This window comes from Oncorhynchus masou, chromosome 18 (assembly GCF_036934945.1).
Source record: "Oncorhynchus masou masou isolate Uvic2021 chromosome 18, UVic_Omas_1.1, whole genome shotgun sequence".
Lineage (NCBI taxonomy): Eukaryota > Metazoa > Chordata > Actinopteri > Salmoniformes > Salmonidae > Oncorhynchus > Oncorhynchus masou.
Genome location: NC_088229.1, coordinates 77,073,237 through 77,217,415, shown reverse-complemented (window position 1 = coordinate 77,217,415; position 144,179 = coordinate 77,073,237). Strand labels below are relative to the sequence as shown.

General features: G+C 47.4%; 1 protein-coding gene across 1 annotated transcript; it reads left to right on the top strand.

The window, feature by feature from the left end:
- The first annotated feature begins 57,902 nt into the window (after nucleotides 1–57,902).
- On the top strand, nucleotides 57,903–138,872 carry srd5a2b (steroid-5-alpha-reductase, alpha polypeptide 2b). Its single transcript, XM_064993581.1, has 6 exons — nucleotides 57,903–57,998; nucleotides 58,760–58,866; nucleotides 63,228–63,391; nucleotides 64,062–64,163; nucleotides 94,559–94,709; nucleotides 138,514–138,872. Exons 1-6 carry the CDS (start codon nucleotides 57,903–57,905, stop codon nucleotides 138,578–138,580), a joined length of 687 nt encoding a protein of 228 aa, XP_064849653.1. The 3' UTR covers nucleotides 138,581–138,872.
- Nucleotides 138,873–144,179: the final 5,307 nt, after the last annotated feature.

Below are 144,179 nucleotides of genomic sequence, written 5' to 3'. Positions count from 1 at the left end.
GGTATATTTACAAAGAGACTGACCCCATTTAGAGAAGCTGGTAGAGGTAGAAAGAGACTGACCACTGTTAGAGAAGCTGGTAGAGGTAGAGAGAGACTGACCCCATTTAGAGATGCTGGGAGAGTTAGAGAGAGTCTGACCCCATTGAGAGAAGCTGGGAGAGTTAGAGACTGACCACTGTTAGAGAATCTGGTAGAGGTAGAGAGACTGACCCCGTTTAGAGAAGCTGGTAGATGTAGAGAGAGACTGACCCCATTTAGTGAAGCTGGTAGAGGTAGAGAGAGACTGACTACTGTTAGAGAAGCTGGTAGAGAGACTGGCCCCGTTTAGAGAAGCTGGTAGATGTAGAGAGAGAATGACCACTGTTAGAGAAGCTGGTAGAGGTAGAGAGAGACTGACAACATTTAGAGATGCTGGTAGAGTTAGAGAGACTGACCCCAGTTAGAGAATTTTATGGAGAGTTAGAGAGAGTCTGACCCCATTGAGAGAAGCTGGGAGAGTTAGAGAGAGACTAACCCCATTTAGACAAGCTGGGAGAGTTAGAGAGAGACTGACCCCATTTAGAAAAGATGGGAGAGTTAGAGAGAGTCTGACCCCATTGAGAGAAGATGGGAGAGTTAGAGAGAGTCTGACCCCATTGAGAGAAGATGGTATGGTTAGACAGAGAAAAGACCCCATTTAGAGAAGATGGTATGGTTAGAGAGAGGCTTACCCCATTTAGAGAAACTGGTAGAGGTAGAGAGAGACTGACCCCATTTAGAGAATATGGTATATTTACAAAGAGTCTGACCCCATTTAGAGAAGCTGGTAGAGGTAGAAAGAGACTGACCACTGTTAGAGAAGCTGGTAGAGGTAGAGAGAGACTGACCCCATTTAGAGATGCTGGGAGAGTTAGAGAGAGACTGACCACTGTTAGAGAATCTGGTAGAGGTAGAGAGACTGACCCCGTTTAGAGAAGCTGGTAGATGTAGAGAGAGACTGACCCCATTTAGTGAAGCTGGTAGAGGTAGAGAGAGACTGACCACTGTTAGAGAAGCTGGTAGAGAGACTGGCCCCGTTTAGAGAAGCTGGTAGATGTAGAGAGAGACTGACCACTGTTAGAGAAGCTGGTAGAGGTAGAGAGAGACTGACAACATTTAGAGAAGCTGGTAGAGTTAGAGAGACTGACCCCAGTTAGAGAATTTTATGGAGAGTTAGAGAGAGTCTGACCCCATTGAGAGAAGCTGGGAGAGTTAGAGAGAGACTAACCCCATTTAGACAAGCTGGGAGAGTTAGAGAGAGACTGACCCCATTTAGAAAAGATGGGAGAGTTAGAGAGAGTCTGACCCCATTGAGAGAAGATGGTATGGTTAGACAGAGAAAAGACCCCATTTAGAGAAGATGGTATGGTTCGAGAGAGACTGACCCCATTTAGAGAAAATGGTATTGATAGAGAGATACTGACCCCATTTAGAGAAGCTGGTATGGTTAGAGAGCGACTGACCCCATTTAGAGAAACTGGTATTTTTAGAGAGAGTCTGACCCCATTTAGAGAAACTGGTATGGTTAGAGAGTGTTTGACCCCATTTAGAGAAACTGGTATGGTTAGAGAGTGTCTGACCCCATTTAGAGAAACTGGTATGGTTCGATAGAGTCTGACCCTATTTAGAGAAACTGGTATGGTTAGAGAGAGTCTGACACCATTTAGAGACGCTGGTATGGTTAGAGAGAGGCTGACCCCATTTAGAGAAACTTTTAGAGGTAGAGAGAGACTGACCCCATTTAGAGAATATGGTATATTTTCAGAGAGACTGGCCCCATTTAGAGAAGCTGGTAGAGGTAGAGAGAGACTGACCACTGTTAGAGAAGCTGGTAGAGGTAGAGAGACTGACCCCGTTTAGAGAAGCTGGTAGAGGTAGAGAGAGACTGACCCCATTTAGAGAAGCTGGGAGAGTTAGAGAGACTGACCCCATTTAGAGAAGCTGGGAGAGTTAGAGAGAGACTAACCCCATTTAGAGAAGCTGGGAGAGTTAGAAAGACTGACCCCATTTAGAGAAGCTGGGAGAGTTAGAGAGAGACTAACCCCATTTAGAGAAGCTGGGAGAGTTAGAGAGAGACTGACCCCATTTAGAGAAGATGGTATGGTTTGTGAGAGACTGACCGCATTTAGAGAAGCTGGTATGATTAGAGAGAGACTGACCCCCTTTATAGAAGCTGGTATGGTTAGACAGTGACTGACCCTATTTTGAGAAGATGTTATGGTTAGAGAGAGTGTGACCCCATTTAGAGAAACTGGTATGGTTAGAGAGAGTGTGACCCCATTTAGAGAAGCTGGTATGGTTAGAGAGAGTCTGACCCCATTTAGAGAAACTGGTATGGTTAGAGAGAGTCTGACCCCATTTAGAGACGCTGGTATGGTTAGAGAGAGGCTTACCCCATTTAGAGAAACTGGTAGAGGTAGAGAGAGACTGACCCCATTTAGAGAGTATGGTATATATACAAAGAGATTGACCCCATTTAGAGAAGCTGGTAGAGGTAGAAAGAGACTGACCACTGTTAGAGAAGCTGGGAGAGTTAGAGAGAGTCTGACCCCATTGAGAGAAGCTGGGAGAGTTAGAGAGAGACTGACCACTGTTAGAGAAGCTGGTAGAGGTAGAGAGACTGACCCCATTTAGAGAAGGTGGGAGAGTTAGAGACAGACTGACCACTGTTAGAGAAGCTGGTAGAGGTAGAGAGACTGACCCCGTTTTGAGAAGCTGGTAGAGGTAGAGAGAGACTGACCCCATTTAGAGAAGCTGGGAGAGTTAGAGAGACTGACCCCAGTTAGAGAATTTTATGTAGAGTTAGATAGAGTCTGACCCCATTGAGAGAAGCTGGGAGAGTTAGAGAGAGTCTGACCCCATTTAGAGAAGATGGTATGGTTAGAAAGAGACTGACCCCATTTAGAGAAGATGGTATGGTTAGAGAGAGATTGACCCCATTTAGAAAATATGGTAGAGTTAGAGAGAGTCTGACCCCATTGAGAGAAGCTGGTAGAGTTAGAGAGAGACTGACCCCATTTAGAGAAGATGGTATGGTTAGAGAGAGACTGACCCCATTTGGAGAAGATGGTATGGTTAGAAAGAGACTGACCCCATTTAGAGAAGCTGATATGGTTAGAGAGCGACTAACCCCATTTAGAGAAACTGGTATGGTTAGAGCGAGTCTGACCCCATTTCGAGAAACTGGTATGGTTAGAGATAGTCTGACCCCATTTAGAGAAGCTGGTATGGTTAGAGCGAGTCTGACCCCATTTAGAGAAACCGGTATGGTTAGAGAGAGTCTGACCCCATTTAGAGAAGATGGTATGGTTAGAGAGAGACTGACCCCATTTAGAGAAGATGGTATGGTTAGTTAGAGTCTGACCCCGTTTTATGAAGCTGGTAGAGTTAGAGAGAGACTGACCACTGTTAGAGAAGCTGGTAGAGGTAGAGAGAGACTGACCACTGTTAGAGAAGCTGGTAGAGGTAGAGAGACTGACCCCATTTAGAGAAGCTGGTAGAGATAGAGAGAGACTGACCCCATTTAGAGAACCTGGTAGAGGTAGAGAGAGACGGACCCCATTTAGAGAAGCTGGTAGAGGTAGAGAGAGACGGACCCCATTTAGAGAAGCTGGTAGAGGTAGAGAGACTGACCCCTGTTAGAGAAGCTGGTAGAGGTAGAGAGAGACGGACCCCATTTAGAGAAGCTGTTAGAGGTAGAGAGAGACTGACCCCTGTTAGAGAAGCTGGTAGAGGTAGAGAGAGACGGACCCCATTTAGAGAAGCTGTTAGAGGTAGAGAGAGACTGACCCCTGTTAGAGAAGCTGGTAGAGGTAGAGAGACTGACCCCTGTTAGAGAAGCTGGTAGAGGTAGAGAGAGACTGACCCCATTTAGAGAAGCTGATAGAGGTAGAGAGAGACTGACCACTGTTATAGAAGCTGGTAGAGGTAGAGAGAGACTGACCACTGTTAGAGAAGCTGGTAGAGATAGAGAGAGACTGACCACTGTTAGAAGAAGGTGGAGACGGACCCCATTTAGAGAAGCTGGTAGAGAGAGACTGACCCCATTTAGAGAAGCTGGTAGAGGTAGAGAGAGACTGACCACTGTTAGAGAAGCTGGTAGAGGTAGAGAGACTGACCCCATTTAGAGAAGCTGATAGAGGTAGAGAGAGACTGACCCCATTTAGAGAAGCTGGTAGAGGTAGAGAGACTGACCCCATTTAGAGAAGCTGGTAGAGGTAGAGAGAGACTGACCACTGTTAGAGAAGCTGGTAGAGAGAGACTGACCTCATTTAGAGAAGCTGGTAGAGGTAGAGAGAGACGGACCCCATTTAGAGAAGCTGGTAGAGGTAGAGAGACTGACCCCTGTTAGAGAAGCTGGTAGAGGTAGAGAGAGACGGACCCCATTTAGAGAAGCTGTTAGAGGTAGAGAGAGACTGACCCCTGTTAGAGAAGCCCCTGTTAGAGAAGCTAGAGAGAGACTGACCCCATTTAGAGAAGCTGATAGAGGTAGAGAGAGACTGACCACTGTTATAGAAGCTGGTAGAGGTAGAGAGAGACTGACCACTGTTAGAGAAGCTGGTAGAGATAGAGAGAGACTGACCACTGTTAGAGAAGCTGGTAGAGGTAGAGAGAGACGGACCCCATTTAGAGAAGCTGGTAGAGGTAGAGAGACTGACCCCATTTAGAGAAGCTGGTAGAGGTAGAGAGAGACTGACCACTGTTAGAGAAGCTGGTAGAGGTAGAGAGACTGACCCCATTTAGAGAAGCTGATAGAGGTAGAGAGAGACTGACCCCATTTAGAGAAGCTGGTAGAGGTAGAGAGACTGACCCCATTTAGAGAAGCTGGTAGAGGTAGAGAGAGACTGACCACTGTTAGAGAAGCTGGTAGAGAGACTGACCACATTTAGAGAAGCTGGTAGAGGTAGAGAGAGACTGACCCCATTTAGAGAAGCTGGTAGAGGTAGAGAGAGACTGACCCCACTGTTAGAGAAGCTGGTAGAGGTAGAGACCCATTTAGAGAGACTGACCCTGTTAGAGAGCTGGTAGAGGTAGAGAGAGACTGACCCCATTTAGAGAAGCTGTTAGAGAGACTGGTTAGAGAAGCTGGTAGAGGTAGAGAGAGACTGACCCCATTTAGAGAAGCTGGTAGAGGTAGAGAGAGACTGACCCCTGTTAGAGAAGCTGGTAGAGGTAGAGAGACTGACCCCTGTTTTAGAGAAGCTGACCCCATGTTAGAGGTAGAGAGAGACTGACCACTGTTAGAGAAGCTGGTAGAGGTAGAGAGAGACTGACCACTGTTAGAGAAGCTGGTAGAGGTAGAGAGAGACTGACCCCATTTAGAGAAGCTGGTAGAGGTAGAGAGAGACTGACCCCACTTTAGAGAAGCTTAGAGAAGCTGGTAGAGGTAGAGAGAGACTGACCACATTTAGAGAAGCTGGTAGAGGTAGAGAGACCCCATTTAGAGAAGCTAGAGAGAGACCCCATTTAGAGAAGCTGGTAGAGGTAGAGAGACTGACCCCATTTAGAGAAGCTGGTAGAGGTAGAGAGAGACTGACCTGTTAGAGAAGCTGGTAGAGGTAGAGAGACTGACCCCATTTAGAGAAGCTGGTAGAGGTAGAGAGAGACTGACCCCATTTAGAGAAGCATGTTAGAGAAGCTGGTAGAGGTAGAGAGAGACTGACCCCATTTAGAGAAGCTGGACCACTGTTAGAGAGCTGGTAGAGAGAGACTGACCACTGTTAGAGAAGCTGGTAGAGGTAGAGAGACTGTTAGAGAAGCTGGTAGAGGTAGAGAGACTGACCCCATTTAGAGAAGCTGGTAGAGGTAGAGAGAGACTGACCCCTGTTAGAGAAGCTGGTTAGAGAGAGACTGACCCCATTTAGAGAAGCTGGTAGAGGTAGAGAGAGACTGACCACTGTTAGAGAAGCTGGTAGAGGTAGAGAGACTGACCCCATTTAGAGAAGCTGGTAGAGGTAGAGAGAGACTGACCCCATTTTTAGAGAACTGACCCCATTTAGAGAAGCTGGTAGAGGTAGAGAGAGACTGACCACATTTAGAGAAGCTAGAGAGGACCCCATTTAGAGAAGCTGGTAGAGGTAGAGAGAGACTGACCCCTGTTAGAGAAGCTGGTAGAGGTAGAGAGAGACTGACCCCATGTTAGAGAAGCTGGTAGAGGTAGAGAGAGACTGACCCTGTTAGAGAAGCTGTTAGAGAAGCTGTTAGAGAAGCTGGTAGAGGTAGAGAGAGACTGACCCCATTTAGAGAAGCTGGTAGAGGTAGAGAGAGACTGACCACTGTTAGAGAAGCTGGTTAGAGAGACTGACCCCATTTAGAGAAGCTGGTAGAGGTAGAGAGACTGACCACATTTAGAGAAGCTGGTAGAGGTAGAGAGAGACTGACCACTGTTAGAGAAGCTGGTAGAGAGAGACTGACCCCTGTTAGAGAAGCTGGGTAGAGAGAGACTGACCCCATTTAGAGAAGCTGGTAGAGGTAGAGAGAGACTGACCACTGTTAGAGAAGCTGGTAGAAGCTGGTAGAGGTAGAGAGAGACTGACCCCACTGTTAGACCCCTGTTAGAGAAGCTGGTAGAGGTAGAGAGAGACTGACCCCATTTAGAGAAGCTGGTAGAGGTAGAGAGAGACTGACCCCTGTTAGAGAAGCTGGTGGTAGAGAGACTGACCCCTGTTAGAGAAGCTGGTAGAGGTAGAGAGACTGACCCCATGTTAGAGAAGCTAGAGAGAGACTGACCACTGTTAGAGAAGCTGGTAGAGAGAGACCACTGTTAGAGTAGAGAGACCCCATTTAGAGAAGCTGGTAGAGGTAGAGAGAGACTGACCCCATTTAGAGAAGCTGGTAGAGGTAGAGAGAGACTGACCCCATTTAGAGAAGCTGGTAGAGGTAGAGAGAGACTGACCCCATTTAGAGAAGCTAGAGGTAGAGACTGACCCCATTTAGAGAAGCTAGAGAGAGACTGACCCCATTTAGAGAAGCTGGTAGAGGTAGAGAGACTGACCCCTGTTAGAGAAGCTTTAGAGGTAGAGAGAGCATTTAGGTAGAGGTAGAGAGACTGACCACTGTTAGAGAAGCTGGGAGAGAGCTGGAGAGAACTGACCACTGTTAGAGAAGCTGGTAGAGTAGAGAGACTGACCCCATTTAGAGAAGCTGGTACTGACCCCATTTAGAGAAGCTGGTAGAGTAGAGAGAGACTGACCCCTGTTAGAGAAGCTGGTAGAGGTAGAGAGACTGACCCATTTAGAGAAGCTGGTAGAGGTAGAGAGGACCCCATTTAGAGAAGCTGGAGAGGTAGAGAGAGACATTTAGAGAAGCTGTTAGAGGTAGAGAGAGACTGACCCCATTTAGAGAAGCTGGTAGAGGTAGAGAGAGACTGACCACTGTTAGAGAAGCTGGTAGAGGTAGAGAGACGGACCCCATTTAGAGAAGCTGGTAGAGGTAGAGAGAGACTGACCACTGTTAGAGAAGCTGGTAGAGGTAGAGAGAGACTGACCACTGTTAGAGAAGCTGGTAGAGGTAGAGAGACTGACCATTTAGAGAACTGTTAGAGAAGCTGGTAGAGGTAGAGAGAGACTGACCCCTGTTAGAGAAGCTTAGAGAAGACTGACCCCATTTAGAGAAGCTGGTAGAGGTAGAGAGAGACTGACCCCATTTAGAGAAGCTGGTAGAGGTAGAGAGAGACTGACCACTGTTAGAGAAGCTGGTAGAGGTAGAGAGACTGACCCCATTTAGAGAAGCTGATAGAGGTAGAGAGAGACTGACCCCATTTAGAGAAGCTGGTAGAGGTAGAGAGACTGACCCCATTTAGAGAAGCTGGTAGAGGTAGAGAGAGACTGACCACTGTTAGAGAAGCTGGTAGAGGTACTGACCCCATTTAGAGAAGCTGTAGAGGTAGAGAGACTGACCCCATTTAGAGAAGCTGGTAGAGGTAGAGAGAGACTGACCACTGTTAGAGAAGCTGGTAGAGGTAGAGAGACGGACCCCATTTAGAGAAGCTGGTAGAGGTAGAGAGAGACTGACCACTGTTAGAGAAGCTGGTAGAGGTAGAGAGAGACTGACCACTGTTAGAGAAGCTGGTAGAGATAGAGAGAGACTGACCACTGTTAGAGAAGCTGGTAGAGGTAGAGAAAGACTGACCACTGTTAGAGAAGCTGGTAGAGATAGAGAGACTGACCCCTGTTAGAGAAGCTGGTAGAGATAGAGAGAGACTGACCACTGTTAGAGAAGCTGGTAGAGATAGAGAGAGACTGACCCCATTTAGAGAAGCTGGTAGGGATAGAGAGAGACTGACCACTGTTAGAGAAGCTGGTAGAGATAGAGAGAGACTGACCCCATTTAAAGAAGCTGGTAGAGGTAGAGAGAGACTGACCCCATTTAAAGAAGCTGGTAGAGGTAGAGAGACTGACCACTGTTAGAGAAGCTGGTAGAGATAGAGAGAGACTGACCCCATTTAAAGAAGCTGATAGAGGTAGAGAGAGACTGACCCCATTTAAAGAAGCTGGTAGAGGTAGAGAGACTGACCCCATTTAGAGAAGCTGGTAGGGATAGACAACGGTTCCTGTCATTTTGTCCTGTGAAATGCATCCCAAATGGCACCCTATATAGTGCACTACACTATGCCTATATTTTACCCCTATGGGGAATAGCATGACATTTGCGATGCGAATTCTGTTTGGCAGACTGTTGAAACTCTTACAAATTCCATCCATTCTACTTATCCAGACAGAGAATGATGTTAATATAGCAGAAGGGACTTTGTGAAACTCACTCCTCAGCCTGAAATGTCTCCACTTAGGCTGTCGAGTCCAATCCTTTTCAGTACCGCAACTGGTTAGAATATTTTAGGAGGGCGGTCTCCTGTGTTTGTGAGGCAGAGGTCCCGGGATCTAGTCTTACTGTGAGCTGGAGAGGGAGGAAGTGGAATGACTAAGCAAGCACTGTGTTGTCAGCTACATTAGCACTGTGTTGTCAACTACATTAGCACTGTGTTGTCAGCTACATCAGCACTGTGTTGTCAGCTACATTAGCACTGTGTTGTCAGCTACATTAGCACTGTGTTGTCAGCTACATTAGCACTGTGTTGTCAGCTACATCAGCACTGTGTTGTCAGCTACATTCGCACTGTGTTGTCAGCTACATTAGCACTGTGTTATCAGCTACATTAGCACTGTGTTGTCAGCTACATTAGCACTGTGTTGTCAGCTACATTAGCACTGTTTTCACAACACACATAAAGCTTTCTGGATAGGAAGTGACACCCGCCATTAACAAGTCCCAGTCAATATGGAACTCTATTGGGGAAGGATAATTTCGTTTTATTAAGGGCTCTTGTACTACAATCACTCTGTGTGAGTCCCCAAATGGCACCGTATTCCCAAAAATGAATGTAGAAAGTGCAGACTGCCCCTTTAATAAAGCTACACTTCCACAGTGATTTATAACACTCCAAACTGATCTATACACTACCAATAGTTTGGACACACCTACTCATTCATGGGTTTTTCTTTATTTTGTTACTATGTTTTACATTGTAGAATAATAGTGAAGACATCAAAACTTTGAAACAGCACATATGGAATCATGTAGTAACCAAAACAGTGTTAAACAAATCAAAATGTATTTTATATTTGAGGTTCTTCAAATAGCCACCTTTTGCCTTGTTGACAGCTTTGCACACTCTTGGCATTCTCTCAACCAGCTTCACCTGGAATGCTTTTCCAACTGTCTTGAAGGAGTTCCCACATATGCTGAGCACTTGTTGGCTGCTGTTCTTTCACTCTGCTATCCTACTCATCCCAAACCATCTCAATTTGTTTGAGGTCGGGGGATTGTGGAGGCCAGGTCATCTGATGCAGCACTCCATCACTCCCCTTCTTGGTCATATAGCCCTTACAGAGTCTGGAGGTGTTTTGAGTTATTGTCCTGTTGATAAACAAATGATAGTCCCACTAAGCCAAAACCAGATGGGGATGGCGTATCGCTGCAGAATACTGTGGTAGCCATGCTGGTTAAGTGTGCCTTGCATTCTAAATAAATCACAGACAGTGTCACCAGTAAAGTTCCCCCACACCAGAACACCTCCTCCTCCATGCTTCACGGTGGGAAATACACATGCGGAGATCATCCATTCACCCACTCCGTATCTCACAAAGACACCAAAAATCTCAAATTTGGACTCCAGATCAAAGGACAAATTTCACCTAATGTCCATTGCTCATGTTTCTTGGCCCAAGCAACTCTCTTGTTATTGGTATCCTTTAGTAGTGGTTTCTTTGCAGCAATACGACCATGCGTCTGTTACTTGACCTCTGTGAAGCATTTATTTGGGCTGCAATCTGAGGTGCAGTTAACTCTAAAGAACTCGTCCTCTGCAGCAGAGGTAACTCTGGGTCTTCCTTTCCTGTGACGGTCCTCATGAGAGTCAGTTTCATCATATCGCTTGATGGTTTTTGCGACTGCACTTGAAGAAACTTTCAAAGTTCTTAAAATTTTACGGATTGTCTGACCTTCATGTCTTTAAGTAATGATGGACTGTCATTTCTCTTTGCTTATTTGAGCTGTTCTTGCATTATATGGACTTGGTCTTTTACCAAATAGGGTTATCTTCTGTATACCCCCTTACCGTCACAACACAACTGATTGACTCAAAAGCATTAAGAAGGAAAGAAATTCCACAAAATAACTTTTAAGTTTGCACACCTGTTAATTGAAATGCATTCCACGTGACTACCTCGTGAAACTGGTTGAGAGAATGCCAAGAGTGTGCAAAGCTGTCATCAAGGCAAAGGGTGGCTATTTGATGAATCTTAAGTAAAAAAATATGTTTTATTTGTTTAACACTTTTTTGGTTACTATGTGATTCCACATGTGTTATTTCATAGTTTTGATGTCGTCACTATTATTCTACAATGTAGAAAATAGTAAAAAAATAAAGAAAAACCCTTGAATGAGTAGGTGTGTCCAATATTTTGACTGATACTGTATGACATCACTCCCCCCCCCAATGAACACATTCACATCGTCTTCATTCTGATTCGTCCCAGTTACAGACAAGAACTCACAGACAAGAACTCACAGACAAGAACTCACAGACAAGAACTCACAGACAAGAACTCACAGACAAGAACTCACAGACAAGAACTCACAGACAAGAACTCAACATGTCATGAGTCAACAGACACACACAGAGGAAGGATCTGGAGATATTGTGGTGTTTCAGTTCAGCAGAAAGAGGACTGGGGTGGTGCTGCTCCTCTGGGAAGGAGTTGGGCAGGCTGGTTAACCCTGAGAGAGGGAGATAGTTCTGCCTCACTGCCTGTGACCCTCGTTAACCCTGACACACTGAAGGAGGTGACAAACACACCAACACATCTGTGTTATTTTCCTGCTGTAAAAAGCAAGAAAAAAATAAGATTTTTTTTTTTTAACTTTAGCAAACCTTTCGTCATTTTTAGGACCTTGTCGGCACTGAGACGAAGGCAGAGCTCTGACCCAGAATGCAGTGTTGGGACAACCTGATCAACACCCTGAGCTGTGTGCTATTCCTGATGGGAGTGAGCCACTTGGTGCGTCTGCCCCAGGCCCCCTACGGACGCTACCTGGACTTGGGGCTGTCCTCATCCTCCATGCCCAGGATGATGCCTGCTAGGCTGGCCTGGTTCCTCCAGGAGCTCCCCTCTCTCCTGGTACCCCTGATGATGATGGCTACCACACCCAACCACACAGGGTCCAGCCTGGGGACCAGCCTGCTACTGGGGACCTTTTGTCTGCACTACTTCCAGAGGTACCATACTGCCAGCCCTGTACTGTACTAACCCTGTACTGTACTAACCCTGTACTGTACTAACCCTAACCCTAACCCTGTACTGTACTAACCCTAACCCTGTACTGTACTAACCCTGTACTGTACTGTACTAACCCTGTACTGTACTAACCCTAACCCTGTACTGTACTAACCCTAACCCTGTACTGTACTAACCCTAACCCTGTACTGTACTAACCCTGTACTGTACTAACCCTAACCCTGTACTGTACTAACCCTGTACTGTACTGTACTAACCCTGTACTGTACTAACCCTAAACCTGTACTGTACTAACCCTAACCCTGTACTGTACTAACCCTGTACTGTACTGTACTAACCCTGTACTGTACTAACCCTGTACTGTACTAACCCTGTACTGTACTGTACTAACCCTGTACTGTACTAACCCTGTACTGTACTAACCCTAACCCTGTACTGTACTAACCCTGTACTGTACTAACCCTGTACTGTACTAACCCTAACCCTGTACTGTACTAACCCTGTACTGTACTAACCCTAACCCTAACCCTGTACTGTACTAACCCTAACCCTGTACTGTACTAACCCTGTACTGTACTAACCCTGTACTGTACTAACCCTAACCCTGTACTGTACTAACCCTAACCCTGTACTGTACTAACCCTAACCCTGTACTGTACTGTAAAAACCCTGTACTGTACTAACCCTAACCCTGTACTGTATAGTACTAACCCTGTACTGTACTAACCCTAACCCTGTACTGTACTAACCCTAACCCTGTACTGTACTAACCCTAACCCTGTACTGTACTAACCCTAACCCTGTACTGTACTGTAAAAACCCTGTACTGTACTAACCCTAACCCTGTACTGTACTGTACTAACCCTGTACTGTACTAACCCTAACCCTGTACTGTACTAACCCTAACCCTGTACTGTACTGTACTAACCCTGTACTGTACTAACCCTGTACTGTAATAACCCTAACCCTGTACTGTACTAACCCTAACCCTGTACTGTATTAACCCTAACCCTGTACTGTACTGTAAAAACCCTGCACTGTACTAACCCTAACCCTTTACTGTACTGTACTAACCCTGTACTGTACTAACCCTGTACTGTACTAACCCTAACCCTGTACTGTACTAACCCTGTACTGTACTAACCCTGTACTGTACTGTACTAACCCTAACCCTGTACTGTACTAACCCTGTAATGTACTAACCCTGTACTGTACTAACCCTGTACTGTACTAACCCTAACCCTGTACTGTACTAACCCTAACCCAGTACTGTACTAACCCTAACCCTGTACTGTACTGTACTAACCCTGTACTGTACTAACCCTAACCCTGTACTGTACTATACTATCCCTGTACTGTACTAACCCTGAACTGTACTAACCCTAACCGTGTACTGTACTAACCCTGTACTGTACTAACCCTAACCCTGTACTAACCCTAACCCTGTACTGTACTAACCCTAACCCTGTACTGTACTAACCCTGTACTGTACTAACCCTAACCCTGTACTGTACAAACCCTGTACTGTACTAACTCTTTACTGTACTAACACTAACCCTGTACTGTACTGTACTAACCCTATACTGTACTAACCCTGTACTGTACTAACCCTGTACTGTACTAACCCTGTACTGTACTAACCCTAACCCTGTACTGTACTAACCCTGTACTGTACTAACCCTGTACTGTACTGTACTAACCCTGTACTGTACTGTACTAACCCTGTACTGTACTGTACTGTACTGTACTAAACCTGTACTGTACTAACCCTAACCCTGTACTGTACTAACCCTGTACTGTACTAACCCTAACCCTGTACTGTACTAACCCTAACCCTAACCCTGTACTGTACTAACCCTAACCCTGTACTGTACTGTACTAACCCTGTACTGTACTAACACCGTACTGTACTAACCCTGTACTGTACTAACCCTGTACTGTACTGTACTAACCCTGTACTGTACTAACCCTGTACTGTACTGTACTAACACCGTACTGTACTAACCCTGTACTGTACTAACCCTGTACTGTACTGTACTAACCCTGTACTGTACTAACCCTGTACTGTACTGTACTAACCCTGTACTGTACTAACCCTGTACTGTACTGTACTAACCCTGTACTGTACTAACTCTAACCCTGTACTGTACTAACCCTGTACTGTAGCGTACTAACCCTAACCCTGTACTGTACTAACCCTGTACTCTACTGTACTAACCCTGTACTGTACTAACCCTAACCCTGTACTGTACTGTACTAACCCTAACCCTGTACTGTACTGTCCTAACCCTATACTGTACTAACCCTGTACTGTACTAACCCTAACCCTGTACTGTACTCTACTAACCATGTACTGTACTAACTCTAACCCTGTACTGTTCTAACCCTGTACTGTAGCGTACTAACACTAACCCTGTACTGTACTAACCCTGTACTGTACTAACACTGTACTGTACTAACCCTGTACTGTACTAACCCTAACCCTGTACTGTACTGTACTAACCCTGTACTGTACTAACCCTAACCCTGTACTGTACTAATCCTGTACTGTACTAACCCTAACCCTAACCCTACTATACTTACCCTAATGCCTAACCCTAACCCTGTACTGTACTAACCCTGTACTGTACTAACCCTAACCCTGTACTGTACTAACCCTGTACTGTACTAACCCTAACCCTGTACTGTACTAACCCTGTACTGTACTAACCCTGTACTGTACTGTACTAACCCTAATGCCTAACCCTAACCCTGTACTATACTGTACTAACCCTAAACCTAACCCCTAACCCTAACCCTAAAACTTAACCCTAATGCCTAACCCTAATCCTAACCCTAATGCCTAACCTCTAACCCCTACCCCCAAACCCCAATGCCTAACCCCTACCCCCTAACCCTAACCCCTAACCCTAACCCCTACCCCCTAACCCCTAACCCTAACCCCTAACTTTAAATTAAGACATCTGCTGACCCAGATATCTTAGTACTCTCCGAGACCTGGCTTAATAAATCTGTTCTAAATCAGTCTATAGACTTGGATGGTTATAATGTTTATCGATGTGACCGACAAAGTAATGGGGGGAAGTATAACCATCTGTATTAAAGACAGATATGTGGTTACTGAGGTCTTTATCTAAACCAAAACAGTTTGATTTTTTTAGCATTGAAGCTGCAATTATCGAAAGCTGTGAACTCAGATTTCCATCTGCAAAAGTAGAATCCCTGGATTCTCTGGCTGAACTGATGCGTTGTTGGGGGGAATATGAAATGGTCCTTATGGGCGATTTAAACTGGGATTGGTTATCTCCAAACTCCGAGGCCACAAGGGGACTGTGCAATATACTACATTTTACTCAAATTATAAATGCAAGTCACAAGACTCAATCCAAAAGACATCTCTAAGTCAACACTTAGAGATGTGTACTTAGGTAAGTAAAGAAATAAAACAGTAGAAAGACATTTGAAAAAAGAGTAGGCAAGGCTACCTGTTATAGCAAGGCTCTATACAGAAAGTAGCAAGGCTCTATACAGAACCTGTTAGTAGCAAGGCTCTATACAGACACCTGTTTAGCAAGGCTCTAACAGACACCTGTTAGTAGCAAGGCTCTATACAGACACCTGTTAGTAGCAAGGCTCTATACAGACACCTGTTAGTAGCAAGGCTCTATACAGACACCTGTTAGTAGCAAGGCTCTATACAGACACCTGTTAGTAGCAAGGCTCTATACAGACACCTGTTAGTAGCAAGGCTCTATACAGACACCTGTTAGTAGCAAGGCTCTATACAGACACCTGTTAGTAGCAAGGCTCTATACAGACACCTGTTAGTAGCAAGGCTCTATACAGACACCTGTTAGTAGCAAGGCTCTATACAGACACCTGTTAGTAGCAAGGCTCTATACAGACACCTGTTAGTAGCAAGGCTCTATACAGACACCTGTTAGTAGCAAGGCTCTATACAGACACCTGTTATACAGTAGCAAGCAAGGCTCTATACAGACACCTGTTAGTAGCAAGGCTCTATACAGACACCTGTTAGTAGCAAGGCTCTAGACACCTGTTAGTAGCAAGGCTCTATACAGACACCTGTTAGTAGCAAGGCTCTATACAGACACCTGTTAGTAGCAAGGCTCTATACAGACACCTGTTAGTAGCAAGGCTCTATACAGACACCTGTTAGTAGCAAGGCTCTATACAGACACCTGTTAGTAGCAAGGCTCTATACAGACACCTGTTAGTAGCAAGGCTCTATACAGACACCTGTTAGTAGCAAGGCTCTATACAGACACCTGTTAGTAGCAAGGCTCTATACAGACACCTGTTAGTAGCAAGGCTCTATACAGACACCTGTTAGTAGCAAGGCTCTATACAGACACCTGTTAGTAGCAAGGCTCTATACAGACACCTGTTAGTAGCAAGGCTCTATACAGACACCTGTTAGTAGCAAGGCTCTATACAGACACCTGTTAGTAGCAAGGCTCTATACAGACACCTGTTAGTAGCAAGGCTCTATACAGACACCTGTTAGTAGCAAGGCTCTATACAGACACCTGTTAGTAGCAAGGCTCTATACAGACACCTGTTAGTAGCAAGGCTCTATACAGACACCTGTTTAGGCTCTATACAGACACCTGTTAGTAGCAAGGCTCTATACAGACACCTGTTAGTAGCAAGGCTCTATACAGACACCTGTTAGTAGCAAGGCTCTATACAGACACCTGTTAGTAGCAAGGCTCTATACAGACACCTGTTAGTAGCAAGGCTCTATACAGACACCTGTTAGTAGCAAGGCTCTATACAGACACCTGTTAGTAGCAAGGCTCTATACAGACACCTGTTAGCAGCAAGGCTCTATACAGACACCTGTTAGCAGCAAGGCTCTATACAGACACCTGTTAGCAAGGCTCTACAGACACCTATACAGACACCTGTTAGTAGCAAGGCTCTATACAGACACCTAGCAAGGCTCTATACAGACACCTGTTAGCAAGGCTCTATACAGACACCTGTTAGTAGCAAGGCTCTATACAGACACCTGTTAGTAGCAAGGCTCTATACAGACACCTGTTAGTAGCAAGGCTCTATACAGACACCTGTTAGTAGCAAGGCTCTATACAGAGAGCAAGGCTCTATACAGACACCTGTTAGTAGCAAGGCTCTATACAGACACCTGTTAGTAGCAAGGCTCTATACAGACACCTGTTAGTAGCAAGGCTCTATACAGACACCTGTTAGTAGCAAGGCTCTATACAGACACCTGTTAGTAGCAAGGCTCTATACAGACACCTGTTAGTAGCAAGGCTCTATACAGACACCTGTTAGTAGCAAGGCTCTATACAGACACCTGTTAGTAGCAAGGCTCTATACAGACACCTGTTAGTAGCAAGGCTCTATACAGACACCTGTTAGTAGCAAGGCTCTATACAGACACCTGTTAGTAGCAAGGCTCTATACAGACACCTGTTAGTAGCAAGGCTCTATACAGACACCTGTTAGTAGCAAGGCTCTATACAGACACCTGTTAGTAGCAAGGCTCTATACAGACACCTGTTAGTAGCAAGGCTCTATACAGCAAGGCTCTATACAGACACCTGTTAGTAGCAAGGCTCTATACAGACACCTGTTAGTAGCAAGGCTCTATACAGACACCTATACAGACACCTGTTAGTAGCAAGGCTCTATACAGACACCTGTTAGTAGCAAGGCTCTATACAGACACCTGTTAGTAGCAAGGCTATACAGACACCTGTTAGTCAGGCTGATTGAGGTGGTATGTACATGTAGGTATGGTTAAAGTGACTGTGCATATATGATGAGCAGAGGGTAGCAGAAGCGTAAAAGAGGGGCTGGCGGGTGGTGGGACACAATGCAGATAGCCAGGTTAGTCAATGTGCGGGAGCACTGGTTGGTCAGGCCAATTTGAGTAGTATGTACATGAATGTATAGTTAGTGACTATGCATATATGATAAACAGAGAGTAGCAGCAGCGTAAAAGAGGGGTTGGGGGGGGGCACAATGCAAATAGTCTGTGTAGCCATTTGATTACCTGTTCAGGAGTCTCATGGCTTGGGGGTAAAAACTGTTGAGAAGCCTTTTTGTCCTAGACTTGGCACTCCGGTACCGCTTGCCATGTGGTAGAAGAGAGAACAGTCTATGACTGGGGTGGCTGGGGTCTTTGACAATTTTTAGGGCCTTCCTCTAACACCGCCTGGTGTAGAGGTCCTGTATGGCAGGCCGAGCAATTGTCGTACCAGGCAGTGATGCAACCGGTCAGGATGCTCTCGATGTTGCAGCTGTAGAACCTTTTGAGGATCTCAGGGCCCATGGCAAATCTTTTAGTTTCCTGAGGGGGAATAGGCTTTGTCGTGCCCTCTTCACGACTGTATTGTTTGGACCAATATAGTTGGTTGCTGATGTGGACACTAAGGAATTTGAAGCTCTCAACCTGCTCCACTACAGCCCCGTCGATGAGAATGGGGGTGTGCTCGGTCCTCCTTTTCCTGTAGTCCACAGTCATCTCCTTAGTCTTGGTTACATTGAGGGAGAGGTTGTTATTCTGGCACCACTCGGCCAGGTCTCTGACCTCCTCCCTATAGGCTGTCTCGTCATTGTCGGTGATCAGGCCTACCACTGTTGTGTCGTCAGCAAACTTAATAATGGTGTTGGAGTCGTGCCTGGCCATGCAGTCGTGGGTGAACAGGGAGTACAGGAGGGGACTGAGCACGCACCCCTGGGGAGCTCTAGTGTTGAGGATCAGTGTGGCAGATTTGTTGCTACCTACCTCACCACCTACCCTCATCACTACAATGCTTGGCCACACACTTGGTTTCTAACTCTACTAGACCTGTAGGCTACATGGGCACTCTACAACACTCAGACAAAAGTTGACATTGTGTTTAGTGAGTCCGCCAGATCAGAGGCGCAAGGGATGGCCATGTGTTGTCTTGATAAGTGTGTGACTTCAACATTTTTATGGAGTTTAACGTTTCAAAAGACTGACTTAGTACATTTTAATTTTGTTTTATTTTTATTTTAGTGAATTGTTGAATTCAGTGGTTAAAATTGGTATTTTTGTACAAATGGTTTTAATTGCTGTCTACATGGGTTATGGCTCATTGCGTAGTCTAAACAAAAAAAAACAATCTCATCTCCTAACTCAGAGACACCGCTAAACCCTACTTGGACTGACCGTAAGCAATTATCATCTTTCAGAGGGATCTGATTGTGTAACCATTTGACTCCTACTGTGGAAGGCTCATAAAACCTTCTCATATTCAGGGTCCGGCTAAAAACTGTGTTTGTTGTATCAGATGACTGGAGTTTTGGATTATTTTAAATCATCTAAGTGCAGAAAGATTTTTCAGGAAGAAACAAATCGAGGTCTTTTATTATTCTGCTGCTTTTGGTGTCAGGAAGCATTCACCCAAACCCAGGCCCATTGGCTATGGAACAGGAAGCATTCACCCAAACCCAGGCCCATTGGCTATGGAACAGGAAGCATTCACCCAAACCCAGGCCCATTGGCTATGGAACAGGAAGCATTCACCCAAACCCAGGCCCATTGGCTATGGAACAGGAAGCATTCACCCAAACCCAGGCCCATTGGCTATGGAACAGGAAGCATTCACCCAAACCCAGGCCCATTGGCTATGGAACAGGAAGCATTCACCCAAACCCAGGCCCATTGGCTATGGAACAGGAAGCATTCACCCAAACCCAGGCCCATTGGCTATGGAACAGGAAACATTCACCCAAACCCAGGCCCATTGGCTATGGAACAGGAAGCATTCACCCAAACCCAGGCCCATTGGCTATGGAACAGGAAACATTCACCCAAACCCAGGCCCATTGGCTCTGGAACAGGAAGCATTCACCCAAACCCAGGCCCATTGGCTATGGAACAGGAAGCATTCACCCAAACCCAGGCGCATTGGCTCTGGAACAGGAAGCATTCACCCAAACCCAGGCCCATTGGCTCTGGAACAGGAAGCATTCACCCAAACCCAGGCCCATTGGCTATGGAACAGGAAACATTCACCCAAACCCAGGCCCATTGGCTCTGGAACAGGAAACATTCACCCAAACCCAGGCCCATTGGCTCTGGAACAGGAAGCATTCACCCAAACCCAGGCCCATTGGCTCTGGAACAGGAAACATTCACCCAAACCCAGGCCCATTGGCTATGGAACAGGAAGCATTCAGCCAAACCCAGGCCCATTGGCTATGGAACAGGAAACATTCAGCCAAACCCAGGCCCATTGGCTCTGGAACAGGAAGCATTCAGCCAAACCCAGGCCCATTGGCTATGGAACAGGAAACATTCACCCAAACCCAGGTCCATTGGCTATGGAACAGGAAGCATTCAGCCAAACCCAGGCCCATTGGCTCTGGAACAGGAAGCATTCAGCCAAACCCAGGCCCATTGGCTATGGAACAGGAAACATTCAGCCAAACCCAGGCCCATTGGCTCTGGAACAGGAAGCATTCACCCAAACCCAGGCCCATTGGCTCTGGAACAGGAAGCATTCACCCAAACCCAGGCCCATTGGCTCTGGAACAGGAAGCATTCACCCAAACCCAGGCCCATTGGCTCTGGAACAGGAAACATTCACCCAAACCCAGGCCCATTGGCTATGGAACAGGAAGCATTCACCCAAACCCAGGCCCATTGGCTATGGAACAGGAAACATTCACCCAAACCCAGGCCCATTGGCTATGGAACAGGAAGCATTCACCCAAACCCAGGCCCATTGGCTCTGGAACAGGAAGCATTCAACCAAACCCAGGCCCATTGGCTCTGGAACAGGAAGCATTCACCCAAACCCAGGCCCATTGGCTCTGGAACAGGAAACATACACCCAAACCCAGGCCCATTGGCTCTGGAACAGGAAACATACACCCAAACCCAGGCCCATTGGCTCTGGAACAGGAAGCATTCACCCAAACCCAGGCCCATTGGCTCTGGAACAGGAAACATTCACCCAAACCCAGGCCCATTGGCTATGGAACAGGAAGCATTCACCCAAACCCAGGCCCATTGGCTATGGAACAGGAAACATTCACCCAAACCCAGGCCCATTGGCTATGGAACAGGAAGCATTCACCCAAACCCAGGCCCATTGGCTCTGGAACAGGAAGCATTCAACCAAACCCAGGCCCATTGGCTCTGGAACAGGAAGCATTCACCCAAACCCAGGCCCATTGGCTCTGGAACAGGAAGCATTCACCCAAACCCAGGCCCATTGGCTCTGGAACAGGAAGCATTCACCCAAACCCAGGCCCATTGGCTCTGGAACAGGAAGCATTCACCCAAACCCAGGCCCATTGGCTCTGGAACAGGAAGCATTCACCCAAACCCAGGCCCATTGGCTCTGGAACAGGAAGCATTCACCCAAACCCAGGCCCATTGGCTCTGGAACAGGAAGCATTCACCCAAACCCAGGCCCATTGGCTATGGAACAGGGCATTCACCCAAACCCAGGCCCATTGGCTCTGGAACAGGAAGCATTCACCCAAACCCAGGCCCATTGGCTCTGGAACAGGAAGCATTCACCCAAACCCAGGCCCATTGGCTCTGGAACAGGAAGCATTCACCCAAACCCAGGCCCATTGGCTCTGGAACAGGAAGCATTCACCCAAACCCAGGCCCATTGGCTATGGAACAGGAAACATTCACCCAAACCCAGGCCCATTGGCTATGGAACAGGAAGCATTCACCCAAACCCAGGCCCATTGGCTCTGGAACAGGAAGCATTCAACCAAACCCAGGCCCATTGGCTCTGGAACAGGAAGCATTCACCCAAACCCAGGCCCATTGGCTCTGGAACAGGAAGCATTCACCCAAACCCAGGCCCATTGGCTCTGGAACAGGAAGCATTCACCCAAACCCAGGCCCATTGGCTCTGTAACAGGAAGCATTCACCCAAACCCAGGCCCATTGGCTCTGGAACAGGAAGCATTCACCCAAACCCAGGCCCATTGGCTCTGGAACAGGAAGCATTCACCCAAACCCAGGCCCATTGGCTCTGGAACAGGAAGCATTCACCCAAACCCAGGCCCATTGGCTATGGAACAGGAAGCATTCACCCAAACCCAGGCCCATTGGCTCTGGAACAGGAAGCATTCACCCAAACCCAGGCCCATTGGCTCTGGAACAGGAAGCATTCACCCAAACCCAGGCCCATTGGCTCTGGAACAGGAAGCATTCACCCAAACCCAGGCCCATTGGCTCTGGAACAGGAAGCATTCACCCAAACCCAGGCCCATTGGCTATGGAACAGGAAGCATTCACCCAAACCCAGGCCCATTGGCTCTGGAACAGGAAGCATTCACCCAAACCCAGGCCCATTGGCTCTGGAACAGGAAGCATTCACCCAAACCCAGGCCCATTGGCTCTGGAACAGGAAGCATTCACCCAAACCCAGGCCCATTGGCTCTGGAACAGGAAGCATTCACCCAAACCCAGGCCCATTGGCTCTGGAACAGGAAGCATTCACCCAAACCCAGGCCCATTGGCTATGGAACAGGAAACATTCACCCAAACCCAGGCCCATTGGCTCTGGAACAGGAAGCATTCACCCAAACCCAGGCCCATTGGCTCTGGAACAGGAAGCATTCACCCAAACCCAGGCCCATTGGCTCTGGAACAGGAAGCATTCACCCAAACCCAGGCCCATTGGCTCTGGAACAGGAAGCATTCACCCAAACCCAGGCCCATTGGCTATGGAACAGGAAGCATTCACCCAAACCCAGGCCCATTGGCTCTGGAACAGGAAGCATTCACCCAAACCCAGGCCCATTGGCTCTGGAACAGGAAGCATTCACCCAAACCCAGGCCCATTGGCTCTGGAACAGGAAGCATTCACCCAAACCCAGGCCCATTGGCTATGGAACAGGAAGCATTCACCCAAACCCAGGCCCATTGGCTATGGAACAGGAAGCATTCACCCAAACCCAGGCCCATTGGCTATGGAACAGGAAGCATTCACCCAAACCCAGGCCCATTGGCTATGGAACAGGAAGCATTCACCCAAACCCAGGCCCATTGGCTATGGAACAGGAAGCATTCACCCAAACCCAGGCCCATTGGCTCTGGAACAGGAAACATTCACCCAAACCCAGGCCCATTGGCTCTGGAACAGGAAGCATTCACCCAAACACAGGCCCATTGGCTCTGGAACAGGAAGCATTCACCCAAACCCAGGCCCATTGGCTCTGGAACAGGAAGCATTCACCCAAACCCAGGCCCATTGGCTCTGGAACAGGAAACATTCACCCAAACCCAGGCCCATTGGCTCTGGAACAGGAAGCATTCACCCAAACCCAGGCCCATTGGCTCTGGAACAGGAAGCATTCACCCAAACCCAAACCCAGGCCCATTGGCTCTGGAACAGGAAGCATTCACCCAAACCCAGGCCCATTGGCTATGGAACAGGAAGCATTCACCCAAACCCAGGCCCATTGGCTATGGAACAGGAAGCATTCACCCAAACCCAGGCCCATTGGCTCTGGAACAGGAAGCATTCACCCAAACCCAGGCCCATTGGCTATGGAACAGGAAACATTCACCCAAACCCAGGCCCATTGGCTCTGGAACAGGAAGCATTCACCCAAACCCAGGCCCATTGGCTATGGAACAGGAAGCATTCACCCAAACCCAGGCCCATTGGCTCTGGAACAGGAAGCATTCACCCAAACCCAGGCCCATTGGCTCTGGAACAGGAAGCATTCACCCAAACCCAGGCCCATTGGTTATGGAACAGGAAGCATTCACCCAAACCCAGGCCCATTGGCTATGGAACAGGAAGCATTCACCCAAACCCAGGCCCATTGGCTATGGAACAGGAAGCATTCACCCAAACCCAGGCCCATTGGCTATGGAACAGGAAGCATTCACCCAAACCCAGGCCCATTGGCTCTGGAACAGGAAGCATTCACCCAAACCCAGGCCCATTGGTTATGGAACAGGAAGCATTCACCCAAACCCAGGCCCATTGGCTCTGGAACAGGAAACATTCAACCAAACCCAAGCCCATTGGCTCTGGAACAGGAAGCATTCACCCAAACCCAGGCCCATTGGCTCTGGAACAGGAAGCATTCACCCAAACCCAGGCCCATTGGCTCTGGAACAGGAAGCATTCACCCAAACCCAGGCCCATTGGTTATGGAACAGGAAGCATTCACCCAAACCCAGGCCCATTGGCTCTGGAACAGGAAACATTCAACCAAACCCAGGCCCATTGGCTCTGGAACAGGAAGCATTCACCCAAACCCAGGCCCATTGGCTCTGGAACAGGAAGCATTCACCCAAACCCAGGCCCATTGGCTCTGGAACAGGAAGCATTCACCCAAACCCAGGCCCATTGGCTCTGGAACAGGAAGCATTCACCCAAACCCAGGCCCATTGGTTATGGAACAGGAAGCATTCACCCAAACCCAGGCCCATTGGCTCTGGAACAGGAAACATTCAACCAAACCCAGGCCCATTGGCTCTGGAACAGGAAGCATTCACCCAAACCCAGGCCCATTGGCTCTGGAACAGGAAGCATTCACCCAAACCCAGGCCCATTGGTTATGGAACAGGAAGCATTCACCCAAACCCAGGCCCATTGGCTATGGAACAGGAAACATTCACCCAAACCCAGGCCCATTGGCTCTGGAACAGGAAGCATTCACCCAAACCCAGGCCCATTGGCTCTGGAACAGGAAGCATTCACCCAAACCCAAACCCAGGCCCATTGGCTCTGGAACAGGAAGCATTCACCCAAACCCAGGCCCATTGGCTATGGAACAGGAAGCATTCACCCAAACCCAGGCCCATTGGCTATGGAACAGGAAGCATTCACCCAAACCCAGGCCCATTGGCTCTGGAACAGGAAACATTCACCCAAACCCAGGCCCATTGGCTCTGGAACAGGAAGCATTCACCCAAACCCAGGCCCATTGGCTCTGGAACAGGAAGCATTCACCCAAACCCAAACCCAGGCCCATTGGCTCTGGAACAGGAAGCATTCACCCAAACCCAGGCCCATTGGCTATGGAACAGGAAGCATTCACCCAAACCCAGGCCCATTGGCTATGGAACAGGAAGCATTCACCCAAACCCAGGCCCATTGGCTCTGGAACAGGAAGCATTCACCCAAACCCAGGCCCATTGGCTCTGGAACAGGAAGCATTCACCCAAACCCAGGCCCATTGGCTCTGGAACAGGAAGCATTCACCCAAACCCAGGCCCATTGGCTCTGGAACAGGAAGCATTCAACCAAACCCAGGCCCATTGGCTCTGGAACAGGAAACATTCACCCAAACCCAGGCCCATTGGCAATGGAACAGGAAGCATTCACCCAAACCCAGGCCCATTGGCTATGGAACAGGAAGCATTCACCCAAACCCAGGCCCATTGGCTATGGAACAGGAAGCATTCACCCAAACCCAGGCCCATTGGCTATGGAACAGGAAGCATTCACCCAAACCCAGGCCCATTGGCTATGGAACAGGAAGCATTCACCCAAACCCAGGCCCATTGGCTATGGAACAGGAAGCATTCACCCAAACCCAGGCCCATTGGCTATGGAACAGGAAGCATTCACCCAAACCCAGGCCCATTGGCTATGGAACAGGAAGCATTCACCCAAACCCAGGCCCATTGGCTCTGGAACAGGAAACATTCACCCAAACCCAGGCCCATTGGCTCTGGAACAGGAAGCATTCACCCAAACCCAGGCCCATTGGCTCTGGAACAGGAAACATTCACCCAAACCCAGGCCCATTGGCTCTGGAACAGGAAGCATTCACCCAAACCCAGGCCCATTGGCTCTGGAACAGGAAGCATTCACCCAAACCCAAACCCAGGCCCATTGGCTCTGGAACAGGAAGCATTCACCCAAACCCAGGCCCATTGGCTATGGAACAGGAAGCATTCACCCAAACCCAGGCCCATTGGCTATGGAACAGGAAGCATTCACCCAAACCCAGGCCCATTGGCTCTGGAACAGGAAGCATTCACCCAAACCCAGGCCCATTGGCTCTGGAACAGGAAGCATTCACCCAAACCCAGGCCCATTGGCTCTGGAACAGGAAGCATTCACCCAAACCCAGGCCCATTGGCTCTGGAACAGGAAGCATTCAACCAAACCCAGGCCCATTGGCTATGGAACAGGAAACATTCACCCAAACCCAGGCCCATTGGCTATGGAACAGGAAACATTCACCCAAACCCAGGCCCATTGGCTATGGAACAGGAAACATTCACCCAAACCCAGGCCCATTGGCTCTGGAACAGGAAACATACACCCAAACCCAGGCCCATTGGCTCTGTAACAGGAAACATTCACCCAAACCCAGGCCCATTGGCTATGGAACAGGAAACATTCACCCAAACCCAGGCCCATTGGCTATGGAACAGGAAACATTCACCCAAACCCAGGCCCATTGGCTCTGGAACAGGAAACATACACCCAAACCCAGGCCCATTGGCTCTGGAACAGGAAACATTCACCCAAACCCAGGCCCATTGGCTCTGGAACAGGAAGCATTCACCCAAACCCAGGCCCATTGGCTATGGAACAGGAAGCATTCACCCAAACCCAGGCCCATTGGCTATGGAACAGGAAGCATTCACCCAAACCCAGGCCCATTGGCTCAGGAAAAGGAAGCATTCACCCAAACCCAGGCCCATTGGCTCTGGAACAGGAAGCATTCACCCAAACCCAGGCCCATTGGCTCTGGAACAGGAAACATTCACCCAAACCCAGGCCCATTGGCTATAGAACAGGAAACATTCACCCAAACCCAGGCCCATTGGCTCTGGAACAGGAAACATACACCCAAACCCAGGCCCATTGGCTCTGGAACAGGAAACATTCACCCAAACCCAGGCCCATTGGCTCTGGAACAGGAAGCATTCACCCAAACCCAGGCCCATTGGCTCTGGAACAGGAAACATACACCCAAACCCAGGCCCATTGGCTATGGAACAGGAAACATTCACCCAAACCCAGGCCCATTGGCTCTGGATCAGGAAACATTCACCCAAACCCAGGCCCATTGGCTATGGAACAGGAAACATTCACCCAAAACAGGGCCATTGGCTCTGGAACAGGAAACATACACCCAAACCCAGGCCCATTGGCTCTGGAACAGGAAACATACACCCAAACCCAGGCCCATTGGCTCTGGAACAGGAAACATTCACCCAAACCCAGGCCCATTGGCTCTGGAACAGGAAGCATTCACCCAAACCCAGGCCCATTGGCTCTGGAACAGGAAACATACACCCAAACCCAGGCCCATTGGCTATGGAACAGGAAACATACACCCAAACCCAGGCCCATTGGCTATGGAACAGGAAACATTCACCCAAACCCAGGCCCATTGGCTCTGGATCAGGAAACATTCACCCAAACCCAGGCCCATTGGCTATGGAACAGGAAACATTCACCCAAACCCAGGCCCATTGGCTCTGGAACAGGAAACATTCACCCAAACCCAGGCCCATTGGCTCTGGAACAGGAAGCATTCACCCAAACCCAGGCCCATTGGCTCTGGAACAGGAAGCATTCACCCAAACCCAAACCCAGGCCCATTGGCTCTGGAACAGGAAGCATTCACCCAAACCCAGGCCCATTGGCTATGGAACAGGAAGCATTCACCCAAACCCAGGCCCATTGGCTATGGAACAGGAAGCATTCACCCAAACCCAGGCCCATTGGCTCTGGAACAGGAAGCATTCACCCAAACCCAGGCCCATTGGCTCTGGAACAGGAAGCATTCACCCAAACCCAGGCCCATTGGCTCTGGAACAGGAAGCATTCACCCAAACCCAGGCCCATTGGCTCTGGAACAGGAAGCATTCAACCAAACCCAGGCCCATTGGCTCTGGAACAGGAAACATTCACCCAAACCCAGGCCCATTGGCAATGGAACAGGAAGCATTCACCCAAACCCAGGCCCATTGGCTATGGAACAGGAAGCATTCACCCAAACCCAGGCCCATTGGCTATGGAACAGGAAACATTCACCCAAACCCAGGCCCATTGGCTCTGGAACAGGAAGCATTCACCCAAACCCAGGCCCATTGGCTATGGAACAGGAAGCATTCACCCAAACCCAGGCCCATTGGCTATGGAACAGGAAGCATTCACCCAAACCCAGGCCCATTGGCTCTGGAACAGGAAGCATTCACCCAAACCCAGGCCCATTGGCTATGGAACAGGAAACATTCACCCAAACCCAGGCCCATTGGCTATGGAACAGGAAACATTCACCCAAACCCAGGCCCATTGGCTATGGAACAGGAAACATTCACCCAAACCCAGGCCCATTGGCTATGGAACAGGAAACATTCACCCAAACCCAGGCCCATTGGCTCTGGAACAGGAAACATACACCCAAACCCAGGCCCATTGGCTCTGGAACAGGAAACATTCACCCAAACCCAGGCCCATTGGCTATGGAACAGGAAACATTCACCCAAACCCAGGCCCATTGGCTATGGAACAGGAAACATTCACCCAAACCCAGGCCCATTGGCTCTGGAACAGGAAACATCACCCAAACCCAGGCCCATTGGCTCTGGAACAGGAAACATTCACCCAAACCCAGGCCCATTGGCTCTGGAACAGGAAGCATTCACCCAAACCCAGGCCCATTGGCTATGGAACAGGAAGCATTCACCCAAACCCAGGCCCATTGGCTATGGAACAGGAAGCATTCACCCAAACCCAGGCCCATTGGCTCTGGAACAGGAAGCATTCACCCAAACCCAGGCCCATTGGCTCTGGAACAGGAAGCATTCACCCAAACCCAGGCCCATTGGCTCTGGAACACGAAACATTCACCCAAACCCAGGCCCATTGGCTATAGAACAGGAAACATTCACCCAAACCCAGGCCCATTGGCTCTGGAACAGGAAACATACACCCAAACCCAGGCCCATTGGCTCTGGAACAGGAAACATTCACCCAAACCCAGGCCCATTGGCTCTGGAACAGGAAGCATTCACCCAAACCCAGGCCCATTGGCTCTGGAACAGGAAACATACACCCAAACCCAGGCCCATTGGCTATGGAACAGGAAACATTCACCCAAACCCAGGCCCATTGGCTATGGAACAGGAAACATTCACCCAAAACAGGGCCATTGGCTCTGGAACAGGAAACATACACCCAAACCCAGGCCCATTGGCTCTGGAACAGGAAACATACACCCAAACCCAGGCCCATTGGCTCTGGAACAGGAAACATTCACCCAAACCCAGGCCCATTGGCTCTGGAACAGGAAGCATTCACCCAAACCCAGGCCCATTGGCTCTGGAACAGGAAACATACACCCAAACCCAGGCCCATTGGCTATGGAACAGGAAACATACACCCAAACCCAGGCCCATTGGCTATGGAACAGGAAACATTCACCCAAACCCAGGCCCATTGGCTCTGGATCAGGAAACATTCACCCAAACCCAGGCCCATTGGCTATGGAACAGGAAACATTCACCCAAAACAGGGCCATTGGCTCTGGAACAGGAAACATACACCCAAACCCAGGCCCATTGGCTCTGGAACAGGAAACATTCACCCAAACCCAGGCCCATTGGCTCTGGAACAGGAAGCATTCACCCAAACCCAGGCCCATTGGCTCTGGAACAGGAAACATTCACCCAAACCCAGGCCCATTGGCTATGGAACAGGAAGCATTCACCCAAACCCAGGCCCATTGGCTATGGAACAGGAAACATCCACCCAAACCCAGGCCCATTGGCTCTGGAACAGGAAGCATTCACCCAAACCCAGGCCCATTGGCTCTGGAACAGGAAGCATTCACCCAAACCCAGGCCCATTGGCTATGGAACAGGAAACATACACCCAAACCCAGGCCCATTGGCTATGGAACAGGAAACATTCACCCAAACCCAGGCCCATTGGCTCTGGAACAGGAAGCATTCACCCAAACCCAGGCCCATTGGCTCTGGAACAGGAAGCATTCACCCAAACCCAGGCCCATTGGCTCTGGAACAGGAAACATTCACCCAAACCCAGGCCCATTGGCTCTGGAACAGGAAACATTCACCCAAACCCAGGCCCATTGGCTATGGAACAGGAAGCATTCACCCAAACCCAGGCCCATTGGCTCTGGAACAGGAAGCATTCACCCAAACCCAGGCCCATTGGCTCTGGAACAGGAAGCATTCACCCAAACCCAGGCCCATTGGCTCTGGAACAGGAAGCATTCACCCAAACCCAGGCCCATTGGCTCTGGAACAGGAAACATTCACCCAAACCCAGGCCCATTGGCTCTGGAACAGGAAACATTCACCCAAACCCAGGCCCATTGGCTCTGGAACAGGAAGCATTCACCCAAACCCAGGCCCATTGGCTCTGGAATAGGAAGCATTCACCCAAACCCAGGCCCATTGGCTCTGGAACAGGAAGCATTCACCCAAACCCAGGCCCATTGGCTATGGAACAGGAAACATTCACCCAAACCCAGGCCCATTGGCTATGGAACAGGAAACATTCACCCAAACCCAGGCCCATTGGCTATGGAACAGGAAGCATTCACCCAAACCCAGGCCCATTGGCTCTGGAACAGGAAGCATTCACCCAAACCCAGGCCCATTGGCTCTGGAACAGGAAACATTCACCCAAACCCAGGCCCATTGGCTCTGGAACAGGAAGCATTCACCCAAACCCAGGCCCATTGGCTCTGGAACAGGAAACATACACCCAAACCCAGGCCCATTGGCTATGGAACAGGAAACATTCACCCAAACCCAGGCCCATTGGCTCTGGATCAGGAAACATTCACCCAAACCCAGGCCCATTGGCTATGGAACAGGAAACATTCACCCAAAACAGGGCCATTGGCTCTGGAACAGGAAACATACACCCAAACCCAGGCCCATTGGCTCTGGAACAGGAAACATACACCCAAACCCAGGCCCATTGGCTCTGGAACAGGAAACATTCACCCAAACCCAGGCCCATTGGCTCTGGAACAGGAAGCATTCACCCAAACCCAGGCCCATTGGCTCTGGAACAGGAAACATACACCCAAACCCAGGCCCATTGGCTATGGAACAGGAAACATACACCCAAACCCAGGCCCATTGGCTATGGAACAGGAAACATTCACCCAAACCCAGGCCCATTGGCTCTGGATCAGGAAACATTCACCCAAACCCAGGCCCATTGGCTATGGAACAGGAAACATTCACCCAAACCCAGGCCCATTGGCTCTGGAACAGGAAACATTCACCCAAACCCAGGCCCATTGGCTCTGGAACAGGAAGCATTCACCCAAACCCAGGCCCATTGGCTCTGGAACAGGAAGCATTCACCCAAACCCAAACCCAGGCCCATTGGCTCTGGAACAGGAAGCATTCACCCAAACCCAGGCCCATTGGCTATGGAACAGGAAGCATTCACCCAAACCCAGGCCCATTGGCTCTGGAACAGGAAGCATTCACCCAAACCCAGGCCCATTGGCTCTGGAACAGGAAGCATTCACCCAAACCCAGGCCCATTGGCTCTGGAACAGGAAGCATTCAACCAAACCCAGGCCCATTGGCTCTGGAACAGGAAACATTCACCCAAACCCAGGCCCATTGGCAATGGAACAGGAAGCATTCACCCAAACCCAGGCCCATTGGCTATGGAACAGGAAGCATTCACCCAAACCCAGGCCCATTGGCTATGGAACAGGAAACATTCACCCAAACCCAGGCCCATTGGCTCTGGAACAGGAAGCATTCACCCAAACCCAGGCCCATTGGCTATGGAACAGGAAGCATTCACCCAAACCCAGGCCCATTGGCTATGGAACAGGAAGCATTCACCCAAACCCAGGCCCATTGGCTCTGGAACAGGAAGCATTCACCCAAACCCAGGCCCATTGGCTATGGAACAGGAAACATTCACCCAAACCCAGGCCCATTGGCTATGGAACAGGAAACATTCACCCAAACCCAGGCCCATTGGCTATGGAACAGGAAACATTCACCCAAACCCAGGCCCATTGGCTCTGGAACAGGAAACATACACCCAAACCCAGGCCCATTGGCTCTGGAACAGGAAACATTCACCCAAACCCAGGCCCATTGGCTATGGAACAGGAAACATTCACCCAAACCCAGGCCCATTGGCTATGGAACAGGAAACATTCACCCAAACCCAGGCCCATTGGCTCTGGAACAGGAAACATACACCCAAACCCAGGCCCATTGGCTCTGGAACAGGAAACATTCACCCAAACCCAGGCCCATTGGCTCTGGAACAGGAAGCATTCACCCAAACCCAGGCCCATTGGCTATGGAACAGGAAGCATTCACCCAAACCCAGGCCCATTGGCTATGGAACAGGAAGCATTCACCCAAACCCAGGCCCATTGGCTCTGGAACAGGAAGCATTCACCCAAACCCAGGCCCATTGGCTCTGGAACAGGAAGCATTCACCCAAACCCAGGCCCATTGGCTCTGGAACAGGAAACATTCACCCAAACCCAGGCCCATTGGCTATAGAACAGGAAACATTCACCCAAACCCAGGCCCATTGGCTCTGGAACAGGAAACATACACCCAAACCCAGGCCCATTGGCTCTGGAACAGGAAACATTCACCCAAACCCAGGCCCATTGGCTCTGGAACAGGAAGCATTCACCCAAACCCAGGCCCATTGGCTCTGGAACAGGAAACATACACCCAAACCCAGGCCCATTGGCTATGGAACAGGAAACATTCACCCAAACCCAGGCCCATTGGCTATGGAACAGGAAACATTCACCCAAAACAGGGCCATTGGCTCTGGAACAGGAAACATACACCCAAACCCAGGCCCATTGGCTCTGGAACAGGAAACATACACCCAAACCCAGGCCCATTGGCTCTGGAACAGGAAACATTCACCCAAACCCAGGCCCATTGGCTCTGGAACAGGAAGCATTCACCCAAACCCAGGCCCATTGGCTCTGGAACAGGAAACATACACCCAAACCCAGGCCCATTGGCTATGGAACAGGAAACATACACCCAAACCCAGGCCCATTGGCTATGGAACAGGAAACATTCACCCAAACCCAGGCCCATTGGCTCTGGATCAGGAAACATTCACCCAAACCCAGGCCCATTGGCTATGGAACAGGAAACATTCACCCAAAACAGGGCCATTGGCTCTGGAACAGGAAACATACACCCAAACCCAGGCCCATTGGCTCTGGAACAGGAAACATTCACCCAAACCCAGGCCCATTGGCTCTGGAACAGGAAGCATTCACCCAAACCCAGGCCCATTGGCTCTGGAACAGGAAACATACACCCAAACCCAGGCCCATTGGCTCTGGAACAGGAAACATTCACCCAAACCCAGGCCCATTGGCTCTGGAACAGGAAGCATTCACCCAAACCCAGGCCCATTGGCTCTGGAACAGGAAGCATTCACCCAAACCCAGGCCCATTGGCTCTGGAACAGGAAACATTCACCCAAACCCAGGCCCATTGGCTCTGGAACAGGAAACATTCACCCAAACCCAGGCCCATTGGCTATGGAACAGGAAGCATTCACCCAAACCCAGGCCCATTGGCTCTGGAACAGGAAGCATTCACCCAAACCCAGGCCCATTGGCTCTGGAACAGGAAGCATTCACCCAAACCCAGGCCCATTGGCTCTGGAACAGGAAGCATTCACCCAAACCCAGGCCCATTGGCTCTGGAACAGGAAACATTCACCCAAACCCAGGCCCATTGGCTCTGGAACAGGAAACATTCACCCAAACCCAGGCCCATTGGCTATGGAACAGGAAACATTCACCCAAACCCAGGCCCATTGGCTCTGGAACAGGAAACATACACCCAAACCCAGGCCCATTGGCACTGGAACAGGAAACATTCACCCAAACCCAGGCCCATTGGCTATGGAACAGGAAACATTCACCCAAACCCAGGCCCATTGGCTATGGAACAGGAAACATTCACCCAAACCCAGGCCCATTGGCTCTGGAACAGGAAACATACACCCAAACCCAGGCCCATTGGCTCTGGAACAGGAAACATTCACCCAAACCCAGGCCCATTGGCTCTGGAACAGGAAGCATTCACCCAAACCCAGGCCCATTGGCTATGGAACAGGAAGCATTCACCCAAACCCAGGCCCATTGGCTATGGAACAGGAAGCATTCACCCAAACCCAGGCCCATTGGCTCTGGAACAGGAAGCATTCACCCAAACCCAGGCCCATTGGCTCTGGAACAGGAAGCATTCACCCAAACCCAGGCCCATTGGCTCTGGAACAGGAAACATTCACCCAAACCCAGGCCCATTGGCTATAGAACAGGAAACATTCACCCAAACCCAGGCCCATTGGCTCTGGAACAGGAAACATACACCCAAACCCAGGCCCATTGGCTCTGGAACAGGAAACATTCACCCAAACCCAGGCCCATTGGCTCTGGAACAGGAAGCATTCACCCAAACCCAGGCCCATTGGCTCTGGAACAGGAAACATACACCCAAACCCAGGCCCATTGGCTATGGAACAGGAAACATTCACCCAAACCCAGGCCCATTGGCTATGGAACAGGAAACATTCACCCAAAACAGGGCCATTGGCTCTGGAACAGGAAACATACACCCAAACCCAGGCCCATTGGCTCTGGAACAGGAAACATACACCCAAACCCAGGCCCATTGGCTCTGGAACAGGAAACATTCACCCAAACCCAGGCCCATTGGCTCTGGAACAGGAAGCATTCACCCAAACCCAGGCCCATTGGCTCTGGAACAGGAAACATACACCCAAACCCAGGCCCATTGGCTATGGAACAGGAAACATACACCCAAACCCAGGCCCATTGGCTATGGAACAGGAAACATTCACCCAAACCCAGGCCCATTGGCTCTGGATCAGGAAACATTCACCCAAACCCAGGCCCATTGGCTATGGAACAGGAAACATTCACCCAAAACAGGGCCATTGGCTCTGGAACAGGAAACATACACCCAAACCCAGGCCCATTGGCTCTGGAACAGGAAACATTCACCCAAACCCAGGCCCATTGGCTCTGGAACAGGAAGCATTCACCCAAACCCAGGCCCATTGGCTCTGGAACAGGAAACATACACCCAAACCCAGGCCCATTGGCTCTGGAACAGGAAACATTCACCCAAACCCAGGCCCATTGGCTCTGGAACAGGAAGCATTCACCCAAACCCAGGCCCATTGGCTCTGGAACAGGAAGCATTCACCCAAACCCAGGCCCATTGGCTCTGGAACAGGAAACATTCACCCAAACCCAGGCCCATTGGCTCTGGAACAGGAAACATTCACCCAAACCCAGGCCCATTGGCTATGGAACAGGAAGCATTCACCCAAACCCAGGCCCATTGGCTCTGGAACAGGAAGCATTCACCCAAACCCAGGCCCATTGGCTCTGGAACAGGAAGCATTCACCCAAACCCAGGCCCATTGGCTCTGGAACAGGAAGCATTCACCCAAACCCAGGCCCATTGGCTCTGGAACAGGAAACATTCACCCAAACCCAGGCCCATTGGCTCTGGAACAGGAAACATTCACCCAAACCCAGGCCCATTGGCTCTGGAACAGGAAGCATTCACCCAAACCCAGGCCCATTGGCTCTGGAATAGGAAGCATTCACCCAAACCCAGGCCCATTGGCTCTGGAACAGGAAGCATTCACCCAAACCCAGGCCCATTGGCTATGGAACAGGAAACATTCACCCAAACCCAGGCCCATTGGCTATGGAACAGGAAACATTCACCCAAACCCAGGCCCATTGGCTATGGAACAGGAAGCATTCACCCAAACCCAGGCCCATTGGCTCTGGAACAGGAAGCATTCACCCAAACCCAGGCCCATTGGCTCTGGAACAGGAAGCATTCACCCAAACCCAGGCCCATTGGCTCTGGAACAGGAAACATTCACCCAAACCCAGGCCCATTGGCTATGGAACAGGAAGCATTCACCCAAACCCAGGCCCATTGGCTCTGGAACAGGAAGCATTCACCCAAACCCAGGCCCATTGGCTCTGGAACAGGAAGCATTCACCCAAACCCAGGCCCATTGGCTCTGGAACAGGAAACATTCACCCAAACCCAGGCCCATTGGCTCTGGAACAGGAAGCATTCACCCAAACCCAGGCCCATTGGCTCTGGAACAGGAAACATTCACCCAAACCCAGGCCCATTGGCTCTGGAACAGGAAGCATTCACCCAAACCCAGGCCCATTGGCTATGGAACAGGAAACATTCACCCAAACCCAGGCCCATTGGCTATGGAACAGGAAACATTCACCCAAACCCAGGCCCATTGGCTCTGGAACAGGAAACATTCACCCAAACCCAGGCCCATTGGCTCTGGAACAGGAAACATTCACCCAAACCCAGGCCCATTGGCTCTGGAACAGGAAGCATTCACCCAAACCCAGGCCCATTGGCTATGGAACAGGAAACATTCACCCAAACCCAGGCCCATTGGCTATGGAACAGGAAGCATTCACCCAAACCCAGGCCCATTGGCTCTGGATCAGGAAACATTCACCCAAACCCAGGCCCATTGGCTCTGGAACAGGAAGCATTCACCCAAACCCAGGCCCATTGGCTCTGGAACAGGAAGCATTCACCCAAACCCAGGCCCATTGGCTCTGGAACAGGAAGCATTCACCCAAACCCAGGCCCATTGGCTCTGGAACAGGAAACATTCACCCAAACCCAGGCCCATTGGCTCTGGAACAGGAAGCATTCACCCAAACCCAGGCCCATTGGCTATGGAACAGGAAACATACACCCAAACCCAGGCCCATTGGCTATGGAACAGGAAGCATTCACCCAAACCCAGGCCCATTGGCTCTGGTTGAACTTCCCACTCCAAATAATTTCAAAACTAAATCAGGGTTTGGACTGATATTAATATGCGGAGTCTGATGCCAAAATTGTACATGATTATAGTCTGGGTTCACACTGCTGACCCAGATGTCTTATTACTCTCCGAGACCTGGCTTAATAAATCTGTTCTAAATCAGTCTATAGACTTGGATGGTTATATTGTTTATCAATGTGACCGACAAAGTAATGGGGGGAAGTATAACCATCTGTATTAAAGACAGATGTGGTTACTGAGGTCTTTATCTAAACCAAAACAGTTTGATTTTTTAGCATTGAAGCTGCAATTATCGAAAGCTGTGAACTCAGATTTCCATCTGCAAAAGTAGAATCCCTGGATTCTCTGGCTGAACTGATGCGTTGTTGGGGGGAATATGAAATGGTCCTTATGGGCGATTTAAACTGGGATTGGTTATCTCCAAACTCCGAGGCCACAAGGGGACTGTGCAATATACTACATTTTACTCAAATTATAAATGCAAGTCACAAGACTCAATCCAAAAGACATCTCTAAGTCAACACTTAGAGATGTGTACTTAGGTAAGTAAAGAAATAAAACAGTAGAAAGACATTTGAAAAAAGAGTAGCAAGGCTCTATACAGATACCTGTTAGTAGCAAGGCTCTATACAGACACCTGTTAGTAGCAAGGCTCTATACAGACACCTGTTAGTAGCAAGGCTCTATACAGACACCTGTTAGTAGCAAGGCTCTATACAGACACCTGTTAGTAGCAAGGCTCTATACAGACACCTGTTAGTAGCAAGGCTCTATACAGACACCTGTTAGTAGCAAGGCTCTATACAGACACCTGTTAGTAGCAAGGCTCTATACAGACACCTGTTAGTAGCAAGGCTCTATACAGACACCTGTTAGTAGCAAGGCTCTATACAGACACCTGTTAGTAGCAAGGCTCTATACAGACACCTGTTAGTAGCAAGGCTCTATACAGACACCTGTTAGTAGCAAGGCTCTATACAGACACCTGTTAGTAGCAAGGCTCTATACAGACACCTGTTAGTAGCAAGGCTCTATACAGACACCTGTTAGTAGCAAGGCTCTATACAGACACCTGTTAGTAGCAAGGCTCTATACAGACACCTGTTAGTAGCAAGGCTCTATACAGACACCTGTTAGTAGCAAGGCTCTATACAGACATCTGTTAGTAGCAAGGCTGTATACAGACACATGTTAGTAGCAAGGCTCTATACAGACACCTGTTAGTAGCAAGGCTCTATACAGACACCTGTTAGTAGCAAGGCTCTATACAGACACCTGTTAGTAGCAAGGCTCTATACAGACACCTGTTAGTAGCAAGGCTCTATACAGACACCTGTTAGTAGCAAGGCTCTATACAGACATACAGACACCTGTTAGTAGCAAGGCTCTATACAGACACCTGTTAGTAGCAAGGCTCTATACAGACACCTGTTAGTAGCAAGGCTCTATACAGACACCTGTTAGTAGCAAGGCTCTATACAGACACCTGTTAGTAGCAAGGCTCTATACAGACACCTGTTAGTAGCAAGGCTCTATACAGACACCTGTTAGTAGCAAGGCTCTATACAGACACCTGTTAGTAGCAAGGCTCTATACAGACACCTGTTAGTAGCAAGGCTCTATACAGATACCTGTTAGTAGCAAGGCTCTATACAGACACCTGTTAGTAGCAAGGCTCTATACAGACACCTGTTAGTAGCAAGGCTCTATACAGACACCTGTTAGTAGCAAGGCTCTATACAGACACCTGTTAGTAGCAAGGCTCTATACAGACACCTGTTAGTAGCAAGGCTCTATACAGACACCTGTTAGTAGCAAGGCTCTATACAGACACCTGTTAGTAGCAAGGCTCTATACAGACACCTGTTAGTAGCAAGGCTCTATACAGACACATGTTAGCAGCAAGGCTCTATACAGACACCTGTTAGCAGCAAGGCTCTATACAGACACCTGTTAGCAGCAAGGCTCTATACAGACACCTGTTAGTAGCAAGGCTCTATACAGACACCTGTTAGTAGCAAGGCTCTATACAGACACCTGTTAGTAGCAAGGCTCTATACAGACACCTGTTAGTAGCAAGGCTCTATACAGACACCTGTTAGTAGCAAGGCTCTATACAGACACCTGTTAGTAGCAAGGCTCTATACAGACACCTGTTAGTAGCAAGGCTCTATACAGACACCTGTTAGTAGCAAGGCTCTATACAGACACCTGTTAGTAGCAAGGCTCTATACAGACACCTGTTAGTAGCAAGGCTCTATACAGACACCTGTTAGTAGCAAGGCTCTATACAGACACCTGTTAGTAGCAAGGCTCTATACAGACACCTGTTAGTAGCAAGGCTCTATACAGACACCTGTTAGTAGCAAGGCTCTATACAGACACCTGTTAGCAGCAAGGCTCTATACAGACACCTGTTAGCAGCAAGGCTCTATACAGACACCTGTTAGCAGCAAGGCTCTATACAGACACCTGTTAGCAGCAAGGCTCTATACAGACACCTGTTAGTAGCAAGGCTCTATACAGACACCTGTTAGTAGCAAGGCTCTATACAGACACCTGTTAGTAGCAAGGCTCTATACAGACACCTGTTAGTAGCAAGGCTCTATACAGACACCTGTTAGTAGCAAGGCTCTATACAGACACCTGTTAGTAGCAAGGCTCTATACAGACACCTGTTAAGGCTCTATACAGACACCTGTTAGTAGCAAGGCTCTATACAGACACCTGTTAGTAGCAAGGCTCTATACAGACACCTGTTAGTAGCAAGGCTCTATACAGACACCTGTTAGTAGCAAGGCTCTATACAGACACCTGTTAGTAGCAAGGCTCTATACAGACACCTGTTAGTAGCAAGGCTCTATACAGACACCTGTTAGTAGCAAGGCTCTATACAGACACCTGTTAGTAGCAAGGCTCTATACAGACACCTGTTAGTAGCAAGGCTCTATACAGACACCTGTTAGTAGCAAGGCTATACAGACACCTGTTAGTCAGGCTGATTGAGGTGGTATGTACATGTAGGTATGGTTAAAGTGACTGTGCATATATGATGAGCAGAGGGTAGCAGAAGCGTAAAAGAGGGGCTGGCGGGTGGTGGGACACAATGCAGATAGCCAGGTTAGTCAATGTGCGGGAGCACTGGTTGGTCAGGCCAATTTGAGTAGTATGTACATGAATGTATAGTTAGTGACTATGCATATATGATAAACAGAGAGTAGCAGCAGCGTAAAAGAGGGGTTGGGGGGGGGCACAATGCAAATAGTCTGTGTAGCCATTTGATTACCTGTTCAGGAGTCTCATGGCTTGGGGGTAAAAACTGTTGAGAAGCCTTTTTGTCCTAGACTTGGCACTCCGGTACCGCTTGCCATGTGGTAGAAGAGAGAACAGTCTATGACTGGGGTGGCTGGGGTCTTTGACAATTTTTAGGGCCTTCCTCTAACACCGCCTGGTGTAGAGGTCCTGTATGGCAGGCCGAGCAATTGTCGTACCAGGCAGTGATGCAACCGGTCAGGATGCTCTCGATGTTGCAGCTGTAGAACCTTTTGAGGATCTCAGGGCCCATGGCAAATCTTTTTAGTTTCCTGAGGGGGAATAGGCTTTGTCGTGCCCTCTTCACGACTGTATTGTTTGGACCAATATAGTTGGTTGCTGATGTGGACACTAAGGAATTTGAAGCTCTCAACCTGCTCCACTACAGCCCCGTCGATGAGAATGGGGGTGTGCTCGGTCCTCCTTTTCCTGTAGTCCACAGTCATCTCCTTAGTCTTGGTTACATTGAGGGAGAGGTTGTTATTCTGGCACCACTCGGCCAGGTCTCTGACCTCCTCCCTATAGGCTGTCTCGTCATTGTCGGTGATCAGGCCTACCACTGTTGTGTCGTCAGCAAACTTAATAATGGTGTTGGAGTCGTGCCTGGCCATGCAGTCGTGGGTGAACAGGGAGTACAGGAGGGGACTGAGCACGCACCCCTGGGGAGCTCTAGTGTTGAGGATCAGTGTGGCAGATTTGTTGCTACCTACCTCACCACCTACCCTCATCACTACAATGCTTGGCCACACACTTGGTTTCTAACTCTACTAGACCTGTAGGCTACATGGGCACTCTACAACACTCAGACAAAAGTTGACATTGTGTTTAGTGAGTCCGCCAGATCAGAGGCGCAAGGGATGGCCATGTGTTGTCTTGATAAGTGTGTGACTTCAACATTTTTATGGAGTTTAACGTTTCAAAAGACTGACTTAGTACATTTTAATTTTGTTTTATTTTTATTTTAGTGAATTGTTGAATTCAGTGGTTAAAATTGGTATTTTTGTACAAATGGTTTTAATTGCTGTCTACATGGGTTATGGCTCATTGCGTAGTCTAAACAAAAAAAAACAATCTCATCTCCTAACTCAGAGACACCGCTAAACCCTACTTGGACTGACCGTAAGCAATTATCATCTTTCAGAGGGATCTGATTGTGTAACCATTTGACTCCTACTGTGGAAGGCTCATAAAACCTTCTCATATTCAGGGTCCGGCTAAAAACTGTGTTTGTTGTATCAGATGACTGGAGTTTTGGATTATTTTAAATCATCTAAGTGCAGAAAGATTTTTCAGGAAGAAACAAATCGAGGTCTTTTATTATTCTGCTGCTTTTGGTGTCAGGAAGCATTCACCCAAACCCAGGCCCATTGGCTATGGAACAGGAAGCATTCACCCAAACCCAGGCCCATTGGCTATGGAACAGGAAGCATTCACCCAAACCCAGGCCCATTGGCTATGGAACAGGAAGCATTCACCCAAACCCAGGCCCATTGGCTATGGAACAGGAAGCATTCACCCAAACCCAGGCCCATTGGCTATGGAACAGGAAGCATTCACCCAAACCCAGGCCCATTGGCTATGGAACAGGAAGCATTCACCCAAACCCAGGCCCATTGGCTATGGAACAGGAAGCATTCACCCAAACCCAGGCCCATTGGCTATGGAACAGGAAACATTCACCCAAACCCAGGCCCATTGGCTATGGAACAGGAAGCATTCACCCAAACCCAGGCCCATTGGCTATGGAACAGGAAACATTCACCCAAACCCAGGCCCATTGGCTCTGGAACAGGAAGCATTCACCCAAACCCAGGCCCATTGGCTATGGAACAGGAAGCATTCACCCAAACCCAGGCGCATTGGCTCTGGAACAGGAAGCATTCACCCAAACCCAGGCCCATTGGCTCTGGAACAGGAAGCATTCACCCAAACCCAGGCCCATTGGCTATGGAACAGGAAACATTCACCCAAACCCAGGCCCATTGGCTCTGGAACAGGAAACATTCACCCAAACCCAGGCCCATTGGCTCTGGAACAGGAAGCATTCACCCAAACCCAGGCCCATTGGCTCTGGAACAGGAAACATTCACCCAAACCCAGGCCCATTGGCTATGGAACAGGAAGCATTCAGCCAAACCCAGGCCCATTGGCTATGGAACAGGAAACATTCAGCCAAACCCAGGCCCATTGGCTCTGGAACAGGAAGCATTCAGCCAAACCCAGGCCCATTGGCTATGGAACAGGAAACATTCACCCAAACCCAGGTCCATTGGCTATGGAACAGGAAGCATTCAGCCAAACCCAGGCCCATTGGCTCTGGAACAGGAAGCATTCAGCCAAACCCAGGCCCATTGGCTATGGAACAGGAAACATTCAGCCAAACCCAGGCCCATTGGCTCTGGAACAGGAAGCATTCACCCAAACCCAGGCCCATTGGCTCTGGAACAGGAAGCATTCACCCAAACCCAGGCCCATTGGCTCTGGAACAGGAAGCATTCACCCAAACCCAGGCCCATTGGCTCTGGAACAGGAAACATTCACCCAAACCCAGGCCCATTGGCTATGGAACAGGAAGCATTCACCCAAACCCAGGCCCATTGGCTATGGAACAGGAAACATTCACCCAAACCCAGGCCCATTGGCTATGGAACAGGAAGCATTCACCCAAACCCAGGCCCATTGGCTCTGGAACAGGAAGCATTCAACCAAACCCAGGCCCATTGGCTCTGGAACAGGAAGCATTCACCCAAACCCAGGCCCATTGGCTCTGGAACAGGAAACATACACCCAAACCCAGGCCCATTGGCTCTGGAACAGGAAACATACACCCAAACCCAGGCCCATTGGCTCTGGAACAGGAAGCATTCACCCAAACCCAGGCCCATTGGCTCTGGAACAGGAAACATTCACCCAAACCCAGGCCCATTGGCTATGGAACAGGAAGCATTCACCCAAACCCAGGCCCATTGGCTATGGAACAGGAAACATTCACCCAAACCCAGGCCCATTGGCTATGGAACAGGAAGCATTCACCCAAACCCAGGCCCATTGGCTCTGGAACAGGAAACATTCACCCAAACCCAGGCCCATTGGCTCTGGAACAGGAAACATTCACCCAAACCCAGGCCCATTGGCTATGGAACAGGAAGCATTCACCCAAACCCAGGCCCATTGGCTCTGGAACAGGAAGCATTCACCCAAACCCAGGCCCATTGGCTCTGGAACAGGAAGCATTCACCCAAACCCAGGCCCATTGGCTCTGGAACAGGAAGCATTCACCCAAACCCAGGCCCATTGGCTCTGGAACAGGAAACATTCACCCAAACCCAGGCCCATTGGCTCTGGAACAGGAAACATTCACCCAAACCCAGGCCCATTGGCTCTGGAACAGGAAGCATTCACCCAAACCCAGGCCCATTGGCTCTGGAATAGGAAGCATTCACCCAAACCCAGGCCCATTGGCTCTGGAACAGGAAGCATTCACCCAAACCCAGGCCCATTGGCTATGGAACAGGAAACATTCACCCAAACCCAGGCCCATTGGCTATGGAACAGGAAACATTCACCCAAACCCAGGCCCATTGGCTATGGAACAGGAAGCATTCACCCAAACCCAGGCCCATTGGCTCTGGAACAGGAAGCATTCACCCAAACCCAGGCCCATTGGCTCTGGAACAGGAAGCATTCACCCAAACCCAGGCCCATTGGCTCTGGAACAGGAAACATTCACCCAAACCCAGGCCCATTGGCTATGGAACAGGAAGCATTCACCCAAACCCAGGCCCATTGGCTCTGGAACAGGAAGCATTCACCCAAACCCAGGCCCATTGGCTCTGGAACAGGAAGCATTCACCCAAACCCAGGCCCATTGGCTCTGGAACAGGAAACATTCACCCAAACCCAGGCCCATTGGCTCTGGAACAGGAAGCATTCACCCAAACCCAGGCCCATTGGCTCTGGAACAGGAAACATTCACCCAAACCCAGGCCCATTGGCTCTGGAACAGGAAGCATTCACCCAAACCCAGGCCCATTGGCTATGGAACAGGAAACATTCACCCAAACCCAGGCCCATTGGCTATGGAACAGGAAACATTCACCCAAACCCAGGCCCATTGGCTCTGGAACAGGAAACATTCACCCAAACCCAGGCCCATTGGCTCTGGAACAGGAAACATTCACCCAAACCCAGGCCCATTGGCTCTGGAACAGGAAGCATTCACCCAAACCCAGGCCCATTGGCTATGGAACAGGAAACATTCACCCAAACCCAGGCCCATTGGCTATGGAACAGGAAGCATTCACCCAAACCCAGGCCCATTGGCTCTGGATCAGGAAACATTCACCCAAACCCAGGCCCATTGGCTCTGGAACAGGAAGCATTCACCCAAACCCAGGCCCATTGGCTCTGGAACAGGAAGCATTCACCCAAACCCAGGCCCATTGGCTCTGGAACAGGAAGCATTCACCCAAACCCAGGCCCATTGGCTCTGGAACAGGAAACATTCACCCAAACCCAGGCCCATTGGCTCTGGAACAGGAAGCATTCACCCAAACCCAGGCCCATTGGCTATGGAACAGGAAACATACACCCAAACCCAGGCCCATTGGCTATGGAACAGGAAGCATTCACCCAAACCCAGGCCCATTGGCTCTGGTTGAACTTCCCACTCCAAATAATTTCAAAACTAAATCAGGGTTTGGACTGATATTAATATGCGGAGTCTGATGCCAAAATTGTACATGATTATAGTCTGGGTTCACACTGCTGACCCAGATGTCTTATTACTCTCCGAGACCTGGCTTAATAAATCTGTTCTAAATCAGTCTATAGACTTGGATGGTTATATTGTTTATCAATGTGACCGACAAAGTAATGGGGGGAAGTATAACCATCTGTATTAAAGACAGATGTGGTTACTGAGGTCTTTATCTAAACCAAAACAGTTTGATTTTTTAGCATTGAAGCTGCAATTATCGAAAGCTGTGAACTCAGATTTCCATCTGCAAAAGTAGAATCCCTGGATTCTCTGGCTGAACTGATGCGTTGTTGGGGGGAATATGAAATGGTCCTTATGGGCGATTTAAACTGGGATTGGTTATCTCCAAACTCCGAGGCCACAAGGGGACTGTGCAATATACTACATTTTACTCAAATTATAAATGCAAGTCACAAGACTCAATCCAAAAGACATCTCTAAGTCAACACTTATTGGTGTTATTCTAACAAACAATCAAATCAATCCGCATACAAATCGGCCGTTGGTATTTTCTCAAATGAGCATTGTGCAGTTGCTTGTATTAGAGACATCAACATTCATTAAGTGCCGACTTGGTTCATAGACAAATGACATTTTTAGGCAGTTCTGTGAGCAGGCATTCCTGCATGAACTTTATGCATCTAACTGGGATAGGATTGCACTTATTCTATATATCGAAGACACTCCCATTTTCATTCTATGTTTTCTACTATCTGTGATAAACACGCCACTCTCAAAAAAGTACCGGGAGGTAGAGACACTTTCTGGTTTACAGAGAAAATTATCTGATTGGCTCCAGAAATACACAATGGGCCAAAGTCAGAAAGGGTAACTCCCAGACTGAACGGGAGTTATTCAGGCCATTGAGAAATAAGTGCACTTTGTTAATACAGAAATGTAAATCTAGCTTCTATTACGAATCTGCCAAGGCAAACCTCAATAACTCCACGAAATTATTACCATTTAAATCCAAGAATGTCAATAACACAAAGTCTTCTGGACTTCCGCTGAAATTGCCCTCAAATTCAATGGATGTGACTGACAAGAATAAACTGCTTGACATTGTTAATGAGGATTTTGCTAAAGCTGGGCATTTGTTTGACAATCATGTTGATCCAGTTGAAACAACGGAATCACTACTAAAGAGACTGTAGTGGAGCAGGTTGAGAGCTTTAAGTTCCTTGGTGCCCAAATCACCAACAAACTAGAATGGTCCAAGCACATCAAGACAGTCGTGAAGAGGGCACGACAAAACCTATTCCCCCTCAGGAGACTGAAAAGATTTGGCATGGGTCCTCAGATCCTCAAAAAGTTCTACAGCTGCACCATCGAGAGCATCCTGACTGGTTGCATCACCGCCTGGTATGGCAACTGCTCCTCCTCAGACCGCAAGGCACGACACAGGGTAGTGTGAACGGCCCAGTACATCACCAGGGCCAAGCTTCCTGACATCCAGGACCTCTATACCAGGCGGTGTCAGAGGAAGGCCCAGTACATCACTGGGGCCAAGCTTCCTGCCATCCAGGACCTCTATACCAGGCGGTGTCAGAGGAAGGCCCAGTACATCACCGGGGCCAAGCTTCCTGACATCCAGGACCTCTATACCAGGCGGTGTCAGAGGAAGGCCCAGTACATCACTGGGGCCAAGCTTCCTGCCATCCAGGACCTCTATACCAGGCGGTGTCAGAGGAAGGCCCTAAAAGCTGTCAAGGACTCCAGCCACCCTAGGCATAGACTGTTCCCTCTGCTACCGCACGGCAAGCGGTACCTGAGCACCAAGCCCAGGTCCAAGAGGCTTCTAAACAGCTTCTACCCCCGAGCCATAAGACTCCTGAACAGGTAACCAAATGTCTAACCAGACTATTGCCCCCCCCCCCCCCCCCCAGAACGCTGCTGCTACTCTCTGTTATTATCTGTGCATTGACTCTGTACCGGTAACCCCTGTATATAGCCTCCACATTGACTCTGTACCGGTAACCCCTGTATATAGCCTCCACATTGACTCTGTACCGGTACCCCCTGTATATAGCCTCCACATTGACTCTGTACTGTAACACCCTGTATATAGCCTCCACATTGACTCTGTACCCTATATATAGCCCCTGTCTTTCACTGTAAGGTCTACTACACCTGTTGTATTCAGCATTTCACTGTGAGGTCTACTACACCTGTTGTATTCAGCATTTCACTGTAAGGTCTACTACACCTGTTGTATTCAGCATTTCACTGTAAGGTCTACTACACCTGTTGTATTCAGCATTTCACTGTGAGGTCTACTACACCTGTTGTATTCAGCATTTCACTGTGAGGTCTACTACACCTGTTGTATTCAGCATTTCACTGTGAGGTCTACTACACCTGTTGTATTCAGCATTTCACTGTGAGGTCTACTACACCTGTTGTATTCAGCATTTCACTGTGAGGTCTACTACACCTGTTGTATTCAGCATTTCACTGTGAGGTCTACTACACCTGTTGTATTCAGCATTTCACTGTGAGGTCTACTACACCTGTTGTATTCAGCCTTTCACTGTAAGGTCTACTACACCTGTTGTGTTCAGCATTTCACTGTAAGGTCTACTACATCTGTTGTATTCAGCATTTCACTGTGAGGTCTACTACACCTGTTGTATTCAGCATTTCACTGTGAGGTCTACACCTGTTGTATTCAGCATTTCACTGTGAGGTCTACACCTGTTGTATTCAGCATTTCACTGTAAGGTCTACTACACCTGTTGTATTCAGCATTTCACTGTAAGGTCTACCTACACCTGTTGTATACAGCATTTCCCCGTATGGTCTACTACACCTGTTGTATTCAGCATTTCACTGTAAGGTCTACTACACCTGTTGTATTCAGCATTTCACTGTAAGGTCTACTACACCTGTTGTATTCAGCATTTCACTGTGAGGTCTACTACACCTGTTGTATTCAGCATTTCACTGTGAGGTCTACTACACCTGTTGTATTCAGCATTTCACTGTGAGGTCTACTACACCTGTTGTATTCAGCATTTCACTGTGAGGTCTACCTACACCTGTTGTATACAGCATTTCACTGTAAGGTCTACCTACACCTGTTGTATACAGCATTTCCCTGTATGGTCTCCTACACCTGTTGTATTCAGCATTAAGTTATCTCTACTCCCTCTGTACTGTGTCCTCTACTACTCCCTCTGTACTGGGTTCACTACTACTCTCACCACTCCTCCCTCTGTACTGGGTTCTCTACAACTCTCACCACTCCTTCCCCCTTAATTTAACCAACAATGCAGATAAAAAAATAGAGTTATTGAAATATTTACTAAATAAACTATAGTAAAAAAATAAATAAAAAAGTGACAAGAAATGTGCAAAACAATAACGAGGATATATACAGGGGGTATAGGGGGCAGTCAGTGTGGGGTTAGAGGTTAGTCATGGTCATTTGTAAAGTGACATTGCATAGATAGTAAACAGCGAGTAGCAGAGGGGGGGCTAATGTAAATAGTCCGGGTGGTCATTTGATGAACTGTTCAGCAGGCTTATGGCTTGGGGGTAGAAGGTTGTTAAGGAGCCTCGAGCATAGCAACCAGAACAAGCTTGATCTTGCTGCTGGTTCAAATATTTGGTGGGATGTAATTTGAAGCTTGAATGTTGTTGTGTATGACTGGATAAATTCCTGCAAGTAATGGATTAGAAAGAAAGCGTTAGTGTTGCTAAATCAATAGCATGTGAATTACGGCACCACTGAGTAGCCTGTTTCCAGATCGGTAAGACAGCACAAATAGACCTGGTACCAGGCTAAGTTTCATTCATGGTCAACACAACCTGAATGTTTGTTCTGTTGTTGCATCTGATTGGATGAAACACACATAGTCATTTTAGGATTAAAAGGACAGCTGGTCCCGTTAAAGCAACAACATGTACCACTACAGACTGGTCGTCGTCTTGCCAACTACTATGGTCGTCGTCCTGCCAACTACTATGGTCGTCGTCTTGCCAACTACTATGGTCGTCGCCTTGCCAACTACTATGGCGTCTTGCCAACTATGATGGTCGTCGCCTTGCCAAATACTATGTCCGTAGCCTTGCCAACTATTATGGTCATTGTGCTGTTTATAGAAAGGTTTGTTCATCCTTAAAAACATAGGTGCTGGGCTAATACAGAATACATGGTATAGAACCAGAAGGCTGTTTATGCTCCCAATTCACCACTAACAGGAAGGCCTGTTTATGCTCCTAATTCACCACTAACAGGAAGGCCTGTTTATGCTCCTAATTCACCACAAACAGTAAGGCCTGTTTATGCTCCCAATTCACCACTAACAGTAAGGCCTGTTTATTCTCCCAATTCACCACTAACAGTGAGGACTGTTTATGCTCCCAATTCACCACTAACAGGAAGGCCTGTTTATGCTCCTAATTCACCACTAACAGGAAGGCCTGTTTATGCTCCTAATTCACCACTAACAGTAAGGCCTGTTTATGCTCCCAATTCACCACAAACAGGAAGGCCTGTTTATGCTCCCAATTCACCACTAACAGTAAGGCCTGTTTATGCTCCCAATTCACCACAAACAGTGAGGACTGTTTATGCTCGCAATTCACCACTAACAGTAAGGCCTGTTTATGCTCCCAATTCACCACTAATATTAAGGACTGTTAAAGCTCCCAATTCACCACTAACAGGAAGGCCTGTTTATGCTCCCAATTCACCACTAACAGTAAGGCCTGTTTATGCTCCCAGTTCACCACTAACAGTAAAGCCTGTTTATGCTCCCAATTCACCACTAACAGTAAGACCTGTTTATGCTCCCAATTCGAAACTAACAGTAAGGCCTGTTTATGCTCCCTGTTCACCACTACCAGGAAAGCCTGTTTATGCTCCCAATTCACCACGAACAGGAAAGCCTGTTTATGCTCCCAATTCACCACGAACAGTAAGGCCTGTTTATGCTCCCTGTTCACCACTACCAGGAAAGCCTGTTTATGCTCCCAATTCACCACTACCAGGAAAGCCTGTTTATGCTCCCAATTCACCACGAACAGGAAAGCCTGTTTATGCTCCCAATTCACCACGAACAGGAAGGACTGTTTATGCTCCCAATTCCCAATTAACAGTAAGACCTGTTTTTGCTCCCAATTCACCACTAACAGGAAGGCCTGTTTATGCTCCCAGTTCACCACTAACAGTAAGGCCTGTTTATGCTCCCAATTCACCACTAACAGTAAAACCTGTTTATGCTCCCAATTCACCACTACCAGGAAGGCCTGTTTATGCTCACAGTTCACCACTAATAGTAAGACCTGTTTATGCTCCCAATTCACCACTAACAGTAAGGCCTGTTTATGCTCCCAATTCACCACTAACAGTAAGACCTGTTTATGCTCCCAATTCACCACTAACAGTAAGACTTGTTTATGGTCCCAGTTCACCACTAACAGTAAGGCCTGTTTATGCTCCCAATTCACCACTAACATGAAGGCCTGTTTATGCTCCCAATTCTCCACTAACAGGAACACCTGTTCATGCTCCCAATTCACCACTAACAGTAAGGCCTGTGTCATGCTCTAAATTTCACCACTCCCAGTTCATCACTAACAGTAAGGTCTGTTTATATTCCCAATTCACCACTAACAGGAAGGCCTGTTTATGCTCCCAATTCACCACTAACAGTAAAGCCTGTTTATGCTCCCAGTTCACCACTCCCAGGAAGGCCTGTTTATTCTCAAAATTCACCACTAACAGTAAGGCCTGTTTATGCTCCCAATTCACCACTAACATGAAGGCCTGTTTATGCTCCCAATTCTCCACTAACAGGAACACTTGTTCATGCTCCCAATTCACCACTAACAGTAAGGCCTGTTTATGCTCCCATTTCACCACTAACAGGAAGGCCTGTTTATGCTCCCAATTCACCACTAACAGTAAGGTCTGTTTATATTCCCAATTCACCACTAACAGTAAGGCCTGTTATGCTCCCAATTCACCACTAACAGTAAGGTCTGTTTATATTCCCAATTCACCACTAACAGTAAGGCCTGTTTATATTCCCAATTCACCACTAACAGTAAGGCCTGTTTATGCTCCCAATTCACCACTAACAGAAGGCCTGTTTATGCTCCCAATTCACCACTAACAGTAAGGTCTGTTTATATTCCCAATTCACCACTAACAGTAAGGCCTGTTATGCTCCCAATTCACCACTAACAGTAAGGTCTGTTTATATTCCCAATTCACCACTAACAGTAAGGCCTGTTTATGCTCCCAATTCACCACCAACAGTAAAGCCTGTTTATGCTCCCAATTCACCACCAACAGTAAGGCCTGTTTATGCTCCCAGTTCACCACTAACAGTAAATCCTGTTTATTCTCCCAATTCTCCACTACCAGGAAGGCCTGTTCATGCTCCCAATTCACCACGAACAGTAAGTCCTGTTTATGCTCCAAATTTACCACGAACAGTAAGGCCTGTTTATGCTCCCAGTTCACCACTACCAGGAAGGCCTGTTCATGCTCCCAATTCACCACGAACAGTAAGTCCTGTTTATGCTCCCAATTCACCACTAACAGTAAGGCCTGTTTATGCTCCCAATTCACCACTAACAGTAAGGCCTGTTTATGCTCCCAGGTCACCACTAGCAGTAAGGCCTGTTCATGCTCCCAGTTTACCACGAACAGTAAGGCCTGTTTATTCTCCCAATTCACCACTAACAGTAAAACCTGTTTATGCTCCCAATTCACCACTACCAGGAAGGCCTGTTTATGATCACAGTTCACCACTAATAGTAAGACCTGTTTATGCTCCCAATTCACCACTAACAGTAAGGCCTGTTTATACTCCCAGTTCAACACTACCAGGAACACCTGTTCATGCTCCCAATTCACCACTAACAGTAAGGCCTGTTCATGCTCTAAATTTCACCACTCCCAGTTCATTACTAACAGTAAGGCCTGTTTATGCTCCCAGTTCACCACTAACAGAAGGCCTGTTTATGCTCCCAATTCACCACTAACAGTAAGGTCTGTTTATATTCCCAATTCACCACTAACAGTAAGGCCTGTTTATGCTCCCAATTCACCACTAACGGTAAGGTCTGTTTATATTCCCAATTCACCACTAACAGTAAGGCCTGTTTATGCTCCCAATTCACCACCAACAGTAAAGCCTGTTTATGCTCCCAGTTCACCACCAACAGTAAGGCCTGTTTATGCTCCCAATTCACCACCAACAGTAAGGCCTGTTTATGCTCCCAATTCACCACTAACAGTAAGGACTGTTTATGCTCCCAATTCACCACTAACAGTAAGACCTGTTTATGCTACCAATTCACCACTAACAGTAAGACTTTTTTATGGTCCCAGTTCACCACTAACAGTAAGGCCTGTTTATGCTCCCAATTCACCACTTACAGTAAGGCCTGTTTATGCTCCCAATTCACCACTAACAGTAAGACTTTTTTATGGTCCCAGTTCACCACGAACAGTAAGGCCTGTTTATGCTCCCAATTCACCACTAACAGTAAAACCTGTTTATGCTCACAGTTCACCACTAATAGTAAGACCTGTTTATGCTCCCAATTCACCACTAACAGTAAGGCCTGTTTATGCTCCCAATTCACCACTAACAGTAAGACCTGTTTATGCTCCCAATTCACCACTAACAGAAAGACCTGCTTATGTTCCCAGTTCACCACTAACAGAAAGGCCTGTTTATGCTCCCAATTCACCACAAAGAGTAAGGCCTGTTTATACTCCCAGTTCACCACTAACAGTAAAGCCTGTTTATGCTCCCAATTCACCACTAATATAAGACCTGTTTATGCTCCCAATTCACCACTAACAGTAAGGCTTGTTTATGCTCCCAATTCACCACTTACAGTAAGGCCTGTTTATGCTCCCAATTCACCACGAAGAGTAAGGCCTGTTTATACTCCCAGTTCACCACTAACAGTAAAGCCTGTTTATGCTCCCAATTCACCACTAACAGTAAGGCCTGTTTATGCTCCCAATTCACCACTAACAGTAAGGCCTGTTTATGCTCCCAATTCACCACTAACAGTAAGGCCTGTTTATGCTCCCAGTTCACCACTACCAGGAATGCCTGTTTATGCTCCCAATTCACCACTAACAGTAAGGCCTGTTTATGCTCCCAATTCACCACTTACAGTAAGTCCTGTTTATGCTCCCAATTCACCACTAACAGGAAGGCCTGTTTATGCTCCCAATTCACCACTAACAGGAAGGTCTGTTTATGCTCCCAATTCACCACCACCAGGAAGGCCTGTTAAAGCTCCCAAATCACCACTACCAGTAAGGCCTGTTCATGCTCCCAGTTCACCACTAACATTAAGGCCTGTTTATGCTCCCGGTTCACCACTAACAGTAAGGCCTGTTTATGCTCCCAATTCACCACTTACAGTAAGTCCTGTTTATGCTCCCAATTCACCACTAACAGGAAGGCCTGTTTATGCTCCCAATTCACCACTAACAGGAAGGTCTGTTTATGCTCCCAATTCACCACCACCAGGAAGGCCTGTTAAAGCTCCCAAATCACCACTACCAGTAAGGCCTGTTCATGCTCCCAGTTCACCACTAACATTAAGGCCTGTTTATGCTCCCGGTTCACCACTAACAGTAAGACCTGTTCAAGCTCCCAGGTCACCACAAACAGTAAGGCCTGTTTATGCTCCCAGTTCACCACTAACAGTAAGACCTGTTTATGCTCCCAGTTCACCACTAACAGTAAGGCCTGTTTATGCTCCCAATTCACCACTAATTGTAAGTCCTGTTTATGCTCCCAGTTCACCACTAACAGTAAGGCCTGTTTATGCTCCCAGTTCACCACTAATAGTAAGGCCTGTTTATGCTCCCAGTTCACCACTAACAGTAAGGCCTGTTTATGCTCCCAATTCACCATTAACAGTAAGACCTGTTTATGCTCCCAATTCACCATTAACAGTAAGACCTGTTTATGCTCCCAATTCACCACTAACAGTAAGGCCTGTTTATGCTCCCAATTCACCATTAACAGTAAGACCTGTTTATGCTCCCAATTCACCACTAACAGTAAGGCCTGTTTATGCTCCCAATTCACCATTAACAGTAAGACCTGTTTATGCTCCCAATTCACCATTAACAGTAAGACCTGTTTATGCTCCCAATTCACCACTAACAGTAAGGCCTGTTTATGCTCCCAATTCACCACTAGCAGTAAGGCCTGTTTATGCTCCCAATTCACCACTATCAGTAAGACCTGTTTATGCTCCCAGTTCACCACTAACAGTAAGACCTGTTTATGCTCCCAATTCACCGCTAACAGTAAGACCTGTTTATGCTCCCAATTCACCACTAACAGTAAGGCCTGTTTATGCTCCCAATTCACCACTAAGAGGAAGGCCTGTTTATGCTCCCAATTCACCACTACCAGGAAGGTCTGTTTATGCTCCCAATTCACCACCACCAGGAAGGCCTGTTAAAGCTCCCAAATCACCACTACCAGTAAGGCATGTTTATGCTTCCAATTCACCACTAACAGGAAGGCGTTTTTATGCTCCCAATTCACCACTAACAGTAAGACTTGTTTATGCTCTCAGTTCACCATTAACAGTAAGACCTGTTTATGCTCCCAATTCACCACTAACAGTAAGGCCTGTTTATGCTCCCAATTCACCATTAACAGTAAGACCTGTTTATGCTCCCAATTCACCATTAACAGTAAGACCTGTTTATGCTCCCAATTCACCACTAACAGTAAGGCCTGTTTATGCTCCCAATTCAACATTAACAGTAAGGCCTGTTTATGCCCCCAGTTCACCACAAATAGTAAAGCCTGTTTATGCTCCCAATTCACCACTAACAGTAAGGCCTGTTTATGCTCCCAATTCACCACTTACAGTAAGGCCTGTTTATGTTCCCAGTTCACCACTAACAGAAAGGCCTGTTTATGCTCCCAATTCACCACTAACAGTAAGGCCTGTTTATGTTCCCAGTTCACCACTAACAGTAAGACTTGTTTATGCTCCCAATTCACCATTAACAGTAAGGCCTGTTTATGCTCCCAATTCACCACAAAGAGTAAGGCCTGTTTATACTCCCAGTTCACCACTAACAGAAAGGCCTGTTTATGCTCCCAATTCACCACAAAGAGTAAGGCCTGTTTATACTCCCAGTTCACCACTAACAGTAAAGCCTGTTTATGCTCCCAATTCACCACTAATATAAGACCTGTTTATGCTCCCAATTCACCACTAACAGTAAGGCTTGTTTATGTTCCCAATTCACCACTTACAGTAAGGCCTGTTTATGCTCCCAATTCACCACGAAGAGTAAGGCCTGTTTATACTCCCAGTTCACCACTAACAGTAAAGCCTGTTTATGCTCCCAATTCACCACTAATATAAGACCTGTTTATGCTCCCAATTCACCACTAACAGTAAGGCATGTTTATGCTCCCAGTTCACCACTACCAGGAATGCCTGTTTATGCTCCCAGTTCACCACTAACAGTAAGGCCTGGTTATGCTCCCAATTCACCACGAATAGTAAGGCCTGTTTATGCTCCCAGTTCACCACTAACAGTAAGGCCTGTTTATGCTCCCAGTTCACCACGAACAGTAAGGCCTGTTTATGCTCCCAATTCACCACTAGCAGTAAGGCCTGTTTATGCTCCCAATTCACCACTATCAGTAAGACCTGTTTATGCTCCCAGTTCACCACTAACAGTAAGACCTGTTTATGCTCCCAATTCACAGCTAACAGTAAGACCTGTTTATGCTCCCAATTCACCACTAACAGTAAGGCCTGTTTATGCTCCCAATTCACCACTAAGAGGAAGGCCTGTTTATGCTCCCAATTCACCACTACCAGGAAGGTCTGTTTATGCTCCCAATTCACCACCACCAGGAAGGCCTGTTAAAGCTCCCAAATCACCACTACCAGTAAGGCATGTTTATGCTTCCAATTCACCACTAACAGGAAGGCGTTTTTATGCTCCCAATTCACCACTAACAGTAAGACTTGTTTATGCTCTCAGTTCACCACTAACAGTAAGGCCTGTTTATGCTCCCAATTCACCACTTACAGTAAGTCCTGTTTATGCTCCCAATTCACCACTAACAGGAAGGCCTGTTTATGCTCCCAATTCACCACTACCAGGAAGGTCTGTTTATGCTCCCAATTCACCACTAATATTAAGGCCTGTTTATGCTCCCAATTCACCACTAACAGGAAGGCCTGTTTATGCTCCCAATTCACCACTAACAGGAAGGCCTGTTTATGCTCCCAATTCACCGCTAACAGTAAGGCATGTTTATGCTCCCAATTCACCATTAACGGTAAGGCCTGTTTATGCTCCCAATTCACCACTAACAGGAAGGCCTGTTTATTCTCCCAATTCACCACTAACAGTAAGGCCTGTTTATGCTCCCAATTCACCGCTAACAGTAAGGCATGTTTATGCTCCCAATTCACCATTAACGGTAAGGCCTGTTTATGCTCCCAATTCACCACTAACAGGAAGGCCTGTTTATTCTCCCAATTCACCACTAACAGTAAGGCCTGTTTATGCTCCCAGTTCACCACTAACAGGAAGGCCTGTTTATTCTCCCAATTCACCACTAACAGGAAGGCCTGTTTATGCTCCCAATTCACCACTAACAGTAAGTCCTGTTTATGCTCCCAGTTCACCACTAACAGGAAGGCCTGTTTATGCTCCCAATTCACCACTAACAGGAAGGCCTGTTTTTGCTCCCAATTCACCACTAACAGGAAGGCCTGTTTATGCTCCCGGTTCACCACTAACAGGAAGGCCTGTTTATGCTCCCGGTTCACCACTTTATTGACAACCGCTTCCATTTGAAACTGATCTTTGCTTCGTCAGGTCAATCACACTGTGTGTTCACATCCCCAAATATACTCATTTCACCTCACATGACCATTACGGACATGACTCTTGTGGGTGCAGAAAACATATGTACATCTCTAAAAATTAAATAAACAATGAGATGGGGTTATGTATTGGTTCCAGAACATAATGTATATCTACAAAATGACCAAGTGGGTAACCTGGAAGGCAACGCAAATCAAAGTAAATTAACATATTCAGGAAGGAAATGGTCTGATATCAAACTCTTGGTTCAGACCTAGGAGACGTGGTTCACAATTGGAGACGTGGTTCACCACTAACAGTAAAGCCTGTTTATGCTCCCAATTCACCACTAATATAAGACCTGTTTATGCTCCCAATTCACCACTAACAGTAAGGCCTGTTTATGCTCCCAGTTCACCACTAACAGTAAGGCCTGTTTATGCTCCCAATTCACCACTAATTGTAAGTCCTGTTTATGCTCCCAGTTCACCACTAACAGGAAGGCCTGTTTATGCTCCCAATTCACCACTAACAGTAAGGCCTGTTTATGCTCCCAATTCACCACGAACAGTAAGACCTGTTTATGCTCCCAATTGCTCCCAACTATGCTCCCAACTAGGAGACATGGTTCACAAACGGGGAATCCAATACAATTCTCTTCTCAATAATAGATTAGCAGTAGATTCTCCCCTCTCCGAGGAGTCTTAACATGTTCGATACCAATGTGTCTCAGAGAGCTGATGCTGTGATGAGCATGAAATACCACAGGGTCCTGAACCTGGATTCGATCTTATGTAGCAAAATGTGAATATCTGTTATTTACATCGGATAAAAGTAGAGACTTAATATTGTTACTCCAGTGTTCTGCGCTATCCTTGTTTTCAGAGGGCGTTTTGTTTTTCCTACACAGCATAGACCACAAATACATTTGATCAGGTAAACTCAGCAACAACAAAAAGGAACGTCCTCTCACTGTCAACTGCGTTTATTTTCAGCAAACTTAAGATGTGTAAATATTTGTATGAACACAACAAGATTCAACAACTGAGACATAAACTGAACTGAACTGAACTGAACAAGTTCCACAGACATGTGACTAACAGAAATTGAGTAATGTGTCCCTGAACAAAGGGGTTGGTCAAAATCAAAAAGTAACAGTCAGTATCTGGTGTGGCCACCAGCTGCATTAAGTACTGCAGTGCATCTCCTCCTCATGGACTGCACAAGATTTGCCAGTGCTTGCTGTAAGATGTTACCCCACTCTTCCACCAAGGCACCTGCATGTTCCCTGACATTTCTGGGGGGAATGGCCCTAGCCCTCACCCGCCGATCCAACAGGTCCCAGACGTGCTCAACGGGATTGAGATCCGGGCTCTTGTGTGATGTTCCGATGTACCGATCCTGTGCAGGTGCTGTTACACGTGGTCTGCCATTGCGAGGACGATCTGCTGCATGTCCTGGCTCCCTGTAGCACTGTCTTAGATACCTCACAGTATGGAACATTGCAATTTATTGCCCCAGCCAACATCTGCAGTCCTCATGCCTCCTTGCAGATTGCCTAAGGCACATTCATGCAGATGAGCAGGGACCCTGGGCATCTTTCTTTGGGTGATTTTCAGAGTCAGTAGGAGGTCCTCTTTAGTGTCCTATGTTTTTATAACTGTGACCTTAATTGCATCCTGTCTGAAAGCTGTTAGTGTCTTAACGACCGTTCCACAGGTGCATGTTCATTAATTGTTTATGGTTCATTGAACAAGCATGGGAAACAGTGTTTAAACCCTTTACAATGAAGATCTGTGGTTATTTGGATTTTTACTAATTATCTTTGAAAGACAGGGTCCTGAAAAAGGTTTCTTTTTTCGCTGAGTTTAAATCATTTTTTTTTGTGGAACATGTAATGATGCCCTTGATCTTCATGGCCTTGCCCGTAATCGGGTGATTGAACATTGTGCATTTGTTGGTGAAGTTACACTTGGTACATTGGCCACATTTATAGTTACCGTCCGGCACATTGTCTAGGAAGGTGCTACGTGGCACTGTTGGAAGATCAGACCTCCCCACCATGTGACTGATGTTGGGGGCGTGTCTGAGGACTACCCTCTGGGGTTCTTTAAACGTCTTCTCCAATTGTGAATCAGTTATCAAGATGTACCAGTGTTTTTAATGATGTGGTCAAACTGTTTACCAAGTGGGGAGTACTGAAGGAAGCGTTGAACGTGTCGGTCAGGAGGGCGGAGAGGTTTGGGTGAGGCTGTCATCCTGGGTCATATTTTTATAACATGCTGACCAAACCGGACACGCCATCGAGCACACGCCATCGAGCACACGCCATCGAGCACACGCCATCGAGCACACGTTGACCGATCAGGACACGCAGAGCGACAAGGAGAGGGAGGAGGGCAGAGCGACAAGGAGAGGGAGGAGGGCATACGCCTTGTCTTAAAATGGAGTCCTGAGAGAAAGCAAGAACAAGATGGTTGACAGTATTATCATAAGGAGACGCATACTTGGAAAATGGGGGAGTGGAGGGAAAAAGAGAGGGAGGAGGTCTAAGAGAGAGAGAGAGAAGAAGAAGAAGAGGATGAGCTTGGGTCGGATAAAAATTGACAAAAGGGAGATGGTTTGTTAAAGGAGAACGGTAGAAAGTGTAAGCAGAGGAAGCTGAAGACAGGAGGAGAAATGGAAGTACATGAGGGTGAAGTCTCGGAGGTGGTAGGTGCAGTGAAGTTATCGGAGACCGAGGTATGAACAGAGGATCAGGAAAAAGATGAGTCTGTGACAGTAGGAGTGAAGTTTATGGAAAAAGTGGAGTCTTGCCTTTTGGCTGATCTATTTGTGGTTTCAGGGTGGGTGAATAAAATAGTTGAGTCATGTGGAATCGGTAAGGGTAACAAGAAGTGGTCTAGTGATAATTGTTTGTTTTTCTGTTGGTCAGGGGGAGAATGCGCTCAGAGTAAAACGAATGGGGGCAAGAAAAGTGAATTGTTACCCTCTCTAGAAAAGGACAGTAAATTTAAAAGTTGACCATCTGAGGGAAACGATTCCCGATGTGTGTGATGCTCGTCGTTTGATGCGACGAGGGTGGGGGGAAACGGAAGAGTCATTGTCTGTTCTTTTGAGTTTTGAAGTTGAGTCTTTACCTGACTAAGTTTGTGTAAGGCTATATAAGTTATCCTGTACGAGTTTATGTTCCCGAATAAAGTTAACATGTTACAGGTGCCAAGCTTATGGACATGTGGCCACAGTGTGTAGGAGGGAGGGTCCGAGGTGTGAGAAATGTACACAAGGGCATTTAGACAAAGGAATGTGTAGTATTGGGGAACGTACTGGTATGTATTAATTGTAGGGGTGCCCATGGAGCTGGGGATCAGAAATGTCCCGTGCGAGAGAGATCCAGGGTTACAGTAGAGTAGGAGTTGTCACCTGCCGAGGCAGTGAAGAAAGTAGAGGGAGATGGGTTAAGGGTTAAGGGCTCGTAAGTAAGCATTTCACGGTAAAGTCAACACCTGTTGTATTCGGCGCATGAGATAAATACAATTTGATTTGGTATACATGGAATAAACTCAGGTCTAGCACTGCCCCCCAACACATACAAGAAACAGATGAAATGTTTCCATTCTATCCATGTGGTGACACAACGGTATCAACAGCTGCACATTGATCATTAAAGTACAAGTGCCTTTAACTATATTACATGCCATTTTAGTATATACGATTTTATCCAAAGCAACACGGTCACTCGTGCATTCATTTCCCATATGACGGGTCCCAGGAATCAAACACACTATCCTGCCGTTTCAAGCGTCATGCTCTACCAACTGAGCTTAGGACCTTAACACATGACGTCGCCGTGACAACAAACAAATGTAAACTTGTGGAATGCATTATGTACTGCTTATGAATGCATTATGTATGGGTTATGAATGCATTATGTACTGCTTATGAATACATTATGTATGGGTTATGAATGCATTATGTACTGCTTATGAATGCATTATGTATGGGTTATGAATGCATTATATATGGGTTATGAATGCATTATATATGGGTTATGAATGCATTATGTATGGGTTATGAATCCATTATATATGGGTTATGAATGCATTATGTACTGCTTATGAATGCATTATGTATGGGTTATGAATGCATTATGTATGGGTTATGAATGCATTATATATGGGTTATGAATGCATTATGTATGTGTTATGAATGCATTATATATGGGTTATGAATGCATTATGTACTGCTTATGAATGCATTATGTATGGGTTATGAATGCATTATGTACTGCTTATGAATGCATTATGTATGGGTTATGAATGCATTATGTATGGGTTATGAATGAATTATATATGGGTTATAAATGCATTATGTATGGGTTATGAATGCATTATATATGGGTTATGAATGCATTATGTACTGCTTATGAATGCATTATGTATGGGTTATGAATGCATTATGTACTGCTTATGAATGCATTATGTATGGGTTATGAATGCATTATGTATGGGCTATGAATGCATTATATATGGGTTATGAATGCATTATGTATGGGTTATGAATGCATTATATATGGGTTATGAATGCATTATGTACTGCTTATGAATGCATTATGTATGGGTTATGAATGCATTATGTACTACTTATGAATGCATTATGTACTGCTTATGAATGCATTATATATGGGTTATGAATGCATTATGTATGGGCTATGAATGCATTATATATGGGTTATGAATGTTTCACGTATAGCCCTTACGTAGGTATTCTCTTCTGTTCCTCTATCATGGACAGGACATTTGTGTACTCCGAACCATGCACTGTACACTGAGTGTCCAAAACATTAGGAACACCTTCCTGATATTGAGTTACACCCCCGTTTGCTCTCAAAAACAGACTCAATTTGTCAGGGTATGGACACCACAGAGATGCGGGCCCATGTTGAGTCCAATGCTTCGCACAGATTGTGTCAAGTTGGCTGAATGGCCTTTGGGTGGTGTTCCATTTCTTGATACACACAAGTTAAACTGTTCAGCGTAAAAAAACAAACATCAGAGTTGCAGTTCTTGACACACTCTAACCGTTACGCCTGGCACCTACCTACGTTCACAGGCACCATTGTCTTTGCCCATTTACCCACGGAATGACACAAATACACAATCCATGTCTCAGTCGTCTCAAGGCCTAAGAATCCTTCTTTAACACATCTCCTCCCCTTCATCTACATCTGATTGAAGTGGATTTAACAGGTGACATCAATAAGGGATCATAGCATTCACCAAGATTCACGTGGTCAGTCTATGATATGGAAAGAGCATGTGTTCCTCATGGCTTGTACACTCAGTGTACTTTCTACCCTGTCATTCAGTGTACTTTCTACCCTGTCATTCAGTGTAGAGTCTACCCTGTCATTCAGTGTACTTTCTACCCTGTCATTCAGTGTACTTTCTACCCTGTCATTCAGTGTACTTTCTACCCTGTCATTCAGTGTACTTTCTACCCTGTCATTCAGTGTACTTTCTACCCTGTCATTCAGTGTACTTTCTACCCTGTCATTCAGTGTACTTTCTACCCTGTCATTCAGTATACTTTATACCCTGTCATTCAGTGTACTTTCTACCCTGTCATTCAGTGTAGAGTCTACCCTGTCATTCAGTGTACTTTCTACCCTGTCATTCAGTGTAGAGTCTACCCTGTCATTCAGTGTAGTTTCTACCCTGTCATTCAGTGTACTTACTACCCTGTCATTCAGTGTAGAGTCTACCCTGTCATTCAGTGTACTTTCTACCCTGTCATTCAGTGTACTTTCTACCCTGTCATTCAGTGTAGAGTCTACCCTGTCATTCAGTGTACTTTCTACCCTGTCATTCAGTGTAGAGTCTACCCTGTCATTCAGTGTACCTCCTACCCTGTCATTCAGTGTACTTTCTACCCTGTCATTCAGTATACTTTATACCCTGTCATTCAGTGTACTTTCTACCCTGTCATTCAGTGTAGAGTCTACCCTGTCATTCAGTGTAGTTTCTACCCTGTCATTCAGTGTAGAGTCTGCCCTGTCATTCAGTGTACTTTCTACCCTGTCATTCAGTGTACTTTCTACCCTGTCATTCAGTGTACTTTCTACCCTGTCATTCAGTGTACTTTCTACCCTGTCATTCAGTGTACTTTCTACCCTGTCATTCAGTGTAGAGTCTACCCTGTCATTCGGTGTACTTTCTACCCTGTCATTCAGTGTACTTTCTACCCTGTCATTCAGTGTAGAGTCTACCCTGTCATTCAGTGTACTTTCTACCCTGTCATTCAGTGTAGAGTCTACCCTGTCATTCAGTGTACTTTCTACCCTGTCATTCAGTGTACTTTCTACCCTGTCATTCAGTGTACGTTCTACCCTGTCATTTAGTGTACGTTCTACCCTGTCATTCAGTGTACTTTCGACCCTGTCATTCAGTGTAGTTTCTACCCTGTCATTCAGTGTAGAGTCTAACTTGTCATCCAGTGTAGTTTCTACTCTGTCATTCAGGGTAGAGTCTAACTTGTCATTCAGTGTACTTTCTACCCTGTCATGTAACTATTTTCACTCCTTCTTCTTCCCTCCCATGCTGCCAGGATATTTGTGTACTCGGTGCTGATGCGAGGACGACCGTTCCCCCTCCGTGTGATGATAGAGGCGGGGGTGTTCTGCAGTCTGAACGGGTTCACACAGAGTCACTACCTGGTCCACTGTGCCCACTACCACCCCACATGGACCTCTGACACACGCTTCCTCATTGGTACAAACATTTATGAGAGCAAGAGATAAACCTGAGTTTACCAGATGTTTGTTTGTTTGTTTTTTAATCAACACTTAAAAGTCTTGTTTTTTGTAGTTGTTTGTTATAGCGAACAATGTTTTCACACTACAATGATTCTCCTTAAAAAGAGTGATTAGAACTTAAATAGATAGTTCACCCAAATTACATGCTTTGGTTTAGTTTGCCTGGCGCTGTTCCCACATGCTAATGTTTTACCATTCGTGACACAAATCCCATTCAAGTCATGGGACCGATATTACCTTCTTTTTGGGGCGGCATCATGTCCAAATCATCCAAAAGTATCTCAAATTGATTGAGAAGTTTAACAAAGTCACTTATAGATGATTTGAATATGATGCATGAAAAATGCTAATATCGGTCCCATGGCATGAATGGGATTTGTGTCACGAATGGTAAAACGTTAGCATGTGGAAACAGTGCCAGGCAAACTAAACCAAAGCCTGGATATGCAGCCATACCTTGGCCATAGAACGCTGACAGGGTAAGGAGCCCATTGGGTCATTTTGGTGAGCACATCCCTTAAATTGATGGACTTGGTCCAAACTTGCAGATATTTGACAAATTCCTCACTGCATTTTTCTACCATTTGATTCAAATTGATTCAAAAACCAAGTGTTTATTTACCCAGGTTCAACCCTGTTTCTCCTGGGAATGGCTATCAACGTCCACAGTGACTATATTCTACGGAACCTGAGACAGCCAGGAGAAGTCGTCTACAAGATCCCTAAAGGTACACAGTGGCTTGCGAAAGTATTCATCCCCCTTGACATTTTTCCTGTTTTGTTGCCTTACAACTTGGAATTAAATTATATTTTTTTGAGGGGGGAGGGGTTTGTATCGTCTGATTTAGACAACATGCCTACCACTTTGAAGATGCAAACAAGAAATAAAACAAAAAAACTGACAATTTGAGTTCCCAAAACTATTCACCCCCCAAGGTTAATACTTTGTAGAGCCCCCTTTGCTGCAATTACAGCTGCAAGTCTCTTGGGGTATGTCTCTATAAGCTTGGCACATCTAGCCACTTTGATTTTTGCCCATTCTTCAAGGCAAAACTGATCCAGCTCATTCAAGTTGGATGGGTTCTGCTGGTGTACAGAAATCTATAAGTCATACCAAAGATTCTCAATTGGATTGAGGTCTGGGCTTTGACGAGGCCATTCCAAGACATTTAAACGTTTCCCCTTAAACCACACGAGTGTTGCTTTAGCAGTATGCCTAGGGTCATTGTCTTGCTGGAAGGTGAACCTCCATCCAAGTATCAAATCTCTGGAAGACAAACAGGTTTCCTTCAAGAATGTCCCTGTATTTAGCAACAGCCATCATTCCTTCAATTCTGACCAGTTTCCCTGCCGATGAAAAACATCCCCACAGCTGGGGTTCTCGGGATGATGAGAGCTGTTGGGTTTGTGCCAGACATAGTGTTTTCCTTGATGGCCAAAAAGCTACATTTTAGTCTCATCTGACCAGAGTACCTTCTTCCATATGTTGGGGAGTCTCCCACATGCCTTTTGGCGAATACCAAACATGTTTGCTAATTTATTTCTTTAAGCAATGTCAATGCTTTGTGGAGTGTACGGCTTAAAGTGGTCTTATGGACAGATACTCCAATCTCAGCTGTGGAGCTTTGCAGCTCCTTCAGGCTTATCTTTGTTCTCTTTGTTGTCTCTCTGATTAATGCCTTCCTTGCCTGGTCTGTGAGTTTTGGTGGGCGGCCCTCTCTTGGCAGGTTTGTTGTGGTGCCATATTCTTTCCATTTTCTTTATAATGGATGTAATGGTGCCCCGTGGGATGTTCAAAGTTTCTGATATTTTTTATAACTCAACCCTGATCTGTACGTCTCCACAACTTTGTCCCTGACCTGTTTGTAGAGCACCTTGGTCTTCATAGTGCCACTTGCTTGGTGGTGCCCCTTGCTTAGTGGTGTTGCAGACTCTGGGGCCTTGCAGAACATGTATATATATATATACAGTGCCTTGCGAAAATATTCGGCCCCCTTGAACTTTGCGACCTTTTGCCACATTTCAGGCTTCAAACATAAAGATATAAAACTGTATTTTTTTGTGAAGAATCAACAACAAGTGGGACACAATCATGAAGTGGAACGACATTTATTGGATATTTCAAACTTTTTTAACAAATCAAAAACTGAAAAATTGTGCGTGCAAAATTATTCAGCCCCTTTACTTTCAGTGCAGCAAACTCTCTCCAGAAGTTCAGTGAGGATCTCTGAATGATCCAATGTTGACTTAAATGACTAACGATGATAAATACAATCCACCTGTGTGTAATCAAGTCTCCGTATAAATGCACCTGCACTGTGATAGTCTCAGAGGTCCGTTAAAAGCGCAGAGAGCATCATGAAGAACAAGGAACACACCAGGCAGGTCCGAGATACTGTTGTGAAGAAGTTTAAAGCCGGATTTGGATACAAAAAGATTTCCCAAGCTTTAAACATCCCAAGGAGCACTGTGCAAGCGATAATATTGAAATGGAAGGAGTATCAGACCACTGCAAATCTACCAAGACCTGGCCGTCCCTCTAAACTTTCAGCTCATACAAGGAGAAGACTGATCAGAGATGCAGCCAAGAGGCCCATGGATGAACTGCAGAGATCTACAGCTGAGGTGGGAGACTCTGTCCATAGGACAACAATCAGTCGTATGTTGCACAAATCTGGCCTTTATGGAAGAGTGGCAAGAAGAAAGCCATTTCTTAAAGATATCCATAGAAAGTGTTGTTTAAAGTTTGCCACAAGCCAATTGGGAGACACACCAAACATGTGGAAGAAGGTGCTCTGGTCAGATGAAACCAAAATTTAATGTTTTGGCAACAATGCAAAACGTTATGTTTGGCGTAAAAGCAACACAGCTCATCACCCTGAACACACCATACCCACTGTCAAACATGGTGGTGGGCCTGCTTTTCTTCAGCAGGGACAGGGAAGATGGTTAAAATTGATGGGAAGATGGATGGAGCCAAATACAGGACCATTCTGGAAGAAAACCTGATGGAGTCTGCAAAAGACCTGAGACTGGGACGGAGATTTGTCTTCCAACAAGACAATGATCCAAAACATAAAGCAAAATCTACAATGGAATGGTTCAAAAATAAACATATCCAGGTGTTAGAATGGCCAAGTCAAAGTCCAGACCTGAATCCAATCGAGAATCTGTGGAAAGAACTGAACTGCTGTTCACAAATGCTCTCCATCCAACCTCACTGAGCTTGAGCTGTTTTGCAAGGAGGAATGGGAAAAAAATTTCATTCTCTCGATGTGCAAAACTGATAGAGACATACCCCAAGCGACTTACAGCTGTAATCGCAGCAAAAGGTGGCGCTACAAAGTATTAACTTAAGGGGGCTGAATAATTTTGCACGCCCAATTTTTCAGTTTTGGATTTGTTAAAAAAGTTTGAAATATCCAATAAATGTCGTTCCACTTCATGATTGTGTCCCACTTGTTGTTGATTCTTCACAAAAAAATACAGTTTTATATCTTTATGTTTGAAGCCTGAAATGTGGCAAAAGGTCGCAAAGTTCAAGTGGGCCGAATACTTTCGCAAGGCACTGTATATACTGAGATCATGCGACAGATCATGTGACACTTAGATTGCATACAGGCAGACTTTATTTAACTGACTTCTGAAGGTAATTGGTTGCACCAGATCTTATTTATGGGCTTCATAGCAAAGAGGGTGATTATATATGCATGCACGACTTTTCCGTTTTTAATTTTCTATAACTTTTTTAAAACAGGCAATTTTTTTACATTTCACTTCACCAATTTTGACTATTTTGTGTATGTCCATTACATGACCCCCCCCCCCCAAATCCATTTAAATTACAGTTTGTAATGCAACAAAATAGGAAAAACGCAGAGGGGGATGAATACTTTCGCACGGCACTGAGATCAAATGTGATGATGCACACACAATTTCTTAAGCCTGGCGTCGGATCTTTTGTACTGTCTTGCCAACTCCTCTGGTTATTCTCACTCAGAAAGAATTCTCAGAAAGAATTCTAGAACTATATACACCAATGGTCCAGTGATCTAGAATGTGGCCATGTGGACATTTAGATCTTTTTGTACTGTCTTACCAACTCCTCTGCTTATTCTCACTCAGAAAGAATTCTCAGAAAGAATTCTAGAACTATAAACACCAATGGTCCAATGATCTAGAATGTGGCTGTGTGGACATTTAGATTCTGATAATTGCCTTATACAGTACAAAATGGTATGGGTCCAGACTACTAGCTTTAGAACCTCTAGTGACTTTGAACCCTATTGTAATATCTAAAAACCCAAACTACTACTTGTTTACACTATAATGACAAAGTGTCATGTGTATACTGAAAAAAATATAAACGCAACATGTCCCAGTGTGTAATGAGCTGAAATAAAAGATCCCAGAAATGTTCCATACGCACAAAAAGCCTATCTTTCTCAAATATTGTGCGCAATTTTGTTTACATCCCTGTTAGTGAGCATTTCCCCTTTGCCAAGATAATCCATCCACCTGACAGATGTGGCATATCAAGAATCTGATTAAATTTAAAATGGTTAAAAAATGTTTTTTTTTTATAATGAGGTTTTCCAGCTTCTGAATCTTGCGGGTAAATGCTGCTAGTAGATAGTTTCAAATAGACCTGGCTGGTGCATCGCAATCCCCAGCTATCCCCAGCTATCCCTAGCTATCCCCAGCTATCCCTAGCTATCCCCAGCTATCCCCAGCTATCCCCGGCTATCCCTAGCTATCCCCAGCTATCCCTAGCTATCCCCAGCTATCCCTAGCTATCCCCAGCTATCCCCAGCTATCCCCAGCTATCCCCAGCTATCCCCGGCTATCCCCAGCTATCCCCAGCTATCCCCGGCTATCCCTAGCTATCCCCAGCTATCCCCAGCTATCCCCAGCTATCCCCAGCTATCCCCAGCTATCCCCAGCTATTCCTAGCTAACAGGGAAGACATCAGCAAGGACCATAGCAGTTTAAAAAAAAACCCACAAAAGGCAAAACCCAATTTGGGATTATTTTGAGTACATTGCTGGACAAAAAACGAATGTATTTTGGGGTCAGAAGATGGCAGCATGTGTGGAACAGAGATAACAGGGGAAAACCCCTACCAACCTCAAAGTTAATCTGAACAGAACCCACAAACAATTTCAGAATAACGTGATGGTGAGACGGACGTTATTTAATTAATGTCAGGATTCAACTCCTGGTATCATAGGGTAGCCTAGTGGTTAGAGCGTTGGACTAGTAACCGAAAGGTTGCAAGTTCAAACCCCCGAGCTGACAAGGCACAAATCTGTCGTTCTGCCCCTGAACAGGCAGTTAACCCACTGTTCCTATTAATAAATAGTACTGGAATACCCCGGCTATAGGTCTACAACACATTTATAATAGTACTGAAATACCCCTGCTATAGGTCTACAGCATATTAATAAATAGTACTGAAATACCCCTGCTATAGGTCTACAGCATATTAATAAATAGTACTGAAATACCCCTGCCATAGGTCTACAACACATTAATAAATAGTACTGAAATACCCCTGCTATAGGTCTACAACACATTAATAAATAGTACTGAAATACCCCTGCTATAGGTCTACAACACATTAATAAATAGTACTGAAATACCCCTGCTATAGATCTACAGCACATTAATAAATAGTACTGAAATAACCCTGCTATAGGTCTACAGCACATTAATAAATAGTACTGAAATACCTCTGCTATAGGTCTACAACACATTAATAAATAGTACTGAAATACCCCTGCTATAGGTCTACAACACATTAATAAATAGTACTGAAATACCCCTGCTATAGGTCTACAACACATTAATAAATAGTACTGAAATACCCCTGCTATAGGTCTGCAACACATTAATAAATAGTACTGAAATACCCCTGCTATAGGTCTGCAACACATTAATAAATAGTACTGAAATACCCCTGCTATAGGTCTGCAACACATATTGTGCATCAGACCTTTACCTTTTCCACATTTTGTTACATTACAGCCTGATGAAATTACATTTTCTTCCTAATTAATCTACACACAATACAATATCACGTTTCATCATATTGATGGGACCAAGGCGCAGCGTGATAAGCATGCATTCTCCTTTTAATGAAGGAAAACCACAAAACAAAGAAACAAAACGAACGTGCCACTATCTAACACGAGTGCTGACAGGCAACTACATATAGACAATAACCCACAAAACCAAAATGGAAAAATGGCAACCAAAATAGGATCCCCAATCAGAGACAACAATAAACAGCTGTCTCTGATTGCGAACCAATTCAGACCACCATTGGACATGATTTGGAAAGGCACACACCTGTTTATATAAGATCCCACAGTTGACATTGCATGTCTGAGCGGAAAACCAAACCATGAGGTCGAAGGAATTTTCCGTAGAGCTCCGAGACAGGATTGTGTCGAGGCACAGATCTGGGGAAGGGACCAAAACATTTCTGCAGCATTGAAGGTCCCCGAGAACACAGTGGCCTCCATCATTCTTAAATGGAAGAAGTTTGGAACCACCAAGACTCTTCCTAGAGCTGGCCGCCCGGCCAAACTGAGCAATTGGAGGAGAAGGGCCTTGGTCAGGGAGGTGACCAACAACCCGATGGCCACTCTGACAGAGTTCCAGAGTTCCTCTGTGGAGATCGGAGAACCTTACAGAAGGACAACCATCTCTGTAGCACTCCACCAATCAGGCCTTTATGGTAGAGTTGCCAGATGGAATCCACTCCTCAGTAAAAGGCACATGACAGCCCGCTTGGAGTTTGCCAAAAGCCACTTAAGGAACTCTCAGACCATGAGAAACAAGATTCCCACTCTGATGAAACCAAGACAGCACCATTTGGCCTGAATGCCATGCATCACGTCTAGAGGAATCCTGGCACCATCCCTACGGTGAAACATGGTGTTGGCAGCATCATGCTGTGGGGAGGTTTCTCAGTGGCAGGGATTTAGAGACTAGTCAGGATCGAGGGAAAGATGAATGGAGCGAAGTACAGAGAGATCCTTGATGAAAACCTGCTCCAGAGAGCTCAGGACCTGACTGCAGCGAATGTTCACCTTCCAACAGGACAACGATCCTAAGCACACAGCAAAGACAACGCAGGAGTGGCTTCGGGACAAGTCTCTGAATGTTCTTGATTGACCCAGCCAAAGCCCAGACTTGAACACGATCGAACATCTCTGGAGAGAGCTTAAAATATCTGTGCAGCGACGCTCCCCCTCCAATCTGACAGAGCTTGAGAGGATCTGCAGAGAAGAATGGGAGAAACTCCCCAAATACAGGTGTTTCAAGCTTGTAGCGTCATACCCAAGAAGACTCAAGGCTATAATCGCTGCCATTAGGTGCTTCAACAATGGACAGGGTAAATGGTCTGAATACAATATGATATCTGTTTTTTATTTGTCACCGCGGGTTACTGTGTGTAGATTGATGAGAGGAAAAAAGCTGTAACGTAACAAAACATGGAAAAAGTCAAGGGGTCTGAATACTACCCTTATGCAATGCAGCTGTCTCCAACCCTCCCATGCATGATGCTACTGATTGGACAAAACACAAAAACGATTCAATCAAGGATGAAAACTAACTACAGGGGTATGTTTCAGTGTGTGTCTTCACTCCCAGGTGGTCTGTTTCAGTGTGTGTCTTCACTCCCAGGTGGTCTGTTTCAGGATGTGTCCTCTCCCACACGACAGGTGGTCTGTTTCAGTATGTGTCCTCTCCCCCAGGTGGTCTGTTTCAGTGTGTCCTCTCCCCCAGGTGGTATGTTTCAGTGTGTCCTCTCCCCCAGGTGGTCTGTTTCAGTATGTGTCCTCTCCCATAGGGGGTCCGTTTCAGTATGTGTCCTCTCTCCCAGGTAGTCTGTTTCAGTGTGTGTTCTCTCCCCCAGGTGGTCTGTTTCAGTATGTGTCCTCTCCCCCAGGTTGTCTGTTTCAGTATGTGTCATCTGCCACACCACAGGTGGTCTGTTTCAGTATGTGTCCTCTCCCCCAGGTGGTCTGTTTCAGTGTGTGTCCTCTCCCCCAGGTGGTCTGTTTCAGTATGTGTCCTCTCCCATAGGGGGTCCGTTTCAGTATGTGTCCTCTCCCCCAGGTGGTCTGTTTCAGTATGTGTCCTCTCCTCCAGGTGGTCTGTTTCAGTATGTGTCCTCTCCCCCAGGTGGTCTGTTTCAGTATGTGTCCTCTCCCCCAGGTTGTCTGTTTCAGTATGTGTCCTCTCCCCCAGGGTCTGTTTCAGTATGTGTCCTCTCCCCCAGGTAGTCTGTTTCAGTATGTGTCCTCTCCCCCAGGTGGTCTGTTTCAGTATGTGTCCTCTCCCCCAGGGGTCTGTTTCAGTATGTGTCCTCTCCCCCAGGGGGTCTGTTTCAGTATGTGTCCTCTCCCCCAGGGGTCTGTTTCAGTATGTGTCCTCTCCCCCAGGGGGTCTGTTTCAGTATGTGTCCTCTCCCCCAGGTAGTCTGTTTCAGTATGTGTCCTCTCCCCCAGGTGGTCTGTTTCAGTATGTGTCCTCTCCCCCAGGGGTCTGTTTCAGTATGTGTCCTCTCCCCCAGGTAGTCTGTTTCAGTATGTGTCCTCTCCCCCAGGTGGTCTGTTTCAGTATGTGTCCTCTCCCCCAGGGGTCTGTTTCAGTATGTGTCCTCTCCCCCAGGGGGTCTGTTTCAGTATGTGTCCTCTCCCCCAGGTGGTCTGTTTCAGTATGTGTCCTCTCCCCCAGGGGTCTGTTTCAGTATGTGTCCTCTCCCCAGGTGGTCTGTTTCAGTATGTGTCCTCTCCCCCAGGGGTCTGTTTCAGTATGTGTCCTCTCCCCCAGGTGGTCTGTTTCAGTATGTGTCCTCTCCCCCAGGGGTCTGTTTCAGTATGTGTCCTCTCCCCCAGGTGGTCTGTTTCAGTGTGTGTCCTCTCACCCAGGTGGTCTGTTTCAGTATGTGTCCTCTCTCCCAGGAGGTCTGTTTCAGTATGTGTCCTCTCCCACAGGTGGTCTGTTTCAGTATGTGTCCTCTCCCCCAGGTGGTCTGTTTCAGTATGTGTCCTCTCTCCCAGGAGGTCTGTTTCAGTATGTGTCCTCTCCCACATGACAGGTTGTCTGTTTCAGTGTGTGTCCTCTCCTTCAGGATGTCTGTTTCAGTATGTGTCCTCTCTCCCAGGAGGTCTGTTTCAGTATGTGTCCTCTCCCACATGACAGGTTGTCTGTTTCAGTGTGTGTCCTCTCCCACAGGTGGTCTGTTTCAGTATGTGTCCTCTCTCCCAGGAGGTCTGTTTCAGTGTGTGTCCTCTCCCCCAGGTGGTCTGTTTCAGTATGTGTCCTCTCCTTTAGGTGGTCTGTTTCAGTATGTGTCCTCTCCCACAGGTGGTCTGTTTCAGTGTGTGTCCTCTCCTTCAGGTGGTCTGTTTCAGTATGTGTCCTCTCTCCCAGGAGGTCTGTTTCAGTATGTGTCCTCTCCTTTAGGTGGTCTGTTTCAGTATGTGTCCTCTCCCACAGGTGGTCTGTTTCAGTGTGTGTCCTCTCCTCCAGGTGGTCTGTTTCAGTATGTGTCCTCTGCCAACCCACATGTGGTCTGTTTCATTAAGTGTCCTCTCCCCCAGGTGGTCTGTTTCAGTATGTGTCCTCTCCCACAGGTGGTCTGTTTCAGTATGTGTCCTCTGCCAACCCACATGTGGTCTGTTTCATTAAGTGTCCTCTCCCCCAGGTGGTCTGTTTCAGTATGTGTCCTCTCCCACAGGTGGTCTGTTTCAGTATGTGTCCTGTCCTTCAGGATGTCTGTTTCAGTATGTGTTCTCTCCCCCAGGTGGTCTGTTTCAGTATGTGTCCTCTCCTTCAGGATGTCTGTTTCAGTATGTGTCCTCTCCCCCAGGTGGTCTGTTTCAGTATGTGTCCTCTGCCAACCCACATGTGGTCTGTTTCATTAAGTGTCCTCTCCCCCAGGTGGTCTGTTTCAGTATGTGTCCTCTCCCACAGGTGGTCTGTTTCAGTATGTGTCCTGTCCTTCAGGATGTCTGTTTCAGTATGTGTTCTCTCCCCCAGGTGGTCTGTTTCAGTGTGTGTCCTCTCTCCCAGGTTGTCTGTTTCAGTATGTGTCCTCTCCCCCAGGTGGTCTGTTTCAGTATGTGTCCTCTCCCCCAGGGGTCTGTTTCAGTATGTGTCCTCTCCTCCAGGTGGTCTGTTTCAGTATTTGTCCTCTCCTCCAGGTGGTCTGTTTCAGTATGTGTCCTGTCCCCCAGGTGGTCTGTTTCAGTATGTGTCCTCTCACCCAGGTTGTCTGTTTCAGTATGTGTCCTCTCACCCAGGTTGTCTGTTTCAGTATTTGTCCTCTCCCCCAGGTTGTCTGTTTCAGTATGTGTCCTCTCCCCCAGGTGGTCTGTTTCAGTATGTGTCCTCTCCCCCAGGTGGTCTGTTTCAGTATGTGTCCTCTCCCAGGTGGTCTGTTTCAGTATTTGTCCTCTCTCCCAGGTGGTCTGTTTCTGTATTTGTCCTCTCCTCCAGGTTGTCTGTTTCAGTATTTGTCCTCTCCTCCAGGTGGTCTGTTTCAGTATTTGTCCTCTCCCCCAGGTGGTATGTTTCAGTATGTGTCCTCTCCTCCAGGTCGTCTGTTTCAGTATTTGTCCTCTCCCCCAGGTGGTCTGTTTCAGTATGTGTCCTCTCCTTCAGGTGGTCTGTTTCAATGTGTGTCCTCTGCCAACCCACATGTGGTCTGTTTCAGTAAGTGTCCTCTCCCCCAGTTGGTCTGTTTCAATGTGTGTCCTCTGCCAACCCACATGTGATCTGTTTCAGTATGTGTCCTCTCCCCCAGGTGGTCTGTTTCAATATGTGTCCTCTCCCCCAGGTGGTCTGTTTCAGTATGTGTCCTCTCCCCCAGGTGGTCTGTTTCAGTATGTGTCCTCTCCTCCAGGTGGTCTGTTTCAGTGTGTCCTCTCCCCCAGGTGGTCTGTTTCAATATGTGTCCTCTCCCCCAGGTGGTCTGTTTCAGTATGTGTCCTCTCCCCCAGTTGGTCTGTTTCAGTATGTGTCCTCTCCCCCAGGTGGTCTGTTTCAGTATGTGTCCTCTCCTCCAGGTGGTCTGTTTCAGTATGTGTCCTCTCCCCCAGTTGGTCTGTTTCAGTATGTGTCCTCTCCCCCAGGTGGTCTGTTTCAGTATGTGTCCTCTCCTTTAGGTGGTCTGTTTCAGTATGTGTCCTCTGCCAACCCACATGTGGTCTGTTTCATTAAGTGTCCTCTCCCCCAGGTGGTCTGTTTCAGTATGTGTACTCTCCCACAGGTGGTCTGTTTCAGTATGTGTCCTCTCCCCCAGGTGGTCTGTTTCAGTATGTGTCCTCTCCCACAGGTGGTCTGTTTCAGTATGTGTCCTCTGCCAACCCACATGTGGTCTGTTTCATTAAGTGTCCTCTCCCCCAGGTGGTCTGTTTCAGTATGTGTCCTCTCCCACAGGTGGTCTGTTTCAGTATGTGTCCTGTCCTTCAGGATGTCTGTTTCAGTATGTGTTCTCTCCCCCAGGTGGTCTGTTTCAGTGTGTGTCCTCTCTCCCAGGTTGTCTGTTTCAGTATGTGTCCTCTCCCCCAGGTGGTCTGTTTCAGTATGTGTCCTCTCCCCCAGGGGTCTGTTTCAGTATGTGTCCTCTCCTCCAGGTGGTCTGTTTCAGTATTTGTCCTCTCCTCCAGGTTGTCTGTTTCAGTATTTGTCCTCTCCTCCAGGTGGTCTGTTTCAGTATGTGTCCTGTCCCCCAGGTGGTCTGTTTCAGTATGTGTCCTCTCACCCAGGTTGTCTGTTTCAGTATGTGTCCTCTCACCCAGGTTGTCTGTTTCAGTATTTGTCCTCTCCCCCAGGTTGTCTGTTTCAGTATGTGTCCTCTCCCCCAGGTGGTCTGTTTCAGTATGTGTCCTCTCCCAGGTGGTCTGTTTCAGTATGTGTCCTCTCACCCAGGTTGTCTGTTTCAGTATGTGTCCTCTCACCCAGGTTGTCTGTTTCAGTATTTGTCCTCTCCTCCAGGTGGTCTGTTTCAGTATTTGTCCTCTCCCCCAGGTGGTCTGTTTCAGTATGTGTCCTCTCCCAGGTGGTCTGTTTCAGTATTTGTCCTCTCTCCCAGGTGGTCTGTTTCAGTATTTGTCCTCTCCTCCAGGTGGTCTGTTTCAGTATTTGTCCTCTCCTCCAGGTTGTCTGTTTCAGTATTTGTCCTCTCCTCCAGGTGGTCTGTTTCAGTATTTGTCCTCTCCCCCAGGTGGTATGTTTCAGTATGTGTCCTCTCCTCCAGGTCGTCTGTTTCAGTATTTGTCCTCTCCCCCAGGTGGTCTGTTTCAGTATGTGTCCTCTCCTTCAGGTGGTCTGTTTCAATGTGTGTCCTCTGCCAACCCACATGTGGTCTGTTTCAGTAAGTGTCCTCTCCCCCAGTTGGTCTGTTTCAATGTGTGTCCTCTGCCAACCCACATGTGATCTGTTTCAGTATGTGTCCTCTCCTCCAGGTGGTCTGTTTCAGTGTGTCCTCTCCCCCAGGTGGTCTGTTTCAATATGTGTCCTCTCCCCCAGGTGGTCTGTTTCAGTATGTGTCCTCTCCCCCAGGTGGTCTGTTTCAGTATGTGTCCTCTCCTCCAGGTGGTCTGTTTCAGTGTGTCCTCTCCCCCAGGTGGTCTGTTTCAATATGTGTCCTCTCCCCCAGGTGGTCTGTTTCAGTATGTGTCCTCTCCCCCAGTTGGTCTGTTTCAGTATGTGTCCTCTCCCCCAGGTGGTCTGTTTCAGTATGTGTCCTCTCCTCCAGGTGGTCTGTTTCAGTATGTGTCCTCTCCCCCAGTTGGTCTGTTTCAGTATGTGTCCTCTCCCCAGGTGGTCTGTTTCAGTATGTGTCCTCTCCTCCAGTTGGTCTGTTTCAGTATGTGTCCTCTCCCCCAGTTGGTCTGTTTCAGTATGTGTCCTCTCCCCCAGGTGGTCTGTTTCAGTATGTGTCCTCTCCTCCAGGTGGTCTGTTTCAGTATGTGTCCTCTCCTCCAGGTGGTCTGTTTCAGTATGTGTCCTCTCCCCCAGGTGGTCTGTTTCAGTATGTGTCCTCTCCCCCAGTTGGTCTGTTTCAGTATGTGTCCTCTCCTCCAGGTGGTCTGTTTCAGTATGTGTCCTCTCCTCCAGGTGGTCTGTTTCAGTATGTGTCCTCTCCTTCGGGTGGTCTGTTTCAGCATGTGTCCTCTCCTTCGGGTGGTCTGTTTCAGTGTGTCCTCTCCCCCAGGTGGTCTGTTTCAGTATGTGTCCTCTCCTTCGGGTGGTCTGTTTCAGTGTGTCCTCTCCCCCAGGTGGTCTGTTTCAGTATGTGTCCTTTCCCCCGGGTGGTCTGTTTCAGTATGTGTCCTCTCCTTCGGGTGGTCTGTTTCAGCATGTGTCCTCTCCTTCCGGTGGTCTGTTTCAGCATGTGTCCTCTCCTTCGGGTGGTCTGTTTCAGTGTGTCCTCTCCCCCAGGTGGTCTGTTTCAGTATGTGTCCTTTCCCCCGGGTGGTCTGTTTCAGTATGTGTCCTCTCCTTCGGGTGGTCTGTTTCAGTATGTGTCCTCTCCTTCGGGTGGTCTGTTTCAGTATGTGTCCTCTCCTTCGGGTGGTCTGTTTCAGTATGTGTCCTCTCCCCCAGGTGGTCTGTTTCAGTATGTGTCCTTTCCCCCGGGTGGTCTGTTTCAGTATGTGTCCTCTCCTTCGGGTGGTCTGTTTCAGTATGTGTCCTCTCCCCCAGGTGGTCTGTTTCAGCATGTGTCCTCTCCCCCGGGTGGTCTGTTTCAGTGTGTGTCCTCTCCCCCAGGTGGTCTGTTTCAGTATTTGTCCTCTCCCCCAGGTGGTCTGTTTCGGTATGTGTCCTCTCCCCCAGGTGGTCTGTTTCAGTATGTGTCCTCTCCCCCAGGTGGTCTGTTTCAGTATGTGTCCTCTCCCCCAGGTGGTCTGTTTCGGTATGTGTCCTCTCCCCCAGGTGGTCTGTTTCAGTATGTGTCCTCTCCCCCAGGTGGTCTGTTTCGGTATGTGTCCTTTCCCCCAGGTGGTCTGTTTCAGTATGTGTCCTGTCCCCCAGGTGGTCTGTTTCAGTATGTGTCCTCTCACCCAGGTGGTCTGTTTCAGTATGTGTCCTCTCCGACACCACAGAAGGTCTGTTTCAGTATGTGTCCTCTCCCCTAGGGGGTCGGTTTCAGTATGTGTCCTCTCCTTCAGGTGGTCTGTTTCAATATGTGTCCTCTCCCCCAGGTGGTCTGTTTCAGTATGTGTCCTCTCCTCCAGGTGGTCTGTTTCAGTGTGTCCTCTCCCCCAGGTAGTCTGTTTCAATATTTGTCCTCTCCCCCAGGTGGTCTGTTTCAGTATGTGTCCTCTCCCCCAGTTGGTCTGTTTCAGTATGTGTCCTCTCCCCCAGGTGGTCTGTTTCAGTATGTGTCCTCTCCTCCAGGTGGTCTGTTTCAGTATGTGTCCTCTCCCCCAGTTGGTCTGTTTCAGTATGTGTCCTCTCCCCCAGGTGGTCTGTTTCAGTATGTGTCCTTTCCCCCAGGTGGTCTGTTTCAGTATTTGTCCTCTCCTCCAGTTGGTCTGTTTCAGTATGTGTCCTCTCCTCCAGGTGGTCTGTTTCAGTATGTGTCCTCTCCCCCACGTTATCTGTTTCAGTATTTGTCCTCTCCTCCAGGTGGTCTGTTTCAGTATGTGTCCTCTGCCAACCCACATGTGGTCTGTTTCATTAAGTGTCCTCTCCCCCAGGTGGTCTGTTTCATTAAGTGTCCTCTCCCCCAGGTGGTCTGTTTCAGTGTGTGTTCTCTCCCCCAGGTGGTCTGTTTCAGTATGTGTCCTCTCACCCAGGTGCTATGTTTCAGTATGTGTCCTCTCCCCCAGGTGGTCTGTTTCAGTATGTGTCCTCTCCCCCGGGTGGTCTGTTTCAGTATGTGTCCTCTCCTTCGGGTGGTCTGTTTCAGCATGTGTCCTCTCCTTCGGGTGGTCTGTTTCAGTGTGTCCTCTCCCCCAGGTGGTCTGTTTCAGTATGTGTCCTCTCCTTCGGGTGGTCTGTTTCAGTGTGTCCTCTCCCCCAGGTGGTCTGTTTCAGTATGTGTCCTCTCCTTCGGGTGGTCTGTTTCAGTGTGTCCTCTCCCCCAGGTGGTCTGTTTCAGTGTGTCCTCTCCCCCAGGTGGTCTGTTTCAGTATGTGTCCTCTCCCAGGTGGTCTGTTTCAGTGTGTGTCCTCTCCCCCGGGTGGTCTGATTCAGTATGTGTCCTCTCCCCCAGGTGGTCTGTTTCAGTATGTGTCCTCTCCCCCAGGTGGTCTGTTTCAGTATGTGTCCTCTCCTTCAGGTGGTCTGTTTCAGTATGTGTCCTCTCCCCCGGGTGGTCTGTTTCAGTATGTGTCCTCTCCCCCAGGTGGTCTGTTTCAGTATGTGTCCTCTCCTTCAGGTGGTCTGTTTCAGTATGTGTCCTCTCCCCCAGGTGGTCTGTTTCGGTACGTGTCCTCTCCCCCAGGTGGTCTGTTTCAGTATTTGTCCTCTCCCCCAGGTGGTCTGTTTCGGTATGTGTCCTCTCCCCCAGGTGGTCTGTTTCAGTATGTGTCCTGTCCCCCAGGTGGTCTGTTTCAGTATGTGTCCTCTCACCCAGGTGGTCTGTTTCAGTATGTGTCCTCTCCGACACCACAGAAGGTCTGTTTCAGTATGTGTCCTCTCCCCTAGGGGGTCGGTTTCAGTATGTGTCCTCTCCGACACCACAGAAGGTCTGTTTCAGTATGTGTCCTCTCACCCAGGTGGTCTGTTTCAGTATGTGTCCTCTCCTTCAGGTGGTCTGTTTCAGTATGTGTCCTCTCCCCCAGGTTATCTGTTTCAGTATATGTCCTCTCCTCCAGGTGGTCTGTTTCAGTATGTGTCCTCTGCCAACCCACATGTGGTCTGTTTCATTAAGTGTCCTCTCCCCCAGGTGGTCTGTTTCATTAAGTGTCCTCTCCCCCAGGTGGTCTGTTTCAGTGTGTGTCCTGTCCCCCAGGTGGTCTGTTTCAGTATGTGTCCTCTCCCCCAGGTGGTCTGTTTCAGTATGTGTCCTCTCCCCCAGGTGGTATGTTTCAGTATGTGTCCTATCTTCCAGGTGGTCTGTTTCAGTATTTGTCCTCTCCTCCAGGTGGTCTGTTTCAGTATTTGTCCGCTCCTCCAGGTTGTCTGTTTCAGTATTTGTCCTCTCCCCCAGGTGGTCTGTTTCAGTATGTGTCCTCTCCCCCAGGTGGTCTGTTTCAGTATGTGTCCTCTCCTCCAGGTCGTCTGTTTCAGTATTTGTCCTCTCCTCCAGGTGGTCTGTTTCAGTATTTGTCCTCTCCTCCAGGTGGTCTGTTTCAGTATGTGTCCTCTCCTTCAGGTGGTCTGTTTCAATGTGTGTCCTCTCCTCCAGGTGGTCTGTTTCAGTATTTGTCCTCTCCCCCAGGTGGTCTGTTTCAGTATGTGTCCTCTCCCCCAGGTGGTCTGTTTCAGTATGTGTCCTCTCCTCCAGGTCGTCTGTTTCAGTATTTGTCCTCTCCTCCAGGTGGTCTGTTTCAGTATTTGTCCTCTCCTCCAGGTGGTCTGTTTCAGTATGTGTCCTCTCCTTCAGGTGGTCTGTTTCAATGTGTGTCCTCTCCTCCAGGTGGTCTGTTTCAGTATGTGTCCTCTGCCAACCCACATGTGGTCTGTTTCAGTAAGTGTCCTCTCCCCCAGTTGGTCTGTTTCAGTATGTGTCCTGTCCCCCAGGTTGTCTGTTTCAGTATGTGTCCTCTCCCCCAGGTGGTCTGTTTCAGTATGTGTCCTCTCCCCCAGGTGGTCTGTTTCAGTATGTGTCCTCTCCCCCAGGTGGTCTGTTTCAATATGTGTCCTCTCCCCCAGGTGGTCTGTTTCAGTATGTGTCCTCTCCCCTTACACAGGTGGTCTGTTTCAGTATGTGTCCTGTCCCCCAGGTGGTCTGTTACAGTATGTGTCCTCTCACCCAGGTGCTATGTTTCAGTATGTGTCCTCTCCCCTGGTGGTCTGTTTCAGTATGTGTCCTCTCTCCCAGGTGGTCTGTTTCAGTATTTGTCCTCTCCTCCAGGTTGTCTGTTTCAGTATTTGTCCTCTCTCCCTGGTGGTCTGTTTCAGTATGTGTCCTCTCCCCTAACACAGGTGGTCTGTTTCAGTATGTGTCCTGTCCCCCAGGTGGTCTGTTACAGTATTTGTCCTCTCCTCCAGGTTGTCTGTTTCAGTATTTGTCCTCTCCCCCAGGTGGTCTGTTTCAGTATGTGTCCTCTCCTCCAGGTGGTCTGTTTCAGTATTTGTCCTCTCCCCCGGGTGGTCTGTTTCAGTATGTGTTCTCTCCCCCGGGTGGTCTGTTTCGGTGTCCTCTCACCCAGGTGGTATGTTTCAGTATGTGTCCTCTCCCCCAGGTGGTCTGTTTCAGTGTTTGTCCTCTCAACCAGGTGGTATGTTTCAGTATGTGCCCTCTCCTCCAGGTTGTCTGTTTCAGTATTTGTCCTCTCCCCCAGGTGGTCTGTTTCAGTATGTGTCCTCTCCTCCAGGTGGTCTGTTTCAGTATTTGTCCTCTCTCCCAGGTGGTCTGTTTCAGTATTTGTCCTCTCCTCCAGGTGGTCTGTTTCAGTATGTGTCCTCTCCTCCAGGAGGTCTGTTTCAGTATGTGTCCTCTCCCCTAGGGGGTCGGTTTCAGTATGTGTCCTCTCCTTCAGGTGGTCTGTTTCAATGTGTGTCCTCTCCTCCAGGTGGTCTGTTTCAATGTGTGTCCTCTCCTCCAGGTGGTCTGTTTCAGTATGTGTCCTCTGCCAACCCACATGTGGTCTGTTTCAGTAAGTGTCCTCTCCCCCAGTTGGTCTGTTTCAGTATGTGTCCTGTCCCCCAGGTTGTCTGTTTCGGTATGTGTCCTGTCCCCCAGGTGGTCTGTTTCAGTATGTGTCCTCTCCTCCAGGTAGTCTGTTTCAGTATTTGTCCTCTCTCCCAGGTGGTCTGTTTCAGTATTTGTCCTCTCCTCCAGGTGGTCTGTTTCAATGTGTGTCCTCTCCTCCAGGTGTTCTGTTTCAGTATGTGTCCTCTGCCAACCCACATGTGGTCTGTTTCAGTAAGTGTCCTCTCCCCCAGGTGGTCTGTTTCAGTATTTGTCCTCTCCTCCAGTTTTTCTGTTTCAGTATGTGTCCTCTCCTCCAGTTTTCTGTTTCAGTATGTGTCCTGTCCCCCAGGTGGTCTGTTTCAGTATGTGTCCTGTCCCCCAGGTGGTCTGTTTCAGTATGTGTCCTCTCCCCCAGGTGGTCTGTTTCAGTATGTGTCCTCTCCCCCAGGTGGTATGTTTCAGTATGTGTCCTATCTTCCAGGTGGTCTGTTTCAGTATTTGTCCTCTCCTCCAGGTGGTCTGTTTCAGTATTTGTCCGCTCCTCCAGGTTGTCTGTTTCAGTATTTGTCCTCTCCCCCAGGTGGTCTGTTTCAGTATGTGTCCTCTCCCCCAGGTGGTCTGTTTCAGTATGTGTCCTCTCCTCCAGGTCGTCTGTTTCAGTATTTGTCCTCTCCTCCAGGTGGTCTGTTTCAGTATTTGTCCTCTCCTCCAGGTGGTCTGTTTCAGTATGTGTCCTCTCCTTCAGGTGGTCTGTTTCAATGTGTGTCCTCTCCTCCAGGTGGTCTGTTTCAGTATTTGTCCTCTCCCCAGGTGGTCTGTTTCAGTATGTGTCCTCTCCCCCAGGTGGTCTGTTTCAGTATGTGTCCTCTCCTCCAGGTCGTCTGTTTCAGTATTTGTCCTCTCCTCCAGGTGGTCTGTTTCAGTATTTGTCCTCTCCTCCAGGTGGTCTGTTTCAGTATGTGTCCTCTCCTTCAGGTGGTCTGTTTCAATGTGTGTCCTCTCCTCCAGGTGGTCTGTTTCAGTATGTGTCCTCTGCCAAACCACATGTGGTCTGTTTCAGTAAGTGTCCTCTCCCCAGTTGGTCTGTTTCAGTATGTGTCCTGTCCCCCAGGTTGTCTGTTTCAGTATGTGTCCTCTCCCCCAGGTGGTCTGTTTCAGTATGTGTCCTCTCCCCCAGGTGGTCTGTTTCAGTATGTGTCCTCTCCCCCAGGTGGTCTGTTTCAATATGTGTCCTCTCCCCCAGGTGGTCTGTTTCAGTATGTGTCCTCTCCCCTTACACAGGTGGTCTGTTTCAGTATGTGTCCTGTCCCCCAGGTGGTCTGTTACAGTATGTGTCCTCTCACCCAGGTGCTATGTTTCAGTATGTGTCCTCTCCCCCTGGTGGTCTGTTTCAGTATGTGTCCTCTCTCCCAGGTGGTCTGTTTCAGTATTTGTCCTCTCCTCCAGGTTGTCTGTTTCAGTATTTGTCCTCTCTCCCTGGTGGTCTGTTTCAGTATGTGTCCTCTCCCCTAACACAGGTGGTCTGTTTCAGTATGTGTCCTGTCCCCCAGGTGGTCTGTTACAGTATTTGTCCTCTCCTCCAGGTTGTCTGTTTCAGTATTTGTCCTCTCCCCCAGGTGGTCTGTTTCAGTATGTGTCCTCTCCTCCAGGTGGTCTGTTTCAGTATTTGTCCTCTCCCCCGGGTGGTCTGTTTCAGTATGTGTTCTCTCCCCCGGGTGGTCTGTTTCGGTGTCCTCTCACCCAGGTGGTATGTTTCAGTATGTGTCCTCTCCCCCAGGTGGTCTGTTTCAGTGTTTGTCCTCTCAACCAGGTGGTATGTTTCAGTATGTGCCCTCTCCTCCAGGTTGTCTGTTTCAGTATTTGTCCTCTCCCCCAGGTGGTCTGTTTCAGTATGTGTCCTCTCCTCCAGGTGGTCTGTTTCAGTATTTGTCCTCTCTCCCAGGTGGTCTGTTTCAGTATTTGTCCTCTCCTCCAGGTGGTCTGTTTCAGTATGTGTCCTCTCCTCCAGGAGGTCTGTTTCAGTATGTGTCCTCTCCCCTAGGGGGTCGGTTTCAGTATGTGTCCTCTCCTTCAGGTGGTCTGTTTCAATGTGTCCTCTCCTCCAGGTGGTCTGTTTCAATGTGTGTCCTCTCCTCCAGGTGGTCTGTTTCAGTATGTGTCCTCTGCCAACCCACATGTGGTCTGTTTCAGTAAGTGTCCTCTCCCCCAGTTGGTCTGTTTCAGTATGTGTCCTGTCCCCCAGGTTGTCTGTTTCGGTATGTGTCCTGTCCCCCAGGTGGTCTGTTTCAGTATGTGTCCTCTCCTCCAGGTAGTCTGTTTCAGTATTTGTCCTCTCTCCCAGGTGGTCTGTTTCAGTATTTGTCCTCTCCTCCAGGTGGTCTGTTTCAATGTGTGTCCTCTCCTCCAGGTGTTCTGTTTCAGTATGTGTCCTCTGCCAACCCACATGTGGTCTGTTTCAGTAAGTGTCCTCTCCCCAGGTGGTCTGTTTCAGTATTTGTCCTCTCCTCCAGTTTTTCTGTTTCAGTATGTGTCCTCTCCTCCAGTTTTCTGTTTCAGTATGTGTCCTGTCCCCCAGGTGGTCTGTTTCAGTATGTGTCCTGTCCCCCAGGTGGTCTGTTTCAGTATGTGTCCTCTCCCCCAGGTGGTCTGTTTCAGTATTTGTCCTCTCCTCCAGTTTTTCTGTTTCAGTATGTGTCCTCTCCCCCAGGATGTCTGTTTCAGTATGTGTCCTCTCCCCCAGGTGGTCTGTTTCAATATGTGTCCTCTCCCCCAGGTGGTCTGTTTCAGTATGTGTCCTCTCCCCTAACACAGGTGGTCTGTTTCAGTGTGTGTTCTCTCCCCCAGGTGGTCTGTTTCAGTATGTGTCCTCTCCCCTTACACAGGTGGTCTGTTTCAATATGTGTCCTCTCCCCCAGGTGGTCTGTTTCAGTATGTGTCCTCTCCCCTAACACAGGTGGTCTGTTTCAGTATGTGTCCTGTCCCCCAGGTGGTCTGTTACAGTATGTGTCCTCTCACCCAGGTGCTATGTTTCAGTAAGTGTCCTCTCACCCAGGTGCTATGTTTCAGTAAGTGTCCTCTCTCCCAGGTGGTCTGTTTCAGTATTTGTCCTCTCCTCCAGGTTGTCTGTTTCAGTATTTGTCCTCTCCCCCAGGTGGTCTGTTTCAGTATTTGTCCTCTCCTCCAGGTTGTCTGTTTCAGTATTTGTCCTCTCCCCCAGGTGGTCTGTTTCAGTATTTGTCCTCTCCTCCAGGTTGTCTGTTTCAGTATTTGTCCTCTCCCCCAGGTGGTCTGTTTCAGTATTTGTCCTCTCACCCGGGTGGTCTGTTTCAGTATGTGTTCTCTCCCCCGGGTGGTCTGTTTCGGTGTGTGTCCTCTCCCCCAGGTTGTCTGTTTCAGTATGTGTCCTCACCCCCAGGTGGTCTGTTTCAGTGTGTGTCCTCTCCCCCAGGTGGTCTGTTTCAGTATGTGTCCCCTCTCCCGGATGGTCTGTTTCAGTATGTTTCCTCTCCCCCAGGTGGTCTGTTTCAGTATTTGTCCGCTCCTCCAGGTTGTCTGTTTCAGTATTTGTCCTCTCCCCCAGGTGGTCTGTTTCAGTATGTGTCCTCTCTCCCCAGGTGGTCTGTTTCAGTGTTGTCCTCTCCCCCAGGTTGTCTGTTTCAGTATGTGTCCTCTCCCCAGGTGGTCTTTGTCCTCTCCTCCAGGTCTGTCTGTTTCAGTATTTGTCCTCTCCCCCAGGTGTCTGTTTCAGTATGTGTGGTCTGTTTCAATGTGTCCTCTCCCCAGGTGGTCTGTCTGTGTTCCTCAGGTGGTCTGTTTCAGTAAGTGTCCTCTCCCCCAGGTGGTCTGTTTCAGTATGTGTCCTCTCCCCCAGGTTGTCTGTTTCAGTATGTGTCTCTCCCCCCAGGTCCTCTGGTCTGTTTCAGTATGTGTCCTCTCACCCAGGTGGTCTGTTTCAGTATGTGTCCTCTCCTCCAGGTGGTCTGTTTCAGTATGTGTCCTCTCCCCCTGTCTGTTTCAGTATGTGTCCTGTCCCCCAGGTTGTCTGTTTCATGTGTGGTCTGTTTCAGTATGTGTCCTCTCCCCCAGGTGGTCTGTTTCAGTATGTGTCCTCTCCCCCAGGTGGTCTGTTTCAGTATGTGTCCTCTCCCCCAGGTGGTCTGTTTCAGTATGTGTCCTCTCCCCCAGGTGGTCCCAGGTGGTCTGTTTCAGTATGTGTCCTCTCCCCCAGGTGGTCTGTTTCAGTATGTGTCCTCTCCCCAGGTGGTCTGTTTCAGTATGTGTCCTCTCCCCAGGTGGTCTGTTTTTGTCCTCTCCCCCAGGTGGTCTGTTTCAGTATGTGTCCTCTCCCCCAGGTGGTCTGTTTCAGTATGTGTCCTGTCCCCCAGGTGGTCTGTTTCAGTATGTGTCCTCTCCCCCAGGTGGTCTGTTTCAGTATGTGTCCTCTCCCCAGGTGGTCTGTTTCAGTATTTGTCCTCTCCTCCAGGTTGTCCAGGTGGTCTGTTTCAGTATGTGTCCTCTCCCCTAACACAGGTGGTCTGTTTCAGTATGTGTCCTGTCCCCCAGGTGGTCTTTCAGTATTTGTCCTCTCCTCCAGGTTGTCTGTTTGTGTCCTCTCCCCCAGGTGGTCTGTTTCAGTATGTGTCCTCTCCTCCAGGTGGTCTGTTTCAGTATTTGTCCTCTCCCCAGGTGGTCTGTTTGTGTCCTCTCCACCCAGGTGGTATGTTTCAGTATGTGTCCTTCCCCCAGGTGGTCTGTTTCAGTGTTTGTCCTCTCACCCAGGTGGTCTGTTTCAGTATGTGTCCTCTCCCCAGGTGGTCTGTTTCAGTATGTGGTCCAGGTTGTCTGTTTCAGTATGTGTCCTCTCCCCCAGGTGGTCTGTTTCAGTATGTGTCCTCTCCTCCAGGTGGTCTGTTTCAGTATTTGTCCTCTCTCCCAGGTGGTCTGTTTCAGTATTTGTCCTCTCCTCCAGGTGGTCTGTTTCAGTATGTGTCCTCTCCTCCAGGTGGTCTGTTTCAGTATGTGTCCTGTCCCCCAGGTTGTCTGTTTCAGTATGTGTCCTCTCCTCCAGGTGCTCCCAGTATTTGTCCTCTCCTCCAGGTGGTCTGTTTCAGTATGTGTCCTCTCCTCCAGGAGGTCTGTTTCAGTATGTGTCCTCTCCCCAGGGGGTCTGTTTCAGTATGTGTCCTCTCCCCCAGGTGGTCTGTTTCAGTATGTGTCCTCTCCTCCAGGTGGTCTGTTTCAGTATGTGTCCTCTGCCAACCCACATGTGGTCTGTTTCAGTAAGTGTCCTCTCCCCCAGGTGGTCTGTTTCAGTATGTGTCCTCTCCCCCAGGTGGTCTGTTTCAGTATGTATTTGTCCTCCAGTTTTTCTGTTTCAGTATGTGTCCTCTCCTCCAGGTTTTTCTGTTTCAGTATGTGTCCTCTCCTCCAGGTTGGTCTGTTTCAGTATGTGTCCTCTCCCCCAGGTGGTCTGTTTCAGTATGTGTCCCTCTCCTCCCAGGTGGTCTGTTTCAGTATGTGTCCTCTCCCCCAGGTGGTCTGTTTCAGTATTTGTCCAGGTTTTCTGTTTCAGTATTTGTCCTCTCCTCCAGGTGGTCTGTTTCAGTATGTGTCCTCTCCTCCAGTTTTTCCAGGTGGTCTGTTTCAGTATGTGTCCCAGGTGGTCTGTTTCAGTATTTGTCCTCTCCCCAGGTGGTCTGTTTCAGTATTGTGTCCTCTCCCCCAGGTGGTCTGTTTCAGTATGTGTCCTCTCCCCCAGGTGGTCTGTTTCAGTATCCAGGTGTCCAGTATTTGTCTCTCCTCCAGGTGGTCTGTTTCAGTATGTGTCCTGTCCCCCAGGTGGTCTGTTTCAGTATGTGTCCTCTCCCCCAGGTGGTCTGTTTCAGTATGTGTCCTCTCCCCCAGGTGGTCTGTTTCAGTATGTGTCCTCTCCCCCAGGTGGTCTGTTTCAGTATGTGTCCTCTCCCCCAGGTGGTCTGTTTCAGTATGTGTCCTCTCCCCAGGTGGTCTGTTTCAGTAGTCCTCTCTCCCTGGTGGTCTGTTTCAGTATGTGTCCTCTCTCCCAGGTGGTCTGTTTCAGTATGTGTCCCCTCTCCCGGATGGTCTGTTTCAGTATGTGTCCTGTCCCCCAGGTGGTCTGTTACAGTATTTGTCCTCTCCTCCAGGTTGTCTGTTTCAGTATTTGTCCTCTCCCCCAGGTGGTCTGTTTCAGTATGTGTCCTCTCCTCCAGGTGGTCTGTTTCAGTATGTGTCCTCTCCCCCAGGTGGTCTGTTTCAGTATGTGTCCTCTCCTCCAGGTGGTCTGTTTCAGTATTTGTCCTCTCCCCCGGGTGGTCTGTTTCAGTATGTGTTCTCTCCCCCGGGTGGTCTGTTTCGGTGTCCTCTCACCCAGGTGGTATGTTTCAGTATGTGTCCTCTCCCCCAGGTGGTCTGTTTCAGTGTTTGTCCTCTCACCCAGGTGGTATGTTTCAGTATGTGCCCTCTCCTCCAGGTTGTCTGTTTCAGTATGTGTCCTCTCCCCTAACACAGGTGGTCTGTTTCAGTATGTGTCCTCTACTCCAGGTTGTCTGTTTCAGTATGTGTCCTCTCCCCCAGGTGGTCTGTTTCAGTATGTGTCCTCTCCTCCAGGTGGTCTGTTTCAGTATTTGTCCTCTCTCCCAGGTGGTCTGTTTCAGTATTTGTCCTCTCCTCCAGGTGGTCTGTTTCAGTATGTGTCCTCTCCTCCAGGAGGTCTGTTTCAGTATGTGTCCTGTCCCCCAGGTTGTCTGTTTCAGTATGTGTCCTCTCCTCCAGGTGCTCTGTTTCAGTATTTGTCCTCTCCTCCAGGTGGTCTGTTTCAGTATGTGTCCTCTCCTCCAGGAGGTCTGTTTCAGTATGTGTCCTCTCCCCTAGGGGGTCGGTTTCAGTATGTGTCCTCTCCTTCAGGTGGTCTGTTTCAATGTGTGTCCTCTCCTCCAGGTGGTCTGTTTCAGTATGTGTCCTCTGCCAACCCACATGTGGTCTGTTTCAGTAAGTGTCCTCTCCCCCAGTTGGTCTGTTTCAGTATGTGTCCTGTCCCCCAGGTTGTCTGTTTCGGTATGTGTCCTGTCCCCCAGGTGGTCTGTTTCAGTATGTGTCCTCTCCTCCAGGTGGTCTGTTTCAGTATTTGTCCTCTCTCCCAGGTGGTCTGTTTCAGTATTTGTCCTCTCCTCCAGGTGGTCTGTTTCAATGTGTGTCCTCTCCTCCAGGTGTTCTGTTTCAGTATGTGTCCTCTGCCAACCCACATGTGGTCTGTTTCAGTAAGTGTCCTCTCCCCCAGGTGGTCTGTTTCAGTATTTGTCCTCTCCTCCAGTTTTTCTGTTTCAGTATGTGTCCTCTCCTCCAGTTTTCTGTTTCAGTATGTGTCCTCTCCCCCAGGTGGTCTGTTTCAGTATGTGTCCTCTCTCCCAGGTGGTCTGTTTCAGTATTTGTCCTCTCCCCCAGGTGGTCTGTTTCAGTATGTGTCCTCTCCCCCAGGTGGTCTGTTTCAGTATGTGTCCTGTCCCCCAGGTGGTCTGTTTCAGTATGTGTCCTCTCCCCCAGGTGGTCTGTTTCAGTATTTGTCCTCTCCTCCAGTTTTTCTGTTTCAGTATGTGTCCTCTCCCCCAGGATGTCTGTTTCAGTATGTGTCCTCTCCCCCAGGTGGTCTGTTTCAATATGTGTCCTCTCCCCCAGGTGGTCTGTTTCAGTATGTGTCCTCTCCCCTAACACAGGTGGTCTGTTTCAGTGTGTGTTCTCTCCCCCAGGTGGTCTGTTTCAGTATGTGTCCTCTCCCCTTACACAGGTGGTCTGTTTCAATATGTGTCCTCTCCCCCAGGTGGTCTGTTTCAGTATGTGTCCTCTCCCCTAACACAGGTGGTCTGTTTCAGTATGTGTCCTGTCCCCCAGGTGGTCTGTTACAGTATGTGTCCTCTCACCCAGGTGCTATGTTTCAGTAAGTGTCCTCTCACCCAGGTGCTATGTTTCAGTATGTGTCCTCTCCCCCAGGTGGTCTGTTTCAGTATGTGTCCTCTCCCCCAAGTGGTCTGTTTCAGTGTGTGTCCTCTCTCCCAGGTTGTCTGTTTCAGTATTTGTCCTCTCCTCCAGGTTGTCTGTTTCAGTATGTGTCCTCTCCCCCAGGTGGTCTGTTTCAGTATGTGTTCTCTCCCCCAGGTGGTCTGTTTCAGTGTGTGTTTTCTCCCCCAGGTGGTCTGTTTCAGTGTGTGTTCTCTCCCCCAGGTGGTCTGTTTCAGTATGTGTCCTCTCCCCCAGGTGGTCTGTTTCTGTATGTGTTCTCTCCCCCAGGTGGTCTGTTTCAGTGTGTGTTCTCTCCCCCAGGTGGTCTGTTTCAGTATGTGTCCTCTCCCCCAGGTGGTCTGTTTCTGTATGTGTCCTCTCCCCCAGGTGGTCTGTTTCTGTATGTGTCCTCTCCCCCAGGTGGTCTGTTTCAGTAAGTGTCCTCTCCCCCAGGTGGTCTGTTTCAGTGTGTGTTCTCTCCCCCAGGTGGTCTGTTTCAGTAAGTGTCCTCTCCCCCAGGTGGTCTGTTTCAGTATGTGTCCTCTCCCCCAGGTGGTCTGTTTCAGTATGTGTCCTCTCCCCTAGGGGGTCGGTTTCAGTATTTGTCCTCTCCTTCAGGTGGTCTGTTTCAATGTGTGTCCTCTCCTCCAGGTGGTCTGTTTCAGTATGTGTCCTCTGCCAACCCACATGTGGTCTGTTTCAGTAAGTGTCCTCTCCCCCAGTTGGTCTGTTTCAGTGTGTGTCCTCTCCTCCAGGTGGTCTGTTTCAGTATGTGTCCTCTCCCCCAGGTGGTCTGTTTCAGTATGTGTCCTCTCCCACACGACAGGTGGTCTGTTTCAGTATGTGTCCTAACCCCCAGGATCGTGTTTCAGTATGTGTACTCTCCCCCGGGTGGTCTGTTTCAGTATGTGTACTCTCCCCCGGGTGGTCTGTTTCAGTATGTGTCCTCTCACCCAGGTGGTCTGTTTCAATATGTGTCCTCTCCCCCAGGTGGTCTGTTTCAGTATGTGTCCTCTCCCCCAGGTGGTCTGTTTCAGTATGTGTCCTCTCCCCCAGGTGTTATGTTTCAGTATGTGTCCTCTCCCCCAGGTGGTCTGTTTCAGTATGTGTCCTCTCCCCCAGGTGGTCTGTTTCAGTATGTGTCCTCTCCTCCAGGTGGTCTGTTTCAGTATGTGTCCTCTCCCCCAGGTGGTCTGTTTCAGTATGTGTCCTCTCCCCCAGGTGGTCTGTTTCAGTATGTGTCCTCTCCCCCAGGTGGTCTGTTTCAGTATGTGTCCTCTCACCCAGGTGGTCTGTTTCAGTATGTGTCCTCTCACCCAGGTGGTCTGTTTCAGTATGTGTCCTCTCCGACACCACAGAAGGTCTGTTTCAGTATGTGTCCTCTCCTCCAGGAGGTCTGTTTCAGTATGTGTCCTCTCCCCTAGGGGGTCGGTTTCAGTATGTGTCCCCTCCTTCAGGTGGTCTGTTTCAATGTGTGTCCTCTCCCCCAGGTTATCTGTTTCAGTATATGTCCTCTCCTCCAGGTGGTCTGTTTCAGTATGTGTCCTCTGCCAACCCACATGTGGTCTGTTTCATTAAGTGTCCTCTCCCCCAGGTGGTCTGTTTCAGTATGTGTACTCTCCCACGGGTGGTCTGTTTCAGTATGTGTCCTCTCCCCCAGGTGGTCTGTTTCAGTATGTGTCCTCTCACCCAGGTGCTATGTTTCAGTATGTGTCCTCTCCCCCAGGTGGTCTGTTTCAGTGTGTGTCCTCTCACCCAGGTTGTCTGTTTCAGTATTTGTCCTCTCCTCCAGGTTGTCTGTTTCAGTATTTGTCCTCTCCTCCAGGTTGTCTGTTTCAGTATTTGTCCTCTCCTCCAGGTGGTCTGTTTCAGTATTTGTCCTCTCCCCCAGGTTGTCTGTTTCAGTATTTGTCCTCTCCTCCAGGAGGTCTGTTTCAGTATGTGTCCTCTCCTTCAGGTGGTATGTTTCAGTATGTGTCCTCTCCTCCAGGTGGTCTGTTTCAGTATTTGTCCTCTCTCCCAGGTGGTCTGTTTCAGTATTTGTCCTCTCCTCCAGGTGGTCTGTTTCAGTATGTGTCCTGTCCCCCAGGTGGTCTGTTTCAGTATGTGTCTTTTCCCCCAGGTGGTCTGTTTCAGTGTGTGTTCTCTCCCCCAGGTGGTCTGTTTCAGTATGTGTCCTCTCCCCCGGGTGGTCTGTTTCAGTATTTGTCCTCTCTCCCAGGTGGTCTGTTTCAGTATGTGTCCTCTCCCCCAGGGGTCTGTTTCAGTATGTGTCCTCTCCCCCGGGTGGTCTGTTTCAGTATTTGTCCTCTCTCCCAGGTGGTCTGTTTCAGTATTTGTCCTCTCCTCCAGGTGGTCTGTTTCAGTATGTGTCCTCTCCTCCAGGAGGTCGGTTTCAGTATGTGTCCTCTCCTTCAGGTGGTCTGTTTCAGTATGTGTCCTGTCCCCCAGGTTGTCTGTTTCAGTATGTGTCCTCTCCTCCAGGTGCTCTGTTTCAGTATGTGTCCTCTCCTCCAGGTGCTCTGTTTCAGTATGTGTCCTCTCCCCCAGGTGGTCTGTTTCAGTATTTGTCCTCTCTCCCAGGTGGTCTGTTTCAGTATTTGTCCTCTCCTCCAGGTGGTCTGTTTCAGTATTTGTCCTCTCTCCCAGGTGGTCTGTTTCAGTATTTGTCCTCTCCTCCAGGTGGTCTGTTTCAGTATGTGTCCTCTCTCCCAGGTGGTCTGTTTCAGTATTTGTCCTCTCCCCCAGGTGGTCTGTTTCAGTATGTGTCCTCTCCCCCAGGTGGTCTGTTTCAGTATGTGTCCTCTCCCCCAGGTGGTCTGTTTTAGTATGTGTCCTCTCCCCCAGGTGGTCTGTTTCAGTATGTGTCCTCTCCCCCAGGTGGTCTGTTTCAGTATGTGTCCTCTCCCCCAGGTGGTCTGTTTCAGTATGTGTCCTCTCCCCCAGGTGGTCTGTTTCAGTATGTGTCCTCTCCCCCAGGTGGTCTGTTTTAGTATGTGTCCTCTCCCCCAGGTGGTCTGTTTCAGTATGTGTCCTCTCCCCCAGGTGGTCTGTTTCAGTATGTGTCCTCTCCCCCAGGTGGTCTGTTTCAGTGTGTGTTCTCTCCCCCAGGTGGTCTGTTTCAGTGTGTGTTCTCTCACCCAGGTGGTATGTTTCAGTATGTGTCCTCTCCCCCAGGTGGTCTGTTTCAGTGTGTGTCCTCTCTCCCAGGTGGTCTGTTTCAGTGTGTCCTCTCTCCCAGGTGGTCTGTTTCAGTATGTGTCCTCTCTCCCAGGTGGTCTGTTTCAGTGTGTCCTCTCCCCCAGGTGGTCTGTTTCAGTGTGTGTCCTCTCCCCCAGGTGGTCTGTTTCAGTGTGTCCTCTCTCCCAGGTGGTCTGTTTCAGTGTGTGTCCTCTCCCCCAGGTGGTCTGTTTCAGTGTGTCCTCTCTCCCAGGTGGTCTGTTTCAGTATGTGTCCTCTCTCCCAGGTGGTCTGTTTCAGTATGTGTCCTCTCCCCCAGGTGGTCTGTTTCAGTATGTGTCCTCTCCCCCAGGTGGTCTGTTTTAGTATGTGTCCTCTCCCCCAGGTGGTCTGTTTCAGTGTGTCCTCTCTCCCAGGTGGTCTGTTTCAGTGTGTGTCCTCTCCCCCAGGTGGTCTGTTTCAGTGTGTCCTCTCTCCCAGGTGGTCTGTTTCAGTGTGTCCTCTCTCCCAGGTGGTCTGTTTCAGTGTGTCCTCTCTCCCAGGTGGTCTGTTTCAGTATGTGTCCTCTCTCCCAGGTGGTCTGTTTCAGTATGTGTCCTCTCCCCCAGGTGGTCTGTTTCAGTATGTGTCCTCTACCCCAGGTGGTCTGTTTCAGTATGTGTCCTCTCCCCCAGGTGGTCTGTTTCAGTATGTGTCCTCTCCCCCAGGTGGTCTGTTTTAGTATGTGTCCTCTCCCCAGGTGGTCTGTTTCAGTATGTGTCCTCTCCCCCAGGTGGTCTGTTTCAGTATGTGTCCTCTCCCCCAGGTGGTCTGTTTCAGTGTGTGTTCTCTCCCCCAGGTGGTCTGTTTCAGTGTGTGTTCTCTCCCCCAGGTGGTCTGTTTCAGTGTGTGTTCTCTCCCCCAGGTGGTCTGTTTCAGTATGTGTCCTCTCCCCCAGGTGGTCTGTTTCAGTATGTGTCCTCTCCCCCAGGTGGTCTGTTTCTGTATGTGTCCTCTCCCCCAGGTGGTCTGTTTCAGTATGTCCTCTCCCCTTACACAGGTTGTCTGTTTCGGTATGTGTTCTCTCCCCCAGGTGGTCTGTTTCAGTGTGTGTTCTCTCCCCCAGGTTGTCTGTTTCAGTGTGTGTTCTCTCACCCAGGTGGTATGTTTCAGTATGTGTCCTCTCACCCAGGTGGTATGTTTCAGTATGTGTCCTCTCTCCCAGGTGGTCTGTTTCAGTATGTGTCCTCTCCCCCAGTTGGTCTGTTTCAGTATGTGTCCTCTCCCCCAGGTGGTCTGTTTCAGTGTGTGTCCTCTCTCCCAGGTGGTCTGTTTCAGTGTGTCCTCTCTCCCAGGTGGTCTGTTTCAGTATGTGTCCTCTCTCCCAGGTGGTCTGTTTCAGTGTGTCCTCTCCCCCAGGTGGTCTGTTTCAGTGTGTGTCCTCTCCCCCAGGTGGTCTGTTTCAGTGTGTCCTCTCTCCCAGGTGGTCTGTTTCAGTGTGTGTCCTCTCCCCCAGGTGGTCTGTTTCAGTGTGTCCTCTCTCCCAGGTGGTCTGTTTCAGTATGTGTCCTCTCTCCCAGGTGGTCTGTTTCAGTATGTGTCCTCTCCCCCAGGTGGTCTGTTTCAGTATGTGTCCTCTCCCCCAGGTGGTCTGTTTCAGTATGTGTCCTCTCCCCCAGGTGGTCTGTTTCAGTATGTGTCCTCTCCCCCAGGGGTCTGTTTCAGTATGTGTCCTGTCCCCCAGGTGGTCTGTTTCAGTGTGTCCTCTCCCCCAGGTGGTCTGTTTCAGTATTTGTCCTCTCTCCCAGGTGGTCTGTTTCAATATGTGTCCTCTCCCATAGGGGGTCTGTTTCAGTATGTGTCCTCTCCCCCAGTTGGTCTGTTTCAGTATGTGTCCTGTCCCCCAAGTGGTCTGTTTCAATATGTGTCCTCTCCCCCAGGTGGTCTGTTTCAGTATGTGTCCACTCCCCTAACACAGGTGGTCTGTTTCAGTGTGTGTTCTCTCCCCCAGGTGGTCTGTTTCAGTATGTGTCCTCTCCCCCAGGTGGTCTGTTTCAGTATGTGTCCACTCCCCTAACACAGGTGGTCTGTTTCAGTGTGTGTTCTCTCCCCCAGGGGGTCTGTTTCGATACGTGTCTGGGGCCAACTACTTTGGTGAAATTGTGGAGTGGTTTGGCTACGCCATGGCAACCTGGTCGCTGACTACCTTCTCCTTCGCCTTCTGCAGTATGTGCTTTGTTGGACGACGGGCAGTCCACCACCACAGGTACGAGGCAGACGTAGTCTGGGGACACAACAAAATGAGTACATTCTTTAGTTTTACATCACTTATACAGACTACAGCACCATAATCTATACAGGCTACAGCACCATAATCTATACAGGCTACAGCACCATAATCTATACAGACTACAGCACCATAATCTATACAGGCAACAGCACCATAATCTATACAGACTACAGCACCATAATCTATACAGACTACAGCACCATAATCTATACAGACTACAGCACCATAATCTATACAGGCAACAGCACCATAATCTATACAGGCTACAGCACCATAATCTATACAGACTACAGCACCATAATCTATACAGACTACAGCACCATAATCTATACAGGCTACAGCACCATAATCTATACAGACTACAGCACCATAATCTATACAGACTACAGCACCATAATCTATACAGGCTACAGCACCATAATCTATACAGACTACAGCACCATAATCTATACAGACTACAGCACCATAATCTATACAGACTACAGCACCATAATCTATACAGGCTACAGCACCATAATCTATACAGACTACAGCACCATAATCTATACAGGCTACAGCACCATAATCTATACAGACTACAGCACCATAATCTAAACAGACTACAGCACCATAATCTATACAGACTACGGCACCATAATCTATACAGACTACGGCACCATAATCTATACAGACTACAGCACCATAATCTATACAGACTACAGCACCATAATCTATACAGACTACAGCACCATAATCTAAACAGGTTGTGGCATTACAAATAGCACCCTATTCAATATGTGGTCCTCTGGTAAAACCTGGTGCAGTACTTTATGTAATGAATAGGGTGCCAAGTCCAGATATTATCAAAGTAGCTGTATATAGACAGTAGAGATTTACCTAGATATCTACATATAGACAGTAGAGATTTACCTAGATATCTATATAGACAGTAGAGATCTACCTAGATATCTATATAGACAGTAGAGATCTACCTAGATATCTACATAGACAGTAGAGATCTACCTAGATATCTACATATAGACAGTAGAGATTTACCTAGATATCTACATATAGACGGTAGAGATTTACCTAGATATCTATATAGACAGTAGAGATTTACCTAGATATCTATATAGACAGTAGAGATCTACCTGGATATCTACATAGACAGTAGAGATCTACCTAGATATCTATATAGACAGTAGAGATCTACCTAGATATCTATATAGACAGTAGAGATCTACCTAGATATCTATATAGACAGTAGAGATCTACCTAGATATCTATATAGACAGTAGAGATCTACCTAGATATCTATATAGACAGTAGAGATCTACCTAGATATCTATATAGACAGTAGAGATCTACCTAGATATCTACATAGACAGTAGAGATCTACCTGGATATCTACATAGACAGTAGAGATTTACCTGGATATCTACATAGACAGTAGAGATCTACCTAGATATCTACATAGACAGTAGAGATTTACCTAGATATCTACATAGACAGTAGAGATTTACCTAGATATCTCCATAGACAGTAGAGATTTACCTAGATATCTACATATAGACAGTAGAGATTTACCTAGATATCTACATATAGACGGTAGAGATCTACCTAGATATCTACATAGACAGTAGAGATCTACCTAGATATCTACATAGACAGTAGAGATCTACCTAGATATCTACATAGACAGTAGAGATCTACCTAGATATCTACATATAGACGGTAGAGATTTACCTAGATATCTACATAGACAGTAGAGATCTACCTAGATATCTACATATAGACAGTAGAGATTTACCTAGATATCTACATATAGACAGTAGATATCTACCTAGATATCTACATATAGACAGTAGAGATTTACCTAGATATCTACATATAGACAGTAGAGATTTACCTAGATATCTACATATAGACAGTAGAGATCTACCTAGATATCTACATATAGACAGTAGAGATCTACCTAGATATCTACATAGACAGTAGAGATCTACCTAGATATCTACATATAGACAGTAGATATCTACCTAGATATCTACATATAGACAGTAGAGATTTACCTAGATATCTACATATAGACAGTAGAGATTTACCTAGATATCTACATATAGACAGTAGAGATCTACCTAGATATCTACATATAGACAGTAGAGATCTACCTAGATATCTACATATAGACAGTAGAGATCTACCTAGATATCTACATAGACAGTAGAGATCTACCTAGATATCTACATATAGACGGTAGAGATCTACCTAGATATCTGCATAGACAGTAGAGATCTACCTAGATATCTACATATAGACGGTAGAGATCTACCTAGATATCTACATAGACAGTAGAGATCTACCTAGATATCTACATATAGACAGTAGAGATCTACCTAGATATCTACATAGACAGTAGAGATCTACCTAGATATCTACATAGACAGTAGAGATCTACCTAGATATCTACATAGACAGTAGAGATCTACCTAGATATCTACATAGACAGTAGAGATCTACCTAGATATCTACATATAGACAGTAGAGATCTACCTAGATATCTACATATAGACGGTAGAGATCTACCTAGATATCTACATAGACAGTAGAGATTTACCTAGATATCTACATAGACATTCGAGATTTACCTAGATATCTACATATAGACAGTAGAGATCTACCTAGATATCTACATAGACAGTACAGATTTACCTAGATATCCACATATAGACGGTAGAGATCTGCCTAGATATCTACATATAGACGGTAGAGATTTACCTAGATATCTACATATAGACGGTAGAGATTTACCTAGATATCTACATATAGACGGTAGAGATTTACCTAGATATCTACATATAGACGGTAGAGATCTACCTAGATATCTACTTATAGACAGTAGAGATCTACCTTGATATCTACATAGACAGTAGAGATTTACCTAGATATCTACATATAGACAGTAGAGATTTACGTAGATATCTACATATAGACAGTAGATCGTCTCATAAACGATGGTGCTGGAGTGGGTGGCTGCGGTCTTATCGGCTCTTAACCAACCATGCTATTTTGTTAATACATAATGTTTTGTACTTATTTTGTACATCATGTTGCTTCTATCGTCTCTTATGACCGAAAAGAGCTTCTGGACATCAGAACTGCGATTTCTCACCTCAGATTAGACTAAGAGTTTTTCTTTAATGAGTTGAACGGGAGGGAGGTACTACAGACACCCGACCAGGCCCAGATCCCCAGCATTTCCTGGAGAAGACAACTGAGATTTTGCGAGAAAAGATCAGGGTGCATTGTGAGGTTCAGGCGATTCAGGCTAATCTGCCTTTGCCTTCCAGCCTGCTCGGTAATGTTCAATCGCTGGAAAATAAACGGGATGAACTGAAAGCACGTATGTCCTACCAGCAGGACATTAAAAACTGTAATTTCTTATGTTTCACTGAGTCGTGGCTGAACGGCGACATTAAAAAACATACTGCTGGCGGGTTATACACTCTATCAGCAGCCTCTGGGCGTGGGCCTTTGCATATACAGTATATCACAAAAGTGAGTACACCCCTCACATTTTTTGTAAATATTTGAGTATATCGTTTCATGTGACGACACTGAAGAAATGTCACTTTGCTACAATGTAAAGTAGTGAGTGTACAGCTTGTATAACAGTGTAAATTTGCTGTCCCCTTCAAAATAACTCAACACACAGCCATTAATGTCTAAACCGCTGGCAACAAAAGTGAGTACACCCCTAAGTGAAAATGTCCAAATTGGGCCCAATTAGCCATTTTCCCTCCCTGATGTAAGTCGAGGTCCAAGAGGCTTCTACTCCCAGTCATAAGACTCCTGAACACTCAATCAAATGGCTACCCAGCATTACCCTCTTCTACGCTGCTGCTACTCTCTGTTATTATCTATATATATAGTCACTTTAATAACTCTACCTACATGTACAGTTGAAGTGGGAAGTTTACATACACCTTAATCAAATATTTTTTAAACTCAGTTTTTCACAATTCCTGACATTTAATCCTTGTAAATATTCCCTGTCTTAGGTCAGTTAGGATCACTACTTTATTTTAAGAATGTGAAATGTCAGAATAATAGTAGAGAGAAAATGATTTATTTAGGCTTTTATTTCTTTCATCACATTCCCAGTGGGTCAGAAGTTTACATACACTCAATTAGTATTTGGTAGCATTGCCTTTAAATTGTTTAACTTGCGTCAAATGTTTTGGGAAGCCTTCCACAAGCTTCCCACAATAAGTTGGGTGAATTATGGCCACACTCCTCCTGACATAGCTGGTGTAACTGAGTCAGGTTTGTAGGCCTCCTTGCTCGCACATGCTTTTTCAGTTATTCCCACACATTTTCTATAGGATTGAGGTCAGGGCTTTGTGATGGCCACTCCAATACCTCGACTTTGTTGTCCTTAAGCTATTTTGCCACAACTTTGGAGGTATGCTTGGGGTCATTGTCCATTTGGAAGACCCATTTGTGACCAAGCTTTAACTTCTTGACTGATGTCGAGATGTTGCTTCAATATATCCACATCATTTTCTTGCCTCATAATTCCATCTATTTTGTGAAGTGCACCAGTCCCTTCCGCAGCAAAGCTCCCCCACAACATGATGCTGCCACCCCCGTGCTTCATGGTTGGGATGACGTTCTTCGGTTTGCCAGCCTCCCTGTCACCGCCATCGAAAGAAGTGGACCAAAGTGCGACGTGGTGAGCGTACATTATCCTTTTATTTAAAATGTCGCCAACAAAACAACAAACGAAGAAACAACCGTGAAGCTTACAGGGCTATAGTGCCACTAACAAAAGTCAACTACCCACAATCAAAGGAGGGAAAAAGGGCTGCCTAAGTATGATTCCCAATCAGAGACAACGATAGACAGCTGTCCCTGATTGAGAACCATACCTGGACAAGAACATAGAAATAAAGAAACATAGAAAACAAAACATAGAATGCCCACCCCACATCACACCCTGACCAAGTAGAGAAATAAAATGGCTCTCCAAGGTCAGGGCGTGACACTCCCCTTTTTTCCTCCAAACATAACGATGGTCATTATGGCCAAACAGTTCTATCTCTGTTTCATCAGACCAGAGCACATTTCTACAAAAAGTACAATCTTCGTCCCCATGTGCAGTTGCAAACCGTAGACTGGCTTTTATATGGTTGTTTTGGAGCAGCACTTCTTCCTTGCTGAGCGGCCTTTCAGGTTATGTCGATATAGGACTCATTTTTACTCGGGATATAGATTCTTGTTTACGTGTTTCCTCCAGCATCTTCACAAGGTCCTTTGCTGTTGTTCTGGGATTGATTTGCACTTTTCGCACCAAAGTAATTTCATCTCTAGGAGACAGAACGCGTCTCCCTCCTGAGTGGTATAACGGCTGCGTTGTCCCATGATGTTTATACTTGTGTACTATTGTTTGTACAGATGAATGTGGTACCTTCAGGAGTTTCGAAATTGCTCCCAAGGATGAACCAAACTTGTGGAGATCTACCAATTTTTGTCTGAGGTCTTGGCTGATTTCTTTTGATTTTCCCATGATGTCAAGCAAAGAGGCACTGAGTTTGAAAGTAGGCCTTGAAATACACCCTCAGGTACACCTCCAATTGACTCAAAGGATGTCAATTAGCCTATCAGAAGCTTTTAAAGCCATGACATAATTTTCTGGCATTTTCCAAGCTGTTTAAAGGAACAGTCAACTTAGCGTATGTGAACATCTGATAATATATTATTATTATTATTTGTATTTTTTTTTAAACTTTATTTAACTAGGCAAGTCGGTTAAGAACAAATTATTATTTACAGGGAACAGTGGGTTAACTGCCTTGTTCAGGGGCAGAACAACAGAATTTTACCTGGTAAATTTAGTGTATGTAAACTAAAGACCCACTGAAATTGTGATGCAATGAAATAATCTGTATGTAAACAATTGTTGTTAAAATGACTTGTGTCATGCACAAAGTATATGTCCTAATCAACATGCCAAAACTATAGTTTGTTAACAAGAAATGTGTGGAGTGGTTGAAAACCAAGTTGGATTGACTACTATGTATATGTAGACTTCAGACTTCAACTATACATATTACCTCAATTACAAAGACACCGGTACCCCCTGTATATAGCCTCCACATTGACTCTGTACCGTAATACCCTGTATATAGCCTCCACTTTGACTCTGTACCGTAATACCCTGTATATAGTCTCCACATTGACTCTGTACCGTAATACCCTGTATATAGCCTCCAAGTTGACTCTGTACCGTAACACCCTGTATATAACATCCACATTGACTCTGTACTGGTACCCCCTGTATGTAGCCTCCACATTGACTCTGTACCGGTACCCCCTGTATATAGCCTCCACCTTGACTCTGTACCGGTACACCCTGTATACAGCCTCCACATTGACTCTGTACCGGTACCCCCTGTATGTAGCCTCCACATTGACTCTGTACCGGTACCCCCTGTATATAGTCTCCACATTGACTCTGTACTGGTACCCCCTGTATGTAGCCTCCACATTGACTCTGTACCGGTACCCCCTGTATATAGTCTCCACATTGACTCTGTACCGTAATACCCTGTATATAGCCTCCAAATTGACTTTGTACCGTAACACCCTGTATATAACCTCCACATTGACTCTGTACTGGTACCCCCTGTATGTAGCCTCCACATTGACTCTGTACCGGTACACCCTGTATATAGCCTCCACATTGACTCTGTACCGGTACTCCCTGTATATGGCCTCCACATTGACTCTGTACCGGTACCCCCTGTATGTAGCCTCCACGTTGACTCTGTACCGGTACCCCCTGTATATAGCCTCCACATTGACTCTGTACCGTAATACCCTGTATATAGTCTCCACATTGACTATGTACCGTAATACCCTGTATATAGCCTCCAAATTGACTCTGTACCGTAACACCCTGTATATAACCTCCACATTGACTCTGTACTGGTACCCCCTGTATGTAGCCTCCACATTGACTCTGTACCGGTACCCCCTGTATATAGCCTCCACATTGACTCTGTACCGGTACCCCCTGTATGTAGCCTCCACATTGACTCTGTACCGGTACCCCCTGTATGTAGCCTCCACATTGACTCTGTACCGGTACCCCCTGTATATAGTCTCCACATTGACTCTGTACCGGTACCCCCTGTATATAACCTCCACATTGACTCTGTACTGGTACTCCCTGTATGTAGCCTCCACATTGACTCTGTACTGGTACCCCCTGTATATAGCCTCCACATTGACTCTGTACCGTAATACCCCCTGTATATAGCCTCCACATTGACTCTGTACTGGTACTCCCTGTATATAGCCTCCACATTGACTCTGTACCGAAATACCCTGTATATAGCCTCCACATTGACTCTGTACCGGTACCCCCTGTATATAGCCTCCACATTGACTCTGTACCGGTACTCCCTGTATACAGCCTCGACATTGACTCTGTACTGGTACCCCTGTATATAGCCTCCACATTGACTCTGTACCGTAATTTCCTGTATATAGCCTCCACATTGACTCTGTACTGGTACCCCTGTATATAGCCTCCACATTGACTCTGTACCGGTACCCCCTGTATATAGCCTCCACATTGACTCTGTACTGGTATAGCCTACCCCCTGTATATAGCCTCCACATTGACTCTGTACTGGTACCCCCTGTATATAGCCTCCACATTGACTCTGTACCGGTACCCCCTGTATATAGCCTCCACATTGACTCTGTAACAGTACCCCATGTATATAGCCTCCACATTGACTCTGTAACAGTACCCCCTGTATGTAGCCTCCACATTGACTCTGTACCGGTACCCCCTGTATATAGTCTCCACATTGACTCTGTACCGTAATACCCTGTATATAGCCTCCAAATTGACTTTGTACCGTAACACCCTGTATATAACCTCCACATTGACTCTGTACTGGTACCCCCTGTATGTAGCCTCCACATTGACTCTGTACCGGTACACCCTGTATATAGCCTCCACATTGACTCTGTACCGGTACTCCCTGTATATGGCCTCCACATTGACTCTGTACCGGTACCCCCTGTATGTAGCCTCCACGTTGACTCTGTACCGGTACCCCTGTATATAGCCTCCACATTGACTCTGTACCGTAATACCCTGTATATAGTCTCCACATTGACTATGTACCGTAATACCCTGTATATAGCCTCCAAATTGACTCTGTACCGTAACACCCTGTATATAACCTCCACATTGACTCTGTACTGGTACCCCCTGTATGTAGCCTCCACATTGACTCTGTACCGGTACCCCCTGTATATAGCCTCCACATTGACTCTGTACCGGTACCCCCTGTATGTAGCCTCCACATTGACTCTGTACCGGTACTCCCTGTATACAGCCTCCACATTGACTCTGTACTGGTACCCCCTGTATATAGCCTCCACATTGACTCTGTACTGGTACCCCCTGTATGTAGCCTCCACATTGACTCTGTACCGGTACCCCCTGTATATAGCCTCCACATTGACTCTGTACCGGTACCCCCTGTATGTAGCCTCCACATTGACTCTGTACCGGTACCCCCTGTATGTAGCCTCCACATTGACTCTGTACCGGTACCCCCTGTATATAGTCTCCACATTGACTCTGTACCGGTACCCCTGTATATAACCTCCACATTGACTCTGTACTGGTACTCCCTGTATGTAGCCTCCACATTGACTCTGTACTGGTACCCCCTGTATATAGCCTCCACATTGACTCTGTACCGTAATACCCCCTGTATATGGCCTCCACATTGACTCTGTACTGGTACTCCCTGTATATAGCCTCCACATTGACTCTGTACCGAAATACCCTGTATATAGCCTCCACATTGACTCTGTACCGGTACCCCCTGTATATAGCCTCCACATTGACTCTGTACCGGTACTCCCTGTATACAGCCTCGACATTGACTCTGTACTGGTACCCCTGTATATAGCCTCCACATTGACTCTGTACCGTAATATCCTGTATATAGCCTCCACATTGACTCTGTACTGGTACCCCTGTATATAGCCTCCACATTGACTCTGTACCGGTACCCCCTGTATATAGCCTCCACATTGACTCTGTACTGGTACCCCCTGTATATAGCCTCCACATTGACTCTGTACTGGTACCCCCTGTATATAGCCTCCACATTGACTCTGTACCGGTACCCCCTGTATATAGCCTCCACATTGACTCTGTAACAGTACCCCATGTATATAGCCTCCACATTGACTCTGTAACAGTACCCCCTGTATACAGCCTCCACATTGACTCTGTACTGTAATACCCTGTATACAGCCTCCACATTGACTCTGTACTGGTACCCCCTGTATACAGCCTCCACATTGACTCTGTACTGGTACCCCCTCTATATAGCCTCCAAATTGACTTTGTAACGGTACCCCCTGCATATAGCCTCCACATTGACTCTGTACTGGTACTCCCTGTATACAGCCTCCACATTGACTCTGTACCGGTACCCCCTGTATATAGCCTCCACATTGACTCTGTACCGGTACTCCCTGTATACAGCCTCGACATTGACTCTGTACTGGTACCCCTGTATATAGCCTCCACATTGACTCTGTACCGTAATATCCTGTATATAGCCTCCACATTGACTCTGTACTGGTACCCCTGTATATAGCCTCCACATTGACTCTGTACCGGTACCCCCTGTATATAGCCTCCACATTGACTCTGTACCGGTACCCCTGTATATAACCTCCACATTGACTCTGTACCGGTACCCCTGTATATAACCTCCACATTGACTCTGTACTGGTACTCCCTGTATACAGCCTCCACATTGACTCTGTACCGGTACTCCCTGTATACAGCCTCCACATTGACTCTGTACTGGTACCCCTGTATATAGCCTCCACATTGACTCTGTACTGGTACCCCTGTATATAGCCTCCACATTGACTCTGTACCGTAATATCCTGTATATAGCCTCCACATTGACTCTGTACTGGTACCCCTGTATATAGCCTCCACATTGACTCTGTACCGTAATATCCTGTATATAGCCTCCACATTGACTCTGTACTGGTACCCCTGTATATAGCCTCCACATTGACTCTGTACCGGTACCCCCTGTATATAGCCTCCACATTGACTCTGTACCGGTACCCCTGTATATAACCTCCACATTGACTCTGTACCGGTACACCCTGTATATAACCTCCACATTGACTCTGTACTGGTACTCCCTGTATACAGCCTCCACATTGACTCTGTACCGGTACTCCCTGTATACAGCCTCCACATTTACTCTGTACTGGTACCCCTGTATATAGCTTCCACATTGGCTCTGTACCGGTACCCCTGTATATAGCCTCCACATTGACTCTGTACCGTAATACCCTGTATATAGCCTCCACATTGACTCTGTACCGGTACTCCCTGTATACAGCCTCGACATTGACTCTGTACTGGTACCCCTGTATATAGCCTCCACATTGACTCTGTACCGTAATATCCTGTATATAGCCTCCACATTGACTCTGTACTGTACCCCTGTATATAGCCTCCACATTGACTCTGTACCGGTACCCCTTGTATATAGCCTCCACATTGACTCTGTACCGGTACCCCCTGTAAATAGCCTCTACATTGACTCTGTACCGGTAGCCCCTGTATATAGCCTCCACATTGACTCTGTACCGGTACCCCCTGTATATGGCCTCCACATTGACTCTGTACCGGTACCCCCTGTATATAGCCTCCACATTGACTCTGTACCAGTACCCCCTGTATATAGCCTACACATTGACTCTGTACCGTAATACCCTGTATATAGCCTCCACATTGACTCTGTACAGTAACACCCTGTATATAGCCTCCACATTGACTCTGTACCGTAATACCCTGTATATAGCCTCCACATTGACTCTGTACCGCAACACCCTGTATATAGCCTCCACATTGACTCTGTACCGTAACACCCTGTATATAGTCTCCACATTGACTCTGTACCGGTACCCCCTGTATACAGACTCCACATTGACTCTGTACTGGTACCCCCTGTATATAGCCTCCACCTTGACTCTGTTCTGGTACCCCTGTATTTAGCCTCCACATTGACTCTGTACCGGTACCCCCTGTATATAGCCTCCACATTGACTCTGTACCGGCCCCCTGTATATAGCCTCCACATTGACTCTGTACCGGTACCCCTGTATATAGCCTCCACAGTACCCCCTGTATATAGCCTCCACATTGACTCTGTACTGTAATACCATGTATACAGCCTCCACATTGACTCTGTACTGGTACCCCCTGTATACAGCCTCCACATTGACTCTGTACTGTAATACCCTGTATACAGCCTCCACATTGACTCTGTACTGGTACCCCCTGTATACAGCCTCCACATTGACTCTGTACCATAATACCCTGTATATAGCCTCCACATTGACTCTGTACCATAATACCCTGTATATAGCCTCCACATTGACTCTGTACCGGTACCCCCTGTATATAGCCTCCACATTGACTCTGTACCGTAATACCCTGTATATAGTCTCCACATTGACTATGTACCGTAATACCCTGTATATAGCCTCCAAAATGACTCTGTACCGTAACACCCTGTATATAACCTCCACATTGACTCTGTACTGGTACCCCCTGTATGTAGCCTCCACATTGACTCTGTACCGGTACCCCCTGTATATAGCCTCCACATTGACTCTGTACCGGTACCCCCTGTATGTAGCCTCCACATTGACTCTGTACCGGTACCCCCTGTATGTAGCCTCCACATTGACTCTGTACCGGTACCCCCTGTATATAGTCTCCACATTGACTCTGTACCGGTACCCCCTGTATATAACCTCCACATTGACTCTGTACTGGTACTCCCTGTATGTAGCCTCCACATTGACTCTGTACTGGTACCCCCTGTATATAGCCTCCACATTGACTCTGTACCGTAATACCCCCTGTATATAGCCTCCACATTGACTCTGTACTGGTACTCCCTGTATATAGCCTCCACATTGACTCTGTACCAAAATACCCTGTATATAGCCTCCACATTGACTCTGTACCGGTACCCCCTGTATATAGCCTCCACATTGACTCTGTACCGGTACTCCCTGTATACAGCCTCGACATTGACTCTGTACTGGTACCCCTGTATATAGCCTCCACATTGACTCTGTACCGTAATATCCTGTATATAGCCTCCACATTGACTCTGTACTGGTACCCCTGTATATAGCCTCCACATTGACTCTGTACCGGTACCCCCTGTATATAGCCTCCACATTGACTCTGTACTGGTACCCCCTGTATATAGCCTCCACATTGACTCTGTACTGGTACCCCCTGTATATAGCCTCCACATTGACTCTGTACCGGTACCCCCTGTATATAGCCTCCACATTGACTCTGTAACAGTACCCCATGTATATAGCCTCCACATTGACTCTGTAACAGTACCCCCTGTATACAGCCTCCACATTGACTCTGTACTGTAATACCCTGTATACAGCCTCCACATTGACTCTGTACTGGTACCCCCTGTATACAGCCTCCACATTGACTCTGTACTGGTACCCCCTCTATATAGCCTCCAAATTGACTTTGTAACGGTACCCCCTGCATATAGCCTCCACATTGACTCTGTACCGGTACCCCCTGTATATAGCCTCCACATTGACTCTGTACTGGTACTCCCTGTATACAGCCTCCACATTGACTCTGTACCGGTACCCCCTGTATATAGCCTCCACATTGACTCTGTACCAGTACTCCCTGTATACAGCCTCGACATTGACTCTGTACTGGTACCCCTGTATATAGCCTCCACATTGACTCTGTACCGTAATATCCTGTATATAGCCTCCACATTGACTCTGTACTGGTACCCCTGTATATAGCCTCCACATTGACTCTGTACCGGTACCCCCTGTATATAGCCTCCACATTGACTCTGTACCGGTACCCCCTGTATATAACCTCCACATTGACTCTGTACCGGTACCCCCTGTATATAACCTCCACATTGACTCTGTACTGGTACTCCCTGTATACAGCCTCCACATTGACTCTGTACCGGTACTCCCTGTATACAGCCTCCACATTGACTCTGTACTGGTACCCCCTGTATATAGCCTCCACATTGACTCTGTACTGGTACCCCCTGTATATAGCCTCCACATTGACTCTGTACCGTAATATCCTGTATATAGCCTCCACATTGACTCTGTACTGGTACCCCTGTATATAGCCTCCACATTGACTCTGTACCGTAATATCCTGTATATAGCCTCCACATTGACTCTGTACTGGTACCCCTGTATATAGCCTCCACATTGACTCTGTACCGGTACCCCCTGTATATAGCCTCCACATTGACTCTGTACCGGTACCCCCTGTATATAACCTCCACATTGACTCTGTACCGGTACACCCTGTATATAACCTCCACATTGACTCTGTACTGGTACTCCCTGTATACAGCCTCCACATTGACTCTGTACCGGTACTCCCTGTATACAGCCTCCACATTTACTCTGTACTGGTACTCCCTGTATATAGCTTCCACATTGGCTCTGTACCGGTACCCCCTGTATATAGCCTCCACATTGACTCTGTACCGTAATACCCTGTATATAGCCTCCACATTGACTCTGTACCGGTACTCCCTGTATACAGCCTCGACATTGACTCTGTACTGGTACCCCTGTATATAGCCTCCACATTGACTCTGTACCGTAATATCCTGTATATAGCCTCCACATTGACTCTGTACTGTACCCCTGTATATAGCCTCCACATTGACTCTGTACCGGTACCCCTTGTATATAGCCTCCACATTGACTCTGTACCGGTACCCCCTGTATATGGCCTCCACATTGACTCTGTACCGGTACCCCCTGTATATAGCCTCCACATTGACTCTGTACCAGTACCCCCTGTATATAGCCTACACATTGACTCTGTACCGTAATACCCTGTATATAGCCTCCACATTGACTCTGTACAGTAACACCCTGTATATAGCCTCCACATTGACTCTGTACCGTAATACCCTGTATATAGCCTCCACATTGACTCTGTACCGCAACCCCCTGTATATAGCCTCCACATTGACTCTGTACCGTAACACCCTGTATATAGTCTCCACATTGACTCTGTACCGGTACCCCCTGTATACAGCCTCCACATTGACTCTGTACTGGTACCCCCTGTATATAGCCTCCACCTTGACTCTGTTCTGGTACCCCTGTATTTAGCCTCCACATTGACTCTGTACCGGTACCCCCTGTATATAGCCTCCACATTGACTCTGTACCGGTACCCCCTGTATATAGCCTCCACATTGACTCTGTACCGGTACCCCCTGTATATAGCCTCCACAGTACCCCCTGTATATAGCCTCCACATTGACTCTGTACTGTAATACCATGTATACAGCCTCCACATTGACTCTGTACTGGTACCCCCTGTATACAGCCTCCACATTGACTCTGTACTGTAATACCCTGTATACAGCCTCCACATTGACTCTGTACTGGTACCCCCTGTATACAGCCTCCACATTGACTCTGTACCATAATACCCTGTATATAGCCTCCACATTGACTCTGTACCATAATACCCTGTATATAGCCTCCACATTGACTCTGTACCGGTACCCCCTGTATATAGCCTCCACATTGACTCTGTACCGGTACCCCCTGTATATAGCCTCCACATTGACTCTGTACCGGTACCCCCTGTATATAGCCTCCACATTGACTCTGTACCGTTACCCCCTGTATATAGCCTTCACATTGACTCTGTACCGGTACCCCCTTTATATAGCCTCGACATTGACTCTGTACCGGTACCCCCTGTATATAGCCTCCACATTGACTCTGTACCGGTACCCCCTGTATATAGCCTCGACATTGACTCTGTATCGGTACCCCCTGTATATGGCCTCCACATTGACTCTGTACCGGTACCCCCTGTATATAGCCTCCACATTGACTCTGTACCGGTACCCCCTGTATATAGCCTCCACATTGACTCTGTACCGGTACCCCTTGTATATAGCCTCCACATTGACTCTGTACCGGTACCCCCTGTATATAGCCTCCACATCTACACTGTACCGGTAGCCCCTTTATATAGCCTCGACATTGACTCTGTTCCGTACTCCCTGTATATAGCCTCCACATTGACTCTGTACCGGTACCCCTTGTATATAGCCTCCACATTGACTCTGTACCGGTACCCCCTGTATATAGCCACCACATTTACTCTGTACCGGTAGCCCCTTTATATAGCCTCGACATTGACTCTGTATCGGTACTCCCTGTATATGGCCTCCACATTGACTCTGTACCGGTACCCCCTGTATATAGCCTCCACATTGACTCTGTACCGGTACCCCCTGTATATAGCCTCCACATTGACTCTGTACCGTAACACCCTGTATATAGCCTCCACATTGACTCTGTACTGGTACCCCTGTATATAGCCTCCACATTGACTCTGTACCGTAATATCCTGTATATAGCCTCCACATTGACTCTGTACTGGTACCCCTGTATATAGCCTCCACATTGACTCTGTACCGGTACCCCCTGTATATAGCCTCCACATTGACTCTGTACCGGTACCCCCTGTATATAACCTCCACATTGACTCTGTACCGGTACCCCCTGTATATAACCTCCACATTGACTCTGTACCGGTACTCCCTGTATACAGCCTCCACATTGACTCTGTACTGGTACCACCTGTATACAGCCTCCACATTGACTCTGTACTGGTACCCCCTGTATATAGCCTCCACATTGACTCTGTACCGGTACCCCCTGTATATAGCCTCCACATTGACTCTGTACCGGTACCCCCTGTATATAGCCTCCACATTGACTCTGTACCGGTACCCCCTGTATATAGCCTCCACATTGACACTGTACCGGTACCCCCTGTATATAGCCTCCACATTGACTCTGTACCGGTACCCCCTGTATATAGCCTCCACATTGACTCTGTACCGGTACCCCTTGTATATAGCCTCCACATTGACTCTGTACCGGTACCCCCTGTAAATAGCCTCTACATTGACTCTGTACCGGTAGCCCCTGTATATAGCCTCCAAATTGACTCTGTACCGGTACCCCCTGTATATGGCCTCCACATTGACTCTGTACCGGTACCCCCTGTATATAGCCTCCACATTGACTCTGTACCAGTACCCCCTGTATATAGCCTACACATTGACTCTGTACCGTAATACCCTGTATATAGCCTCCACATTGACTCTGTACCGTAATACCCTGTATATAGCCTCCACATTGACTCTGTACCGTAACACCCTGTATATAGCCTCCACATTGACTCTGTACCGTAATACCCTGTATATAGCCTCCACATTGACTCTGTACCGCAACACCCTGTATATAGCCTCCACATTGACTCTGTACCGTAACACCCTGTATATAGTCTCCACATTGACTCTGTACCGGTACCCCCTGTATACAGCCTCCACATTGACTCTGTACTGGTACCCCCTGTATATAGCCTCCACCTTGACTCTGTACTGGTACCCCTGTATTTAGCCTCCACATTGACTCTGTACCGGTACCCCTGTATATAGCCTCCACATTGACTCTGTACCGGTACCCCCTGTATATAGCCTCCACATTGACTCTGTACCGGTACCCCCTGTATATAGCCTCCACAGTACCCCCTGTATACAGCCTCCACATTGACTCTGTACTGTAATACCCTGTATACAGCCTCCACATTGACTCTGTACTGGTACCCCCTGTATACAGCCTCCACATTGACTCTGTACTGTAATACCCTGTATACAGCCTCCACATTGACTCTGTACCGGTACCCCCTGTATATAGCCTCCACATTGACTCTGTACCGGTACCCCCTGTATATAGCCTCCACATTGACTCTGTACCAGTACCCCTGTATATAGCCTCCACATTGACTCTGTACCGGTACCCCCTGTATATAGCCTCGACATTGACTCTGTATCGGTACCCCCTGTATATGGCCTCCACATTGACTCTGTACCGGTACCCCCTGTATATAGCCTCCACATTGACTCTGTACCGGTACCCCCTGTATATAGCCTCCACATTGACTCTGTACCGGTACCCCTTGTATATAGCCTCCACATTGACTCTGTACCGGTACCCCCTGTATATAGCCTCCACATTTACTCTGTACCGGTAGCCCCTTTATATAGCCTCGACATTGACTCTGTTCCGGTACCCCCTGTATATAGCCTCCACATTGACTCTGTACCGGTACCCCTTGTATATAGCCTCCACATTGACTCTGTACCGGTACCCCCTGTATATAGCCACCACATTTACTCTGTACCGGTAGCCCCTTTATATAGCCTCGACATTGACTCTGTATCGGTACTCCCTGTATATGGCCTCCACATTGACTCTGTACCGGTACCCCCTGTATATAGCCTCCACATTTACTCTGTACCGGTACCCCCTGTATATAGCCTCCACATTGACTCTGTACCGTAACACCCTGTATATAGCCTCCACATTGACTCTGTACCGTAATACCCTGTATATAGCCTCCACATTGACTCTGTACCGTAACACCCTGTATATAGCCTCCACATTGACTCTGTACTGGTACCCCCTGTATATAGCCTCCACATTGACTCTGTACCGTAACACCCTGTATATAGCCTCCACATTGACTCTGTACCGTAACACCCTGTATATAGCCTCCACATTGACTCTGTACCGTAATACAAAGTATATAGCCTCCACATTGACTCTGTACCGTAACACCCTGTATATAGCCTCCACATTGACTCTGTACCGTAATACCCTGTATATAGCCTCCACATTGACTCTGTACCGCAACACCCTGTATATAGCCCCCACATTGACTCTGTACCGTAACACCCGGTATATAGTCTCCACATTGACTCTGTACCGGTACCCCCTGTATACAGCCTCCACATTGACTCTGTACTGGTACCCCCTGTATATAGCCTCCACCTTGACTCTGTACTGGTACCCCTGTATATAGCCTCCACATTGACTCTGTACCGGTACCCCCTGTATATAGCCTCCACATTGACTCTGTACCGGTACCCCCTGTATATAGCCTCCACATTGACTCTGTACCGGTACCCCCTGTATATAGCCTCCACATTGACTCTGTAACAGTACCCCCTGTATACAGCCTCCACATTGACTCTGTACTGTAATACCCTGTATACAGCCTCCACATTGACTCTGTACTGGTACCCCCTGTATACAGCCTCCACATTGACTCTGTCCTGTAATACCCTGTATACAGCCTCCACATTGACTCTGTACCGGTACCCCCTGTATATAGCCTCCACATTGACTCTGTACCGGTACCCCCTGTATATAGCCTCCACATTGACTCTGTACCGGTACCCCCTGTATATAGCCTCCACATTGACTCTGTACCGGTACCCCCTGTATATAGCCTCGACATTGACTCTGTATCGGTACCCCCTGTATATGGCCTCCACATTGACTCTGTACCGGTACCCCTTGTATATAGCCTCCACATTGACTCTGTACCGGTACCCCCTGTATATAGCCTCCACATTTACTCTGTACCGGTAGCCCCTTTATATAGCCTCGACATTGACTCTGTACCGGTACCCCCTGTATATAGCCTCCACATTTACTCTGTACCGGTACCCCCTGTATATAGCCTCCACATTGACTCTGTACCGTAACACCCTGTATATAGCCTCCACATTGACTCTGTACCGTAATACCCTGTATATAGCCTCCACATTGACTCTGTACCGTAACACCCTGTATATAGCCTCCACATTGACTCTGTACTGGTACCCCTGTATATAGCCTCCACATTGACTCTGTACCGTAACACCCTGTATATAGCCTCCACATTGACTCTGTACCGTAACACCCTGTATATAGCCTCCACATTGACTCTGTACCGTAATACAAAGTATATAGCCTCCACATTGACTCTGTACCGTAACACCCTGTATATAGCCTCCACATTGACTCTGTACCGTAATACCCTGTATATAGCCTCCACATTGACTCTGTACCGCAACACCCTGTATATAGCCCCCACATTGACTCTGTACCGTAACACCCGGTATATAGTCTCCACATTGACTCTGTACCGGTACCCCCTGTATACAGCCTCCACATTGACTCTGTACTGGTACCCCCTGTATATAGCCTCCACCTTGACTCTGTACTGGTACCCCTGTATATAGCCTCCACATTGACTCTGTACCGGTACCCCCTGTATATAGCCTCCACATTGACTCTGTACCGGTACCCCCTGTATATAGCCTCCACATTGACTCTGTAACAGTACCCCCTGTATACAGCCTCCACATTGACTCTGTACTGTAATACCCTGTATACAGCCTCCACATTGACTCTGTACTGGTACCCCCTGTATACAGCCTCCACATTGACTCTGTCCTGTAATACCCTGTATACAGCCTCCACATTGACTCTGTACCGGTACCCCCTGTATATAGCCTCCACATTGACTCTGTACCGGTACCCCCTGTATATAGCCTCCACATTGACTCTGTACCGGTACCCCCTGTATATAGCCTCCACATTGACTCTGTACCGGTACCCCCTGTATATAGCCTCCACATTGACTCTGTATCGGTACCCCCTGTATATGGCCTCCACATTGACTCTGTACCGGTACCCCTTGTATATAGCCTCCACATTGACTCTGTACCGGTACCCCCTGTATATAGCCTCCACATTTACTCTGTACCGGTAGCCCCTTTATATAGCCTCGACATTGACTCTGTTCCGGTACCCCCTGTATATAGCCTCCACATTGACTCTGTACCGGTACCCCTTGTATATAGCCTCCACATTGACTCTGTACCGGTACCCCCTTTATATAGCCTCCACATTTACTCTGTACCGGTAGCCCCTTTATATAGCCTCGACATTGACCCTGTATCGGTACTCCCTGTATATGGCCTCCACATTGACTCTGTACCGGTACCCCTGTATATAGCCTCCACATTGACTCTGTACCGGTACCCCCTGTATATAGCCTCCACATTGACTCTGTACCGTAACACCCTGTATATAGCCTCCACATTGACTCTGTACCGTAATACCCTGTATATAGCCTCCACATTGACTCTGTACCGTAACACCCTGTATATAGCCTCCACATTGACTCTGTACTGGTACCCCCTGTATATAGCCTCCACATTGACTCTGTACCGTAACACCCTGTATATAGCCTCCACATTGACTCTGTACCGTAACACCCTGTATATAGCCTCCACATTGACTCTGTACCGTAATACAAAGTATATAGCCTCCACATTGACTCTGTACCGTAACACCCTGTATATAGCCTCCACATTGACTCTGTACCGTAATACAAAGTATATAGCCTCCACATTGACTCTGTACCGTAACACCCTGTATATAGCCTCCACATTGACTCTGTACTGGTACCCCCTGTATATAGCTTCCACATTGACTCTGTACTGGTACCCCCTGTATATAGCCTCCACATTGACTCTGTACCGTAATACCCTGTATATAGCCTCCACATTGACTCTGTACCGTAACACCCTGTATATAGCCTCCACATTGACTCTGTACCGTAACACCCTGTATATAGTCTCCACATTGACTCTGTACCGGTACCCCCTGTATACAGCCTCCACATTGACTCTGTACTGGTACCCCCTGTATATAGCCTCCACCTTGACTCTGTACTGGTACCCCTGTATTTAGCCTCCACATTGACTCTGTACCGGTACCCCCTGTATATAGCCTCCACATTGACTCTGTACCGGTACCCCCTGTATATAGCCTCCACATTGACTCTGTACCGGTACCCCCTGTATATAGCCTCCACAGTACCCCCTGTATACAGCCTCCACATTGACTCTGTACTGTAATACCCTGTATACAGCCTCCACATTGACTCTGTACTGGTACCCCCTGTATACAGCCTCCACATTGACTCTGTACTGTAATACCCTGTATACAGCCTCCACATTGACTCTGTACCGGTACCCCCTGTATATAGCCTCCACATTGACTCTGTACCGGTACCCCCTGTATATAGCCTCCACATTGACTCTGTACCGGTACCCCCTGTATATAGCCTCCACATTGACTCTGTACCGGTACCCCCTGTATATAGCCTCGACATTGACTCTGTATCGGTACCCCCTGTATATGGCCTCCACATTGACTCTGTACCAGTACCCCCTGTATATAGCCTCCACATTGACTCTGTACCGGTACCCCCTGTATATAGCCTCCACATTGACTCTGTACCGGTACCCCTTGTATATAGCCTCCACATTGACTCTGTACCGGTACCCCCTGTATATAGCCTCCACATTTACTCTGTACCGGTAGCCCCTTTATATAGCCTCGACATTGACTCTGTTCCGGTACCCCCTGTATATAGCCTCCACATTGACTCTGTACCGGTACCCCTTGTATATAGCCTCCACATTGACTCTGTACCGGTACCCCCTGTATATAGCCACCACATTTACTCTGTACCGGTAGCCCCTTTATATAGCCTCGACATTGACTCTGTATCGGTACTCCCTGTATATGGCCTCCACATTGACTCTGTACCGGTACCCCCTGTATATAGCCTCCACATTTACTCTGTACCGGTACCCCCTGTATATAGCCTCCACATTGACTCTGTACCGTAATACCCTGTATATAGCCTCCACATTGACTCTGTACCGTAACACCCTGTATATAGCCTCCACATTGACTCTGTACCGTAATACCCTGTATATAGCCTCCACATTGACTCTGTACCGTAACACCCTGTATATAGCCTCCACATTGACTCTGTACTGGTACCCCCTGTATATAGCCTCCACATTGACTCTGTACCGTAACACCCTGTATATAGCCTCCACATTGACTCTGTACCGTAACACCCTGTATATAGCCTCCACATTGACTCTGTACCGTAATACAAAGTATATAGCCTCCACATTGACTCTGTACCGTAACACCCTGTATATAGCCTCCACATTGACTCTGTACCGTAATACAAAGTATATAGCCTCCACATTGACTCTGTACCGTAACACCCTGTATATAGCCTCCACATTGACTCTGTACTGGTACCCCCTGTATATAGCTTCCACATTGACTCTGTACTGGTACCCCCTGTATATAGCCTCCACATTGACTCTGTACCGTAATACCCTGTATATAGCCTCCACATTGACTCTGTACCGTAACACCCTGTATATAGCCTCCACATTGACTCTGTACCGTAACACCCTGTATATAGTCTCCACATTGACTCTGTACCGGTACCCCCTGTATACAGCCTCCACATTGACTCTGTACTGGTACCCCCTGTATATAGCCTCCACCTTGACTCTGTACTGGTACCCCTGTATTTAGCCTCCACATTGACTCTGTACCGGTACCCCCTGTATATAGCCTCCACATTGACTCTGTACCGGTACCCCCTGTATATAGCCTCCACATTGACTCTGTACCGGTACCCCCTGTATATAGCCTCCACAGTACCCCCTGTATACAGCCTCCACATTGACTCTGTACTGTAATACCCTGTATACAGCCTCCACATTGACTCTGTACCGGTACCCCCTGTATATAGCCTCCACATTGACTCTGTACCGGTACCCCCTGTATATAGCCTCCACATTGACTCTGTACCGGTACCCCCTGTATATAGCCTCCACATTGACTCTGTACCGGTACCCCCTGTATATAGCCTCGACATTGACTCTGTATCGGTACCCCCTGTATATGGCCTCCACATTGACTCTGTACCAGTACCCCCTGTATATAGCCTCCACATTGACTCTGTACCGGTACCCCCTGTATATAGCCTCCACATTGACTCTGTACCGGTACCCCTTGTATATAGCCTCCACATTGACTCTGTACCGGTACCCCCTGTATATAGCCTCCACATTTACTCTGTACCGGTAGCCCCTTTATATAGCCTCGACATTGACTCTGTTCCGGTACCCCCTGTATATAGCCTCCACATTGACTCTGTACCGGTACCCCTTGTATATAGCCTCCACATTGACTCTGTACCGGTACCCCCTGTATATAGCCACCACATTTACTCTGTACCGGTAGCCCCTTTATATAGCCTCGACATTGACTCTGTATCGGTACTCCCTGTATATGGCCTCCACATTGACTCTGTACCGGTACCCCCTGTATATAGCCTCCACATTTACTCTGTACCGGTACCCCCTGTATATAGCCTCCACATTGACTCTGTACCGTAACACCCTGTATATAGCCTCCACATTGACTCTGTACCGTAATACCCTGTATATAGCCTCCACATTGACTCTGTACCGTAACACCCTGTATATAGCCTCCACATTGACTCTGTACTGGTACCCCCTGTATATAGCCTCCACATTGACTCTGTACCGTAACACCCTGTATATAGCCTCCACATTGACTCTGTACCGTAACACCCTGTATATAGCCTCCACATTGACTCTGTACCGTAATACAAAGTATATAGCCTCCACATTGACTCTGTACCGTAACACCCTGTATATAGCCTCCACATTGACTCTGTACCGTAATACCCTGTATATAGCCTCCACATTGACTCTGTACCGCAACACCCTGTATATAGCCCCCACATTGACTCTGTACCGTAACACCCGGTATATAGTCTCCACATTGACTCTGTACCGGTACCCCCTGTATACAGCCTCCACATTGACTCTGTACTGGTACCCCCTGTATATAGCCTCCACCTTGACTCTGTACTGGTACCCCTGTATATAGCCTCCACATTGACTCTGTACCGGTACCCCCTGTATATAGCCTCCACATTGACTCTGTACCGGTACCCCCTGTATATAGCCTCCACATTGACTCTGTACCGGTACCCCCTGTATATAGCCTCCACATTGACTCTGTAACAGTACCCCCTGTATACAGCCTCCACATTGACTCTGTACTGTAATACCCTGTATACAGCCTCCACATTGACTCTGTACTGGTACCCCCTGTATACAGCCTCCACATTGACTCTGTCCTGTAATACCCTGTATACAGCCTCCACATTGACTCTGTACCGGTACCCCTGTATATAGCCTCCACATTGACTCTGTACCGGTACCCCCTGTATATAGCCTCCACATTGACTCTGTACCGGTACCCCCTGTATATAGCCTCCACATTGACTCTGTACCGGTACCCCCTGTATATAGCCTCGACATTGACTCTGTATCGGTACCCCCTGTATATGGCCTCCACATTGACTCTGTACCGGTACCCCTTGTATATAGCCTCCACATTGACTCTGTACCGTAACACCCTGTATATAGCCTCCACATTGACTCTGTACCGTAATACCCTGTATATAGCCTCCACATTGACTCTGTACCGTAACACCCTGTATATAGCCTCCACATTGACTCTGTACTGGTACCCCCTGTATATAGCCTCCACATTGACTCTGTACCGTAACACCCTGTATATAGCCTCCACATTGACTCTGTACCGTAACACCCTGTATATAGCCTCCACATTGACTCTGTACCGTAATACAAAGTATATAGCCTCCACATTGACTCTGTACCGTAACACCCTGTATATAGCCTCCACATTGACTCTGTACCGTAATACCCTGTATATAGCCTCCACATTGACTCTGTACCGCAACACCCTGTATATAGCCCCCACATTGACTCTGTACCGTAACACCCGGTATATAGTCTCCACATTGACTCTGTACCGGTACCCCCTGTATACAGCCTCCACATTGACTCTGTACTGGTACCCCCTGTATATAGCCTCCACCTTGACTCTGTACTGGTACCCCTGTATATAGCCTCCACATTGACTCTGTACCGGTACCCCCTGTATATAGCCTCCACATTGACTCTGTACCGGTACCCCCTGTATATAGCCTCCACATTGACTCTGTAACAGTACCCCCTGTATACAGCCTCCACATTGACTCTGTACTGTAATACCCTGTATACAGCCTCCACATTGACTCTGTACTGGTACCCCCTGTATACAGCCTCCACATTGACTCTGTCCTGTAATACCCTGTATACAGCCTCCACATTGACTCTGTACCGGTACCCCCTGTATATAGCCTCCACATTGACTCTGTACCGGTACCCCCTGTATATAGCCTCCACATTGACTCTGTACCGGTACCCCCTGTATATAGCCTCCACATTGACTCTGTACCGGTACCCCCTGTATATAGCCTCGACATTGACTCTGTATCGGTACCCCCTGTATATGGCCTCCACATTGACTCTGTACCGGTACCCCTTGTATATAGCCTCCACATTGACTCTGTACCGGTACCCCCTGTATATAGCCTCCACATTTACTCTGTACCGGTAGCCCCTTTATATAGCCTCGACATTGACTCTGTTCCGGTACCCCCTGTATATAGCCTCCACATTGACTCTGTACCGGTACCCCTTGTATATAGCCTCCACATTGACTCTGTACCGGTACCCCCTTTATATAGCCTCCACATTTACTCTGTACCGGTAGCCCCTTTATATAGCCTCGACATTGACCCTGTATCGGTACTCCCTGTATATGGCCTCCACATTGACTCTGTACCGGTACCCCCTGTATATAGCCTCCACATTGACTCTGTACCGGTACCCCCTGTATATAGCCTCCACATTGACTCTGTACCGTAACACCCTGTATATAGCCTCCACATTGACTCTGTACCGTAATACCCTGTATATAGCCTCCACATTGACTCTGTACCGTAACACCCTGTATATAGCCTCCACATTGACTCTGTACCGTAATACCCTGTATATAGCCTCCACATTGACTCTGTACCGTAACACCCTGTATATAGCCTCCACATTGACTCTGTACTGGTACCCCCTGTATATAGCCTCCACATTGACTCTGTACCGTAACACCCTGTATATAGCCTCCACATTGACTCTGTACCGTAACACCCTGTATATAGCCTCCACATTGACTCTGTACCGTAATACAAAGTATATAGCCTCCACATTGACTCTGTACCGTAACACCCTGTATATAGCCTCCACATTGACTCTGTACCGTAATACAAAGTATATAGCCTCCACATTGACTCTGTACCGTAACACCCTGTATATAGCCTCCACATTGACTCTGTACTGGTACCCCCTGTATATAGCTTCCACATTGACTCTGTACTGGTACCCCCTGTATATAGCCTCCACATTGACTCTGTACCGTAATACCCTGTATATAGCCTCCACATTGACTCTGTACCGTAACACCCTGTATATAGCCTCCACATTGACTCTGTACCGTAACACCCTGTATATAGTCTCCACATTGACTCTGTACCGGTACCCCCTGTATACAGCCTCCACATTGACTCTGTACTGGTACCCCCTGTATATAGCCTCCACCTTGACTCTGTACTGGTACCCCTGTATTTAGCCTCCACATTGACTCTGTACCGGTACCCCCTGTATATAGCCTCCACATTGACTCTGTACCGGTACCCCCTGTATATAGCCTCCACATTGACTCTGTACCGGTACCCCCTGTATATAGCCTCCACAGTACCCCCTGTATACAGCCTCCACATTGACTCTGTACTGTAATACCCTGTATACAGCCTCCACATTGACTCTGTACTGGTACCCCCTGTATACAGCCTCCACATTGACTCTGTACTGTAATACCCTGTATACAGCCTCCACATTGACTCTGTACCGGTACCCCCTGTATATAGCCTCCACATTGACTCTGTACCGGTACCCCCTGTATATAGCCTCCACATTGACTCTGTACCGGTACCCCCTGTATATAGCCTCCACATTGACTCTGTACCGGTACCCCCTGTATATAGCCTCGACATTGACTCTGTATCGGTACCCCCTGTATATGGCCTCCACATTGACTCTGTACCAGTACCCCCTGTATATAGCCTCCACATTGACTCTGTACCGGTACCCCCTGTATATAGCCTCCACATTGACTCTGTACCGGTACCCCTTGTATATAGCCTCCACATTGACTCTGTACCGGTACCCCCTGTATATAGCCACCACATTTACTCTGTACCGGTAGCCCCTTTATATAGCCTCGACATTGACTCTGTATCGGTACTCCCTGTATATGGCCTCCACATTGACTCTGTACCGGTACCCCTGTATATAGCCTCCACATTTACTCTGTACCGGTACCCCCTGTATATAGCCTCCACATTGACTCTGTACCGTAACACCCTGTATATAGCCTCCACATTGACTCTGTACCGTAATACCCTGTATATAGCCTCCACATTGACTCTGTACCGTAACACCCTGTATATAGCCTCCACATTGACTCTGTACTGGTACCCCCTGTATATAGCCTCCACATTGACTCTGTACCGTAACACCCTGTATATAGCCTCCACATTGACTCTGTACCGTAACACCCTGTATATAGCCTCCACATTGACTCTGTACCGTAATACTCGGGGGTCCTGTGTGGGGGTCCTGTGTGGCTCAGTCGGTAGAGCATGGCGCTTGCAACGCCAAGCGTCGTGGGTTCGTTTCCCGCTGGGACCACCCATATGTAAAAGTAGTGGCCCCAGCCGACTTGTAAGTCGCTTTGGACAAAAGCGTCTGCTAAATGGGATATATTATATTATTATTATTATTATTATTATTATTATTATTATTATATAGCCTCCACATTGACTCTGTACCGTAACACCCTGTATATAGCCTCCACATTGACTCTGTACCGTAATACCCTGTATATAGCCTCCACATTGACTCTGTACCGCAACACCCTGTATATAGCCCCCACATTGACTCTGTACCGTAACACCCGGTATATAGTCTCCACATTGACTCTGTACCGGTACCCCCTGTATACAGCCTCCACATTGACTCTGTACTGGTACCCCTGTATATAGCCTCCACCTTGACTCTGTACTGGTACCCCTGTATATAGCCTCCACATTGACTCTGTACCGGTACCCCCTGTATATAGCCTCCACATTGACTCTGTACCGGTACCCCCTGTATATAGCCTCCACATTGACTCTGTACCGGTACCCCCTGTATATAGCCTCCACATTGACTCTGTAACAGTACCCCCTGTATACAGCCTCCACATTGACTCTGTACTGTAATACCCTGTATACAGCCTCCACATTGACTCTGTACTGGTACCCCCTGTATACAGCCTCCACATTGACTCTGTCCTGTAATACCCTGTATACAGCCTCCACATTGACTCTGTACCGGTACCCCCTGTATATAGCCTCCACATTGACTCTGTACCGGTACCCCCTGTATATAGCCTCCACATTGACTCTGTACCGGTACCCCCTGTATATAGCCTCCACATTGACTCTGTACCGGTACCCCCTGTATATAGCCTCGACATTGACTCTGTATCGGTACCCCCTGTATATGGCCTCCACATTGACTCTGTACCGGTACCCCTTGTATATAGCCTCGACATTGACTCTGTACCGGTACCCCCTGTATATAGCCTCCACATTTACTCTGTACCGGTACCCCCTGTATATAGCCTCCACATTGACTCTGTACCGTAACACCCTGTATATAGCCTCCACATTGACTCTGTACCGTAATACCCTGTATATAGCCTCCACATTGACTCTGTACCGTAACACCCTGTATATAGCCTCCACATTGACTCTGTACTGGTACCCCCTGTATATAGCCTCCACATTGACTCTGTACCGTAACACCCTGTATATAGCCTCCACATTGACTCTGTACCGTAACACCCTGTATATAGCCTCCACATTGACTCTGTACCGTAATACAAAGTATATAGCCTCCACATTGACTCTGTACCGTAACACCCTGTATATAGCCTCCACATTGACTCTGTACCGTAATACCCTGTATATAGCCTCCACATTGACTCTGTACCGCAACACCCTGTATATAGCCCCCACATTGACTCTGTACCGTAACACCCGGTATATAGTCTCCACATTGACTCTGTACCGGTACCCCCTGTATACAGCCTCCACATTGACTCTGTACTGGTACCCCCTGTATATAGCCTCCACCTTGACTCTGTACTGGTACCCCTGTATATAGCCTCCACATTGACTCTGTACCGGTACCCCCTGTATATAGCCTCCACATTGACTCTGTACCGGTACCCCCTGTATATAGCCTCCACATTGACTCTGTACCGGTACCCCCTGTATATAGCCTCCACATTGACTCTGTAACAGTACCCCCTGTATACAGCCTCCACATTGACTCTGTACTGTAATACCCTGTATACAGCCTCCACATTGACTCTGTACTGGTACCCCCTGTATACAGCCTCCACATTGACTCTGTCCTGTAATACCCTGTATACAGCCTCCACATTGACTCTGTACCGGTACCCCCTGTATATAGCCTCCACATTGACTCTGTACCGGTACCCCCTGTATATAGCCTCCACATTGACTCTGTACCGGTACCCCCTGTATATAGCCTCCACATTGACTCTGTACCGGTACCCCCTGTATATAGCCTCGACATTGACTCTGTATCGGTACCCCCTGTATATGGCCTCCACATTGACTCTGTACCGGTACCCCTTGTATATAGCCTCCACATTGACTCTGTACCGGTACCCCCTGTATATAGCCTCCACATTTACTCTGTACCGGTAGCCCCTTTATATAGCCTCGACATTGACTCTGTTCCGGTACCCCTGTATATAGCCTCCACATTGACTCTGTACCGGTACCCCTTGTATATAGCCTCCACATTGACTCTGTACCGGTACCCCCTTTATATAGCCTCCACATTTACTCTGTACCGGTAGCCCCTTTATATAGCCTCGACATTGACCCTGTATCGGTACTCCCTGTATATGGCCTCCACATTGACTCTGTACCGGTACCCCCTGTATATAGCCTCCACATTGACTCTGTACCGGTACCCCCTGTATATAGCCTCCACATTGACTCTGTACCGTAACACCCTGTATATAGCCTCCACATTGACTCTGTACCGTAATACCCTGTATATAGCCTCCACATTGACTCTGTACCGTAACACCCTGTATATAGCCTCCACATTGACTCTGTACCGTAATACCCTGTATATAGCCTCCACATTGACTCTGTACCGTAACACCCTGTATATAGCCTCCACATTGACTCTGTACTGGTACCCCTGTATATAGCCTCCACATTGACTCTGTACCGTAACACCCTGTATATAGCCTCCACATTGACTCTGTACCGTAACACCCTGTATATAGCCTCCACATTGACTCTGTACCGTAATACAAAGTATATAGCCTCCACATTGACTCTGTACCGTAACACCCTGTATATAGCCTCCACATTGACTCTGTACCGTAATACAAAGTATATAGCCTCCACATTGACTCTGTACCGTAACACCCTGTATATAGCCTCCACATTGACTCTGTACTGGTACCCCCTGTATATAGCTTCCACATTGACTCTGTACTGGTACCCCCTGTATATAGCCTCCACATTGACTCTGTACCGTAATACCCTGTATATAGCCTCCACATTGACTCTGTACCGTAACACCCTGTATATAGCCTCCACATTGACTCTGTACCGTAATACCCTGTATATAGCCTCCACATTGACTCTGTACCGTAACACCCTGTATATAGCCTCCACATTGACTCTGTACTGGTACCCCCTGTATATAGCCTCCACATTGACTCTGTACCGTAACACCCTGTATATAGCCTCCACATTGACTCTGTACCGTAACACCCTGTATATAGCCTCCACATTGACTCTGTACCGTAATACAAAGTATATAGCCTCCACATTGACTCTGTACCGTAACACCCTGTATATAGCCTCCACATTGACTCTGTACCGTAATACAAAGTATATAGCCTCCACATTGACTCTGTACCGTAACACCCTGTATATAGCCTCCACATTGACTCTGTACTGGTACCCCCTGTATATAGCTTCCACATTGACTCTGTACTGGTACCCCCTGTATATAGCCTCCACATTGACTCTGTACCGGTACCCCCTGTATAGCCTCCACATTGACTCTGTACCGGTACCCCCTGTATATAGCCTCCACATTGACTCTGTACCGGTACCCCCTGTTTATAGCCTCCAAATTGACTCTGTACCGTAACACCCTGTATATAACCTCCACATTGACTATGTACCGGTACCCCCTGTATGTAGCCTCCACATTGACTCTGTACCGGTACCCCCTGTATATAGCCTCCACATTGACTCTGTACCGGTACCCCCTGTATATAGCCTCCACATTGACTCTGTACCGGTACCCCCTGTATGTAGCCTCCACATTGACTCTGTACCGGTACCCCCTGTATATAGTCTCCACATTGACTCTGTACCGTAATACCCTGTATATAGCCTCCACATTGACTCTGTACCGCAACACCCTGTATATAGCCTCCACATTGACTCTGTACCGTAACACCCTGTATATAGTCTCCACATTGACTCTGTACCGGTACCCCCTGTATACAGCCTCCACATTGACTCTGTACTGGTACCCCCTGTATATAGCTTCCACATTGACTCTGTACTGGTACCCCCTGTATATAGCCTCCACATTGACTCTGTACCGGTACCCCCTGTATAGCCTCCACATTGACTCTGTACCGGTACCCACTGTTTATAGCCTCCAAATTGACTCTGTACCGTAACACCCTGTATATAACCTCCACATTGACTATGTACCGGTACCCCCTGTATGTAGCCTCCACATTGACTCTGTACCGTAACACCCTGTATATAGCCTCCACATTGACTCTGTACCGTAACACCCTGTATATAGCCTCCACATTGACTCTGTACCGTAATACAAAGTATATAGCCTCCACATTGACTCTGTACCGTAACACCCTGTATATAGCCTCCACATTGACTCTGTACCGTAATACCCTGTATATAGCCTCCACATTGACTCTGTACCGCAACACCCTGTATATAGCCTCCACATTGACTCTGTACCGTAACACCCGGTATATAGTCTCCACATTGACTCTGTACCGGTACCCCCTGTATACAGCCTCCACATTGACTCTGTACTGGTACCCCCTGTATATAGCCTCCACCTTGACTCTGTACTGGTACCCCTGTATATAGCCTCCACATTGACTCTGTACCGGTACCCCCTGTATATAGCCTCCACATTGACTCTGTACCGGTACCCCCTGTATATAGCCTCCACATTGACTCTGTACCGGTACCCCCTGTATATAGCCTCCACATTGACTCTGTAACAGTACCCCCTGTATACAGCCTCCACATTGACTCTGTACTGTAATACCCTGTATACAGCCTCCACATTGACTCTGTACTGGTACCCCCTGTATACAGCCTCCACATTGACTCTGTCCTGTAATACCCTGTATACAGCCTCCACATTGACTCTGTACCGGTACCCCCTGTATATAGCCTCCACATTGACTCTGTACCGGTACCCCCTGTATATAGCCTCCACATTGACTCTGTACCGGTACCCCCTGTATATAGCCTCCACATTGACTCTGTACCGGTACCCCCTGTATATAGCCTCGACATTGACTCTGTATCGGTACCCCTGTATATGGCCTCCACATTGACTCTGTACCGGTACCCCTTGTATATAGCCTCCACATTGACTCTGTACCGGTACCCCCTGTATATAGCCTCCACATTTACTCTGTACCGGTAGCCCCTTTATATAGCCTCGACATTGACTCTGTTCCGGTACCCCCTGTATATAGCCTCCACATTGACTCTGTACCGGTACCCCTTGTATATAGCCTCCACATTGACTCTGTACCGGTACCCCCTTTATATAGCCTCCACATTTACTCTGTACCGGTAGCCCCTTTATATAGCCTCGACATTGACCCTGTATCGGTACTCCCTGTATATGGCCTCCACATTGACTCTGTACCGGTACCCCCTGTATATAGCCTCCACATTGACTCTGTACCGGTACCCCCTGTATATAGCCTCCACATTGACTCTGTACCGTAACACCCTGTATATAGCCTCCACATTGACTCTGTACCGTAATACCCTGTATATAGCCTCCACATTGACTCTGTACCGTAACACCCTGTATATAGCCTCCACATTGACTCTGTACCGTAATACCCTGTATATAGCCTCCACATTGACTCTGTACCGTAACACCCTGTATATAGCCTCCACATTGACTCTGTACTGGTACCCCCTGTATATAGCCTCCACATTGACTCTGTACCGTAACACCCTGTATATAGCCTCCACATTGACTCTGTACCGTAACACCCTGTATATAGCCTCCACATTGACTCTGTACCGTAATACAAAGTATATAGCCTCCACATTGACTCTGTACCGTAACACCCTGTATATAGCCTCCACATTGACTCTGTACCGTAATACAAAGTATATAGCCTCCACATTGACTCTGTACCGTAACACCCTGTATATAGCCTCCACATTGACTCTGTACTGGTACCCCCTGTATATAGCTTCCACATTGACTCTGTACTGGTACCCCTGTATATAGCCTCCACATTGACTCTGTACCGTAATACCCTGTATATAGCCTCCACATTGACTCTGTACCGTAACACCCTGTATATAGCCTCCACATTGACTCTGTACCGTAATACCCTGTATATAGCCTCCACATTGACTCTGTACCGTAACACCCTGTATATAGCCTCCACATTGACTCTGTACTGGTACCCCTGTATATAGCCTCCACATTGACTCTGTACCGTAACACCCTGTATATAGCCTCCACATTGACTCTGTACCGTAACACCCTGTATATAGCCTCCACATTGACTCTGTACCGTAATACAAAGTATATAGCCTCCACATTGACTCTGTACCGTAACACCCTGTATATAGCCTCCACATTGACTCTGTACCGTAATACAAAGTATATAGCCTCCACATTGACTCTGTACCGTAACACCCTGTATATAGCCTCCACATTGACTCTGTACTGGTACCCCCTGTATATAGCTTCCACATTGACTCTGTACTGGTACCCCTGTATATAGCCTCCACATTGACTCTGTACCGTAATACCCTGTATATAGCCTCCACATTGACTCTGTACCGTAACACCCTGTATATAGCCTCCACATTGACTCTGTACCGTAATACCCTGTATATAGCCTCCACATTGACTCTGTACCGTAACACCCTGTATATAGCCTCCACATTGACTCTGTACTGGTACCCCCTGTATATAGCCTCCACATTGACTCTGTACCGTAACACCCTGTATATAGCCTCCACATTGACTCTGTACCGTAACACCCTGTATATAGCCTCCACATTGACTCTGTACCGTAATACAAAGTATATAGCCTCCACATTGACTCTGTACCGTAACACCCTGTATATAGCCTCCACATTGACTCTGTACCGTAATACAAAGTATATAGCCTCCACATTGACTCTGTACCGTAACACCCTGTATATAGCCTCCACATTGACTCTGTACTGGTACCCCCTGTATATAGCTTCCACATTGACTCTGTACTGGTACCCCCTGTATATAGCCTCCACATTGACTCTGTACCGGTACCCCCTGTATAGCCTCCACATTGACTCTGTACCGGTACCCCTGTATATAGCCTCCACATTGACTCTGTACCGGTACCCCCTGTTTATAGCCTCCAAATTGACTCTGTACCGTAACACCCTGTATATAACCTCCACATTGACTATGTACCGGTACCCCCTGTATGTAGCCTCCACATTGACTCTGTACCGGTACCCCCTGTATATAGCCTCCACATTGACTCTGTACCGGTACCCCCTGTATATAGCCTCCACATTGACTCTGTACCGCAACACCCTGTATATAGCCTCCACATTGACTCTGTACCGTAACACCCTGTATATAGTCTCCACATTGACTCTGTACCGGTACCCCCTGTATACAGCCTCCACATTGACTCTGTACTGGTACCCCCTGTATATAGCTTCCACATTGACTCTGTACTGGTACCCCCTGTATATAGCCTCCACATTGACTCTGTACCGGTACCCCCTGTATAGCCTCCACATTGACTCTGTACCGGTACCCACTGTTTATAGCCTCCAAATTGACTCTGTACCGTAACACCCTGTATATAACCTCCACATTGACTATGTACCGGTACCCCCTGTATGTAGCCTCCACATTGACTCTGTACCGTAACACCCTGTATATAGCCTCCACATTGACTCTGTACCGTAACACCCTGTATATAGCCTCCACATTGACTCTGTACCGTAATACAAAGTATATAGCCTCCACATTGACTCTGTACCGTAACACCCTGTATATAGCCTCCACATTGACTCTGTACCGTAATACCCTGTATATAGCCTCCACATTGACTCTGTACCGCAACACCCTGTATATAGCCCCCACATTGACTCTGTACCGTAACACCCGGTATATAGTCTCCACATTGACTCTGTACCGGTACCCCCTGTATACAGCCTCCACATTGACTCTGTACTGGTACCCCCTGTATATAGCCTCCACCTTGACTCTGTACTGGTACCCCTGTATATAGCCTCCACATTGACTCTGTACCGGTACCCCTGTATATAGCCTCCACATTGACTCTGTACCGGTACCCCCTGTATATAGCCTCCACATTGACTCTGTACCGGTACCCCCTGTATATAGCCTCCACATTGACTCTGTAACAGTACCCCCTGTATACAGCCTCCACATTGACTCTGTACTGTAATACCCTGTATACAGCCTCCACATTGACTCTGTACTGGTACCCCTGTATACAGCCTCCACATTGACTCTGTCCTGTAATACCCTGTATACAGCCTCCACATTGACTCTGTACCGGTACCCCCTGTATATAGCCTCCACATTGACTCTGTACCGGTACCCCTGTATATAGCCTCCACATTGACTCTGTACCGGTACCCCCTGTATATAGCCTCCACATTGACTCTGTACCGGTACCCCCTGTATATAGCCTCGACATTGACTCTGTATCGGTACCCCCTGTATATGGCCTCCACATTGACTCTGTACCGGTACCCCTTGTATATAGCCTCCACATTGACTCTGTACCGTAACACCCTGTATATAGCCTCCACATTGACTCTGTACCGTAACACCCTGTATATAGCCTCCACATTGACTCTGTACCGTAATACAAAGTATATAGCCTCCACATTGACTCTGTACCGTAACACCCTGTATATAGCCTCCACATTGACTCTGTACCGTAATACAAAGTATATAGCCTCCACATTGACTCTGTACCGTAACACCCTGTATATAGCCTCCACATTGACTCTGTACTGGTACCCCCTGTATATAGCTTCCACATTGACTCTGTACTGGTACCCCCTGTATATAGCCTCCACATTGACTCTGTACCGTAATACCCTGTATATAGCCTCCACATTGACTCTGTACCGTAACACCCTGTATATAGCCTCCACATTGACTCTGTACCGTAATACCCTGTATATAGCCTCCACATTGACTCTGTACCGTAACACCCTGTATATAGCCTCCACATTGACTCTGTACTGGTACCCCCTGTATATAGCCTCCACATTGACTCTGTACCGTAACACCCTGTATATAGCCTCCACATTGACTCTGTACCGTAACACCCTGTATATAGCCTCCACATTGACTCTGTACCGTAATACAAAGTATATAGCCTCCACATTGACTCTGTACCGTAACACCCTGTATATAGCCTCCACATTGACTCTGTACCGTAATACAAAGTATATAGCCTCCACATTGACTCTGTACCGTAACACCCTGTATATAGCCTCCACATTGACTCTGTACTGGTACCCCCTGTATATAGCTTCCACATTGACTCTGTACTGGTACCCCCTGTATATAGCCTCCACATTGACTCTGTACCGTAATACCCTGTATATAGCCTCCACATTGACTCTGTACCGTAACACCCTGTATATAGCCTCCACATTGACTCTGTACCGTAATACCCTGTATATAGCCTCCACATTGACTCTGTACCGTAACACCCTGTATATAGCCTCCACATTGACTCTGTACTGGTACCCCCTGTATATAGCCTCCACATTGACTCTGTACCGTAACACCCTGTATATAGCCTCCACATTGACTCTGTACCGTAACACCCTGTATATAGCCTCCACATTGACTCTGTACCGTAATACAAAGTATATAGCCTCCACATTGACTCTGTACCGTAACACCCTGTATATAGCCTCCACATTGACTCTGTACCGTAATACAAAGTATATAGCCTCCACATTGACTCTGTACCGTAACACCCTGTATATAGCCTCCACATTGACTCTGTACTGGTACCCCTGTATATAGCTTCCACATTGACTCTGTACTGGTACCCCCTGTATATAGCCTCCACATTGACTCTGTACCGGTACCCCCTGTATAGCCTCCACATTGACTCTGTACCGGTACCCCCTGTATATAGCCTCCACATTGACTCTGTACCGGTACCCCCTGTTTATAGCCTCCAAATTGACTCTGTACCGTAACACCCTGTATATAACCTCCACATTGACTATGTACCGGTACCCCCTGTATGTAGCCTCCACATTGACTCTGTACCGGTACCCCCTGTATATAGCCTCCACATTGACTCTGTACCGGTACCCCTGTATATAGCCTCCACATTGACTCTGTACCGGTACCCCCTGTATGTAGCCTCCACATTGACTCTGTACCGGTACCCCCTGTATATAGTCTCCACATTGACTCTGTACCGTAATACCCTGTATATAGCCTCCACATTGACTCTGTACCGCAACACCCTGTATATAGCCTCCACATTGACTCTGTACCGTAACACCCTGTATATAGTCTCCACATTGACTCTGTACCGGTACCCCCTGTATACAGCCTCCACATTGACTCTGTACTGGTACCCCCTGTATATAGCTTCCACATTGACTCTGTACTGGTACCCCCTGTATATAGCCTCCACATTGACTCTGTACCGGTACCCCCTGTATAGCCTCCACATTGACTCTGTACCGGTACCCACTGTTTATAGCCTCCAAATTGACTCTGTACCGTAACACCCTGTATATAACCTCCACATTGACTATGTACCGGTACCCCCTGTATGTAGCCTCCACATTGACTCTGTACCGTAACACCCTGTATATAGCCTCCACATTGACTCTGTACCGTAACACCCTGTATATAGCCTCCACATTGACTCTGTACCGTAATACAAAGTATATAGCCTCCACATTGACTCTGTACCGTAACACCCTGTATATAGCCTCCACATTGACTCTGTACCGTAATACCCTGTATATAGCCTCCACATTGACTCTGTACCGCAACACCCTGTATATAGCCCCCACATTGACTCTGTACCGTAACACCCGGTATATAGTCTCCACATTGACTCTGTACCGGTACCCCCTGTATACAGCCTCCACATTGACTCTGTACTGGTACCCCCTGTATATAGCCTCCACCTTGACTCTGTACTGGTACCCCTGTATATAGCCTCCACATTGACTCTGTACCGGTACCCCCTGTATATAGCCTCCACATTGACTCTGTACCGGTACCCCCTGTATATAGCCTCCACATTGACTCTGTACCGGTACCCCCTGTATATAGCCTCCACATTGACTCTGTAACAGTACCCCCTGTATACAGCCTCCACATTGACTCTGTACTGTAATACCCTGTATACAGCCTCCACATTGACTCTGTACTGGTACCCCCTGTATACAGCCTCCACATTGACTCTGTCCTGTAATACCCTGTATACAGCCTCCACATTGACTCTGTACCGGTACCCCCTGTATATAGCCTCCACATTGACTCTGTACCGGTACCCCCTGTATATAGCCTCCACATTGACTCTGTACCGGTACCCCCTGTATATAGCCTCCACATTGACTCTGTACCGGTACCCCCTGTATATAGCCTCGACATTGACTCTGTATCGGTACCCCCTGTATATGGCCTCCACATTGACTCTGTACCGGTACCCCTTGTATATAGCCTCCACATTGACTCTGTACCGGTACCCCCTGTATATAGCCTCCACATTTACTCTGTACCGGTAGCCCCTTTATATAGCCTCGACATTGACTCTGTTCCGGTACCCCCTGTATATAGCCTCCACATTGACTCTGTACCGGTACCCCTTGTATATAGCCTCCACATTGACTCTGTACCGGTACCCCCTTTATATAGCCTCCACATTTACTCTGTACCGGTAGCCCCTTTATATAGCCTCGACATTGACCCTGTATCGGTACTCCCTGTATATGGCCTCCACATTGACTCTGTACCGGTACCCCCTGTATATAGCCTCCACATTGACTCTGTACCGGTACCCCCTGTATATAGCCTCCACATTGACTCTGTACCGTAACACCCTGTATATAGCCTCCACATTGACTCTGTACCGTAATACCCTGTATATAGCCTCCACATTGACTCTGTACCGTAACACCCTGTATATAGCCTCCACATTGACTCTGTACCGTAATACCCTGTATATAGCCTCCACATTGACTCTGTACCGTAACACCCTGTATATAGCCTCCACATTGACTCTGTACTGGTACCCCCTGTATATAGCCTCCACATTGACTCTGTACCGTAACACCCTGTATATAGCCTCCACATTGACTCTGTACCGTAACACCCTGTATATAGCCTCCACATTGACTCTGTACCGTAATACAAAGTATATAGCCTCCACATTGACTCTGTACCGTAACACCCTGTATATAGCCTCCACATTGACTCTGTACCGTAATACAAAGTATATAGCCTCCACATTGACTCTGTACCGTAACACCCTGTATATAGCCTCCACATTGACTCTGTACTGGTACCCCTGTATATAGCTTCCACATTGACTCTGTACTGGTACCCCCTGTATATAGCCTCCACATTGACTCTGTACCGTAATACCCTGTATATAGCCTCCACATTGACTCTGTACCGTAACACCCTGTATATAGCCTCCACATTGACTCTGTACCGTAATACCCTGTATATAGCCTCCACATTGACTCTGTACCGTAACACCCTGTATATAGCCTCCACATTGACTCTGTACTGGTACCCCTGTATATAGCCTCCACATTGACTCTGTACCGTAACACCCTGTATATAGCCTCCACATTGACTCTGTACCGTAACACCCTGTATATAGCCTCCACATTGACTCTGTACCGTAATACAAAGTATATAGCCTCCACATTGACTCTGTACCGTAACACCCTGTATATAGCCTCCACATTGACTCTGTACCGTAATACAAAGTATATAGCCTCCACATTGACTCTGTACCGTAACACCCTGTATATAGCCTCCACATTGACTCTGTACTGGTACCCCCTGTATATAGCTTCCACATTGACTCTGTACTGGTACCCCCTGTATATAGCCTCCACATTGACTCTGTACCGGTACCCCTGTATAGCCTCCACATTGACTCTGTACCGGTACCCCCTGTATATAGCCTCCACATTGACTCTGTACCGGTACCCCCTGTTTATAGCCTCCAAATTGACTCTGTACCATAACACCCTGTATATAACCTCCACATTGACTATGTACCGGTACCCCCTGTATGTAGCCTCCACATTGACTCTGTACCGGTACCCCCTGTATATAGCCTCCACATTGACTCTGTACCGGTACCCCCTGTATATAGCCTCCACATTGACTCTGTACCGGTACCCCCTGTATGTAGCCTCCACATTGACTCTGTACCGGTACCCCCTGTGTATAGTCTCCACATTGACTCTGTACCGTAATACCCTGTATATAGCCTCCACATTGACTCTGTACCGCAACACCCTGTATATAGCCTCCACATTGACTCTGTACCGTAACACCCTGTATATAGTCTCCACATTGACTCTGTACCGGTACCCCCTGTATACAGCCTCCACATTGACTCTGTACTGGTACCCCCTGTATATAGCTTCCACATTGACTCTGTACTGGTACCCCCTGTATATAGCCTCCACATTGACTCTGTACCGGTACCCCCTGTATAGCCTCCACATTGACTCTGTACCGGTACCCCCTGTTTATAGCCTCCAAATTGACTCTGTACCGTAACACCCTGTATATAACCTCCACATTGACTATGTACCGGTACCCCCTGTATGTAGCCTCCACATTGACTCTGTACCGGTACCCCCTGTTTATAGCCTCCAAATTGACTCTGTACCGTAACACCCTGTATATAACCTCCACATTGACTATGTACCGGTACCCCCTGTATGTAGCCTCCACATTGACTCTGTACCGGTACCCCCTGTATATAGCCTCCACATTGACTCTGTACCGGTACCCCCTGTATATAGCCTCCACATTGACTCTGTACCGTAACACCCTGTATGTAGCCTCCACATTGACTCTGTACCGTAATACCCTGTATATAGCCTCCACATTGACTCTGTACCGTAACACCCTGTATATAGCCTCCACATTGACTCTGTACCGGTACCCCCTGTTTATAGCCTCCACATTGACTCTGTACCGTAACACCCTGTATATAGCCTCCACATTGACTCTGTACCAGTACCCCCTGTATATAGCCTCCACATTGACTCTGTACTGGTACCCCCTGTATATAGCCTCCACATTGACTCTGTACCGTAACACCCTATATATAGCCTCCACATTGACTCTGTACCGTAACACCCTGTATATAGCCTCCACATTGACTCTGTACCGTAATACCCTGTATATAGCCTCCACATTGACTCTGTACCGCAACACCCTGTATATAGCCTCCACATTGACTCTGTACCGTAACACCCTGTATATAGTCTCCACATTGACTCTGTACCGGTACCCCCTGTATACAGCCTCCACATTGACTCTGTACTGGTACCCCCTGTATATAGCCTCCACATTGACTCTGTACTGGTACCCCCTGTATATAGCCTCCACATTGACTCTGTACCGGTACCCCCTGTATAGCCTCCACATTGACTCTGTACCGGTACCCCCTGTATATAGCCTCCACATTGATTCTGTACCGGTACCCCCTGTATATAGCCTCCACATTGACTCTGTACCGGTACCCCCTGTAAATAGCCTCCACATTGACTCTGTACCGGTACCCCCTGTATATAGCCTCCACATTGACTCTGTACCGGTACCCCCTGTATATAGCCTCCACAATGACTCTGTACCGTAACACCCTGTATATAGCCTCCACATTGACTCTGTACAGTAACACCCTGTATATAGCCTCCACATTGACTCTGTACCGGTACCCCCTGTATATAGCCTCCACATTGACTCTGTACCGGTACCCCCTGTATATAGCATCCACATTGACTCTGTACTGGTACCCCCTGTATGTAGCCTCCACATTGACTCTGTACTGTAATACCCTGTATATAGCCTCCACATTGACTCTGTACCGTAACACCCTATATATAGCCTCCACATTGACTCTGTACCGTAACACCCTGTATATAGCCTCCACATTGACTCTGTACCGTAATACCCTGTATATAGCCTCCACATTGACTCTGTACCGCAACACCCTGTATATAGCCTCCACATTGACTCTGTACCGTAACACCCTGTATATAGTCTCCACATTGACTCTGTACCGGTACCCCCTGTATACAGCCTCCACATTGACTCTGTACTGGTACCCCCTGTATATAGCCTCCACATTGACTCTGTACTGGTACCCCTGTATATAGCCTCCACATTGACTCTGTACCGGTACCCCCTGTATAGCCTCCACATTGACTCTGTACCGGTACCCCCTGTATATAGCCTCCACATTGATTCTGTACCGGTACCCCCTGTATATAGCCTCCACATTGACTCTGTACCGGTACCCCCTGTAAATAGCCTCCACATTGACTCTGTACCGGTACCCCCTCTATATAGCCTCCACATTGACTCTGTACCGGTACCCCCTGTATATAGCCTCCACAATGACTCTGTACCGTAACACCCTGTATATAGCCTCCACATTGACTCTGTACAGTAACACCCTGTATATAGCCTCCACATTGACTCTGTACCGGTACCCCCTGTATATAGCCTCCACATTGACTCTGTACCGGTACCCCCTGTATATAGCATCCACATTGACTCTGTACTGGTACCCCCTGTATGTAGCCTCCACATTGACTCTGTACTGTAATACCCTGTATATAGCCTCCACATTGACTCTGTACTGTAATACCCTGTATATAACCTCCACATTGACTCTGTACTGTAATACCCTGTATATAGCCTCCACTTTGACTCTGTACTGTTATACCCTGTATATTGTCTCCACATTGACTCTGTACTGTAATACCCTGTATATAGCCCTGCTATTGTTATTCACTGCTGCTCTTTAATTATTTCTTTTTCTTATCTCTTTTAAATAAAAAAAAGAGAAACATTTCTTACCTGCATTGTTGGTTAAGGGCTTAAGTAAGCATTTCACTTTAAGGTCTGCACCTGTTGTATTCAAATTAACTTTGATTTAGATGACATAACCTAGATATCTTCATATAGACTGTAGAGATCTACCTAGTTGTTGATGCTAGACCAACCTATGGGGGCCTTGCACACCCATCCTGGTCTCGCAAGCTTACATTTGGTTTCGCTACACAATGACTTGAAACAAGAGGCCAGAATGGAGGACCAGGCTAAATCTATGGTAGACATTTGACAAAATCTGGGAGTGTACATTTATTCATGATCCTTGTCCTCTCCCTCTGTCACAGGTACTACCGTGAGACATTCCATGACTACCCCAGGTCACGGAAAGCTCTGATTCCATTCATCTTCTGAAGAACAGATGAAGCTCCTGCATTCCAACCATAGGACTGGGAGACCCCAAACAAGCTCTTTAGATCGGGCTTGCATTCCAAACAGCATCCTATTCCCTATATGGTCCTCTGTTCAAACGTGGTGCATTACTTTATGTTGGGAATAGTGTGCCTTTTGGGACAAAGTCCAGATATGATCAGATGACCTGCAGATAGACAGTATTTATCTAGCTAGATATCTACATATAGACATTACATATCTAGCTAGATATCTACATATAGACAGTATATATCTAGCTAGATATCTACATATAGACAGCATTTATCTACCTAGATATCTACATATAGACTGTATTTATCTAGCTAGATATCTACATATAGACAGTGGAGATCTACCTAGATATCTACATATAGACAGTATATATCTAGCTAGTTATCTACATATAGACAGTAGAGATCTACCTAGATATCTACAAATAGACTGTATATATCTAGCTAGATATCTATATATAGACATTACATATCTACCTAGATATCTACATATAGACAGTATTTTTCTTGATGTCATCATATAGACAGTAGAGATCTACCTAGATATCTACATATAGACAGTAGAGATCTACCTAGATATCTACATATAGACAGTAGAGATCTACCTAGATATCTACATATAGACAGTATATATCTAGCTAGATGTCATCACATAGACAGTAGAGATCTACCTAGATATCTATATATAGACTTTTAGAGATCATAACCTATGTCATGTTATTGGCATCATTAAAGTGAAGACTGTTATTTTATCAAATCAATTCTCTGTAATTATTATTATGTGATTAAACTGATCATGTAAATGTAATTAACTAGGAAGTCGGGGCACCAAGGAAAATCTTCAGATTACCAAGTTATAATTTTCAGATATTTTATTATCTGATCAGTTAGTCTTCTAATTAATGAATTATTCTTTACCTCACGTTAGTCTCATTCCAAACATCGTAAATTGTTGGTTATCTGCACGAACCCAGTCTTTATTATGAAACATCCGTACACCAATTGTCTTAATCATTTATTTACTAATTAATTAAATAATCACAGAAATGCATAAACAAACACAGTAGCTATGGTTACAAGGAAATGATTAGGGAGGTTCCCTAGTGGGCTAAGCTGAAATGACTGCTTGGTGAACAAAGGGAAGTGGGTGTGGTCTGAGAAGGGCGGGAAAGACAAAAAAGGAATCACTACACAGTTGATAATTAAATGAATTGAAATGCTAATCCTTTACACATTCATTATTTACACTCAGTGTGTCGTCGTGATCTTTGTTGGAATCCTTCGTCTGCTGGAGAGTTCATCGGAGTCCCCTCTCTCTCTGCGTCCCTGAAGATTAAGTCTTTCGTGGTTAAAATGGATACTTCAGACTACCATTCAGAAATGTTCCCATAGATTAGATGTTTTGGCGGTTGTCGGTCTTCGCATCCCAGGTTGATATAATTTCTCGCTGCAGACTAGTAATTACTATCTAAAATTTTGCTTTCATTCTGTAGAGATCGATAGTCTCAGAGTTGAACCGTAGCCAATGCTCCACGTGGTTAGGAATTCAACAAGCATTGTAACCTTAGCGGACAAAGAGGTTTCTGTGGTCTTGAAGAGGATTCCCTCTTATCGTCTCATTCAATTTATTTATTTAAAATTGTCGGACATACCTTTCTAGGTTCTTTAAATTAAATGAGACACCTTAAACTTTGCAATAGTAACCTAGATGAACCAACTTCCCAGGTGAATTTAAAGTTGAATTTGTTTAATTCCCAGATAGCCTATACAGGTTTGATTATTCAGTAAAATCTGCTTCTGCAAAGCACAATCAGTCAGTCCCGCCTCCAGCGGGAATCCCATATGGCTTTGGCCTGAGGGGAAAGTGTACCATAGTGGTGAATGGCCTGAGGGGAAAGTGTACCATAGTGGTAAATGGCCTGAGGGGAAAGTGTACCATAGTGGTGAATGGCCTGAGGGGAAGGAGGTACCATAGTGGTAAATGGCCTGAGGGGAAAGTGTACCATAGTGGTAAATGGCCTGAGGGGAAGGAGGTACCATAGTGGTAAATGGCCTGAGGGGAAGGAGGTACCATAGTGGTGAATGGCCTGAGGGGAAGGAGGTACCATAGTGGTAAATGGCCTGAGGGGAAGGGGGTACCATAGTGGTAAATGGCCTGAGGGGAAGGAGGTACCATAGTGGTAAATGGCCTGAGAGGAAGGAGGTACCATAGTGGTGAATGGCCTGAGGGGAAAGTGTACCGTAGTGGTAAATGGCCTGAGGGGAAGGAGGTACCATAGTGGTGAATGGCCTGAGGGGAAGGGGGTACCATAGTGGTAAATGGCCTGAGGGGAAGGAGGTACCATAGTGGTAAATGGCCTGAGGGGAAGGAGGTACCATAGTGGTAAATGGCCTGAGGGGAAGGAGGTACCATAGTGGTGAATGGCCTGAGGGGAAGGAGGTGCCATAGTGGTGAATGGCCTGAGGGGAAGGAGGTACCATAGTGGTAAATGGCCTGAGGGGAAAGTGTACCATAGTGGTAAATGGCCTGAGGGGAAGGAGGTACCATAGTGGTGAATGGCCTGAGGGGAAGGAGGTACCATAGTGGTGAATGGCCTGAGGGGAAAGTGTACCATAGTGGTAAATGGCCTGAGGGGAAGGAGGTACCATAGTGGTAAATGGCCTGAGAGGAAGGAGGTACCATAGTGGTAAATGGCCTGAGGGGAAGGAGGTACCATAGTGGTAAATGGCCTGAGGGGAAGGAGGTACCATAGTGGTGAATGGCCTGAGGGGAAGGAGGTACCATAGTGGTAAATGGCCTGAGGGGAAGGAGGTACCATAGTGGTAAATGGCCTGAGAGGAAGGAGGTACCATAGTGGTAAATGGCCTGAGGGGAAAGTGTACCATAGTGGTGAATGGCCTGAGGGGAAAGTGTACCATAGTGGTAAATGGCCTGAGGGGAAAGAGGTACACCATAGTGGTAAATGGCCTGAGGGGAAGGAGGTACACCATAGTGGTAAATGGACCTAACATTACCTTTATGATAATCCACCAATCTCAATTGCTTGGGTATTATCGTCTCATTCAATTTATTTATTTGAATTGTCAAACATACCTTTCTAGGTTCTTCCAGTTAAATGAGACACTTTGAGCTTTGCAATAGTAACCTAGAGGAACCAACTTCCCAGGTTAATTTAAAGTTGAATTCCCAGATAGCCTATCCAGGTATGAATAATCATTATCATTGATTAATTCAATTTGCTTTTGCAAATTCATTCACGTCCAACTCCCACAGTACTGTCCAGTACTGATGGTTCATTAACGTCTATAAATAGATTAAAATCGTCTTTCCAGCTCCCAATATATTCCAAAACCAAAATTAAGAAAAACATTTTTTCCTTTCAAAATGTTCTAATAATGTGCAAGCTATCAGAGGGGGTAGTCCCCACTCGCCCGCTAATTAGTGAACCTCCACCCGCGAATGGATTGATCTCTGACCTCAGCAGCGATACCAACCCTAATTATGCCATTAGTGGAAAAGCAGACAACAACGCTTTCCAAAATCAACCATCGGGCGCAGGCCTCGTAAAGGTTCTCTCCAGTCTAGCTCTGATGTCTTGCCACCTGTCCAATACTGCAGTGCACAGCTGAAGCACGAGCAGGTAATGGGAGACAAAGGGACAGAGGGAGAGAAACGGGAAACCAATGACAAATGCAGAAAGGGAAATATTCTGCTAGCTATGGAACTGCGCTTGAAAACTGAACAATTAAATGTAATTGCAAAAACATATGACGATGAACAAGCACAAGCTCTTCAACAAAAACGTCATCTACAAGAACAAAATCATATGCTACAGGAACAACTCGATTTAGCCAAAATGAAATATGTCGATGTCCACGGCATCTGAAGGGTTATCTACAAACAGGAGCGCGCAACTTGATAACATGCATGCAGTTTTGTTGAACAAGTAACACGGTTCTACTCAAAATGCTGCAGACCAAAGACAATCAGTTAATGAACACAATGACAAAGTTGGATGACAAATCAGCAGAACGCATTGAAGTCGCTGACCAAATGAATGATGAGAGAACTCATGTGATGAAGATGGAGATATTGATTTCCAAGCAAGCGGAGGAAATCTCATCACTGAATCTCTCGCTCCATAATCAAGACCTCTATCTGCAAACCATGACAGATAAGTTTGAGACCGAAAGGAACAAGTGCAACACTCGTGTCCAAAATCAGTACTCTAAGCGCTCAAGTGGACTCTGCAATGCAGCAGAATACCACCCTTAGGTACCATCTGGAGGAAGTCCAGAATGGTCACGAGTGACTACCAACTCAAGCAACCGGAGCCCTGTACTCAAAGGAGTGAAGACGATAGGTTCTCCCTCATGTGTCCCTCCGTCTTCTCCTCTCTGCCATTCGGCACTGAGTAATATGGCGCCTCTTGGCCAACAACAACAAGGCTTGGCTTCTCCTCTTGGCCTTTCAGCCCCACTTTCCCCACAGAATGAAGCCAACCCTCTCCGCCCGCTTGGCGCGGAATACCTTGACAAAATCATCAAGAATTTCCCCACCTTTGACCCCGTTCCAGGTCAGTCAAACGATACGGAGACGTTCCTTGCTGACATAGAGGACGCTAACAGCGTTGGATGGCTACGCGAACGCTACGGTTTCTGACAGGGTTTACCTGTTGAAGCGAACGTCGAATAGACACGTGACAAGGTTCATTCGCCTACAACAGCAACACGTGCTAAATGACTACGCTAAACTTGCCACAGCTTTGAAATTAGAATTCAGTGGTTCTGCAACTCGCAAACACGATAGCTCACTGGCTAACACGGTCAAACAAGCTCGGAACGAACACCCACTAGCTTACTATCATAGGCTTCGTTCAGCTTACTTTGGCCTACTCACTGAAACAGGCATGGAAGACCTGTTACCATTTAAACAGATGTTCCTGTCGAACATGTATCCCACCTTCATTACCTACTTGGGCCCTACGTTGGGCTTGCCTACCTTACAACCCAGTGAGCTTGCAAGCACAGCTTTTGAGGCATCAAAAGTTCACAAAGCTAAGAGCCCTGACCACTCGGTTTTGAAGTTTGACCAGGAGCACTCACTCCAGTCAGAGGGTGCATTATCAGGTATTGGAGCGTTGAGAGATGACGCACAACAACAGTTTCTACCACCAAACCATGATTCCAATCACCTCCGCAGTCGAAAACTGTAAAGTACGTCTCCATCAACATGACTACCGCTACAATCAACCTGTTTACTACGTTCCTGCACCCAACCCATCAACAAGACCCACCGCTACAATCAACCTGTTCACTACGTTCCTGCACCCAACCCATCAACATGACCCACCGCTACAATCAACCTGTTCACTACGTTCCTGCACCCAACCCATCAACATGACCCACCGCTACAATCAACCTGTTCACTACGTTCCTGCACCCAACCCATCAACATGACTACCGCTACAATCAACCTGTTCACTACGTTCCTGCACCCAACCCATCAACATGACTACCGCTACAATCAACCTGTTCACTACGTTCCTGCACCCAACCCATCAACATGA

Coding starts and splice junctions, on each gene's coding strand:
- srd5a2b (XM_064993581.1), top strand. CDS start 57,903: ATGTTCCCTGACATTTCTGGGGGGAATGGCCCTAGCCCTCACCCGCCG. Junction 63,392..64,061: donor TGACACACGCTTCCTCATTG/GTACAAACATTT, acceptor TTATTTACCCAG/GTTCAACCCTGTTTCTCCTG. Junction 64,164..94,558: donor CGTCTACAAGATCCCTAAAG/GTACACAGTGGC, acceptor TCTCTCCCCCAG/GGGGTCTGTTTCGATACGTG.